Below are 144,179 nucleotides of genomic sequence, written 5' to 3'. Positions count from 1 at the left end.
AGATAGACAGATAATGGACTCAGGGCCGGCGCTACCATAAGGCGGCACAGGGGGCCGCCTTAGGGCGCTCCGGCCCAGGGGGCGCAAATATCCAGTTGACCGGCTGGAGAGAAGTGCAGAGCACTCCTCTCCTGACGGTAATTTACTGTAGCGTGGCTGAGCGCCAGTACCTACGCAGAGGGCACGCGACGGAGCTCCGATCTAGATCCGCATTTCCTGTATAGCTCCCTCACGCACCCTGTAGAGGTTTTGGGAGCTGTAATGTAACGTCATATTCCGACTCCCGGGCAACACTGCGGGGCGTGTGAGGGAGCTATACAGGAAATGCGGATCTGGATCAGATCTCCCTCAGAGGAGCACTGCGGCAGCCAACTGGACCCCAGGATGTGGATCCACTCCAGATCTCCAGACTAGGTGGATTGAAATCAAAGTGTGTGTGTGTCCACTCCTCCACAATACTGTCCCTCCCTCCCACAATGCTGCCCTCATCCCTTACAATACTGCCCCTGTTCCCTTCCCCCCACAATAGCCCCAGTCCCCCATAATGCTGCCCTCCGTCCACAATACCACCCCAGCCCCCATACTGTTCATATGCCCCCAAAATAGCCCCAGTCCCCCACAATACTGTCCCTAACCCCCAGCAAAACCTCAGTACCCCACAATACTGCCCCTTATCCCCCTCACACCATAGCACCTGTTCCCTACAATACTGTTCCATTTCCCCCACAATAGCCCCAGTCCCCCATAATGTTGCCCTGTCCCTCAAACTGTTCAAATCCCCCAACCATAGCCCCAATCCCCCACAATGCTGCCCTATCCCCCACTAAAGCTCCATCCCCCACAATACTGTTATGATCCCCCACTATAGCTCCAGATCCCACAATACTGTTCCTATACCCTCCCTCCACAACAGTGTTCCTATTCCCTCACTAATGCCCCTGTCCTACACAATACTGCCCATATCCCACCACACTAAAGCCCCATTCCCCACAATACTGTCCCTAACCAACCACTAATGCCCCAATCCCCCGTAATACCGTCTCTTTCGCCCCATACTAAAGAATCAATCTGCAACAATACTGCCCCTGCCTCCATCACAATAAAGCCCCAATGCCCCACAATACTGCCCCTACCCCCCTTGCTAAAGTCCCTATCCCCACCACAATACTGCCTCTAATCCCCAATACTACTCCTATCTCCCCATGACTAAAGCCCGTGTCTCACACACATAGTACTGCCCCTATCCGCCTACTAAAACTCTATTGTACAGCGCTACATAATTTGTTGGCACTATATATATTATAATAATAATAAAGTCCCTATCCCACACAATTCTGCCCCTATCGCCACACTAAAGTTGACAAATAAAGGGGCTGGTGGGCAAGTAAGAGACACAGGGGGGATGTAAGACACTAAAGGGTGATATAATACACTAGAGGGGGTGGGATAACATATTCAAGAGGGGTTATGTAACACTAAAGAGGGTAAGGAATTCAAAAGAGGGGTTACGACTCACGTAGGTGAAGATACATTTTTTTCTGGAGGGGGAAGGGAGGCAAAATGCATATTCGCCTGTGTAGCCAAAAATCCTTGTGCCGGCCCTGAATGGACTGTGAGATAGATTGTAGATAGATTGATAGATGGATAGATAGATAGATAGATAGATAGATACTGGACTGTGAGATAGATTGTAGATAGATAGATAATGGACTGCGAGATAGATAGATAGATAGATAGATAGATAGATAATGGGCTGTGAGATAGATAGATAGATAGATAGATAGATACTGGGCTGTGAGATAGATAGATAGATAGATAGATAATGGGCTGTGAGATAGATAGATAGATAGATAGATACTGGGCTGTGAGATAGATAGATAGATAGATAGATAATGGGCTGTGAGATAGATAGAATGATAGATAGATAGATAGAAAACTGCATGACCAAAAGTATAGGATATCTACTTAATTTCTTTAAAAAAAAATCATTTTCTATGAAGTCTTCCTTTGCTGCTTTAACAGCCTCCACTCATCTGGGTAGACTTTCCGTGAGCTGTTGGAACATTGCTATGGGGATTTCCATATGGCCATTGGAACATTAGTGCTTTAGGCAATGATGTTGGGTCATTACGTCCGGCATGTGTTCAGCATTCCAGTTCATCCCACAGTGTGATGGATGGGGTTGAGATAAGGGAGAATCATTTAGTTGTTGTTTTTTTTAGATGCATCTTGAAATGTCAATGCTTTTTACTCAAAACTCTGTATAAATGTTTCGCAATGTTACAGTTTCTTAGAATTCTACTTTTCATATAGACCATCGTTTTAAATCATAGGACGTTCACGCTTACCAACGGTTTGAATGCAATATATTAAAAAAAAAAAAAAAGAGAGTCAGTGTGGAATATCCCAGCAAATCAAAGTCCTTGCATCTGAAGCCTCTTCAACGATGTGTTCTTTAACCAGGAAGTGGATTGCATCCAATCCCGAGGCAGACTTCCTTTTAATGGGTGAGCTCGTACATTTCCCTTAGACAGAGGCTCACATTTCCTTAATGTTTCTCATTGAAGTTTTTTTCTACGAATGAGAACAATGAGTTGATTTAAAAAAAAAAAAATTGCATTCATTCTGTGTGGATAAAATAACAAGAAAAAAAAAAAATGTAGGCTCTGCAACCCAAACCATCTCATCATCTAGTTTAGCCGTACTGGAGGAGAAGATACATAGAACTGATATCAAATATTGCTTGATGAGGACTGCATTGTGTATGTAATGCAAAATCAATAGAGAATAAATCAGCTATAATCTCCAGTCTTATTAAATCAGTGGAATTAGCTTTAACATGACAACATGAAAATGCAGTTACCATTCGCCATACAGCAATATCAGCCGGTTACTCATACACTAATCCCCACGGGAACTCTGGAGGGAGGAGAACTGAAAATATGTTTTAAATGAGATTTAAGCCTCAAGGTCTTTGTAACTGAGCAATCTAAAGCAATTGAACGCATAGCCGTTAGCAGGGCTGCCTCAGAAATTTTGGGGCCCCTAACAAAGCTCAAGGTCTGGGCCCCCAGGGCCCATCACCAAGTCTGTCCGTGTGTAGAGTGGATGCAGACTGTGTGTGTATTAAATGCAGTGTGTTTGTGTAGAGGGCACAGTGTGCGTAAAGTGGATGTGGTGTGTGTGCAGTGGATGGAATGCGTGTGTGTAGTGGATACAGTGTGTGTTTGTGTAGTGGATGCAGAGGGTGTGAGTATAAATGTGGAGTAGGATAGGGGCTGCATTCTGTGTGAAAAAGTTTATTTTTGAAATTAAAATGTATCATTCATTTTTACATTTTATTCCCCCTCCATACTTCTATTATGTGGCAAGGGAGGGGGGTATTACACTCCCTGGTGGTCCAGTGACATTGTGCAGGCTGCCAGGTACCTGTATAGTGAAGAGACGGCCCAGGCCAGCCAACATGATCTTCAGTTTCCAACTTCTCTCGACCTCTTGTGGGCATGGTCTGCGAGTTGGAAAGAGCTTCTGGAAGCTTAAGATCGTGTTCAGCATTCCAGTTCATCTCACAGTGTGATGTTTACATTTTGTCTGCAGGAGGGTGGCTTGCTTTGGGTGCTTCTGGGTGTGGCTGATGTGTGTGGAACCTTCAGCAGCAGCTCACTCCATCCATCTTTCTCCCCATCTTTCTGCTGCCCGTGCTGTGCCTCCCTCCTGCACAACATTCTCTTTCTCTCTGGAAGGAAGTGACCGGCTGTCACTTCCTCCCTGCCTGCTGATATAACACAACCAATATCCATTCACCAAAATGTTCACCAATAACCATTTAGTATGCCTAAGTGAATGGGCCGGAGGACTCTAGACACCATAACCACTTTAATGAGTAAAGCAGTAACAGTGCTTACAGCGTGCATTTATACATCCTTTTTCTAGGGAAAGTTGTTACAATCCAGTTGAATATTTATTTATCAGCCAACATATCAACTACACATTCCAGTCAGGATTTAGGAGACTAGCTGAGACAGCACTGGTTAGAGTAACGTATGACTTACTAATGAGATGGGCAGGGTGTTTAGTCTTAATCCTTCTTGACCTCTCCGTGACTTCTCCCACAGTAGGCCATGTTTTTTTTTTTGTCAATCTTTCTTTTATTAAGGCATGTGTGATGGGTACAGAATAAAGAAGGGGAAATGCATGGATGCTTTACAGGGTTAGGGTTAAGACAGCAAAAGCATTGTTTGATTATATTTCCAGAAAATGAATGCCTCATTTTATATATTTTGTATGTCGATTAACGCTAGCGTTTTATAAACAGGCTGAAATGAGATACAACGATTTAGCTAGTAGCAAAAACAAACACATTAAACTGATAACAGGTTGGTATGAAAATAGCTATTCAAAAACAAAGTGAAGTATGTTTGGGTAACAGACAGGTTAGGCAGCTATTTTGTCCGATGGTTGCTCAGTACTCTAGCTAGACATGCCCCTAGCGCGTAGATATACAGTGCTTTACGTTGATATGCGTATAAATCATGCTTTGAGACTTGCATAGTATATGTACTGGAAGGCTGCAATACGATTCTATATTAGTGGTTCTGACAACTCAACTCAAACCCTGTCGCACAGTAGGTTACTTATAAGCGCTTACAACATTATCTGTTACTATCTCCTTAGGTCGTAAGGGTGAGAGTGCTTAAACTTGGTAAATCACACTACATGCCATAGTGCATGGGTGAGAGATCCGCATTGCATATACTGCAGACAAGTTTGAGTAAGCATAACATAGAGTAAGTATAGCGTTAAGGCTCGTCGTATGCGCACATGGTTTTGCATTGCATGATACAGCCTAGTTATAACGGTGCGCGGCTTGTAAGACTTAATGTCGGCTAAGGCAATGTGATAATAGTTGGTGCAAAAAGACAGAGTAACGTTAACAATAACACCTAAACATCAGCTGGTGGCAGAAATAAAAGGGCATTGCAGCCATGCATCATTAGCAATGGAGAGGTGATCTGTCCTGGTGGCAAACCCAGCACGTCAGCAGATTCAAGCTATACCCCGGCAGGCCCGTAGCACGCAGGGCTGTTAGTGACCCGGCAGGCGACCAGTCCGATTTACAAGTGGGCCAGTCCTAGTTAGCCAATGCCCAGTCTTGGCAGGGTGATTGTGGAGTCCTTCGCGACACAGAAGGCGATTGGGTGTTGCGGGTGCGTCGGAGCCTCCTTCCAGCCCCAGGCCTTTACGGAGGGCCGCATCAGGGAACCACAGGCTCGGTGGCTTCTCGAGTCCGAGACTTTCCCGTGTCGGGTGCAGTAAAAGACCCAGGTGGTCATCCGCCGCCGGCGGCGGGCGGTCTTCCTGTGAGATGGGCGATCCATTGGAGGCTTTCTCCTTAAGACCCTCAGCCTGGGTAGGTAAGTAGGAGCGGCAGCGAATGTGGGACTGTTAGTGGTGCCCAGGGACTGTCCACCTTGCTCCAACTTGTCTCCCTCTTTCCCCTCTTCCATGTAGATGGATTGCAGGGCCATGCGTTTTTCCAGTGATGCCCAAAAGCGTTGGAAGCTCCTCTCAATCCGCGTGAGGATGCACTCAGAGCCGCTGTCTCCGCCATGTGGCGTGGGTGTAGGCCCATCCGCCATCTTTTTAGTGACTCCGTGTGAGGTGGCGGGGCTGCTCTGGGCTACCGGGGGCCGTGGAGGTGTTTGTGTGAGTCCATCGGGGACCGGGATATCCCCCACCGGTCCAGAGGGGGGGGGAACAGCGGTCCAAGGTCCAGCTATGAATGGCATCAGAGGAGCGGCCGTTTCCTCCGCGCCGGCCATGCTTGTAGGCCGCATAAGGTGCTCGGGTGAGTCTCGCTTTGGATGTGGCATGTTTGGTACCTGTCGAAGCAGCTGGTTTGCCGTTAGTAGCTTGGTAGCTTTTTGGGAGCCTTGTACTTGCTGTGTTTCGGCGTTTTGCCGTTAGTTTTGCCGGCCAAAGCAGGAGCTGTGTCTCCAAGCGTCCGCTCTGCTCGGCGGTCAGGCCCCGCCCCCAGGCCATGGATTTTTAATTAACCACCTGGCGGTTTTGAAGTGGATCGGCAATCCATAACTGGCTATAATTCATGCCTATCTGACAGATGACATAGGTGGAATTCTTACAGCAGAAAACATAGGAAACAGAACTGTGAACTTAGCATAAATAGCTCTGGCCAAACTTAATCAGACAGACAGTCTATATAACAACACTCCACATCTCCCACAGAAGAAGGGTTATCTGTCCACCCCTCTCACACTTACCAACATGTTGGTATCCATACCTTATTTCACCCCATTAAACTCCTTCCCTCCTCCCTTTATTTCTCAACCTTCTGGTAAAATACTCGGATACATTGCAATCCCTGATAATTCAAGGATTTTACAATTATCATGACGGAAAGTCATGATTTTATTAAAGACACGGAGGCGAGTATTATGCTGCACTCTTTCTTTATTTCCCTCAGCAGCAAAGAAACATTATTGAAAAAAAACATTAAAACAGGTCTGCCTTCCAACAGGCAATGTCCGCCTAGCAACATGATTATCCAATCAGCGACATCCTTTCCCTATAGCTGGCTGAGTGTTGATGACCATTTCCTCTTTCTTTCTTGCGACTCCCGAAGAAACTCAAACTCGGAACAGGAAACCAGAGTAAACCAAACGATTCGTAACAAAGCACGTGATTCCAAGAGGTCTTTTAGCCAGGTCACGCTAAAGAAACAAGAGAAATATGGTAATTTCTTGAAAGTTATGGGTTGTCCGCATATATATAGGTCTAAATGCCTGCATGAACAGTGATAACTTTTCATATCAGTAGTAAGAGGCAACTACCAACCTGAGGACAACAATGGCAATAAAGTCCCATCATTATATAGTGCTCTAGAGCGATGTAGATATATGATATCATCCCTACCGTCAAATTGAACTTACCTTGGAGGTCTTTTCTCTGAAAACTTACCTCGACCCACCACTGAGCCGTCCGAGGGTGGGTGGGTGGGATAATACTCGCCTCCGTGTCTTTAATAAAATCATGACTTTCCGTCATGATAATTGTAAAATCCTTGAATTTTATTAAAGACCCGGAAGCTCCTATTATGCTATTTCAAAGCTGTGATATCACGGCTTCTGCGAAATGCTGAATTGGTTTGAAATAGAAATTACGGAAAGTAGATTCTGCGGACCAATCAGCCGCCTTCAGTATATCTTCTAAGCGACAACCCGCCATTGAGGCTTTGTAGGCCATGGCACCGCGAACTGAATGAGGAGAGAATATGGAGGTATCAATACCTGCCAAGGACATGATCCATTTGACCCAGCGGGCCAAGGTAGGAGAGGATACCGGAGCATGTGGTTTACGGAAGGAGATGAAGAGTTGGGGGTCCAACCCCATCCGGAGAGATGCAGTACGAGCTTCGTACGCCCTAAGACATGCTACTGGGCAGAGGATCGGTGTCGTGGGAAACGCTGGATACAGGACCGATCTGGAGGACGATTTCGTCCTCCGTGAGATGTCAAAGACGACTCCTTCTGGGGTGAAGGATCGGGTAGTGACATCGAGAGCTCGAACATCTGACACTCTTTTGCATGAGACTAGACACAACAGCATAACTAGTTTAGCTGAGAGTTGTTTTAAGGATAGAGACTCGTTGTCTGGCCACCTAGTCAGGAATGTTAGTACCAGGGAAACGTCCCATAGGGAGGAATAGCGAGGTAAGGGTGGCCTTGCGAAGCGGATGCCTCTTAGAAGGCGACAAACCAATGGGTGTCGTCCTATTGGAACCCCGTCAATGCCGGTATGGCCGGCTGAGATAGCTGATCGGTAGAGGTTTACCGTTCTGTATGCTTTCCCGTTATCATACAGGGAGTTCAAAAATTGCAGGACAGTTGTCACACGAGTTGATAGGGGATCCACACCCCGTGCCACGCACCAACCATCCCATGTGCGCCAAGCAGACTTGTAAGACTGTCTCGTGCCGGGTGCCCATGCGCCCTCGAGAAGTCGTAGAGTCGATTGCGAAACTCCCTCGATTGACCAGGGTCCCCGGAAATCAGCCACGCCATGAGGCGGAGGAGACCCTGAAGTATCAGGGGGTGGGGGTTCCCATCGGGGTCCCGGAGGAGAGATTGGGCATCCGGGAGGAGTCGTGGATGATCTATGGCCATCTCCAGCAGAGGAGGAAACCAAGGTTGCGAGGGCCATAGGGGGGTTATCATAACCAGGCAGCCCAAGTGGCGCCGTAGATGGAGGAGGCAACGAGGGATAAGGGCGAATGGAGGGAATGCATAGTTCCTGGTTGTTGACCAGTCTTGTGAGAATGCATTCGTAGCCGCGGTCGTGGGGTCTGGCCTCCAACTGAAGAAGGTCGGAAGTTGGGAGTTCAAGCGAGAGGCAAATAAGTCTACTGCTAGAGGACCCCACAGATCCCAAATGCGTTGGAAGATTTGGGGATCGAGGTGCCAGTCGCTGGAGTCCCGCAGGTGGCGGGAGTACCAATCTGCCATAGTGTTGCATAACCCCGGTAAATATTCCGCCTTGACCGTCATGTTGTGTTGCAGACAAAACTGCCAAAAATCTCGAGCCAAATTCGCTAGAACTTTGGATCTTGTGCCACCGAGGTGGTTGATATAACGGACAGCCGATATGTTGTCCATCTTCAGTAGGATTGAACACTGGGACAGTGTCGGGGAGAGGCTGCGAATCGCAAAGGATCCTGCTAGGAGTTCCAAGCAATTTATATGGAGCCTGGATTCCGCTTCCGACCATCGTCCGCCTGTGGAGATATCTCCGCAGCGTGCGCCCCAACCGTAAGAACTCGCGTCCGACTCGATGACTATATCTGGGGCTGAGCCGAAGATGGCTCTTCCATTCCACGCCTCCATGTGTAGGAGCCACCATTGGAGTTCTTTTTTCGCTTCTGCGTCTAGAGTCAGAGTATCCTCGTATGAGGCGCCGCCTCTGAGGTGTGACGCTTGTAAGCGCTGTAGGGCTCTGTAATGAAGGGGGCCCGGAAATATGGCCTGTATGGAGGCCGCTAGAAGCCCAATCACTCTGGCCAGGTGTTTGAGCGATATTTGCGGAAAGGTAAGAACTCGTCTTAACTCTTTCTTGATATTTCTCATCTTGGAGGTTGGTAAATGCAATGTTTGCGTTTCTGAGTCCACCAGGAGTCCTAGGAACTCTATTTGTTGAGTGGGGACTAGGATGGACTTTTCCCAATTTATAATGAAGCCCAGATTCTGTAGCAAGGTTGTGGTCCAACCGAGGTGAATATGGAGTAGGGATACTGACTGGGATAGCAGCAGGATGTCGTCCAAGTATATGATTAGACGAATCCCCCGACTGCGTAGTAGTGCGATAACGGGCTTCATGAGCTTGGTGAAACACCAAGGTGCGGAAGAGAGCCCGAAGGGAAGGCAGCGGAACCGCCATTTCCTTCCCTGCCATGTGAATTGCAGAAAGTTTTGGTGTGCCTGCGCAATGGGTACTGTGAAGTACGCGTCTCTTAGGTCGAGTTTGACCATCCAGTCCGCTGGCTGGAGCAGATCCCGTAGGCAATGGATGCCTTCCATCTTGAAGTGATGGTAGGTTACGTAGGTGTTTAAATGTTTGAGATTGATGACCGGGCGGGATCCGCCCCCTTTTTTGGGGACAATAAATAAGTTGCTCACAAAACCCGGGGTACACATAGGGATTTCTTGAATAGCACCTTTGAGTGCCAAATCTCGAACTTCCTCGGAGACGAGGGTCATGTCTATTGGGGATAAAACAATCTCCCTGGGTGGGGAGAGTTGAGTAGGCAGGGATACAAAATCTATGAGATACCCTTGGACTGCCTTGAGGATCCACACATCTGACGTAATTAGAGCCCAGACGTGGGAAAAATGTGTGAGTCTGCCCCCAATCGCCACATGTGAAGAAAATTGAGGAAGGTAGCTTACCGTAAGGACGTCTTCCTGAAGGAGCGCCTCGTGCACCTCTCGACACCCAAGGTCTGCCTCGTTGGGGGAAGAAGGTCGGAGCGGACCTCTGGTCAGGAAAGGGGGTTCTCCCCATATAGGAGCCTCGGCTCGGGCGCGAGCCTCTATTGACTCTGCCGGACAGACGGCCCCTTGTTCTGCCGGCCCCAACAAAAACCTTTGGGTGGAACACCCTCTTTAGATTTGATTGTGCCTTGTCCAAGGCCGTGAATGTTTGGACATATGAGCCCAGGTCTTTCACAAAAGACTCTCCAAAAAGATACCCTTTTGCTTGGGCTCCTGGTTCAGTAATAGCCATATTTACGAGTTTGGGCTCTATTTTAATCAGTATAGATTTGCGACGCTCTGTAGCAAGAGCTGTATTGGCATTACCTATGAGGCATATCACCCTCTGAATCCAACCTCTAATAGTGAGGCGGTCTAGAGCCTCGTCTTGCGCCAAGGATTCCTCCACGGCTTCAAAAATTTTTGTTGCTGGACCTAAGATATCCAAGACTTTGTCTTGGCAATTATAGAGCGAAAAGTCTAAGCCTTTCTTAGGTTTCCAACCCGTTTTGCTCAGAAATTGTATGATTTTTGGGTCGACTTGGGGTGTCTTACCGACCTCGTCTGGCACGGTTGGGCGTGGGCATTCGGCCCTCAGCTTATTTCGTGTTGCCTTGTCTAAAGGCTTACGAATCCGTGAAGCAACATATTGCGCCACATGGTCTGCCGGTGACCATTCCGCGGAGCGGGGATGACGTAAATCATCCGGCTCGAACAATGGTTCGCCCTGTGGGTCAAGGATTTTTCCCTGTTTGTTCAAATCAGAACTGGACGTGCCAGTGTTATCTATTTTATTGGAGGGATTAAACTCCTCATCCATTCCGTAGTCCGAATCTAAGTCGGACGAATCATTAGATTGATCTGAGGCTATGTCAGGGGCACTCTCCTCATCTGAACTGAGTTCTGACTCAGTGGATTCAGGTTGGGCTTTAGCCCACTTCCATTGTCTAGCCGCTTTTGCCCGGCTAGAGGCTCTTTTGCGCGGTGGATTAATATTCGCGCCATCTGTGACAGGTGTTTTTCTGTCCATCATTGGTTTGGAGGAGTGCTTTATTTTTGCCGAGGCTTTGCGGCCGGGGCATGGTGGGTGAGAAGTGGATGGTATCGCGACTGGCATGGCGGTCGGAGGGACCATTTGTTGGGCCTGCCTTAATGCTTGGGTAAATGATTTTGATATGGAGGAAGACATAATGTCCATGGCAGATGCCAGGGCTTTAGAGACAGACTTGGACACAGTAGTATCCATGATAGCCTGAATTTCCTCTGATGCTGGGAAATCCAATTCCTCTCCAGAAACTACAGGGGGAAAACCCAAGGCTGTTTGAGGGTTAGCTTTTGTACCTGAGGGACCAGGTAAATCATTAGGGGATTGCATTATTGCAATTGTAATGACAGGCAGAAAATTGTTAAATTACTTCAATACTAAGTTTAGATCAGGGTTAAGTAACCCAGAAAAAACTACCAGATACACGATATTGTAAAAACAGGCAAATACAAATTACTCACAATTATTATCAAATAATAGAGAGCAAGAGAAAGGGGGGACCGTCCGCCACTAATACTGGACACCAACTCCGATCAAGGGATGGAGTGGGCGTTCCAGAGTTAAAGGGCGAGAGATATTCAAGAGGAAAATGGCCGCCGCGACGACGGAAACCAAAAAGATGGCCGCCGCGGAAGAGAACAACAGAGCTGGTAACCGCCGATCGCGGTACTGTTAATTACCCGGCCGCAGGGGAGAGAGAGGTGGTGTGCGGCTGACAACGCGGTCAGAATTTGCCCGCGGGTATTTGTTAAGTGGTAACCAGGATTGTAAAGTCCTGCAATCAGGGCACCCACTACAGGGTTAAGTCCTGAATAAAGGAGAAGTATTGAAACATGATTCTAATTAGTACCAATAAAGGTACAGGGTACTATTACATATAATTAAATAAGTAATACAGTAATAGCAAAAAACAATTACATACAATTAAAGTACCAATATTACAAATAGTAAATCAATTATAATAAGCATTAGAGTATCCCACAGTTGGAGAACTGTGAGAGAACTACTTATCTGAGGGAAAGCAGCAAAGAAAGAGGAAATGGTCATCAACGCTCAGCCAGCTATAGGGAAAGGATGTCGCTGATTGGATGATCATGTTGCTAGGCGGACATTGCCTGTTGGAAGGCAGACCTGTTTTAACCCCTTAAGACCGCAGCCAAATGTACAAGTTGTGATCCAAAAAAACCGTAAACAAAACCTGACATTTGCGCTACATGTCTGTCCAACCGTAATTCACCTCTTTCATATTAAATGCACCCACACTTATTATATATCATTTTATTCAGGGGAAACAGGGCTTTCGTTTAACATCAAATATTTAGGTATGGAACATAATTTAATATGAACAAAATATTACAAAAATGAGAGAAAATAAGATTTTTTTAAAATTTTTTTAGTTCTACGTGACATTCTAACTGTGAATGTCATAATACTGTTTGCTTTTACTGCAATACAATACACATATTTGTATTCAGCGATGTCTCACGTGTAAAACAGTACCCCCTATGTACAGGTTTTATGGTGTTTTGGGAAGTTACAGGGTCAAATATAGCATGTTACATATTTCAGTTTTTTCACATTGAAATTCGCCAGATTGGTTACGTTGCCTTTGAGACCATATGGTAGCCCAGAAATAAGAATTACCCCCATGATGGCATACCATTTGCAAAAGTAGACAACCCAAGGTATTGCAAATGGAGTATGTCCAGTCTTTTTTAGTAGCCACTTGGTCACAAACACTGGCCAAAGTTAGTGTTAATATTTGAAAATGCAAAAAACTAATTTGAACGCAAATTTTGGCCAGTGTTTGTGACTAAGTGGCTACTAAAAAAAAAAACATACCCTATTTGCAATACCCTGGGTTGTCTACTATTGCAAATGGTATGCCATCATGGAGATAATTTTCATTCCTGGGCTACCATACGGTCTCAAAGGCAACCTGGCGAATTTTAATGTGAAAAAACTGAAACGCAAACCTTATATTTGACTCTGTAACTTTTGAAAACACCATAAAACCTGTACATGAAGGGTACTGTTATACTCAGGAGACTTCGCTGAACACAAATATTAGTGTTTCAAAACAGTAAAACGTATCACAACAATTATATCGTCAGTGTAAGTGCCATTTGTGTGTGAAAAATGCAAAAAATGTCACTGTCACTGACGATATCGTCGTTGTAATATATTTTACTGTTTTGAAACACTAATATTTGTGTTCAGCGAAGTCTTCCGAGTAAAACAGTACCCCCCATGTACAGGTTTTATGGTGTCTTGGAAAGTTACAGGGTTAAATATAGTGCTAGCAAATTAAATTCCCTATAGTTTCAGCATGGGTTGTCAGGCAGGTCCCGCTAATTGTAATTAATAAAATGACCTAATTATGTAAAATTATTACATAAATATATGCGTAGAATTATTATATATATAGGTGTGTATATATATATGTGTGCATATATATGTATATAATTTTTTTAATTATTTTTATTTATATATAGGTATATATTTAGTGATATATACGTATATACTTATGTATATAGATATATATATTATTTCGTTCTACATGTATTTTGATATCAATATATATATATTAATTTTAAAATACAGTTAGAACGAAATTTCGCATGTTTATATATTTTTTATCTATTTATTTTGTATTATTTTTTTTATTTTATTTTTTAACGTATTTATATATTTATTTATTTTTTATTATATATAAATATATATATAATACAAATTATATATATATTTAATCAATATCATTGTACGTGTATTTTGATATTAATATATATATAATTATGTATATATGAATATTAAAATACATGTAGACAGTGTATGTATATTGATGTGCATATGTGTATATGTGTATATGTGTATATATATATACTTAGATCATATATATAATAAATATATATATGATCTAAGTATATATAATCTTATTTTTACACTGTTTTAACGGATTTTATTTGAATTTCAGACAGCAGGGGGAGTACCTGTCATTACAGGCACTCCCCCTGCTGGCACTGCCTTGGACGGCTATGCCGTCCATGTGATCGCGGGGTCCTCGCAAGGACCTCGCGATCACATGGCCCTGGGAGGCCGAAGAGGACGGAGGGGGACTCCCTGGGCTCCCAGGTAAGTCCCCCATGCCGGCGACCGGGTAAGTACATAAGACCGCAGGACGTTCTATGCCGCCCTGCGGATTTTAGAGCCATCTAAATAAGGACGGCATAGAACGTCCTGCGGTCTTAAGGGGTTAATGTTTTTTTTCAATAATGTTTCTTTGCTGCTGAGGGAAATAAAGAAAGAGTGCAGCATAATAGGAGCCTCCGGGTCTTTAATAAAATTCATGTCATCCTTGCCTTTTTAAAAAAAAAAAATTTATGCATACATCCTAGTTTTTCTTGTATTTTAAAGTTTTATAAATTTGAATTAAAAAAAAGTAGAAGGGTGGAACCATAATGATGTCGTGATCATTGCCGAGGGAAAGACATTACATGACGTAAGTATATAGTTTCATGAGTTTTTTTTTTTTTTAACATAATCTACATGGAACCATCAGGAATACTTGCTAATGCTCTTTAGATGTAGCCACGCAGCTTAATTACTGGAAATATCTATCTGGAAGCATTGGACGTGTTCACGTCCGCTCTTAGACAAGCACTGTCCTTAACCACATGTGTTGTGCAATCATTAGTTCATTATATATTTTTTTCCATGAACAGCAGTGAAATGTAATTATTGTACAGTTAGATAATGTGAAGTGGCTATTCATTATTAATCCGAGCACCAGACAGCAGCCACATCAGCAAACACGTCCACAAAGTATTTGTCTCCAAACACGAGAGGGTCTCACAAATTAAAGGGCTAGATGATGTTTTTGAATATTTTGAACAAAAATATCTTTATTGTCCAACTGGCCAGTTATACTGATACAAAGCACTCTACTTAGCAATGAGTCATGCAGTGCTGTCTGCTTGTAAAGCTCAGACATGCGATGGTTTAGTAAAAAATTAAACCTACAATGAAAATAAGGATTAACCTCCCAAGGCAGTGGGATTGACAGTATTTCAACACACACAGTGCCATTGTCGCTTATACGTCTAAAAATGCATTTAAATATCATCATTATTACAGCACATGTAATATGAAAGTGTGAACACAGTTACCATGACAATCAGTGCATTAGTCAGACTCGGAATGCCCTTGCATATATTATGCAGTTGAAAAATATAAATAAACAATCCAAGCACCATAACCCCTACAAATAAGACAACTTACTTGGGGCCCGTTGCCAACTCTCCTAATGCCAGAGCTCGTGCAAGGCCATTAGCCTTACTAAACAAGGCCCAGGGTGCATGAACTCAGCCATTATCCGTGAGCTTCAGCTGAGCCAGACTTTGCTAAATGGCAGAGCTTCCCGCAGTGAGAGGTGTGAAAATGGGCGCCCACCTGGCAGGATACAGGTAAGTTGTCAAATCACTCTTAATTGATTCTTAAACGGTTTGACTACCTTACACTGGAAGGGCACTATGGTAGCTAGTTTGAACAATTATTAGAGCTGAATTTGTCTATGTTACCTAATAGGCTGTACATTTAAAGGAGCACCCTCATGGTGCTATACCCTGGGCAATAGGCAAACTAGTTTTTAATGGTTCGACGTTTACCTGGTCCTCCAGCCTGGCTCCTCCTTCAGATGTGACCAAAGTAAAAGTCTATACTTTCCCATTAGTGACATCAGTTCCACCTCTAAAAAGATGGCAGAACCTTTGGAGCCTGGGGAAACCTTGTAAGTGTCCCACCAGTCAAGAGGGTTTAAGGGTTTTTAATAAAAACATGTCTGGCTCCCAACTTTGGCCTTTGGCTCCTAGATTCTAGAGAAATGTATCAAGCTCCTATAGCAAGGGTTCCCAACCCAGTCCTCAAGTACCTCCTACCAGTCCAGGACTTAGGGATAATCCTGTTGTGTCTAAAGTTTTTTTTTTCTTTCTAAGAACACCTTAGACACAACTGGGTAATCCCTAAATCCTGGACTGGTAGGGGGTACTCAAGGACTGGGTTGGGCACCCCTGTCTTATAGGATCAAATCCCTGAGACAAGGGAGTGTTGGCAACTTGTGGCCTGTAGGCTAGAGCACACAAATGGCTTTTAATATACACACTGTTAGTGTGGATGGCCCTACATACACAGACAATGCAATGTATGGGGTTTCACTGAAAGAAACTGTTTGAATCAGGCTGTGACATAGTACATCTTTGCATCATCCATTCAAATCACATTTAAAGCATAACGAATTGGGTAGGTGCAATCAGCAACCCAGTCACACTATGACTCTTCCTCCCATCCATTACCTCCCATCATATATTTTTATTAATTCAGTTTGAATGCACACACCAAAATTTGAAATAAAAATAAAAATAAATGTTTTTAAAATATAATTGCCATTTAGGTGCCATTAAAGTTCACTGCAAATGCTTGATTTAGTAGCTGCTTGCATACCTCTTTGTCACTGTAATGAGATGCGCTAATCAGAAGTGTCTTATTCCTTTCTGTGGGGTCTATTTTTATCCCATAACTTCCTCTCTAGCTGTGGTTTATGGGACCAGTCATTTATTCATATGATGGGTGGAACTCCTTTGCAAACTGATAGCAGACATGGTAAGTGAGATATGTATTTATAATGTCATTCTAAATGTATTTTGATTTAAATATATATGTATGTATATTAATATCAAAATACAGTTAAAACCAATTTAAACCAAATTTGTTTTTACATTTATTTATTAATTATTTTTATTTGATATATATATATAAATATAAAAATAGATATATGATCTAAGTATTTTTTTTAACTTTATTAAACTTTATAATAACTTTTATTTCCTTTTTAAACTTTTGTGCAGGCATGAGGGGGACAGCGTGAGAGCTCAGGCACTCCCCCTGCAGGCACTGCACAAGCCGGCTATTCCAGACCCCGCGACATGACACGGTAAGGCCGGATCGGGCAGAGGGGTTCTGCCTGAGCTCCCAGGCAGACCCCAGGATCGCGATCGCCAGCAATCAGTTAAGTGGGGATTTACTATCGGACGTACCAGGTACGTCCGCGGTCGTTAATGGACATTTTTTGTCGGACATGGGTTAAAGTCCCTCTAGAATGAAAGCAAGTTTGAGCAGACCCCATAACACCCTCTGTTTCTGTGTGTCCAACTCATCTTGTTACAAATAGTTGTCTGTTTGTCCACCTATTGCAGAGAGTTGCGGTTAGTTGTTGGCGCTTTATTAATAATAATACACACTGCCAAGGTCAATAATGCAAACTAAAAAAAACAATTAGATTCTAATAGAATACAACAGAAACTGGAAGCCCTAAATGTTGCTAGTCTCTGACTCCCAGTTAAATATAAGTCAAGGTGTGGCTGCAAAGTAATTACAGTTTAATACATTTTCTGCATTATAGCCCGTGTTTGTTTTAAGAGATAATGACATTACTCCCCAAACCAGTATCTTCAGTATTACAATTTAAAGCAGCTCTGTCACTTTCTGATGTCAATAAATATTTTGCAAAGATCTCTGAAGGTGACATCCCGCCTTTGTGTTCGGCAGCCTAAGAAAAAAGTCAAAGGAAGATATACGTACCCATGTTCTCCCTTGCACGCACCACCATCTTTTTTTCAGCAGTTCCTGTTGCTTCATCTGCCAGTAGTCTATGTTACTGATGCATGTATGATCCTCCATAGACCATGTCGCGAGAAAATGACTGCTTCGACAACTTTGGCAATTGTCCCTACTTTGTCCTATGATATCTTTTTTTGTTTACATTTTTTTTTATTCTTTATTTTTGTTGTGCATGCAAAATAATATCAGAGTGACAGTCATGTCAGAATATCAGAAAAGGTGACCACATGTCAGCGTACAGGACAAGTGATCTTCACATATTTTTTTCATAATAATGACAAGCTTATATCATCAAGACAGATCAGGATAAGTTCTCTTATCCTGGGAAGCCCCAGGCTGGTGGCATGGTGAGAAAAGCAAATAGAGACAAGTCCTATAGAATGTAAGCTCGATTGAGCAGGGTCCTCTTCAACCTATTGTTCCTGTAAGTTTATTTGTAATTGTTCTATTTATAGTTAAATCCCCTCTCATAATATTGTAAGGTGCTATGGAATCTGTTGGCGCTTTATAAATGGCAATAATAATAATAATAATAAGGCCAGAGATGAAACAATGGATATGATGAGATGACATAGGCAAAGAAAGATAAAACAAGGTGCTGGAGAAAGCAGTGTTTTAGGTAATCCCTTATATAAAGAATGGTGAGAGGATATAATGAAGCCCTCTTCCTGATGCATTCCAAGAGCTCAAACTAGCCTACACCAACAGAGTCCCACAACTGAGGAATGAAAGTCAGGCCTCTGAGCCTCAACGGGATCTGGCTAGCTGAGCCATATGACTTGATGTGGGATTCCGTCAGTACCTCCGACTGTTGAGGAGTTACTGGGATGGATCACTTTGGTGCCTTTTTGCATTTCTCTCCTCGCCGCCATGTTGGGGCCCGATGTGCTGCTGCAGCTGTGGACTTCCGCTGTCGGCTTGGAGTCGGCGTTTGCAGTGAGTGGTCACAGGGTTGGTTCAGAACAGGTTGGTACAACTTTTCTGACCACTTTGCGCCAGAAATCATTGAAGATTCTATCCGGCCTGTACATGATATCTAGTTTTCCCTCTGTGGTATCGCGGAACCACGTGGCACCCGCCAGTTTGGCAAAACCGCTGAGGAGCATAGTAGCCGTTGTGGTATGACCAGTAGGTGTGGACCGGGATTACCCCTGCCTATCCGAGGGTGGGCTAACGGGGCTTCTGCTTAGTGTCTAATGCTGTTGGTTACCTCCGGCCCAAGAGATCGGCAGCCTCCCCCATCTGGTGCGCACCAGGCTGCATGATCGGAGCTGTGCAACAGGTGAGTTACTAAAGCTTTTAAACCCTACATTGGGAATTGGTTATATCGCTCAAATCCTTCCCACTGAGGTTGGAATGAGATTAATAACTGCAGTTTTTGGCAGCATAGGAGAGGAGCTCCAGTGAAGCTAGGCTCTCCGCCATGATAGTCTGGCCCTGCTCCCATCCTATATAATCTTTTATACATTGTACTGGAATTTCAATAAAATGTGGGCAGGTGAGTTTACACTTTAATGCCCATCACAGTGATACTAAAAAACGATGTTATTTAAGGGAACACTAAAGGGTCACGGACACAAACATGTATTCCTGACCCAATAATGTTAAAAACACTATCTAGCCTCCTGGCCCTCCTAAATATAGTAAAATATTACTGTGACAAACTGCCATTTGCCACTGGGCATTGGAGAGGACTTATTGCTAGCCTCCTGCCCTGCGACTATGGCCCTGGAAGGTATTGCCCTTTGAGACTTGCATTTGAGCCTAATGGATCTTGGTATACTGTTTCTGGTCCCTTTAACTGTGTTGTACAAAGAAAGGGTTTGTACTTTTAAACTGGCACTTCGAATGCAGTCGAAGTGCCGAAGCTGTTGAAGTGGCCGCCTTTACAGTCGAACACATGGCGGCGGCCATTTTAATCCAGTCGAACGCGGTGAGCTGTACCTTCCCCTACCCCTAGTAGATACAGTAAGAAACTCAATTATCTCCCCAGCAGAGGGGAGGGAATATGTGGGATGTAACCGATATGTGATTGGTTAATGCTTAATTGCCTGTGGGCGTCTCCCTTGCAGGGGAGCACTGCATAAAAGCAGAGTCCCTGTCATTAAACATCTGAGATCTTCTTGACCCTCAATACGTAGCCTTGTCTCGTTATTGGAGGGAATTGCTATATCACACTGGGGATTGCTATGCTCTGCATACTCCCTTGAGCTTTAATCGCTTAGTTCTTGTTCCTGATACGCTCTCCTGATATGCTTCCCCACACGGTCCTGGAGGACAGAGGCAGATTCCAGGGTGGACGGAAGACGGTGCGGCTCCAGTTAAGCTACGGCGGTTGTGGAGTCTGCGGTGGTTGTGGTGTCCAGTGCGGTGCTTGTGTTCCTCGGTGCAAGCTAGGAAGCGTCCATCAACGGAAGGTGTCCGTTACAATTACCTTTATTCCAGTCTGGATCTGCCCCTGTTCTGCCTCCTTGGTTGACATAATCAGGAGTGCTGAACTCAACCAATCACAATGCTTTCCCATAAGATAGCATTGAATTGGCTGAGATTGTCAATTCTGATTATTTCAGGCAAGGAGGCAGACTGTGGAGGGCAGAGCCAAACACAGCCGTGGCCAATCAGCATCCCCTCATAGAGATGCATTAAATCAATTTTTTTGTTGTGGTTTTTATATATTTGAGCTGATATGGTTTATATCAGGGGTCTGCAACCTTTAAGACAAAAAGAGCCACTTGGACCAGTTTCCGAAGAAAAAAAAAAAACTGGGAGCCGCAAAACCATTGCGACATTTAAAAAATTTTTCTTTTCTTGCCTTTATCCATGGCTGGCCTACCGGGGGTCCAAAACAGGGGCGTAATTAGAAATCAGAGGGCCCCATAGCAAAATCAATGCCCCAAAATGCCATAGAAAATTAATCAGGGCCCCAGTCTACTATAAATCATAATCAGTGCCTGATGTAAATAATAATTAATAATGAGGGCCCAATGTCATCCTCGTCATTATAAAAAGAACTTTTTTTGTCACTTTTTTTTCCTTCTGATTGCTTAAAAAGATGACAACAAAGTATTAGTAACCCAGCTACTAAGGATTATGGCTGCGCTATGCTCAGTTACCCTTTATGTATTATGGTCACAATTGTCCACAAAAGCTGGTTATGCGTAACACATTTCATTTCATTATTATGACTGATCATACAGTTTACTACAGCAGATTTCAAGTAGTATCTATTAACAAGTATTAACATGCCTCCTAACATTTCAAATGGACAAAGGAATACTTGAAGAACAATATATCTTATTTATACAGACCGATTTCTAACCACATTTATTGTAGTTTAAAGACACATTACTGGGAGTATTATTACTGGGAAGCTCTGTTATACACTCAGACACATTACTGGGAGTATTATTGCTGTGGAACTCTGTTATACACTCAGACACATTACTGGGAGTGTTATTGCTGTGGAGCTCTGTTATACACCCAGACACATTACTAGGAGTATTATTGCTGTGGAGCTCTGTTATACACCCAGACACATTACTAGGAGTATTATTGCTGTGGAGCTCTGTTATACACTCAGACACATTACTGGGAGTGTTATTGCTGTGGAGCTCTGTTATACACCCAGACACATTACTAGGAGTATTATTGCTGTGGAGCTCTGTTATACACCCAGACACATTACTAGGAGTATTATTGCTGTGGAGCTCTGTTATACACTCAGACACATTACTGGGAGTATTATTGCGGTGGAGCTCTGTTATACACTCAGACACATTACTGGGAGTATTATTGCTGTGGAGCTCTGTTATACACTCAGACACATTACTGGGAGTGTTATTGCTGTGGAGCTCTGTTATACACCCAGACACATTACTAGGAGTATTATTGCTGTGGAGCTCTGTTATACACCCAGACACATTACTAGGAGTATTATTGCTGTGGAGCTCTGTTATACACTCAGACACATTACTGGGAGTATTATTGCGGTGGAGCTCTGTTATACACTCAGACACATTACTGGGAGTATTATTGCTATGGAGCTCTGTTATACACTCAGACACATTACTGGCAGTATTATTGCTGTGGAGCTCTGTTATAAACTCAGGCACATTACTGGGAGTATTATTACTGTGGAGCTCTGTTACAAACTCGGACACATTACAGGGAGTATTATTGCGGTGGAGCTCTGTTATACACTCAGACACATTACTGGGAGTATTATTGCTATGGAGCTCTGTTATACACTCAGACACATTACTGGCAGTATTATTGCTGTGGAGCTCTGTTATAAACTCAGGCACATTACTGGGAGTATTATTACTGTGGAGCTCTGTTACAAACTCGGACACATTACTGGGAGTATTATTGCGGTGGAGCTCTGTTATACACTCAGACACATTTATTGTAGTTTAAAGACATACTACTGTCAGTATTATTTTGGTGGAGCTCTGCTGTAGACTCACCAACAAAATGGAGCTCCTAGAAAAGAGGGGCAATGATGATAGAAATGAGTGACAAAGGAATTTGGGAAATAGGGACTTCTCCTCCTAAATAGGAATACTTGGGATTTATGTTTTATTATATGATATAAATTACACTTTAACAAAAAAAAAAAAAAAAAAAAAAAAATACATTGTACACTAGTGGCACATTAAATTGGATAAAAATGTCTTTAAGTTCTGTCTGTGTAAGTGTGTGTGTGGGCCGGGCTCCCCCCCCTCCCCCCCTGAGGCATCACTTCACTTACCTCACACTGGTGCCTGGCACGCTGCTGCTGCTGCTGCTGCTGACGGGAGTCTGGACGGATGTCATCTTCCTCCTCGCAGTCGTAGACCTGCATGCGCGCCGCTGCCCTCCGATCTGACAGCGGGCGGGAAGGAGACGTCAGGACGGTGCGTAACTACAGCGCCCGCCACAGTGGGGAGTGTCAGGGCGCACAATGCGCCTCCTCCCCTCCCTAGTATCCGCCCCAGAGCCGCGGCAAAGGTTCAAAAGAGCCACATGCGGCTCCGGAGCCGCGGGTTGCCGACCCCTGGTTTATATAATAGTAAATCACAATATTAATTTTGAGAAAGAATTCGATTGTATCAAAGTCAATTCTATCCATTTTGGCATTTGTAGCAATTTAGACGGTACATAGTAACTACATTTCACATTGCCTTCTTGATGTATATATGAACTGTCAGTCCTAGGGCGACATCTAGGGGCCAGAGATGCACAGTACAGTTAAATAAAAACTAAATAATAAGACAAATAGAGATATAAAGTCACTCACTCTCTTCTTTTAGGGTCTCATTCCACATTGTCCATCTCAGCCCCTCCTCCTTCTCTCCAGTTTCCCCCAGCTTTTATTTCATGTATTATTTCCCAATATCCTCTTGCTTTTCACATATGTTTAATTATGTCTGCCTTTCAAATTGATGTTGAACAAGTGGAGGATACTGAAGGTTAGAGGTACTGAGCATGCTTCTCTCTGGTCTCAAAGCTCCAATGTTTCCTAACATAAGTGAATGAATGGCATCATACATCACTACTTGGAGCAGACTGAGCATGTGTGAAATCTATACCAGCAGTTCACAAGCCACATCAACAGTTAAAGGAACATGTTGCTGCCCAAATACAAAATAAATAAAAATCAATGTTTAGTAGATATACCACAATTGAAAACAGGCATGCACTTAGGCATTTTTTCCCCCCATTGGTGATAAATTTAAAAACTGCTTGCAAAACATGCAGTTTTCTTGTCTGCAGCCTTTGCAAGTCCTGCCCTTCTAACCCCGCCCAGACTTTCTGTGGCTGTCCAAGTCTCAAGTGCTTGAGGTAATAGGAGCAGAGACCACATGTAATTTGACAGTTGACTCAATTGCGGTTTCATGGACAGCTGTGGGCTTTTCCTTTGTTTTCTCTTCATCAAACAGGTAAAAGGTCTTGAGTAGATTCCGGGCAGTCCTCAGGCATTTATCTCGTTTGACATTTGAGGCATATGATTAACGTGCACAAATTTTTAAAATATACAGGTGTATGTAGTTGTGTCTTGTACGCTTAGGTGGGAGTGAAAAGTGAACATGTTATGCAGACATTCAATGTTAAATGTGTTGCTAAACAGGCTTATAATGTGTTGCTTGCTAGTAGGATGGCTAGCTCAGGTGCAGGCATAAGTTGGGTGTATACATTGAGTTGGGCTCAAGTCAAGTCCAGTTTAAGTGACGTGCCGTCCAGGCTGTGCGGTTTAACCGATCCCCATCCTCCGCAGCGCCGGTGCCTGGCTCTGTCGCCGGCAGGGATCCCCCCCCTCTCAGAGCCCCTCCATCTTCCCTCCGGGATGCAGTCAGAGTGCACAGCAGTACAGATCTCCTGCCTTGTAGTGAGCATGTCGTGTATTTGTTTTCTGTGGTAGGGTCTGTGATGCTTGCGTTGGCTATAGGGAGGTTCCCCCTCGCGTCCCAGCACCCATGAGTAGAGGTATCGGGCCGGGTTGTGCCTGGAAGTCAGGGAGCCTCTGTCATGGTGTTTTCTCCCAGGAAAGATAGTGGTCTGCTTGTGGGAAGGGGGGGGGTTTGGGCAGGTATTCCCAGGGTTTGTCGCTGTTTAGTCGGTTGACTCACCGCCAGTGGTCCGTTGCTGACTCGCTTAGGCTTGTGTCGGGTCTCCTGCCTTCTCCTCCCAGCCTTCCAAATTATAGTTTGGCTCCTTCCTGGGACCGTGTGTTGTAGCATGGCAACCTGAGGGGTTGTTGCTGCTGGTGCCTCCGCTGGAGCACTCCTGTGGGCTGAGAGCTTGGCCCAGAAGTCGGCTAGCAGGCGGTCCAGCCGTTCGGAGTGGCAGCAGTGGGGGACCGTGTCGTCTGGCACGTGGCGTCCGCCATGTTGTGTAGTGCCGGACCGACGATGCAGGTACGCCTGGGTTGGTGTGAATGTGTTTTTTTCACATATACCCGGCTCCTTGGTGGGGACTATACCACCTACGCTATAAAAACTAGAGCAAGTTCTGCTCTAGTAAATGTGAGTACCAAATTTTTACAATTTCTTATTCACTCATTTTACCAGTACATACTGCACTATTTGGAATTTTCTGTTTTTCCATATATCACTTCATCTGAGACGGTCAAGGCACATACTGCTTCACTTACATCCTAAGACAGGGATTGTTCCGTCCACGTGCACTAACGGCAGAGCTCCTAGTCAGCTCTGTGAAATGCGAGTGAAAAATATCTTACTCATTCACATATCCACTATATTTGATATACTACTACACTATTACTTTGTATGTGTTTATTTCTCTTTGAGGTTATATTATAACAGAGATCATTAATCCTACCATTGTGTACGTATACTCTTTGTATATTTCCTCATATTTAGGGCGCGGTTTCCTCCTTCCTTTTTTCTCTGGTCTGAAAGTGAGAAGGCTATGTAAGAGGAAGGGGTCTGGCTGAAGAAATTGAGAGGCGTGCCAAACAATGCAATCTGACCAAGTTTATAGTACGTTTATAAACATTTATTACATACTTTTCAAAAGTTTTTCTAGCTTTATTTTGGTTTATTTAAAAGGGTTTACTTTTTGGCTTAAAAAAATAATTGTCAAGTTATACATCAGTTTAAGTTAAATAAGACAATTTAACAAATGAATGAAGAAAATGACAACATACCAAGTTTTAAACATTGGCTTTTAATTGCCCTCAAGTCCTTCCCAAGTTTAATTTGCATTGATAATGGCATAAACAAAATTAAATGAGCTTTTTTCTCCAACAACAACAGAAATGCAAGTGACACCAAAAGCATATGGAATATAAACATTTAAAAAGCAGAAGAAATTAAGATTTTCCTCATAGCCAGTAATTGAAAATGGTATTGTCTTGTACAAAGTCCCACTACTAACTGAGTCAGTGGATTATAGTGTCCCAGCGTGATTGCCTTTCCATGGCCCAAGTACTAGGAATAAAATCAAATTAACTCTCAATGATTCACTGGTTGATCTTGAAACCATACTAAAAACTCTCAAAAAACATTTTTTGTGTGGTGAGATTCCCACCTTGTTCCTTCAATGGTGTGAGAAATGCGGGTAAGGTTCCAAGTAAGAGACTTCTAGGTTCAGAGTGCTCTCTGGCAATTGGGCAGTTGTTTCCCAAAGAGTACAACTTTGGTTTGGAGATCGAGAAATTAGCTGCTAGACATGGAGTCTTATGGCCAAAAATGGGAGTTTCCAGGTATGAGCAGGTGCCTTTGTGCAAATAAAAAGCTTTAATAACAAAGAAACATTTGATGGTGACCTAAACAATGGCGGTAAAGATGATATCTTCAAACTTTCTCTTCTTCATCTTTTGCTAGCACAATGTAAAAATTATTTTGATGCTCTACACACCCTGGCCAAATCAGGTACGTCTTGTACAAATAGCATTTAATGACCATTGCTGTTTACTAGATGGATGGGCATAGAAGACGACATGGCAAACCTGAGGTGCTTCAAATATTATTAAACTACAATTCCTATCACCCACAGCAGTGTTCTAGATAAGCAGTAAAACTCTTACCATAAATAATTTCCTAATGCAAACTCGGGGCAGATGGCAACTCATTCTGCAGTGAGCCAAACAGGGATTGTGTTACTGGATGTGGCTGGCTGAATGTGATGGGGTTGAATTAAAAAAAAAAAAAAAAAAAAGGGGAAAAGCAACACTGTGGCTACCCCTGCTCTAAAGATTGTCACAAGAAAAACAAAAATATTGCAAATAGGCCCAACGTCTACATTTTGGGGACTGCAAAATCCAAGAAGCCAGATGATTCAAATCTTTCTCTCAAGATTCTAAGTTCTATACAGATGAAATTTAGCAAGACACATGGTATAACAGAAATATAAAAAACATTGAAAATCACACACATATATATTATAATCATTAAAAAAAAAAAAAAAAAAAAAAAAAAAAAAGATGCACAAGCTGAGAAACAATCCTTTTTTTCTGTCCCTGTAATTAGTATAAAGTATTTTTTGGAATGGATACCGCTACTGCAAAGGTTATAGAGTTTGATGGGTGTGGACGTGCAGCCTTTTTTTGAATCACTGGAATAGTATAAGGAGGTGGTCTCTTTGTTAGTTACTGTGTAGTTGGACTCTAAAGGGAAAGGTGGTCAGCGTTCACATCCAAAAATTCAATCTGTGGTACACTCTCGTTCCTGTTTGGGGTGTAATATTGTGGACATATTTGCTCATTTGGTCTTTTTCTGATTGTAAAGCTATTAATTTCATTGTCGATCAGGAAAACCAAAGGAACAAAGCCCCTGGAACACTGAACTTAAACAAACAAACAATACAATACTTTGCTGTGGGTGTGATTAAATATAGTGATTGTCTAAGTGCAGCCCTATTGTGTTTAGAATATATATTTTTACATTTTTATTTTAAATATAAGAAACCAGCCACATCTATACCAGGTGCAAGCTATGGTAACATCTGTAAAAAGTTAAGATCAAAGAATACTGAAACTTCAATATCCAGCTACAGTAAAACAAAAAAACCTGCAAATGAACATATTATGTAGAGATGGCACTTATCATACAATATTCTCTTAACCCGTCCCTCCTCTCAGGTAGGGAATTGTGGCATCAATGCACTACCTATCCATGTGGCAACCGAAAGGTTAATAAGGTTTTTGCAGGCCGCACTATATTGAAATATATCATTCAGAATCTTGGCAAGAATGCTTGTATAATGACAATATCTCTGACACCGACTGAAATAGAGCTGCTGCCGCAGACGCACAAAGTATTACTTAAATGTAACAATGTGCTTTAAAAAAAAAAAGACAAAAAAATAAATAAAAGATATCTGCTGCAAATCTGACACAGGTTGTGCAAAAAGCTCACTGGAACTTTGCAAGTATCAAAAGCTTTAAAAAAATTGCATTGCTTTGCTGAACACTTCACTAGATGCATAAAAAAAAAATATGTAAAACTAAAAAATAAAAATAAACATCACATAAGCATTTAAGGCACCAGCTCACAAATGGATGTTCTCTGGTTGCCAAACTTGTGTATCAGATCACGTTGAGCTGCCTCGCCACGTATTTAATGTGCACACAAACCTGTCTATCATGAGCCAGTTAAACCTTTATAGGATCTTCCATATATTAAATATTACTACAAAATGTCAGTGGGAGCCATTTAAAGCATCTCTAGTGACCCAGGAGACATAGGACATGCTATCTGCACTGAGTAGCTATGCTCTCTGTAGAGACAGATCATATGCAGCTATTATTGTATATACACGTTTCATTCCACGTGTGAGGCAGTATTCACAGGTGTTCATACAGACCAATATGTAATTAAATAACTTCATGGATAGTAAGTAACAGAATGGTCCCTGTAGATGGCTTTGATTGGTTTGATTTCCTCGTGGCTTCTTAGGTCAGCACACATGTTGGCATGTACAGAGATTGAAAACAATGCATTCTAGGCCTTCTGGAGATTGAACAAGGCCAAGATATCGTGGAGAGATTCACGGATGTGCTTTCCAAAACGATGTGCGTCCTGTGTAGGGTGAGAAAGGAGAAATGCTATTTCAAACGCATGCAGCTGCAATTCGTGTCAATTAAAACGGCAAACTATGTGTTCAGCCATGTTCTTGCTCTGTAGAGATACAGCTGAGATATAACATTGGTGCTGTTAGCACAAGGCTGACACAAATCACTTTATATCACTCCTGTGCCGGCCTGCCAAGCAATTTACAACACACAACTAAATTAGAAGCGGTTTGTTACTAACTGTATACACAAATTGCTACAGGTAATGCACATCATTCAAAACCCAACACGATGGGCCACGGAACTTGTTTACCGCATAGCACTGGGAGAGTATGTATTGACTTCAAGGAAAGCACTTGTAGTGTTCCTGCGCAATCCTAAATGCTTTCCAAAAAAAAGAGTGGAAATCTAAAACACATGCGGGACTGTGACATCACGAGTGTCAAGTGCTACTCCGTATGTAAAATGATCACCGTAATTTTATATATTGTGTGCGCTCACTGGTTTTCATTGTATATTTTACACTTTTTTTGTGTGCTTTTGGAGTGAACACCTTGGTGATAGTAGCACCAATTACAATATCCTTCACTAATCCCCATATGTATTGCTACTCCGTATGTGTATACAGCAAAGCACGTGGCCGACAGTCATTTCCTTGTTGATGCTAAGTGAGCAACAAGAAGGAATTCCCCATTTGTACATATATCTATAATGCATTATCTACATAACACACTAAAATAATGTAAACGTCTATCTGTCAGTAAAGAAATAGAAATAACAGGTGTGGTGGGGCATTCACATACTTGCATACTCAAAAAGCAAAGCACTGCCCTCAGTCTGAGAATAGAGTGCAAGCAAACCCTACTGCACAGAGAAAGAATCATTCTTGAGGAAGGATATCTACTGATGCCAAAAGTTAAACTTTAGGAGTTGACTGTAGGGGACCTCATTGTCCAATAGAAAGTTTTTTTTGTTTTTTTATATAGAACACGAAGTTCGATCACATAGAGGACACTTGCTGAAAGGAATCCTAGATTACTTACAGTCTCATGGCTTGAGAATTTGCAGGACACGTGAAAGTTGATCAGATTTTCACCAACGATAATGTATGAGACACCATATCCATCATCAGCCACCTAGAAAACAAGGTACAATATATATATAAATTCATTAAGTAAGGCTTTCTGACAGTGATTTATTAATATGAGCACATGCTGGAAAGTGGAAAGCTGTTGCACTCTGCGACAGTAGGACAGTAGGACACCAATAGGACAGTAGGACACCAATTCCTTTAAAACGGTTTACTTTACAACATAAGAGAAAGGAAAATGTCTAGCAGAAAATGAACTTTTCTGCTGCTTTACACTTATTCTAATATGGTATAAGTTAATAAAAGTGCTCGACAAACATGATATGAGGAGTAAAAGGAGATATTTTATCACTGTTAATTGTGTCTTTTAAACAGGTCCGCTGTATCTGTAACTATCTAGCTTCCAGGTAAGAAATATATAAATAACTCGTATGACCGTTCGATCAAAACACACGCAGTCATACTTTCATTTTGCTTCAATAAAACAAAATAATAATTTTCTATTATAATAGTACTTTAATAACAATATAGAGACTTATTTGTCATAATAAAAAGAGATAAGAGTTTGATGTTTACTTACAGGTCCAAAGCCGCCTCCGCATGAGACATACTCTGGGTGATTTACCAGGTCAAACAGCTCCACTTGCTGAATTGGAGTCTGACTGGTGGAGAGGCGCCATGGCTCAGATAGGACCTAAGTGGGGAAAAGGAGAATCATTACATTGAACTGTACAAACTGGGGCTTGACACATCATGCGGGCAAGGAAATGTCTATTTCTGTTCAATAGACGTATTAAACTGATGCCAAATTTGAACGTGGTTATACTCTCATAAGTATTTAATGCTTGGGATTATGTTTTTGCACGTAGAATAGATTCTGACCCCCCCCCCCCCCTCCCCATAGCACGAATCAGGCCACGCTCTGTTGTCAGCGTTTATTGATAATCACATAAACTTGAATGTCTACCAGCTAACGATTGGGCTTAGACTGAGATCCCTCATACATGACCCCTTCTTGACACTAACGAGCAGTGGTATAATTCCCTACACCGTTCACTTCCGCTAATCACTTTGGCCGCCGAAGCTAGGTATAAATTGCATGTCAATTCCGTTAATGCCACGATTGCTACTAATTACAGTTGGGAGTTTACCTCAGTACGCCCTATTGGTTCGAGGCAACCCACATCTCCTTTACATAGCACGGCCCGGACCACACGCTGGTGTTAACAGTTGTTTACAGTTGTATAAGCATGCATGTCTACCGGTTGCCTATTATGCTCAGTCTAGAGCACCCCATATATGACTCCTACTTGATTTTAATGTGCTGTGTTGTAAATCCTTAAACCATTCACTTACCTTAATCCTTTATGTTTTTTGATGATAAGTATACATTACAGCTTATCTTTGTTACGTGTCATGTGTAAATTGAAAATTGAAAATAAAGATTGTCAAAAAAAAAAAAAGAATAGATTCTGAATGGCAGATATTATAGTATAATTGTTATTCTAAAGAAAAAAACTAATATGTACATCTGTACTGCGTCAAGAAATCATTTTGCCAATGTTTGTTTGCCGATTAGCTTTAATTGTGTTTGCATTTTAACAAAGTGCGCGTCAGTGTGAATGGGTGGCTAACACTAAGCAGGCATTAACGACAATTGTGTTTGCATTTTAAGAAAAGTGCGCGTCAGTGTGAATGGGTGGCTAACACTAAGCAGGCATTAACGACGAGTAATTAAAAAAAAAAAAATATATATATATATATATATATATATATAACAAAACTGCACCTCTTTCAGGAAAGGCGAATCCAATCCAAGATACTTTGACACAACATATAAGCAGAAAAGATGCCGATCAATTCCTGCACCTGTCATGGCATTTCTATACAGCAACTGATGTTTTTCCGCTGCAAGTCTAAAAAGTTTCAGTCTTTCGGCATTCTAAGAGTACAAAATAAAATCAAACATATATATTAGAATATTATAAGCATAATAAATAAAAAGTACTTTTTTTCCCACTTAAGTACAAATACAAGATGAACCATCTCAATCTTGCAGTCAGTTGATTATTACTGAATAGCAACTTTCACAGCTGCACTCAATTTTAGTGACAGGATTATTTAAAGTGGGACTTCTAATCAGTTATACACCTTCTCCTCCTGCCCCAACAAAGCACTACAGCCTGATAATGCGATAGACAGAGCAACACTCACTGTTGCAGATGAGTCAGCCATAGATTTCACAAAATTAGACGATTCCACAGTACATGAGCGTACGGTCTCAGTTCTTCCTTCCCGAAAAAGCCTGGTCATGGAAGCCTCGTATGTTAAACAGAATTTTCCTTTGTCCTTAATAAGCAATAAATAGAAAAAAGAATAAATCGGTTTATGTGACAGAGCAGACCCATACAGGAGATCTGGAAAGCCTTTCGTGCAAGCTCAGAAAATAAACTATAGACAGTGTTCTACACTTGCAGACTTGTTTGATCAGCATTGTCTCTGCACTATATCAAGCCAATGGCTCGAATTAAAATGCCAAACAAACCTCCATATAGATTCCTAGCTACAGAAACAAAAAAGAAAACTGCTAACTCGAGCTGCTGACCTCTCCTCATAGAAGGGTGTTGGGGACTTAATGTGTATGTGCAGCAACTGCCGATCTCACATTCAAAGCCCTATGGGGCTTCCACATCACGTGACCGTATTTCACTCTGTCCCTACCGTGGCAGGGCATCTAGTAGATGTTTGTATGATGGCCACTTGCGGAGGAGTTAACCGTGCAATGCAAACACTGTTCGCAGTATCACGCGGGGTATATAGGAAAACATTGTGTAGATCTACTATAGTCTAGACCAGTGTTTCCCAACCCAGTCCTCAAGGCACACCTACCAGTCCAGGATTTAAGGATTACCCAGTTTTGTCTAAGGTGTTTTTTCTTTTTTTTCTAAAAACACCTTAAACAAAACTGGGCAATCCTTAAATCCTGGACTGGTAGGTGTGCCTTGAGGACTGGGTTGGGAAACACTGCTCTAGACTACTACACTATTCATTACTTGTATTAAATAGTTGGACAAGATTTTGTGTGGCCCTCTGTGCAGATCTTCTGAATTTTTCCTCCCTATATTTCCTGCCAATCTCGTCATTTATTAATATTAAGGTTTATTAATATTGACCCCTGCAATAGGCTACTGACATCATCTAAGTGTTGTGCAGCATGAAACTTTGCACAGATCACGTAGTTGTGAATGCCCTTGTTTTGTAACACCACTTAAAAATGGTTTGACCTAAAATGGCACCCAGAGACTCATATCACCTTATTTACTTCAATGAGTACAGGAAATTAAAGACTTTGCTGTTGGACGTTGTCAAAATTGTCTGTGTTCGACAGGGGACACTGTAGGAACTATAATTGCTGCATCTCACTGTAGTAGTTAGAGAGTCTGGAGTTCCTTGGCGACATGCTTCCATTCAGCATAACGATATTTTTTATGTTTTAATGCTAAACTAGAGTCCCCAGTTTCCCATTCTCTGTGCTGCTTGGACTAATAAGGAAGCATTAACCTGACCAACAAGGGGTATCTGTAATTTGGCTGAGCGTGTCAGCTGATCACTGCACCCATTGTTGGTATGAATTGGTATGGCTAGAAGGAAGTATGGGGTTGAACTGTGGGTGGAGAGGGGCCATTATTTAGTGTTAAGCGGTTTGAAAATTGTTAACAGTAAATGAACCGAGCCACAGGACATCAAGCATTATAACCAATTTAATGAGATGGAAACGTTACAGTACCTACACTGTCCCTTTTGAAGAAATTCCCACAATGTCATGGGACTGAGTAAAGCTTAAAGAATACTACTATAGTGTTACGAATACAAAGCTGTACACTACAGGGTCCATCTGCTCCTGCAATCCTCCTCACCCCCTACCCTGTGGCAATGGAAAAAGAACCTAAAAATATAATTTAAACAATTAAACAATTCCAGCACTAAGGTTTGCGGCGCTGGCTCAGTCTCCGTGTCCATTAGGGGAAGTCTTAACCATGAAATGTAAACATTGCAGTTTCTCTAAAACTGCAATGTTTTCAGCTATCGGATAAAGGGAACAGGGACAGTGCAGCCAGACTACTACAATGAGATGAAGTGGTCTGGGTGCCTATAGTATCCCTGTGAAGGGACACTATAGTCACCAGAACAATTGCAGCTTAATGTAGTTGTTCTGGCGAGTATAGCATGTCCCTGCAAGCATTTTAATGTAAACTCTGCATAAAAAAAAAAAAAAAAAAGGCAGTGTTTACATTAGTGCTTAGGGATACTTCCAGTGGCAGTCACTCAGATGGCCACTAGAGATGCTTCCTGGGTCAGTGTTGCACAACGCCCTGCTTGAGGACACTGCACAATCCTCAAAGAGATGCATTGATTCAATGCATCTTGAGAAAGAGATGTTGATTGGCCATGGCAGCATTTGGCAGACTTGGACTACAACATTCGGGTGCTTCCGATGAGTGGGTAGGATACAACCCTACAACCAGCTCACACTATCCATTAAAAATCAATCCGTGTTTTGGGCAGTTAAGAAAAAGTCTATATATTGAGGTGTTATGAAGATCTTGTTTGATCACATGCTGCCACTGCCAGAGAGACATTTACCATGTTTTACAGTATACTTGCAGTTTATTTAATCATTGCCACATATGGCGCCCCTCCTTGTAAAGATCCACCATTAAGGTAAGGCCATGCGGCCATGCTATTACTGCCATTTGTTTTTCACTGAAATACTGCACCAACTAGATTTTAGAAGACAGAATTGGCAAATGCATCCATGAATTGTTACTAATCATCATAACTGCTGTAAGGCCATCTCAAACACTTAAAGGGAGAGTACTGGTGGTATAATGAAAGTTTTAAGTATTAGATAAGCCAGTTTTAAATGAGGAAAAGATCAAACATGTAATACTATATTCCTCTCCTCAATGCTACACTTCAATGCTTTTTACTGTAGACAATAGGGGTTAATAGGATCAGGACCTTACCCTATAGTGCGCAAGCTGAAGAGCGATTTGGATGAAGGCATCAGGACTGGTCTTGCACTTCTTTATTAATCCTTTGCCAAAATCATTAAAGGGGAACGCATGAAAATCCACATCAGCTGCTAACGCCTCAGCTACATTCAGGGAACTCTGGATTACTTCCTGGCACTGCCAAACAAAACAAGAACATTATCAATAGGACTGTCAAGTGATATACATGGAATCAACCCAATCCTTTCTAATGCATGACACATACAAAAAAAAAATAATAATCATAAATACAAACAATTAAAATCTTAATACCAAGCAATCTATGGGAATTTACTGTGCTGCTGGAGACCTCTACAGCAACTGGGAAGCGGATAAAATATTCCATCCAATCCGTGTTCTCCCATACAAAAGTACGAGACAGATACTGAGCAAGCAGCATGTGTGATGCATGTGATTATTAGAGTCTTTATCCTGCTTCCCACGGTCTGGTCCCTTTTGGAAACACATGAGGAGACAGCAGCTGCACATTTTATCTGCAACTTATTTTTTTCTTTGTAAAGCCTGGACAATTCTCATATTCATATTCTACAAGGTTAGTTATCTCGCGAAAGCTTTAATTCTCATGAAAGTTGTTCAGATTTTGTTACATAAAAGTAAATGTACAGTTCAAAGTTCAGATATAGTACAGCTTGTAATACTCTCCTTTAGCATTTTGTCAATACAGGAAGTATAGTTTTGTAACGGCACCTGCAGATGCCAAACATTTTGGTTTTGCGCATTTATCTTTACGTAGCTGAGGGTCATCCATTATTGCTCTTCGTAAGTGCATGTTAAGATGAAACCATGACAAACTGTCTACTCATTAAGCAACAATATAACCTTCTGTTGCCAGAGTAAATAAGGATTACCAAGAAAGTATTTTTGATGCTTTCACATTATAAAATGAAAACAGTACATATGGGATTTGTTTTTGGTAATCTGAACATTTTGGATCAGTGACAAGAGAATAGCAATTTTTGGGGCCAAAATAGTCAAATTGAAAAAATGTGTACAACCCCGCTACCTTTCAAGTTCGTGAATATAGGGCTAAAATTTGCAATAATCTTGGAAGTTCTTCAGAAATCCTGGTTTAGTGAATAATACCTAAATATCATAGTTCACTGCAAAATACATCAACGTCTAGAGAAACCAAAGAAGTAGCAATCAAAGAGTTATCCTTTGCAGGGACACCGCTCACCTCGTCTGAGATTTCCCACTGCATTCTCTGCGGTACAGGCAAAGTGGAGTCAGCTGGGCCTTTACAGTGTCCATTATCATCGTACCCGAGCTGAAAGCAATCTGTGGCCAGCATGGACTGGAAGACATTCACAATGGAAAGAGTTCAGTGAAATAAAGCTTTAATGAAGGTGGGAATATGCACTGGGAATTCACACCAATATACTTTTTTTGAATTCACACGGCAACAAATGTAAATCAGATAAGTATCTCCTGCTTGCTTCAGAGGACAACATTAAATTGTAAGAAATAAGCATATATCTGGTAATTGAATTGTAATTTTATGACAGATAGTAAAGGAGTATTGCTACTCCGTTATCAGATAATGGGGAACTGTCGCTTAACCAGGATTTTGGAGGAGTATATTTACTTTTTCCTGTATTCAAAAAATACATATTTGTCAATTCTGAAAAAATAGAATTAAATGTAAAAATCCACCCTCTATAATGTCTGCCTAGATCTTGGCTCCCTGTCAGTCAGTGTTGTAATCTCTCTTCTTCGCACCTATTAGTCAGCATAGAGAAAGCAGACAGAGAAGTGGAGAAATTATTAAAACAAAATATGCAATTTCTCCTCCTTATCTGCAATACGCGTCTTGGCTGCGCCTGGACTGAACCGCATTATAATGAAATTTGCTAAATCTTTAACAGAAAATTTAAATCAAATGGAGAATCACATTTTTAAAAATGGAATTTCCAGAGCAGAAAAGGTTCTCCTTCTAGACTACTTCTTGTAAAATAAAGTACATGCTATTTGGACTGTTTGTTAGGAGGTTGGGTAACTTATTACCCACATATCACTGCCACTAAAGGGGTTAAAAAAAAGTTACCTCCAAATAGAACCACAAAAACATTTTGGAATGTTGGAGAGGTTATGGAAAAATTGAGCACTGAAAAATGGCCAAGCTGCTTAATTAGGAAGTATGTATAAAATAATATCTAAAAAACTACATTGTGTTTTCCAGGACTAAACAAATCAACACAACATTTAACATACATAAACACGACCTTTTTCTGGTGCTAATGCCTGAACACGATATTTTACATTTTGTGTAAATGTACATACACATATATATATTACCTCCCATAAATGGCCGACAATAGGTGCGTCAGCCCATGAATGTTCAGCGTTCAGTCCCACCTTCCCATTCTTGAAAACCACAAATGTAAACGATTTGTCAAACCACCTGAAGTAATCACACACACACAAAAAAGAAGTTAATTGTAGGATGAACTACAGACAAATGATCAATTGCTCAAGACTACTCAAAGAAAAATAAGGAAGTTTATCATGAAACCAATCAATCCAGTAGAAAAATACAATCTGTGCTTTAAATGGAAGAATGCTAAACTGCTACTCTTCAAGATAACTTGCTTTCTTGAGAACATTACATCTTGCTTTAGTTTCGCAGATTTTGCTCTTAGATAAGCCTGAGGACTTTCAATGTGTATTATCTGGTGTGCTCTCCGTAGAGTTAAACCTGAGGGGATGGCATCTAGAAAAAAAATAGGGTTCCAAGTAGCATATAAGGGGAGCTACACATTAACTTTCTTTATCAGGAGTAGAATACTCTATATTTGTTAAGAGCAAGCATATGACACATGGGACATATGTTTAAATGATCCAGTTGTGATAACCTGAGCAGACACTCATATTTCTAGTGAACATCTTCTAAAAACACACATGGCAAAATATAATCGCAGAGTTAAAATAACTTCTTGTTCTAACCTGTCGTAGCATTTTCCATGGAGAAGTGATTTAGCGTAGGCATCCAGTGAATGTATGGGATCCTCAGTACGAAGTCCCTGCTCGTCTTCATCTAAAGTAACAAAGAAAGCCGCTTTCTCCACTAGATCCAGTGCCTGTAAGTTCTTTCCACTTCTAAAATACGCACTACGAGCCTTGGCCCAGGTAGCCCTTCAAAAGGAAGCAGGAAATGAGTTAGGAAGAAACTCACAAAATAATATTCTCAAATTAACATTAACTACATCTTGGTGGAATGCGTTGGCTCAAAATCTTCCAAGTTACTACAGATATTTAGCAATTCAACAAAGGCACTCAGAAAGTACCACAGAACTCTGAATTCTTGGAAAGATTAAATTCGACAAGCTATCAGGATTATTTACTAAAGAGAGAATCCACGGTAAATGTAAGGCCTGAGTAGCCAAACTAAGAGCTCATCTTCCTACTTCAGCTATCAAAAGTATAAAGCCCAAACCCGGGCGAAACGCGTCAAGGGAAGGACTGGAAGCTATTTGATGATATGTTTTAATATATTTTCAGAGAAATAAAGTGAAGCTTTTTTTTATCCAATCCTCTGACTTCTACATACTTTCTGGTGCTGCTGGTTTCCTGATACATCCATATATCTTTTGGTGGGGATCATACCACCACAAGCTATCATCACCAGAGCAAGTTATTGCTCTGGATACTGTAAGTAGGATACCTACATTTTCTTTTGGTTTTTGATCCTGTACCATTGGTTTGTGTATTCTGTATTTTTTCTCCCATATACATGGTTGCCGAGTTTGGACATCCTCACATCTACAGATCCTAAGACGGGGATTGTACCGTCCAGGCGCTATACAGCAGAGCTCTTAACAGCTCTGCAAAGTGTGAGTTTGCCTTTTATCCACAGAAAATTCTGTTTAAGATTATACCATCTAAAATGTAAACATATTGCACTATTATTTTATTGTTCTTAACTCTTTTGAGGTTTCTACATGCTGTACTACCCGAGATCTATATGTATGTGTGATATGATCATTTGATTTTTTTGGCGCGGTTTACCACTTTTCCTATTTTCACATTTCTGTTCACTATATAGCAGGCATTGGGAAGTCCTGCTGGTTCACTGCTGCCTTACACACCTTTTGTTTTTTTAGTGAGCGCCTAACTTTCTATTTTTTTACTTGTAATTTAACAGTGTTGCTACCTGTCTCCAGCGGTTAGGGCTGCCAGCTTTTCCTCTCCAGGCAGAGGTGGGTTTGTGTCATTTAGGATGTGTTCAAACTGGAGTTCCAGTTCTTTGGGGTTAAGCATGCGTCCACCGTGGTACACCCACACCCTAAAAAATCGTCCCTTGTGGTACACCACTATGTGCTTGCTGTCCGTGTAGTGATGTATGGTATCTGTGTAGAGAGAAATGCCATTTATGGAACACATCACAACAATGAGATCTCTTTGAAATCATCCTACCACCCACTTTTTTTAATCATGCTGTCTGAATGGGGCTCTTTAACTTCCCGTCTAAGTAATTTCTACAAGTCAATTGTTTATTATGTATTGCCGAACACTACAATTACTACAGTTAAAGGGCCACAATAGTGTTAAGAATACAAACACGTGTCCTTAACACTATAGTGTTACCCTACCCAATTGGTTTACTAGCCTCCTAGAGTGTCAAAACGCATCTTTCTTTCTTTGCCGCGCTGGTCTAACCATGGCTGCCCCGCCTGCCCTGCTCAGATCATTGGTCCTGATGATCTCAGCCAATCCAATGCTTCTCCTCAGGGAAGCATTGGGAGGCTAGTGTGCATACGCAGAAAATCAGAGATCCACTGAGCCAATGTAACTCTATTCAGCGTCTCTATGAAGAGCATGAAGAAGCTGAACATTGTCCCTGTAATATTTCCACAACCAGGAAGTCACTAAAAAAAGTTTTTTTTTTTTCTTCTTCTTCAAAAAAAAATAATTATCAGTGTTTACACTGCTGACCCTGCAGGCACAGGTTACATGTCCCAGAACCACTATATTAAGCTGTAGAGGTTCTGGTGAATATATTGTCCCTTTAATATTTTACTACTTTAACAAATAAGACATAAGCAATTTCTGATCAATGTAAGCTTTTGGTTTAAGTGTGATTTGTCTGTTAAGTAGCAACCACGACCCTGCTTTGCATCGCAGAGAGAGGGTAGCAAATGCAGGGATCTCTAAAATAGTGTTAGTGCACAAAACTAGCTTTTTTTCCCCTCAAGCAAAAAGGTATGTTTAGTATACTAAATAAGTAAAGAAAAAAAAAAACAACATTATTTCATTTAGACCCCACCAAAAGAAAAAACAAAATGCAGGTATACTTTAAAGAGATAGTAAAATACAAAAAAATACATATTACTTTTTTTTTCTCTTTTTTAAATTTTGTTTGACATGATTGCTGAATTCCCAGGCAATATCCCGCAATGCGCAGCATGTAGGCTCTATACAGTACTAAGTATTTTAGGACTTAAGTTTGCAGTCAATTTTATTTAAAAATAGTCACAGGAGCTTGAAACTGAAAGACTCCAAAGTGTTGTCAAAGATAATTTTAAATGCAGGGAAGGGGAAGACACAGCATCATGAAAATCTAAACCATCCGACACCCCCCAAAAATTATACATTCTGTTTTTGCAAGGACATTAAAGGTACACTAAAGGGACAGCTAATTGAAGTAGTCTGACTGGGTGCTGTGACCCTTTTGCACTTAGTGCTGAAATGTAAAACATTGCAATTCCAGAGAACTGTGTTTTAATTCCTTCAGTGACATGGGATGGGGGCGGGAGGGATGGGGGCACTCCAGGGTTCTCTAGTGCCAGGGAAGCGGGTTTGTTTTTTCTGTCTCTAGAGAATTACTTTAAGCAATATATATTATCACTTTACTTTCTCTTTAAAGCATTTGAAATAATTTGCGGGTGGATACCCAAAAGGATAGATGGCTTGCCCCTAATTGTGGAAGAGCCCTACAATTAGATGTGCTTGAAAAGCTGTAGTAAGGCACAGGAATTAGGCAAACTATTTGCACTAGGAATGTACAGGATTGCTCCTACCTGTTTCAATTCCTGGTATTCGTACTGTGCTAAACATGTACTCGTATTGAGCTGAGCACATTGGCAAACAATCTTGGATCATCAGCTGTATAGAAAGGGAAAGGGGAACCACAGACCGACATTTACGAAAGAAGGGAAAGTTGGGAGTAGAAAGACAACACACCAAAGAGTCGATGTACAGTGAGTGAATATGAGTGGGTAAGTACATGCCACAAACCAACATTAAAAGAGAGAATGGTAAGGCAGTAGAAAGGATTGGGTTAAGTAGTGTGCAGGGTGTGGACCAGAAAATACCATAGGTGGGGAGGGAAAAAACAAAAAACAAAAGCATGGGAAAGGGGAGGCAAAGAGAACACAGTAATCAATAAAGACACTCCACCAGCTCAAAGAGATTAATAATACATAACAAGTTAAGTACAACAGCATTTACACAAAGCTCTTGCTCACACATGCAGATCTAGACAACCTTTTGCCCTGCTAGAATGTTTAGGTTGCTAGTATAATTACTCTTAGGTTTTGTAGAAAGGATTTGGAGCTTTCGCTACTCACCACAATGAGATCAGATTTGCCTAAATTAACTGCTTGAAGTGAAAGAATAATTGCCTATTAAATCATCTTCTGTATGAAAGTGATGAATATCAGAGACATCAAAAGGGTCTAAAGATCTATAAAAGATGCATTACAGATGGTAAGCTGTAAAAAACGTACATGGGATTTGTAGCAGAAAGCTCTAAATCCTCGAGGGCAGAACCTAAGGTGCGATAGCTTCACACAGAAATTCAATTAGAGGACATACGGAGAGTTAGAAGAATTGGGTCTTTGTTAGGTCCCATTCACCAGAGATATGGGGGCAATGAGGACGTTGATTCTGGTTCACCCGCTCACTCACCTGTCTCCAATCCTGGTATGCGGGTTGTGTTAAAGGAGCGCTCCCACTGGCCCGAGCACAGCGGGATTATGGATCCTGGGACCCTGCTCTGCACACAGTTATAAGAGTTGGGTATGCAGCAAACAAGCACGCCCGGGGTATAGAACCATCGTAGAGCAGTACCGTGTGGGGGGAAATAACAATGCAAGATAATTGAAGTAAAGTCCTCACTTAAAGCTCCACCCATTGAACTAATCAAAGAGCATAATATATATTGCACTGATAATATATATATATATATACACACCAGGTTTAGCTTTAAGTTTCAATAAATATTTATAAGCTTCCTCCAAATCAAAAAAATAAAATAAAATAAAAGGTAAATTCACTTACGTATGTATAGCAGATAAAAATTTTACACAATACTACACTATAATTACATGATAAACATTTTGATTTCAAGAGTTCTCATGCAGATGTGACAGGTAGAGAATTAAAATGGACCTTAAACTGTACTAGCAACTGGTCATTAACAGAAATAAAACATCTAATGTCTAAACATGAATGAGAATATATTCCATTCACACATGAATGCATTCTTTCTGAATATATTTCTTACCGGCTTTAGCTCCTCGCGACTAAGTTTGCGTCGGTACAAGAGAAGAGCATGGACGGTGTTACCTGCCCGTGCTGCTTGAATAGGGGTGGGTGTGACATACAAAAAGTCCTAAAGTATTGAGAAAACAATATAATTTAGAGAGACTTTTTGAATACATAAGCAGTAACAGAAAATGCAGCCTTGGAAAGAGGAAAAGGGTGTCAACGCTCCAGGCACCTAGCAGAGTTTGATTCACATGATTAAAGCGGCACTGTCATGCCGAACTTACCTTCCCCCAATCGATTCCTCTTTCTCCCTCTGTCAGGATCTGTTCTTCATTTCTTCCTGTCTGCTCTAGTTTGCTTTAAATCTTAAGACAAAAGTAGGGACTATTTGTCTTATGGAGGTTTCCTACTCCTGACCAGCGGAGGAACAAAGTGTGCTTCATTCCCGGTGGTCAGAGAAATTTTCCCATAATGCTTCCTGCCAGTATTCCCAAACGTCCTGTCATTTTAGACAGAACGCCGGCGAAACTATCAAATTTCGTCCAAACAGAATGAGAACAGTTTCTCCATTCGTGTTAGGATGCAATTCGGGACTTTGTTCGTATCGAAATTTAATTAGAATTAATGAAACTCCGATCCTATTCCTGCCGCGGCTGGATCTTGCAGCCGCGTAGTAGGTAACTCTCTAATTCCCACGGTATTAGGGAGCTATCTACCAAAAGGCCGAGCGACCTAAATTGGTCTTTCAGCCAAATGTACTAATACGAAGTAAAGATTACTTAGTATTAGTAAATTCGTCCCATACTCGCTACTAAACAGTGAGCAGGCAGTGGCTGCTCACTGTTAAAAAAACAAAAACAAAAAACAAACCCTAATATCTTCCCTCCCGAGCCCCCACCCGTGCCGCGCCTCATTTTCATTTAGGGCCCCCTCCCGCCACTCCCGGGTTGGAGGCTGGACAAAAGGCCCCCCTTTTTTTATTTAGGGCCCCCATGGGTGGGGGCTAAGGGGGAACCATATGTCCCCCCGCTAGTTAAGAGATGACATTTGTTGGGGGGGTGGGGTGGGTGGATTTATTTTTTTCAACAGTGAGCAGCCACAGGCTGTTCACTGTTTAGTAGACATGCCCCTTCTCGCGGCATAGTGAGTAGGGGCATTCGGGAGATTTCAATCTCCCTTATGCCAATATGGGGGTCATATTGATCCCCATAGAGTGAGGGAGGATATGGGGGGCTTAGGAAGTGGTGGGAAGCACTGCTCCCTGCCGCTTCTATTTTTACATGTTACAAGGAGGGAGCTGCGTGCCAGTATCTCCCTTCTTGTAATAAACTAAACGAACACAGATATTTGGTGTTTGATTGTTCGTCTGACATTTCTATTCATTCCTTCATCTTTCTGACGAATGAATGAGTAGATGAAATTCCCGTTCGCATGCCCAAGTGTTTAACTGGACATGCGCGGGAATTTCACAGTGCTATCTCGTGTGGGCAGATGACGTGTCCCACAGGGACTTCATGTACCCACACAAAGATGGTGGCGCACAGGACTAAGGTCGGGCACAAAATAATGATTAAAAAAGAGGCAATATAGGAGGCTTAAGGGCATTTGGGTGTGACTAGCGGGACAATTAGATGTAGTGGAGTCGGGAAGGGGTTTAAAAAACAAAAACAAAAACTGGATTCGACCATGACAGTGCAGCTTTAAATAAATTAAACTGCATATTCACAAACATTTAGATACTCCGTCACATAAAAATGCTGAGATTACTAGTTTGTTACAAACCGGTTATCAAAAAGAACGTGCACCGCTCGTGGGTCCTTTTGAATTGTTGGAAGAATCGCTGAACTAGCTTATTTGGTGAAAAAAATATTTTTTATACACATCCTAAAAAAAACTACAAGTACTCACCATTGCATAATAGTTGCTGTTAACCATGATGGGTCCACGACCACGCAAGTAAATATATTCTTCCCACCAATCGCTCACCTGAAAAAATAAAATAAAAAAAACAATACACAATAAATATATATATATATATATATATATATATATATATATATATATATATATATATATATATATATATATATTTGGTATCCTTATTACAAATTTGTTAGATTCTTTTTTTGGTAATTGGGATGTGCAACAATAAGTGTATTTGATTATTACAATACAGCCTTGATTAGTTTAATCAAATTCTCCCAACAGAAGGAGGGAAGTGAAATACTCGTAGTCCTGGAATAACTGCATTAACCAGTTGGTCCATCACTGCATCATTAAGCCTTTTTAAAGTCAAACTAATAATAACTGTGTTCTTACATAGTTGGAGGCCCACCAGGATTTCAGTTTCAGGTACCACTGCAGCTTTGGTGCTAGTTTCACTTCAAAATCTTTAGCCAGGGCAGTCATGCGTTTGAACTCCTCATCATTCATCAGAGGTCTAACAGAATCCAGGTACTGTGTTAAAGATGGGGGGAAAAAAATTACAACAAGCGGTTAGCTCACAAATTAAATATTTTAAAAAAAGCAATAAGTTATTTACATTAAACAAAGTTGTAGTTTGTCTTCTATTAAAGCGGTCAATAAAATGAAATATAGATGTATCTTTGCACGTACATGTTTCATTTGCTTGTATTTACCTTATCCTGGCAGTTGATACGGCAAGAAGTGCATACTGTCAGCATCAATGCGATTTGCAAAGCACAAGTGAGAAGTACCAGAGAGTGTCTGTTGGCAGCACAGTCAGCCTTTATTGTTCACAAAGTATGGCTGCTTACCATAACAAGATAAACCTCCAAGTTTATTATATTAAATAATACATGACATTTTCTCATTGTGAGATCTCTCTACTGTTAACTTTGGCTTCCATTCAACATGCCAAAGTTACCGCTGAGAAGTGTTCTGAAGCATATTTTAGAGTCTGCATCAATTCCCATGTGCCTAGCTTATTTATGGAAGCCCTTTCTCCTGTTTAAGAATTGAATTTTTTTTTAAAAATGTCATGACATAACTACACACAGCCCCCTAGAAATACGGCCCCTTTGGAAATCATTCTTATGACCAGGGAAGAATAATATTCAGCGGGTCTGTTAAAGGGACACTCCAGGCACCCAGACCACTTCTGCCTATTGGAGTGGTCTGGGTGCCAACTCCCACTGCCCTTAACCCTGCAAGTGTAATTATTGCAGTTTTCATAAACTGCAATATTTACCTTGCAGGGTTAACTCCTCCTCTAGTGGCTGTCTACTAGACGGCCACTAGGGGGCACTTCCGTGTTTATAGCACATGAAAAGTGTGCTATAGCGTCGCTGGACATCCTCACGCTATGTGAGGACCTCCAGCGTTGCTGAAATCCCCATAGGAAAGAATGCGCAATGGGTCTCCCCCGCCGGATGACGTCGGCGGGGAGGAGCGTGGGCGGACCCTGACCCAGCGCCGAGGGACATCGGCGCTGGATACAGGTAAGTCACTGAAGGGGTTTTAACTCCTACAGCAACTTGGGATGGGGGTGGGAGGGAGAGGGGACCTGCAGTGCCAGGAAAACTGTTTGTTTTCCTGGCACTGGAAAGTCCCTTTAAGCATGTATGTATATTTTGTGTGCATGTGTCATTTTGTGATTGTGTGCTGCAGCTTATAACTGAGATAGGTGTGCATGTGTGTCTAATTAAATATGCGTAAGGGTATATTTTTGTGCAAGTGAGCAGTGATCGCTGCTGGTTATGTATTTGTGCAGCCAATTAGAAGCATGCGAGTGTATTGGTAGTCAGGTGAGTAGATAGTTATGTATGTCTGTGTGGGGTTAATAAGGCAGTGAAAGGTGGCTAATTATTTACTGCTATGTGGCTAGAAAAAATTGTGTGTGTGTGTGTGTGTCTCTCTTCACAAGTGGGGGAAGGAGAGGACAACATTATTTTCTTGGAGTCAGGTAGCAAAAGTATTTTTGGTCAGACCTGGTCATTTTACCTCAATGCATGTGCTTCCATTCAACAAGTACAAACTCACCCTCTGCATTGTATCCTTAGTGGATGGAACGGGAAGCCGGGGGAGGGAGGCTTGATAACTGTACAACATTGGCTTCCGACCAGAGAAAATCTTTACCAGAGTCTGTAAAGAAAACACAATAACAAGGCTTGTTGTAACTATTGCTCGGTACATGTAATTTTAAATGGTCACCGATACTACATATTGAGGCAGTAAATGACTACTGAACCAAAACACTGAATAAAATACATATATAACTCATATAAAACAAATATTGACAGTTAATAAGCTGTATTATTTGAGACAGTTTTATTGCGGACAGGAATATATATTATATTTATTATATAAAGTATTGCGGCTTTCAGTGTAATGTTTTGCCCTGCAATGCAGTAAACGGCCAGAATCTAGGAATGAAATGTAGCAGCCAGCAGCAATGGGAGAGCAGAGATTTGTATATAAAACACACGGTTATACAATCCTATAATCTAGACTGGTGAACTATAGCAAAGAAAGTGAGGTTGTTTGTTCCTCATTAAAAATAAATAAGTAACTTGAATGCATTACCAGCCATAGCTTGGTGGTGGCAGACATCTTGCCATGCTGTTCATACATCCAGCCATGGTAGGACAGGAGCTGCTTCAGAATATATCTCATTGTCATGATGAGAGCAAACCAGAGGCCTGTGGAGAATAGCAGGGCACTAACGATGCTTTGACCCTGGTGAGATAGGTAACCACTGCAAAGGAAAGGCAGAACAGAAGCCTTAATCAAAGGGGAAGGTAGAATAACAGACTTCTACATCTCAACACAACTGGGATTCTATATTAAAATCAACAAACTGGCAAAACTGCAATGATTCTTCAGTCATCGCACCAGAAAAGTTAAACAAAAATCAATATTAAAAGACATTGTTCACAGGGGTATAAGAATGTTGTGGAGGGACCTGTACATGCATATTGCGGTGTGAGCGCCCGAGGAACTACATGCACCCCTATGTTGCATATTGTCATGGAATGGGGGATAATGCGAGGGCACAGGGCTGATCCTTGCTGGTTTACAAGGGGAAAAGATGTGTGTTTGTAGTGTTCTTGTTCCTTCTTGCAAAGTCTTTAATTAGAGACACCCTCTGCCTGTAATCTACTGTGCTGAGAGGGAATAGCAAAGCGATCTGTGGCATGGCTCACATGGCCCCCCCACTTAAAGGCTGCACAGTAGAAATAAAATTGCAAGAGGTGTGTCTCTGCGATTAGACTTTTCCCACTCAGTTCAACTAAACTTGCCACATCACTTCAACTATTAAAGAGATTAGTGTTTTAGAGCAGTTAAAATCCTGTGTTTTACTGTTCAGTTAGTCACACAGCAATCAATAGCGAGTTTTGTTGAAATGCATGCTACAGGACTTGAAGATACAAAATGAAATGACAAAGCGTTATCTCAGGTTTTCATGAGGCGAAATACATTATCACTTAATAATCTTCAAGATATAAAGTACAAACGCTGGCAACCCCAAGAGAATTAGGGTTTCCCTTAATGTGAATCACACATGCTGGGAACTGTGACAGAGAAAATATGGTAAATAGTAGGTTCCCATGCTTGTAATGTAACTTCTATAGCAGGCAGAGTTAATGATGAAGACCATATGCAAACTGTACATGTTAAATAAAGGGGAGAAATAAAATTATACTAAACTGAAGTTTCCATACAAAATACCTTCCTTAGAACACTATCCATACAAGAATTCTGTATGTGTAAAATTGCACTGTAGGAGGGATATCAAAACATATCAATACACACCTCACTGGTAGATGTTCCTTGATCTTTCCAATCATTCCCATGGATGGATCCACACGTGCGTACATGGTCCCCATAATGGCAATCACCACGAAAAGCCAGCTGGAAGGGCTAGCAGGATAAACTCCAGTGATAAAACTATTCTGTAAAACACAAAACAAATAAAATAAAGTTAAATATTACAATTACCGTACAACATCCCTCCCCCCCAAAAAACAAAAACAAACAAACAAGCAAAACAGTCTTTTAATAATGCTGAAAGGCAAACAGTCATTGCATGGGCAAGGTACAGCGACTAACTCCCGAGAGTGTGCGCGCCGACTAACTCCCGAGAGTGTGCGCGCCGACTAACTCCTGAGAGTGTGCGCGCCGACTAACTCCTGAGAGTGTGCGCGCCGACTAACTCCTGAGAGTGTGCGCGCCGACTAACTCATGAGAGTAAAAAATTAGTAGAAAGAGTGGTGAGAACGGACAACAGCTCGATTAGCCTACCCTTCGGTGGGTCCCCGCTCAGATCTCAAACCAGTTTTAGCTCAACTTGTGCCATTACAGAGAGAACATGTCTGAAGCATATCAGACTGGTCCCACCTGTACAGGCAGTTCAGATCCCATGCCAGCAAGCTCCCTCTGTACGAGAGATTAATGAGAGTGTGCACGGCGACTAACTAATGAGAGTGTGTACTTATTATAACCAACCTTAATTCCAAAAAATGAAATGCTAAACTTCGATATATTCCTATGTGTATTAATTTCTGTGGATAAACTACTTGTTAACAATATACAGATTAAAAGTCTTTCCACAGGGACACTCTACAAGCACTGTACCAGTTCAGTATAATGGCTAAGGTACAAACAGTCTGTGAGCTGCCCTATTTCTTGTCAGACAATTTTAGAGAGGTATCAACAAAGAAATATCACTGTAATCTCTAGACAAATCTTCAACCACTTTGATAACATGGGTTTTTCTTTTTAATTAACAGTATGAATTATGTCCACCCTGGATGGCAATGATTAGCTGTGAGCTAGGGGAGGGCTAAACTAATGAAGGCAAAAGTATAAATTCTGCATTGTAAAAGCAGCTGAAGATGCCATGATCCGTTGGGTCCAGGAGGAGTCCTGTTAGTTGTTAAACTGCTGCAAAACAGTTTGAATGATAATAAATGATGGTGCTCACAGACCACTAAAATGTGCCTCTTACCTTAAGCCGAGCCATCTTCTTTTTCCAGGACCGCAGCCCTGAGAGGTAGATCTGTTTAAGTGCTTCATGACTCAGGCGAAGATCAATGCCATCTGGAGTAACTGTAAACTGAAATGCCACAGCTTGGTGGGCTTCTGCCATTTTGGTTGTTTTTGTGTTTTAATCTGAAGGAAAGAAAAAAAAGAAAAGAAAAAGGGTTGAATAAAATAGTTTTGGTTCTGAATGTAAGTGAAAGTACACACAGATATACAAATACAATTACCACCAATTAAAGCACACCAGGACCGATAAGTCATAAAAAACTCATAGTGTAGCATATAACGTACACATATAAATAATTAAGGTTCTACTTAAATACTGCAGAGAATTTTTCAGTTAATGAATAATAGCCAGAAATCCACAGATAGATAATGATGACAATATTTCAAGGTGATCTCCCATTTCATAGGTTAATCATTCATGTCTGGAGAACAACTTAAATTAATAGTGTACATACATTTACAGAATATCAATTGGATTAAGGTCTTTTTAAAAAAAAAACTTTAAAAAAAAAAAACCACATAATTGTAAAAGTGCATTTGCCGACAAGTTCAATTAAAAACTTGCATGAATGGAATTAATTTATACAACCCCATATTTAAACCATATTTCATGGCAAATAACCTTTAGACCAGTGTTCTCCACCACAGTCCTCATGGACCACCAACAGTCCAGGATTGATGTATTTCCCTGTTTTATTCCAATGGACATACAGACAAAACCTGGACCATTGATGATCCATGAAGACTGGGTTGGAGAACACTGCATCTTAAATAGAAAACAGATTTTTTTTTTTTTAATAATGCGCTAATTTTATTCACCCTGCTGTAAATTATAGTTCAAAAGCGGAAGTGAGGGACTGTACCAATCCCAGTGATTGACATTTGTATACTAGTTTGGGCTTATCAGCTTGTTTGTTCCAAGGAGTTGTGTGTTTATTGAGTTTAGGAGCTGCATGGATGGACAATCTTCCTGCATTCTCAGATACAAGTGGAGCCTTGTTAGACTTCCACTGTCTAAAACCTTTCCAACAAACTAAGCATTTTCTCATATCCATGCAAAAGTTAATCAGTTAGCTGACCCGGCAGCTCCGTAGCAACAGACTGATCCGCATACTGCTACCAGTGCTTGCTCTCTTTGATGCAGGAATTTCTCATGTGGATCATTTGCAGGCTACGTGAATAATCAGATTGGCTAGTACTGAGAGTTTATATTGAAGGCAGAAGGTTGTCACATGCAGGTGGTTGGTTGATATGAGATAGTATGTCTGTGTCAAGTCTTTTAAGTCTCCCACATGCATGTGAGGATGTTCCACATTAAGTTCAAAGTCTGCAGTAGAACTTTTTCCAGCACCACCAGCTGCTTCTTCCACTGCAGGTAATGTCTGGCTCCTCAGAATGGAGGAAGGCATGAGCCACCTTAACGACATTTCAGCTTCTGGAGTATCAAAAGCTCCCTCCGTGTCTACTGTTACTCCACACTGCCTGGATGGGCGGTTACCCAATTTCTCTTGGCTAAAGTGCCGGTGCAGAAGACTGAACTGTCAATTTATTAGATTTTTGTGCTGTAGGTTACTAAATGCATGATCGTTTTACTTTTCCTAGTTGAGACATGCTTACAAAGTCTCCAAGTGATGGTATGCATACCAGATGAACAACAACGATTTATTTCCCCGAAAACTACTACAAAAAAATAAATAAAAAAAACGATGTTTTACTAGGTTTTATAAACTCATAAAAGAACTTGCTGCAGTGAAATACAAATTCCAGTGAATGTGCTCCCACATTAAAAGAAAATCAAAATCTATGATAATTATCACTATGGACAAAATAGCTCAATTGTCCACTAAAAGAACACATTTGGGTACATTGTATCCAGAATTACATGTGGTCTACAAGGATACAAATTACAACTTCAAATCTGTGATAGGAGTCTTTCAGTGCTCAGAAATGTGAGAGGGGTACTTGGTTCAGATTGGATAAATTAAAAAATCAACCATATCTCTTCCATTAAATTAATGATTCTAACTGGTACAACACTGTTTGTCCAAATCATTTTACGCTAAACCAACAAGGACCTCTGCATCTCAAGCCCTAGTGAGACTGCCTGTCCTATTGAGATAAGACAGAGAACCACAAAGTTGTCCCTGACCTTCTCCACCAAGAATGTACCCAATACTACAGATGTTCCAAACCGCAACCTACATACCGGCTGAGACAAGGGGTTTAACAAACCACTGCTCTACCTCCACGTAGCTGTAAAAATACACAAAATAAAATATATTGTTCCTTTTTTATGTTCTCGTTTTTCCGTTTCTTAAAACTTAAATACAAACCAAAACAAAGCACACACTTCTTTACACGAGCATAGTCTTTACACGAGCACAACCTTTGTTTTTTTTTTAATGAAACATTTTACATTAACCTCCGGAACCATTTATACAATAACTTCCTCTCTATTACACACATATTTTACAAACGTTTAAGTATTTGACAATTCCCGGTTGGTCCACTACAAACTTGATAGATAAAGCTGTGACTATGCTATATATAAATTAAGAAACCAACCCAATTAGCAAAGCGGATGCACTTCAATGAAAACAAAGCACCCTAACCACTACAGTACACTGTAGTGGTTATAGTGCCAGGAGTTCTCTGGGTCACCCCCATTGTAAGTAGTCAAACGGTTTTACCACAGTTTTACTGCTTATCTGGGGTCTGCTCCCCACCTCCATTGCCAGACAAAGAGCTTCCTGTGATTACGATGAAAAAGAGCAGTTAGGAAGTGGGACTTAGCCTTGCCATTGGAAATATGATGAAACAACTCCAATTTAGGGTAGCATATGGTCTATTAAAATGTAAGTGAAAACTTCAACTGTAACCACTGAGACCATAAATAACATTGATCTGTCAATGCGTAAAGCTAGCTGACAAATCGTGTTGAAATTGGCAGACATGAGTGGCTTCTGCTTCCTAAATTGGATCATCCCTACCATGTAGCTCAGAGTATTTGCTTTGTCCAGTCTGGTACACTTGCATATATATTCCTATTCCTATAACTACTAGAGTGTCGCTTAAAATGCACGTTTGTTTGGACAGTATCACCACCAAATGTTTGGGGGGGAAATTATGTTGAGGACCACAAAAAAAAAAAAAAAAAAAGGACCAACAATTATTGTGTTTAGAGTGGAGTTTAATTACAGGAACTCAGATTTGTTTCAGGTATTGCAACAATTCATTTTTTTTTGTGTGTCAAAACAAGAAAAATTGTTTGCATATATTGTTTGTTGTAGACAGTCAATTGAGGCTGCAAGATACAATCATGCAGAAACAAGTACCTCCATCTCAAAATTCATAAACCCAATTACTTGGCTTTCTATAAGTGGGTGTTTAAAGGGACACTCCAGGCACCCAGACCACTTCTGCTCATTGGAGTGGTCTGGGTGCCAACTCCCACTACCCTTAACCCTGCAAGTGTAATTATTGCAGTTTTTTATAAACTGCAATAATTACCTTGCAGGGTTAACTCCTCCTCTAGTGGCTGTCTACTAGACAGCCACTAGAGGTCACTTCCTGCATCATAGCACAGATTATCTGTGCTAGAGCGTCGCTGGACGTCCTGACGCTGTGTGAGGACCTCCAGCGTCGCTCTATTCCCCATAGGGAAGCATTGAAATTCATTTTCAATGCTTTCCTATGGGGTGCGCCAATGCGCATGTGCGGCATTGCCGTGCATGCGCATTGGGACTCCTCGGCCAGTGGGCGGGATCAGTCTCGCCCACCGGCCGACGTAGGCAGAAGGTGGAGCGGCGGAGGAGGAGCAGGCAGCGACGTGGGACATGTCGCTGCCTGAGGTAAGTGACTGAAGGGGTTTTCACCCCTTCAGTAACCGGGGATTGGGGGGTGGGAGGGAGAGGGACCCTCCAGTGCCAGGAAAACGGATTGTTTTCCTGGCACTGGAGTTTCCCTTTAACTCTCTGTTCATGGTATCTAAAAGTGTGCAAGGCAGGGTGTGGCAAGTGTTCATGGACACACACTTGTTACAGAGATAACACGTTGAGAAGAATGGTAAAACTGCTGGTAAGGATTCTCTGTGTGTCGTAACACAGATCTTTACATTTAATGCATTTTCAAGGGTGTGGAGAATACCGGGTTCAAGGTCCCAATATTGCTGGACTGCTTAAAGAAACACTGTAGGCCTTATAAGCATTTCATAATTATTGAATTAGTTATAGTGCTAGAATTCCCTGGGATTGTCCCTCCATGCAGTGGTAAACCATGTTCAAGCAGCTTAATTCTGGTCCTTGGCCACCCACAGCCCAGTCCCCACATGACTATGGCACAGTTCCTCACCCATACCAATCCATACTGGCACTGGCAATGTGATTGGCTGAGGGTGTAAACCGACTGCTTGTATTTCTCCTCAGATTAATGCTTCGTCACAAGCATGAGCAGCATATATAAGATGGGCTGCTGGGGACTTTGGTCTAGTGTTAAATTAATAAAAACAGTTAAGCACTGATTGGAAGGACGTCACGAAGGGTCTCCAGGCACTATAACCGCTTTAATTGGATGAAGCAGTAACAGTGCCTGCAGTGTCCCTTTAAGATCACAGATGATTTTAACAACTCCCAACATCCAAATGATTAACACCCTGTACTCATAGCAGTGTATATGGTACTATGAAGTCTATGGGTGCCAGAATGAATGTGTGCCACCCCCCCTATTTCCTATCCCACCTCTATGATCTCGGAATAAATACCTACAAAGATTAAAATAAAATCAGCTACTTAACTAATGGTTATGAATGGGCCCATGACTATTTAAGCGAGTTTCCAGGTGACCAACCTAAAAAACAAACTGCTTTCTGAAGCAGAACTGCCTTCCTAACGGCAGAGGTCCCATTTGCCACTTGGAAGAGTCTAATGAAGGTATTGGCAGAATTTGTTTATATAGTACAATACTGTTGGAAAAAGCTCCATTAAGCTTTTCATAGAATTAAACGAGTTACCAAGTTGGGGGGGCACTTAAAGTTAGTCTTTAATGCCATGAAAGTCATTCAGGCCCCTACAGAAAGAAAGTTTAAAGGGCCACTATAGTCACCAAAACAGCTTAATCTGTTGGTTCTGGTGTTAATAGAATGTCTTTAAAATCCTGTAGATTCCATCTTAAAAACATAGCCCGCATCCGCCCCTTTCTTGCACCAGATACTACCAAGGAGCTTGTCCATGCTCTGGTAATTTCCCGCATGGATTACTGTAACCCTCTCCTGATTGGTCTTCCCAAAAGCCGTACTGCACCCCTACAGTCCGTAATGAACGCTGCTGCTAGACTGATTTTCCTCTCTAGTCGTTTCTCTCACACCTCACCCCTCTGCCAGTCCTTACATTGGCTTCCTGTATGCTATAGGAGTCAATTCAAGGTACTAACTCACACCTATAAAGCACTGAACAACTCTAGCCCCTCTTATATCTCCTCACAGATCCATAGGTATGTCCCTTCTCGGTCTCTCCGCTCTGCCCGTGACCACCTCCTGTCCGTTGTCCGCACTCGTACGGCCAACTCGCGCTTGCAGGACTTCTCGCGGGCGGCTCCCTTCCTATGGAATAGCCTGCCTACCGCCATCAGACTCTCCCCTAGTCTTGCATCTTTTAAGAAGTGCCTTAAAACCCATCTCTTTAGGAAAGCATATGGCCTCCAAGACTAACCCTTACCTCACATACCTGTCTCTTGCCCTCTCCTAAAGGGCAGTCCACCTTATTTGATTGCAAATTCCTGTCCTAATGTGTTTTACACCCACCTCCTATAGAATGTAAGCTCGATCGAGCAGGGTCCTCTTCAACCTATTGTTCCTGTAAGTTTATTTGTAATTGTCCTATTTATAGTTAAATCCCTTCTCATAATATTGTAAAGCGCTACGGAATCTGTTGGCGCTATATAAATTGCAATAATAATAATAATAATAATAATAATAATAATGTGCCTGCAGGCTTTCCAATGTAAAGCATTATAAGCATTTTATCTCACCGAATTATAGTGTTTACATTGTTCACTCAGACGGCCACTAGAGGTGCTTCCTATTTCTGTGCGGCTCTGTATGGAGACGGTGAACGCTCCCCATGGGGATGCATTGTGGGGCTTGGGACGCAGCGTGGCATTTTCCTGTGCATGTGCAATTGCCACCCCGTGCTTTCTATGGGAAAAGCATTGGATTGGCTGAGATCATCAATACTGATTAAGGTTATTGCAGTCATTAAGGTGGGGCCAACCTTTTACCTCCCCTCCGAGGGGAACCAGTGACCCGAACAGCTACTCCTGCACTATAGTGTTTGGAATACATGTATGTATTCCTAACACTACAATGTTATTTTATGATTTAGAGATAGTGTTATGGTGTAGCATTAATATTTTGTTGTTGAGAGGAACAAAACACATTTTGAGGATTCATCATAAAAGTAATAGCCTTGGAAAAAAAAACCCAGATGATTCATATGGCAACTCATCCTAATAAAAACAAAACAAAAAAAAACTATTGTTGTCCTTTCTATTTCTTGCTAGCCATCAATTGATCTGGTTTGGCAACTATTTACAATTGTCAAGAGATCACAATGCTAAAGTTTATCACATGGTAATTCAGTTATCAAGACAGCAGATCCTGTTACTTTGTAGTAAATCTTCAAAACAATACTTTCACTGGAAAACCTAGTTACACAACACATCATCCATTGGACTTTAAACAGACATTTGCGAAACATGCAGTCTTTATAAAAAGTGCTGTGTTCACCTTGTAGGCAGTTTATCTGGTACTTCTCCCATTCACACCTGTAATTCCCTTTATTTGCTACACCACCTATGTTATTTTATTTTCTCATTCCATTCTACTTTTTTTTGTTGATTCAGAAATTTGTTTAAAAAGAAAAAAAAGTGGGTTTTCTCAGACAGGTAACCCTGCTGATTCTACAGAAGGAATGTCAGAGTAACAGTCTTTACAAGAGACAAACTGGTTTAGACGCTATAGAACAGAGGACATTCCCGACATTATATTGCTTTGTTCATTATAAGAATCATGGGTGACAGAAGACATGTCTATGAGGACACCTGAAACCGTATTGTTCACTGCATTACATGGGTAATAGTTTTAAAGTGTCCCTTAGTCAGTGGAGTCTGCAGATATCATATACAGGGGTCACACAAGTGCCATAGAGAAACATAGGGGGCTACCAATAACTGCAAAGAACAGACCTACTGAAATAAGGAAGACTGCACATACTACATGTATACAGGCACGCCACATACAAACACGCAGATTACAGCTTTGGAGCTCCTTGATACACAGGTAACAGCACTGGGAATTTCTATTGCTTTGGAGCACTGGGTTGTTTTCCTCTAATCTTTTAACTCTAACATTGCTGGGACATCTGATTATATAGATGGGAGTCAAATATTTACCACATAGGCCTTTTATATTAGGTTTATTGGTTATTTTGTGACTATGGCGAATGGCTAGCAAGTGCTGCCTTAATACGTAATCATTGCACTGCCATTTTTTTTTTCTGTTTGGCCACTGGCTGCTAAAATTAGCATTGTTTTAATGTTTGGATCGTGATTTCAGCTCTTCGGACAAGATGAACTTCAAAATCAGTTTAAGGTATTCAGAGTCTGTTTTGCAATCCGAATGACACCATGGTGGCATATCACTGCTTTTGTGGTCCACTCGCCAACATGATTTGTGATGATGGTTTGCAATGAGGGAAAGTGGTTATGATGCTTTAAAAATTTATGACCCATTTCAAGAAAATGAATGCATCTAATCACAAAAATATTGTTTTGATAGGCAGATTATTTTGACAGGATTGTTTAACCCCTTAAGGACACATGACATGTGTGACATGTCATGATTCCCTTTTATTCCAGAAGTTTGGTCTTTAAGGGGTTAAGGCATTTGCTTGATGACCAATTCTCCAACAGTATAATTAGCTCAGTGATCTATTCTTCAATTGACCAAAATCCTACTAGGGGGTACTTCTTTATTATATATTCAAATATAAATTCAGCAGAACATTTTAGACACAAAAGTACCTAGGGACAGATGAATAATATGTGATTAGTCCAACCCATGGGCACCCAAAAAAAAAATACAAGAGAGAACAAATGAGGTTGTGACATAGGCGTTAAAGACTACTGTACTAATGGCTGGTTTGTACAAACATACAAAAACATTAACATCTCTAGGCTGAAGGGTGAATTCTAATTCAAGTCACACAAGATGCAATCTTGCACGTCCTTTCAACAGCAAACTAATTATACTCTTTTTTTTCCTGCTCTTGGTCACCAAGACTATGAATGTATTCAGGTACCCCACCTTTTTCCTACTACCTTTGACCCAACTCCCTGTCCTCACACACAACCACCACATTCTTTCGAGGTTAATAGCAGCTACTACTCATTTCTAATTACAGCCTGCATGTTGTAAAAAAAAAAAAAAAAAAAAAAAAATTCCACTAGACATACTGGCCTGCCAACATGTCCTAAGAACACCTAATAATCACAGTTCCTCTTATCAAACCTCACTCCTCTGAATTGTCTACCCTTACAGTGTCTCTAGTTCAGTCTGTAAACTCAGAAGTTGGACTTTCATAAATCCCCTATTCTTGCCAGAGATGTCGTATCACATGTTCTATTGTAACAGTGCAGGTAAAGGCTAGCGATTCCCCTGATAATTGTAAGGGTGTTTTATTTAGTTTTCTAATGCAGATAGTTTGGCAGCAAGGAGAGACAATTTTGTGCTCTCAGCTCACATTATAAATTCACTCCCAATTCTACAAACTCAACAAAATTATCTGGTTTAGCACAAGCCTGAAACAAAACACTTTTTCTTTGCAATTATTATTTAGTGTTTTTATTCAAATGTAGTGTTTCCAACAGGATGCATGACAAAAATCACATGTGATACTGGGTATATATCAGTCAAATGACAAAACACATACAAAAGATCAATTTAAAATATGTGCACATATAAAATGGATGTAAATGTGAAAAAAGTAATAAAAATTACAATAATTAGAACACTGGCAAAGTTAATTGTAGATGATGACAAACACAATTCTACATCCTCATCTATATACGCTCACAATGGTTACAAAATCAGCTTCTTGCAATGTGATAAGCATTGTTTAACCCCTTAAGGACACATGACATGTGTGACATGTCATGATTCCCTTTTATTCCAGAAGTTTGGTCCTTAAGGGGTTAATTGCATCTCAGTGGTTAGGGACCAACTTTCTTATTGAGCAGTCATTAGCTAGCTCCTGTGTGCTCGTAAGTAAGTGAATAAGTCTCCTTTCAACAATACTGTTAATAATATACCATAGGAAACCACCACTCAGTTACTATTAGGTGCCATTTTAAAAATGGAGCATATCCCCAGCATGCTCACAATTCAAATCAATGTTCTAGTAGGAGGAAAAACAAGTAAACCGTGTGCTTTTAAGCATACTCTGCAATTAAGTTAAAAGGACCACTACAGGCACCCAAACCACTTGAGCTCAATGAAGTGGTCAGTGTGCGAGGTCCCCCTAGTTTTAACCCTGCAGCTGTTTCATCTCGTCCGAACAGCTGAAATCAGGATCCAAACATTAAAACAATGTTAATTTTAGCAGCCAGTGGCCAAATAGAAAAAAAAATGGAAGTGCAATGATTACATATTACAGTGTCTCTAGTTCAGTCTGTAAACTCAAGAGTTGGGCGTTCATAAATCCCCAATTCTTGCCAAATTAGAGGAAAACAACCCAGTGCTCCAAAGCAATAGAAATTGCTGTTACCTGTGTATCAAGGAGCTCCAAAGCTGTAATCTCCGTGTTTGTATGTGGCGTGCCTGTATAAATGTAGTATGTGCAGCCTTCATTATTTCAATAGGTCTGTTCTTTGCAGTTATTGTAGCCCCCTATGTTTCTCTATGGCACTTGTGTGACCCCTGTATATGATATCTTTCAGAGAAACTGCTATGTTTACACTGAGGGTTAATCCAGCCTCTAGTGGCAGTCTCCCTGACAGCCACTAGAGGCCGCTTCCGCGATTCTCATGTGAACATCACAGTGGGAAGACACTGACATCCATAGGAAAGTTTTAACCCCTTCAGCCCAGCGGGACAGGGGGACCTAATAACCCTATAGTGCTAAGAAAAAGAGTTTGTTTTCCTGGCACCATAGTGCTCCTTAAACTCATTAAATAGCTAGTTTTTCAAACATTCTTGAATCAATAAAATAAAATTTAAAAAAAATCAGGGTTCAGGTTCATAAATGGAGATGGAAGTTAGATAAAGTAAGGCTATGCAAAACAGTAAAGAACCAATAGCATGCCATCATATTCTAAATAGAGTCCTTTTATTTCCTAGGAATTGCTCGGAGATAGGGTAGCCAAAGTTTGTTCCCCGGCTGATATAGTACTACAACTCTCATGATGCTCTGACAGCCTTAACATTAGCTGTGTACAACATAAAAACCAAAAACTATTTACTCCCTTATATGGCAATAAGTGCTTGGTGAATATAACAAAAAAAAGTCAACAGCTTCCCAAGGTAACCTTCCCAGATGGTTACCAAAACAACAAAGTATGTATATAGAAAGAGAAAAAAATATATCAACAAAACATAGTGTGATACTGTTACAAATAAATGAAGTGACACACTTATTCCACAGAATGTGTAGTTTAAGATCGCCTTGAGGGTGCCTTGCCTGATGGTAATGAGGGGCTACACAGACCTACTCACTGTCACTGATGTTTGAATCCAGGAACCAAGAGAAGTCAGGAATCCAGGTAAGCATAAAAGTATTTATTATACCAGAACAAAAAATATAAAATAAGTTTAAACAAACAATTTATTTTTGAGCTCAGGTCCTCAGGGATCTCAAATAATTAAAAAACAACACAATCAAAGATATTCAAATACAGTCAAAAATATTGACTGTGTGGGAGGGGGTTTACCTTTTGGCATCCCCTGCTCTAAATCCCCCTAAAAGAAATTGAAAGTTATAGAAAGACACCATACATTTAAAGACAACAACTCTCAGGACATTTACCTGTCAATCTGCTCAGCTCCAAAGAACATAATAAAAGTGGAGTGCTTTTCTATACAAAACACATCATTTTTACCACCTGTTAGCTGGTATACACAGATCGTCACAATCACACAGTTTCTTCTTAAATCATAAATCTATAAATGTGAATGATTAGATAGTGACCTAATTGAAGTTCTGTGAGTTAGACAGATAAGGACTGGGATCAAGCAGTTCAGCAAGCACATGTACATGCGTAGATATAAATACAGAGCAAAGGTTACGGCATCACACAAGCTATGCATTTAAATACACACCTATTGGCAACCTTCCCAGCTTGCAACACACAGGGTAAAGGAGGGGTAGGTGAGCTATCTTAAAGGGATACTCCAGGCAAAACTAAAATTGTTTCCAATCTAAAAATGAGTATTCCACATTTTTGCTGAATATTAGACATTTTATAATAAATTTTTTATTTAATTTATTTATTTTTTTAAATGGCGCAACTTTTTCTCTACTTGGAAGTACTGGTAAAGGTCTATAAGCTCTGAACCTCTCCAGACTCATTACACACACCCTGAAATTATAGAAACTTAACCCCTTATAAGGACCAAACTTCTGGAATAAAAGGGAATCGTCACATGTCACGTGTCTTTAAGGGGTTAAACTCTCACTAGACGAACATTAAAGGCTAGCATTACACCTGTCAATATTATATCCTGCTTTCTCTCGGTCTCACCTTTGGTGGGAGTTCAATTTGATTAACAAGGTGTGGACACGTTTTTATAAAGAACCTGGTGAAAGCTTGGGAGTGGACATGAGACTAAAGTCAATTTAGACTATTCTCAACAGACACCCCTGGCCAACGCCTACACAAAACACTGAACAAGTAATTATATGTATAGGAGAAAGATTATGCATGCCTGATAGCAGTAAAAGACCCCTGCAGCCTACACACTAGCAAACCAAAACAGGATATGGTTTTGCTGCAGAATAAAAATTATGAACAGAAGACTTTTCTGAAAATCTGTACATATTAAACATTACATATTTTCTGAAGTCAATAAAACCATAACTTACAGATAAATTAAATGGCATTTCATGCAATAGATATACATCCTTACATCCACAAATGTGCATCCATTTAATTATCCTAGCTTATGTTAAAGCAAAAACAATAAAAATCATATCAAGCGATTCTGCAGTTTGCCGGATTTTTGACTTTCTTGTTATGTGTTGACATTCTGTACTGGGAAAAAAAAAGTCTGCACACGTGGCCTTCACAACATGTTTCTAATTAATCCTTCACTTCTCTCTAAAATTCTATTTTACATTTTGGATTTTATATATATGTATATATTGTGAGAACGGTTTAACCCCTTAAGGTGAGCCAGCACAAGTGACATCCTGGCACCAAAACAACTTAATTTGATGATGTTATAGTGCCTGGAGTGTTTGTATAAGCAGTTTCCTTATAGAATGTCTTCCCAACAATCTGTAAAAGCAAACCAAAGACAAAAGGGAAAATGAAGAATGTAAAATGTAAGTCTGCAGTGTTATATGCTTACAGAAAGACTTCAAGCACCACAACCACTACAATGTGTGCTGGAAAAAAGTAAGTAGTCTTTATAGAATTTTAGTTTTAAGCAGCAAAGGGGAATGGGCAGTGATGACAGCAATAGGAGGGAACCAATAGTCCCCAAAAATATTATTGATATTTTCAGGACTATAGGTTCCCTAAGTGATCACAATGACTCTAGATAAGATTTATTAACACATCAAGAAAGCCGTTTCTCTCTTATTGATTCATATTTTTAATTCAGTACTTGATAAACCTGTGGCAACACCAAATTAATGAACAAAACACAAGTTTGTAAAAACAAAAACAAAAAAAAACCAACCTCTACATAATATATTGTATTATGAACCTAGTCACCTTTTCAGAGAACTGTGAACTCAGATCTGACATGACAGGTTCACATTAAAAATACCTGAACTGAATGACTATTTATCCCAAATATTATATTCTGCCTCTACATACCCAAAAATCAAATGTGATATTAATGCGGTAAGATGTAAAAAATGGCAGGTGTGTGTTAGAAAGGAATGTGCCCTATGCTCCATATTAACAAACCAGCATCATAAAAAAAGGGAGTGAGTGGTGTTGGAATGTAAGGAACAGACAGTTAAACTCCCAGACATATTCCAAGACAGTCAGGTAGCTAGAGAGATAGCTAGATTAGATCAGATTTCATACACTAAGGAACGATGCAACGTTTTACCTATAGATCCTTCATGGTGCTGGATTACAATGTCATGTAGGGTGACAGAGCTAAGTGTAAATAAAACTCTGCATTGTATAAATATATGGTCTCCGCTGTAAATTTACACTGTACATTCTGTTTAGATTGAAACCTGTAAAGTACAGCCCGTGTCAGCGTAGGATTATTTACACAGCATATTTCAATACATGTGACATTACGCACATGTCAATCAACGACTGGATAATATCAAATCTTTATCAACTCTGAAACGATCTTCTAGATTACACTGCTTTCTAGAACTAGAAAGTCACACAGAATGAGAGCGGAGTTAAAAAAGCAGACCCTATCCTCTCTGCTAATGCCCTTAGGTCTTGTTTTAGTTTTAAAGACAGGGATTGAAGGGGGACACATAGCAATATAACGACTTATGCTTTTTGCATTGGTTATTGGTCAATGAAAGGCCCAGTCATGGTTTCCCTGCACCCAATTGTTTATAACGGCAGCATCTTGGAAAACGCGTTCCAGCTATACGGCTACCTACCACTGCAATTACGTCTGTTATCTCCTTTCACAAAACTAAGGCGAAGTCAGCAGGCTACAGATACTATCTTTTTTTAGTGAATGAAAAATATATATAAGTAAATATAGTTAAGTGCTGGTCAGGAGTCTGCAGAATATGTACTCTTTCAGACAAACAATGGGTGCACCAATGTTGTGTTTTAGGAACACTCCAATCACCATAACCACTACATCATGCTACAAGAGTTGCTTGTTTTTAAAAGTTCAATTATTATTTAATGGGCAGTATATTTAAGTATCAATTTTGTCCAACCTGGCCAGCTAAGAGCACAGGACTAGTCCACCACCAATGCTCTCAGTCTGGTTCCAGTTATAAACAATTCAATAATCAATCTGGTGGGAGAGAGGGTGAACTACTGATGCCAGGGAGATCCTGGTTTTAGCCAAACCTTTTCTAAACACAAAAACCATGTGATGGTGCCTATAGACACTACACTAAACTGATGTGGTTTTGATGCCTAGTGTGAGTGGAGTTATATTTAGTATGGGGGGGGGGGGATTATAAACTCTATGGCTTTAATAAATATCTAAAAAAACAAAAGCCCCCCCCCCCCCTCCCCAACCCCGATATACAATATGTGTAAAAAAACACTGCGATCATTCCGGCACAAAAGGAATAAACCTAAATCATTAGGCTTTTAGGAATCAAACAACCAGACATAACTGGATGAACTAACAGCCCACTTGCTACAGCTTGCTGCTGTGAGCTTGATAAACAGTACAAATTTAAAGGACCACTATAGTGTCAGGAAAACAAACTAATTTTCCTGACACTATGTCATCCTTGGGGGAACCTCACCATCAGGGTCCCCCTCTCGCTGGGCTGAAGGGGTTAAAATCCCTTCAGCCAATTACCTTAAATCCAGCGCCGGGCTCCTTCGGCGCTGGTGACCTCTCTGCCCCCGCCGACGTCAGCTCCCGAGTGGAGCGGAATGCGCATCAAGAGCCGCGCGCCCATTCAAACCGTCCATAGGAAAGCATTTCCCAATGCTTTCCTATGGACGTTCTGCACGTTGGATGCGAATTTCGCATCCAACGTCGCAGCAGCGCCTCTAGCGGCTGTCAGGAAGACAGCGACTAGAGGTTGGATTAACCCTGCTATGTAAACATAGTTTCTCTGATACTGCTATGTTTACATGTGAAGGGTTAAAACCCGAGGGACCTGGCACACAGACCACTTCATTGCCCCATTAAGCCTCTTCGTTCTTCAGTTTCTATTCCCCAATATGTTATGCTGAAAGGCTAATGAAGGTAGAACATATTTTTGCAAATGTAATAGAAAAACAAAAAACTGTGATAGAGTAAGCCAGCTAAGTAACAAATTGTCAGCATGCAAAATTCTCTCAATGCCCATCTAGCAAGGGGTGACTGTAAAATGAATACAGTTACGGTAATTCCTGTTAGGTGCAAAGTGTAGTCTAGGTTACTGCTATGTCTCTTATCGTTACTATTCAGTTTAATAGTTTTACTCAGTATGTCCAGCCTTTCTGCCCCTCACTTCAAAACTGCAATCTTTCCCTTTTACACTGTAGTAATATTTGTTATGGATGTCATCACCTATTTCTTGCATGGCACTATTCTGCAATGGAAAACTGACAATGGAATTAAATCTCCCCAGACTCCTTTAGCAATCAGGCATTTATGGGATAAGCTTGGCAATGCTATTGTGAGTTAAAGGAAGATGCTTCATAGCCTGCTGTAGTAATGCTGCAAGGAGTGCCCTGATGCCCTCATAGTGTAATTTGACAAAATAATTTTAGAACAGTATGACAACTTCCCTGGATGTCCCTGGTACCTGAGGGAAACCTGGCCTCTTTCTGCATGAGAAGCTGGATGTTTCTAGTAAAGCTTTCAGATTCTTAAAATAAATAATTTGAATGCAGGGCCTGCAGGCACGGGCACTTAGGGAACATAGGCAAGTTGTTAAAAAGGGTTGGACAAATTACACTGTGTGTGCGCCAGGGCCCTCTTGGAACCATAGCCACTACAGCAGGCTTAACAGAGCATCTTTAAAGGCTGTGTCACTTCCTGGTCTTGGCAGATCTCACAGCAGAACTGCAAAGCATGACAAATGCAGAACTTCAAAATGTGTGTGTGTGTGCGCGTATATATATATTTTAATCTATGTTATGTTTTCGCATGTTAGAACTCATTATCGTTGATGCTTTAAATGACAAAGTGTCCTTTAATCCAGGATTACTTATTGACTGGAGATGACCAAATACTGAGTCTGCTTTCATGGTTATGTAAATCAGTCAGGTCAACGAAAAACAGCATGCATCTTACACAGAACTTGTTGGGTCTTTGAATTATTTTTAAAAAAAACTTCCAGCACAATGTAAAACAGCCTTTTATTATAAATTATGATTATTTATTAACAGAGCCTCTGTACATGCTGTTTTTTTTTTTTTTTTTTTTAAAGTCCAGTCATCCTATAAAAAAAATGATGGATGAAGAATTAAAAAAAGAAAAAAAAAATGTATGTATGTACATATGCAGACACACACATACTCTGCAAAGTTCCACAAATGTTTTATATAACATACGCTTCTACAAAAGAATCAAACATTGTTTTGTTATTTAACTTAACCGATCAGATAGAAGCTGGTAAGTGGCCTAAAGACTTTTCCCCTTATTATGAGGATTAACCTCTTCCCAATATGATAACTGACTAAAAAAAGATTACAAACAATTATAATTTTTGTGGGAGCACATGTTGCACAGGACCATTGTGGTACTTTGTAGCGAGGGGCTTTAATATTAATTAAGGAACATTTAAAAACAAAATTCTCCAAAAGGAGTTAGGGCAAGATTTGCTGAGCATTTTGCATCTTGTAACTGAAAATGCAACTAGTAATATTTAACTAGACAGAACTTTTTAGTTTTGGAGTAGGTTTATCTTGGCCACAAAAAGAAGAAGAAATCAATAACGATACTTATATGAAAATAAATTGAAATAATTCTACGAATTTTCTGTACATAACGTAAGAGTGGAGAGGGAGGGAAATTCACACAGAGGCATGAAATGTAAAAGCAAGCTGTGATCTGTGAACAAACAAAACCACTAAAGGCAAACACAATATACTTGCAGTTAAAAAAAACAACTAAAAAAAACTAAATACTTCAGCTCAATTAAGTCGCCTGGGAGCAGTGGAGCAGCACAGCAATTTGATGATTTCAGCCATTCAGGCATTCCCATAGGGAAGGATTGGAAGGCAAGTGAGCATGCAATCCAGACTATCTCAGTCAGGCAGGTGGTGTAGCTGGGGTGAGACCAGTGCAGCAAAGCAAGAAAGGCAAGCAAACCGTACTTTCCAAACCCTTACACAGATGGGACACCTACATAGGTAGGTGAACACTATAGCACTAGGAATACAAGTTTAATTCACATACACACACAGAAAGCATGTGTCCTGCTGAATCTCCAGCATGTCTGTCTGCATAATAGAAATTGGTCGGTTCTACACTGTTGCTGAAGTTGTAAAGGGTTTAGGCAATTGATTTTAGAACTGAATGTCACCGCAACTACAAACAATGAAAAAACTGCATAACACTACCGTACCTTCACACACTCCTCTGCCATAAATGCTTTAAGATGCCCGTTTCTCTAGCACACAAAGGGTTAAAGCAAAATCGGAGTAAAGAAATGCTTAGAAAGGTAGCGATAGGAGGACAACACACTACTTGAAGAACAGTACTAGAGAGTAAGATTGTCAGCTGTTACTAAAATATCTAACATTCCACACGCCATGGAATAATGCCATTATCAAGCGTTGTTTCCTCGCACTCATCCTCTTACCTTTCAGGGTGACACTGCTCCCTGAGAAATGAAAACTCCACACTGGCAGGAACAGAAGCAGTTCAGTACCTGACTTCGTGGGATCAGAAATAATCCAGCTCTAGGTGATCTCCACCAAACAGGTTAGACATGTTTGCATTAGCTAAGTCAACGCCTCACCAATCTGAGGGATAAAGGAGGCTGGAATATAAGGAAGTTAAATGAGCATTGTGTAAGATGAGCCACATTAGGAAAGGTGTTTAAAGGAACACTCCATTCTGAACCACTTTTTTTTATTTTTTCCCCTTTCTTTGAGAAATAAGGTAAAGCATTTAAAAAGTTGAAGTTCTGCATTTCAAGCAAGTTTGATTACTGACATCATCATGTGCACAGAAATGGGTTCTGGGATTTGTAGTTCAATTGTCAGCTTTCAACTACAGAAAACCAAAAGGTCAACTAGAACCCTAAGTCATGGCATCATGTACCACATTATATAAGCAGAGAAAGGAAAACACAGCAGGTTGTGAAGGAAGGACAAACACAGTGGGCTTGTGGAGCAACACAAATTAGAAATTCTGATGGAGAAAAAAAATAAATAGAAATTCACAGCACAGCATAACTAACTGAAATAATCCATGGGTGCTTGAAGTGCACCCGAATACGTATGGCAAATGCAACAAAGCGGTGCCACAGTTAAGTAAAGTCTTGTTCCAGTGATTATTAATTCCAATAAACCATACAGTGTGCTGTAGAAAGCCCATTGTCCCAGTGATTTTGTTAATGCTGTCAGCGAATACTGACCAAAGTGGCCAGACAATACAACAAACTTATCAGGTTTTTCTTTTGCAACAGAATTCAAATATAATTAATCGCCAGTGAGGCTTTTCCCTGGGGCACAACAGATGCCTGTCAATTTCATACCTAATTCACACACACACACAAGACAAAAAAAAAAAAAAAAAAAAGATGTGTTTAAATTTTGTTTGTGTCTGGCACTTAGGAATCTATTCAGTGAACACTGTGATTATTATATTATTATCTATATAGCACCAGCAAATTCCACAGCGCTGTACAATGGGATGAACTGATGACTTGAATAATTACAATAGAACAGTTTCCATAGCATAAACTAAACTAAACAAAACACAGCGTTTACTTCCCTGACCACAATGTTTCTCTGAGTAATAAGTACTAAATGTGTGTATGTCTGGGAGGCTAGTTATGTGCATATATGAGAAAGTACAGTTATGCATTTCTATCAAATGTGTCAACATACAAGGTTATTCATTAAAGGGACTGGAGGGTCCCTTTAAATTTAAAATTCATTTTGATTTCTCACTTTAGTTAACAACTGACTGTATAACCTGTATTTAATTTAAAAAAAAAAAAACCCCTCTAAAGATATAGAGAGTTAATTATAGTCCACAAGCAAGGCTCCAGCAGCAAAAGTAGAATGAAAACGGTTCCTTTGGAGTTTTATGGAACAGACTTTTATGACCAATCTTTGGTTAAGGTGAAGCAAATCTACATGACAAGTTTCAGCAGTGTAAAGCTCACTGTCATTTGACTCAATCATATATCAACATCTAGTAATCTGTATAGTGACAACTATAACGTTTTATCAATGAGGAATAATAGAATGGGAATTCATTTAATGGTTCATGGCTACCAGCCCATTTAGGTCCTCAATATATTACCATTGCAGAATAAGTCCTACATTCTAGAATCTTTAGTGCTTACAACTTTGTGATCGTAGTTTGAAGGAAGCAATTTCCTGTCTTAACATGACAACACACGCGTACACAAAGTACAAAGCATGGATCTATATAGACCTAACCTTAACTACCCTGAACAGCTTCAGGATGACATAAGAACGAATGCAAGTCAGAGGCCAACATCCGTGTCCAACCTCACTTGTGGATTTAATAGTTTATTGGAAACTAGTCTGAGAAAACTAAAAGGTTGTTTTATCAGCAAGGGGGGAAAAACCCACAAAATGGGAATTACATGTACAGCAAGCATGTATGTGTTCACATACTTTTGGTCATGTGAGTATGTGTCTCACTGAAATCAACAGGAACACGAGGATTCACAGGCATGTTTATTTCCTGGTCTCTGAAGAATAAAGCACTACAGAAACAACAATCCAGGGGAATTACTTCAAACAAAGACGTACAGAGGCTACATTTATTTTCCATGAATTATTCAATCTAACAGTCTGATACCCATTCACTGGAGGAGTAATCACATACGCTGAAAATGCTGTATTGTAGACAAAGAAAATCACTTGTAGGATGGTTCTCTTACCGTATTCGTCACTCACTTTACAGCACAGCCCTACAGGTACAGTTTAACAAAAGCGTTAGAGATAGGCTTTAAGCCAAATCTAAAAGTCCTTGAGGGGCATTAATATAACAAGGTGACCTACTGGACAGATTTGTGCTTATCTCTCTGTAGAGAAGGGTATGTGTGAAGTTCAAGGTGGGAAAAAAAAAAAGTTATTTTTATATCCATATGCTTGACCTTGAAAATATATATTTAGGATGGTAGATATTTAAAGGTGACTTTTCTGAATCAATAGAGCTTTAACTGGTTGCAGCTCCTGAAAGTTTATACAGGTAAGCATGCAGATAAGTCTTTCCCCCCTTTCAACTTATTACAAAATATGTTGCTTAACTAGCCTCTTGGAATGCTAGCTTGCACATAGAGCCAAATAACCAAACGTCTATGGTCCAATTCTTGAGCTTCAGAGGGAACTAAACCGTAACCAGTGAAGTAGTGTCTGCCATCTTTGAATGGACTGTCCATATAAAAAATGACTAAACACTTTAAAGCAGATCTTTGCATATTTTGTCTCTGTCTAGCAGAGGCGCTTCCTGGAGTATCACAGAGTTTTTACTCTGTTGAACGACGCTGTGCGTCCTCACGCTCTACATGAGGATGTGCAGTATCAGAGAAGCCCCTGTAGAAAAGCATAGAGGCAATGCGTTTCTATGGGGAAGGACTAATGTACGTGGCACTTGCAATGCATGCATATTAGGTTCCCCCATTTGATGACAAGAAGGAGGTGGCCAAAACCCAGGACCAAAGCGCTAAAATCAGGGTAGTGAATAAAGGGTAATTTAACAGTTTACATCTGGTTGCCTTATCTGGTTTATCTGACCACGCTGTCTCAGCAGTTTCAGTATGCTGTCAATTTGGAGGTCTTTGAAGCCTTTAAAATATTTTCTTCATAATTTGTTGCCATGTTAAAGCGGCTCTGTAACCTCATTCCCAAGAAAAACATATGCATTTGATAAAGATAAAATCATTATGAAATACTCATACAGACTGTTGGAATTTCACTGAAAGAACTACTTTGTCTTATGTATTTTTCCTACCCTTGATAAAGCTTGACAAATGGCAGAACTACTGCTGTCAAGCTTTGTCATACCCGCAGCTGTCAAGAGTGATTGAAGAGGAAAAGGCCACTTGAGATACTTTCTGGAGCTTTCACAGAGTTTGACTCCGTAATGTGCAATTAGTCCCCCCCATCAGATGACGGAGAAGGTGGACCTTGGCTCTGGAAATTGACAAGTAAATAAAGGGTTATTTAACCCTTTAAAATGGAGCAGTGCCACAGAGGCTGTGGAACACATATATTCCTAACACAAATGTGTTCCTTTAATAAAGGGAGCTTGTAATTGTCTGGGTTTCAAAAAGTGTGGTTACATGCAAGTGTACACGCACTAATGCTTATTTTCCCTGTTTTTGCGCTGCATGCCTAGTGACTAGAAGACAGGTGTGCCCATATTAACTGCAAAGAATTACAAAAAAAAAACTGATATACGACAGCTGGAGCTTTAACTACTGAGCCATCTCACTGCCATAGGTACAGCAATTTATATCAGAATACTTTATGCATGGATCAGTATCCTAAACTGATCCAGGAATAGAATCAGGCAATCGACACGTTGGATATGTTTATGTAAGAGATTCAGGAAGTCTGATAGTTAATTAAAATAATATTTTGTATTATTAGAATATTTGATTACATTAATCTATTTATAGGTAAAAAAAACACATGCAAACATTAAGACCAGACTCCCTTTGAAAAATATCTGTTATAGTAGGTACACTTGCCAGATAATTTCTAATAATAATCTGCAAGATATTTAAGTAAGCAAGCTCTACAAATAGAATGGCTGGTCCTACATTACTGCAGCCGCGTTACTGTAACAAGAATAGACTTTTAAATACTTTTACATTTAGGCTGCCCCTTACACCCCCTGGAAGGGTTCCACAGTGCAGTACAGAGATGTGTATAAAGTTAAAGGACCACTATAGTGACAGGAAAACAAACTCGTTTTCCTGGCACTATAGGATTATTAGCCCCCCCCCCCCCACCGTCAGATTGATGATCTCTTCCATGGAGGTGGGACCATCCGTGGCGGGACTGCTGCAGCATGAAAGAAAAAGTAAAAATCACCTTTTTGAGGAGTTTGGAGGGGGAGTAGTCACCTAAATAGTTAAACACTATAGTGCCAGGTAAACATGTTTGTATTCATGACACTATTGTATTCCTTTAAGTAATCCAGTCAGTAAAACTGTCAGTAAAACTGAGTGCAGCTGTGAGACTTTTCATTCACTAATAACTGACAGCAAAAGTGAGGTGGTTTATATTTTATTTGTATTTATGTGCAATTATTTTATTTCTTATGTTTAGATTATCAGATTAGATACATATTTGAATTTTTTTTACCTCTTTGCACTGAACAAAAAAAGAAAAGCTAGTGATTCTTTTACATGAATTAGATCAAAAACTTGCAAAAGTGGGAAATGAGAGTGGCTTAATTGGATACTTCTTTATTGCTCTGGATTCTGATGGACAAAGTTAGGTTTGTACACAACATGGTGGAATTGCCAGCTAAGCTCCCTATCCTCACCCACAACAGAACCTGCAGCACCCCCTAGAATATCTTGCTGCTTTGATAGCCTCAACTTAAACTTGCCCTATTTCTGTGTTCTTGTGTTTGGCTGGCTGATAACTGCTGTCACCTGCGCACATTCCCTTTACCTCGAGTACATAAAATTCATCCACCCCCTCTTTCTTCCTTCTCCCTTGTCCCCAGCCTTCCTATTCTTCCAATCCATCCACCACTTACTTTTACCTTTTCTATGAACACCCTTTTCTTTACCATTATATTTATCACCATTATTATATATTTGCTGTTCGGATGCCTTTTCTAAACCATGGATTGTTAAACGTACTAGAAAATTAAGAAGAGATGATGGTCTTGACTAACCTGGATCATTTCTAGTTTATTTTCAGCTTGATTATCTTAGCCGAAAATTTTAAATTCCAGATAATTCACCCTTTGGGGTTTTTCTCTAAACTCTGAATTTGTGGCGAATTGAAATCAGGCAAATGTAAGCAGAAATGGCTGATCAAACTCTGCTACGATCAAAGATTGGCAATTTTTACTTAAATTGGCCCATTCTGATTCCAATTTGCTACAATTCAAAGTCTAGTGAATAATCCTAATAAAGATAACATTTCATTAGCAAGGTTTATTGCCCTGCTAAAACCCTCAAACAGATTATCTCCTGAGTAAAGCCCTCATATCCTGTGTACACAAAGTCCTAATGCCTTTCCATCTTGTCATTACTTGAAGTCTGTTTTTTTAAGAATAAATAAAGAAGTTTACTTCCTATGACTGGCACGACAACCTGCAATAAACACTAGCAAAACTCTCACTAGTAAACACAGGCACCTAACATTACGAAACAGAGGAAATTCCACTGAAATGTAAACATTTAACAGGGAATTAAAGGGACAGTATGGACATTAACCACTACAATTCATTCCATCCTGCTTTCCCTCAAACTTTTTATTTTTTATTTTTAGCAAAACTTGTTTTTTTACCAGCACCCATAGCCAACCCCAAGTTTCTTAAAGCAGTGTCTGCCACCTTCCGGTGACAGTGACTGACAGCTACATTGCTCGCCTGCGAGAGCACTCTTTTTCCGTGGGATCCTTTTCCCCTCTTGGTACTTCATGTCAGAAGCAAATGTCAATGCTGTGCTCTTGCGCATGCACAAAAGCAATGTCTGTGGAAGATCCTGCAAGACCATGGGATTCTCCACAATTTAAGCCCTTTTTCCCTCAACCAGTAGTGACAGCTGCGGGCCTGACAAAGTTTGATGGAATTTAAAAGCTCCGAAGATCTCAGAATTTACACCATACTAGAAACTGTTGTGACACTGTAGCCAGAAAAAAACAGATTTAACTAATTAGTGCAACCAGAAAGTGGTTCTACTAGCATGCTCAATGTTTTCTGTGCATACCATGCATTTCAAGGTGTAAATAAAAAGATTCAAGCACCATCGTATTAATGCAGAATTCTCACCATCTGGGGACTTTGCATTATATGTAAAGACCACCAACGGTGACATCACTGCTGTGGCTCTGTTGGTCGGCAGAGCAGGGAAAAATGAGTGTTACCTATTTGAACCTGTTCCTCGTGGGCACAGCCATCCTCTCCTAGCCACTTCTCTTCTGCTCCCGGTGCAGGTCATGGTCGTGTAAGGACTTCCCTGTCACCCCCTCCCACTGTAATTATTTCAAAACAGGATCACCTGGCACTGCTCCCGCTTAAGAGTGTTCACTAGCTATCCTGAGAGAAGCCCTGCAGTTCAGGGCTCAGCCATTGGCTGAGAGCATCAGCTGATCACTCTTAGTCAGTTAGTTAAGCACTGCACCTCCAGGCTTAAAGGGACACTATAGTCACCTGAACAACTTTAGCTTAATGAAGCAGTTTTGGTGAATAGAACATGCCCCTGCAGCCTCACTGCTCAATCCTCTGCCATTTAGGAGTTAAATCCCTTTGTTTATGAACTCTAGTCACACCTCCCTGCATGTGACTTGCACAGCCTTCCATAAACACTTCCTGTAAAGCGAGCCCTATTTAGGCTTTCTTTATTGCAAGTTCTGTTTAATTAAGATTGTGTTATCCCCTGCTATGTTAATAGCTTGCTAGACCCTGCAAGAGCCTCCTGTATGTGATTAAAGTTCAATTTAGAGATTGAGATACAATTATGTAAATTAAATCTGTTTGAAAGTTAAACCAGTTTTTTTTTTCATGCAGGCTCTGTCAATCATAGCCAGGGGAGGTGTGGCTAGGGCTGCATAAACAGAAACAAAGTGATTTAACTCCAAGGTGAATTGAGCAGTGAAATTGCAGGGGAATGATCTATACACTAAAACTGCTTTATTTAGCTAAAGTAATTTAGGTGACCATAGTGTTCCTTTAAAGGGGATGTTTTGGTGTAGAATTTATGCCCCTGCAGTCTCACTGCTCAAAATCGCTTTATTAAGGTAAAGTTGTTTTGGTGACTATATTTTCCCTTTAACTCTGAGCTGGCAATTTTCAGCTACAATAGATATAACAGAAAAAAAAAATCCAGCACTCACATTTCCCAGAACAAGGAGCCCACCAGCAAAATTTAAGCCCCAATAAGGGCTTTTCGTAAGAAGAAGAAAATAAAAGAAAGAAAAGGGTGTGGACAATGGCATGGCCACCCTTCTTATTACTCTGTATGATGGTAAGTCCATTATTAAAGCACCCATCTGCCAGCTATAGTTGGAAACTGGTTGGGGGGGAAGGTGACAAGGGCATGCCCCCCTTATTTCTATACTATAGCCATACCCCATCGCACATGGGGGCACACTGGCATGTCCCTATGTATTATTCTAGAGCACACCAACCGCCGGCCATGGGTGGTGGACTGTGAAATATCCGCCCTGCATTAACATTTAGCCTACACCCGACAAGGCAGCAATAGCATTTTAGAACATATTAATTATGAATAGAGTTGCAATAATGCTGAAGTATATTACATCATCAAATGATTCTAAACATTTTAAACACCTGATTTTTTATTTTTTTGTTTATTTTTGCAGCTTTGAAGAGTCTCTTATGATAGGGAGACAGGAAGGTATGTAGAGATTTACACTGCCTTTATAAAACGGAGAACAGCAGGGCATATCAAACAAAGGCCTCAATTTTATTCTTGTGGATAAGCTTTTCAAATGATCACAGTCTGGTAGAAAAACTCCTCAAATTATGTATCTACAAAAGTAATCATTACAGTCTGTGAAGGCATTTGTAGATCAATCATTTGAAAAGTGATTTATGAAGATCAGCTGACCAGGTCCATTGAGGAACTATTACTTCTTCTAACAAGAGGGGTGGTGCAGAATTCACATGTTTCACAAACACTCATTAACTATTTTGCACAATATGCAACATTGTACAGTAACATCTACTACTAAAGTGAAAGAATACCTTACATATTATATCAAAGTGACTAGATTCATGTGAAACACCTAATACATTTGACAAAACCCTGATCCATTATCCCAGTGTCTCCAAATATGTTGCAAATGTCTAACAGTGTTTTTTACATCTCACTACAATTGTTTCACTGGTTATGTACAAAACATTTGGCTCTTATATTCCACAAATATTGTTATACAACAACCTCAAAAAGAAACATTTTAAAGGGGGTCACTGCATGGATTGCAAAGGTTATATCCCTAACTTTCCACATTTTTTTTTTTCCTAAAAAAAAAAAATCACCCCCCTCACCTCCAGTTGCACTCCTCTTTGTGGCACTGTCATCTTCCAATTGCTGGCAGTGATACAAAGTCACTACCTACTCTTTCCCACAGTAAGCAACAGGGAGCACTTTGGAGATGGCTGCCCATACTCCGTCGCGAGTGATGAAAATAGAACTGAGCAGCGTTTAAATATCTCATCAGGCGACAGAGGATGGTCAGGATAGAGTATTGTGGGAAAGTTAGCTTGACAAAGGAAGTGGAGCCTCAAGTTCCACCCTTTTGTCACAATTGTTAGGCGTAGGAAAAATACATAATACAAAGTAGTCCCTACTTTGTCTTTTGTTTTAAAGAGAAATAAATAAAATAAGAACAGACTAGGAAATAAGAACAGACTAGGAAAGAAGAACAGAAGAGGAAATAATAAGAGAAAGGCAAGTTTGAGGTGACAGACCAACTTAATTATTATACAGCGCCATCACATTCCGTAGCGCTGTACATTGGATTGAACATGTCCTCCTAGGCAGCCGCCTAGGTGTGCTTCAGATCCTGGTATTTTACCTGACAGGAGCCCACATTAGTGTTGTACTCTAAAGCCTGCACAAGAATCCGACCCTGAAGTCTATGGAGGATGCCTCCACAGACAAAGCCTCCACGACAAAGCTTGATGGCAGTAGCTCCGCTTTTTTCACGTTTTGTCAGGTGCAGCAAACATTGTCTTAGTATATCTTTTAACTGCAATTGAATTTCAGTGAAATTCCAACAAAGTCAATGTGAGTATTTCATAAAGTTTTTATCGTTAATAAATACTCTACTGGCTGGGTGGGGGTGTTGATAGTCCCACTGTAGACCAAAAACACAACATAGAACATATGGTGATTGCATTAAAAAACAAACACATACATTTCATCAGGTGCTCAGTGGCAGGCTGCACAATAAACACCTCTGCAACTGTTGATGAAATACAACTCCCAGCATGCTGAAAAGAATGATGGTTGTGCTAGTCCACTGTTGAGTGAGTGCCTGATGTTATATAACCAAAAAGGAAAATTAAACGTTAAGTACATTATGCAACAAACAACCGGAAATTGAACACAGTCATAATGGTCTCTAGTATTTGGCAATTAACGTAAAGCATGAAATGGGCGGACATGTAGTTCATTATCTGTTGCAGAAGAAAGTTAGAGGGAGGTTTGAGAATTCTATCAGAATGTCCGGGATAAAGGAAGGCATGTGAGTCATAGAACAGATAGCAAAATAGTAACTTCAGATGACAAATGTTAGAAACAGACACAGTTTGGTCAAGAGCACATGACTAACGTCAAATAATACAGGATGAAATGAAAGCCAGACATGAGATTTAATGTTGGCCAAATAATATACAGCTTTAAATGTTAAACGGTCCATCTCCAGGAAATATAAAAGGTATCTGTGTAATTAGCAACTTACAAATGCAGCACATTAAGCTGGTCACTAATTCACAGAACTCGTGCCACTACATACAATCTGCATGGTTAACAGATGCAATACAAAGTAGAATTATATACATATTAACATGAGCATTTTTGTGGATAAACAAGTTGTAATTGTCCAGACCTAAAACTGAATTTAACATTTTTGATTAAAAGAGTCAAACTGAAAATACAGATAATTTGGGATTTAAAAATATATATATAATTTGGTTGTTTAAAATTCGTTACGAATTCCCTACAATTCACACGTTCGTAAATAATCCTTCGTTAAAACTAAACTTTTTGCAAATTTGACCTCTGACATTAAGCCTGCAGGCTTCTGTCACTAGACATTTTTTGTCACTAGACAGGTTTTTTTTTTTTAGTTTCTTTTTTTAACAAAAGTGAGAATTCAAAGTAAATTTTATATTTCCGATCAGAGTAACCAAACCAAAACCTAGCTGACTTTCTCCAGTTCGGTTATTTTTTACTACAACATAAACAAACTGGCAACATAGCTTTTTGGAAGTCTAGTCTGCCTTAAAATAAATAAATCAAGATTTGAGATTCTAATATAATTAAACACAGAAGTACCAAACAGCAATCCCTCTCCCAGATGTGTTCGACAGAGAATTGTTGGAGCTGCAGCCAAACTAGATCTTGAGGGCCAACAGTTTGAGTCCCTTGGGATTACTCTCTAAACTGTGAATGGTCCAGAATTAAAAGCGGAATTCTAAGCCAGAACAGCTACAAAAATGTGAAATTCACTTTTAACTTCTGGAAAGTCACAATTTAATGCATAAACCTGCCAAACGTGGAATTTTAGGAGTCGCGTTAGTTGAATACAAAAGCGTACAGTTCGCATTTCATTTACAATAATAATAAATATTAGCATAACTAGGTATTATTAGATCCAGACATATCAGAAGGAGTCAGGGAATGGAAAACATGCAGCACACAAGCTATACTTACCAGATAAACTTATAAATTTCTTTTTGCTGCTTAATTGCCAGTGTCCCTTGTCTGCCTATGATCCAGGTTACCTTAAAGCCATATCCCAGGTTGTGAGTTTTAATGGTCCCCTAACCTTACTGTGTGTGGCCCTTACAGTGCTGGAGGTCCAGGGTACCCCAAAACTCTTTGGTAAAGTTAAAATGGCCCTTCACCACGTCTCCCTCCCTAACTACCTTCTTACTGTCTCTGACACCCCACTAACACTCTCCCCTACTGTCTCTGATACCCCACTATAACTCCCCCCTACTGTCTCTGATACCCCACTATAACTCCCCCCTACTGTCTCTGACACCCCACTAACACTCTCCCCTTGTCTGACTTCCCAAAAAAGGCTGCCCCAGTTACTGTCTCTGATACCCCAGTATACCTCCCCCCTTACTATCTGACTCCCCACTAATACTCCCCCCCTAAATGTTTAACTCCCCACTAAGACTGTCCCCCTTACTGTCTGACTCCCCACTAAGACTGTCCCCCTTACTGTCTGACTCCCCACTAAGACTGTCCCCCTTACTGTCTGACTCCCCACTAACACTCCCCCTCCTCCCTCAATGTTTCTAACTCCCCCCAGGACTCCCAGCTCTCCCCCAACCAGTTCCTTTGGCGCCTCTGTGGCCCTGACACAGGATGCTCGGAGACCCCGCCCCCCCACAGCCCTGTCTCCCCGTGTACCAGTCTGTCACCGCCGTTACCGAACTCCCCGAGTCTCACCTATCTCACACCGGGCCCGAAACAGGGAACTACGGTGGGGGAAAGCAGCGTGATGTGACGTCACGGAGGCGCAAGGCGTGGCGCCTAGCAGGGCAGGCGCATGGAGCCCAGTGACGTAGAGATGTCGTCGGGAGAATGTGCCGGTCACGTGACACCATCCCCCCTGAAGCAGTCACCATGGCAACGGCCGAGGCTTTGCCCACTGCTAGGTAGCCAGCATGGAGCCAAGGGTTTTATTAGTTTATCACTAAACACAAAACGTGAATGTCTATGTATTTCAAAACATTTCTATTATGAATAATATTTATTTATTATTATTTTTTACATTCTTCCCTTTGCACTGCACTCAAAATAAAACAGACCTATTAATAACAATACCATAGGAACAGACTGACCATGAAAGGGGGTCACTCATCGTCAAGGTTACAGCACCTCTTTCTTTTGATAGAATAGAATAGAATAGTGAAAGCGTCAACCCAGGTAGTAAGTTATAACAGGGGCCCAAAAGGTAGATCCCCAGATGTTTTAAAACTACAGCTCCCATGATGCTTTGTCATTCTAAAGCATCTGATAGGCATGCAAAGCATCATGGGAGTTTTGCATCTGGGGACCTACCTTTTGGGCACCCCTGGCATAGAGGATCAGAGCGTTAAGTAGGCGACTACCCTAGGCCGCGCAGATGAAACAAGTTTGGATTATATTACACAAAAAAGCGAAATAATTAGTGACGGGATACACCCACATACACATATCAAGGTGTATATATAGCTGTGTGCACATACCCCTCCACGGAGTCCACACAACAGTGAGACAATTCAGAGGTGTCTGGGGGCCTAACCCCAATTCTATAAAATAAACAAAAAAAAGGGGCAATTAAAGGGACACTATAGTCACCCAGACCACTTCAGCTCAATGAAGTGGTCTGGTGCCAGGTCCCACTAGGGTTAACCCTGCCTGGGGATAAGCCAGCCTCTAGTGGCTGTCTTCTGGACAGCCACTAGAGCCGCATCTGCGACGCTGGAGGCATATTATGCCTCCATCACGCAGAGCGTCCATAAGAAAGCATTGAAAAATGCTTTCCAATGGACACTTTGAATGCGCGCGCGGCACTCCCGCGCATGCACATTCCACTCTGCTGACGTCAGACAAATATAGGCTTGTGATTCCTTATAAAAACAAACAAAAAAATAAATATCCAAACATAAGCATAGTCGCAGACCTTTTGGGGTTGTCCGATCCTCCCATTCCAATATGCACTCAGCCCAATGTTGTGGAAGAGTAAAAGAACCTATACTTTGAGAGAGAGGTTAACAGATCATGACCAGATTGCACTAAGTGAGATTTTTGTAGCCTCATTCTGAGTGGTGAAATTGGAGAGAACTAGCCTAAACAAGTAAAAACCCCAGAAGCCTTAGGTATATGAGATTGCGCAGGCAGTAATCCTAGTGCAGTATTACCCAAACATAGATATAACAATGAATGTCTAAGTACATAGACGTGTAATGGCAGGTGAGGAGGCAATAATGTGAGCATATAGGGCCCTATGTCTGTGCCACATTTGCTTTCAAATAGAAGAAGGTGTAGGCGTGCGCATATATAAGCTTTAAAAAATAAGAAAAAAAAGTATATACAGTCACAGTCCATAGTGGCGTACAAGGCCTGTTGAGTCTGTTTGCATTCGGCATAGAAAAGGATGCTGAGAAATGGTGAGACGCAGGAATCCGAAAGTGTAAACAAAGTAGCCCAAGGAGGGAGGAAATTAAGAAATAATAACAAAGAAGTACAGTTTCAGCCATTCAGATTGCTCTTGGCCGACAGTGGTCGATTATTGGTAGGGATGAAGGATCACACCTTATCAATAACCCAGGCAACTTGCCCAGCCGTAGGGGTCAGTGATGGTAAGACCCAGAGCTTGAAAAAAGGCCTGAGACTCAGTGATGTCCTTGAGCCTGTTGGAAGAGTCCTTGGTAACTTGGTAACAGGGACTACCCCTTCAGTAAGGAACACCAGGCTCCCGAAGAGTGCCACTGACCAGACTGAGAGAATGTCTCCACTGCAGAGTAGATTGGACAGATCGGTGGACAAGGTAAGCATGTATGATTCAAATTCACAGGCAGAGAAGACCAGGACCACAGAAAGAACTACGACACGACAATATCATTCTGTTTCTTTCTCAGTGAAGGGTTGAGGGGGTCCCTAATTTTCAGCGTTTGCAGCCTGTACTCTTATAATTTGAGTTGATATTTCTAGCACTTATCCTATTTTGTGTATTTAGTACACTGATATCTGCCTGAAGTCAATTTTTTTTTTAATTTGACAATTTTTTTTATATATAATTCTTTATTTTATTGTGCAAGAAGTAACATATAGGCATGCAGTGCCACAACAGCATTAGCAGGCTAAGCTTAATAGAACAGTGTTATACATGTGTGACATTTGAAATAGCTGCACATTTTATAAATTTTATGGGTCAAGAGTAATACAGATATATTCAACGGTAGCTACCTAAACAGGCTAGTACTAATCCGTGATGGTATCGGTGCAGATTGACAATTACAATACAAGCTTAGTAAAGATTAATGGGTTTGAGTAGTGTGAGTCTGTGCTTGTACGTACACTTGTGGTGCTGGAATAGAACTTTGGTTATATGTGTCATATATGATTATAACAGTATGGTTTTAAGTAGCTTGAAACAGTAGATATGCATCTCAAGCTAGGTATATGTTACGCAAGCTTAATCCAAACCAACAATTCTGCTATGCTAACCACATTTTACACGGGTTAAAAAGACATATATAATGCTGTGCATGAAATCAAGACATAAAAATGATTTTTGCAAGTTGGGCTAGGATAGCCACTGGGTCAGTCCTGTGGATGAGGTCATATAAAGTCCCGAGTGTTCAAGATTATGGAACATATTCAAGTTGGACTGTGCATTAGGGGACCAGCGTGGGTTTGTGTAGCCCATACATGGTGCTGGCAGGCTGTTTGCGCCTCAGAGGGGAATCCTGGATGTAGGTGCAGCCATTGTAGTCGTTTCCCGGGCGTTTAAGGTGGGTCCCAGTAGAATGATGATGTCCTCCACAGGTACAAAGGTTTTCCTTTTTCGATATATGTGATGTAGGCATCCCTTTGGCCAGCTCAATGTGGTCAGCCGGCACCTCTCTGGGGCAGGTTTCTGTGGTGGTCAGATGGCGTTGGATGGTTGCCTCTGCAGCAGGCTCCATCTTGCTGGCAGATCGCAGATCGCACATGTGGCTGGCGTGCGGCAGCCATCTTGGGGGATGCCGCCGGAGAGTGTGCCGCAGCAGAGTATTAGCTTACGGCCCAGCCTGGCGTGATAGTAGTTGCTTGTGCAGACCGGGATGACCCCCCCGGTCCAGAGGCCGGAGACCCGGGAGAGCGCCCGTCTCGTCCCGGCTCAAGCTCCTGCACGCCTTGGGCCTTCGTCGGGCCACTGTCGGTGCTGGGCAGATTCCTGAAAGGTATCCCCTCGTAGCTCAGGATCTGGGGATCATTGTGGTTAAATTTGACAATTTTTATTGAGACATGCGATTACATTATGAACACGTGTGTGCCTTTAGTATATTCTTTAGTATATTCTTCATGACATAGGTTAATGTGTTCTGTTTACATTTATTGTAGACATTTTAGTATAGACATTACTTGTTGTTGTTAGGTACATAAATAATGCATATCACATGCCCCAAGCATTTTGTGGGGAGGTTAATGTTGAAGGGGGGGTAAAGAAAAGAGAGGAAGAAAGGGGGGAAAAGGGAGGGTTATCAAGGGAAGGGGGAAGAGATGACCCTTGGTTGTCCTGCTGGTTTGGCGGGGCGGCCTGCGTCCGTAGGGGAGGGTGGCAAGCATCACCCGTCGCCAAATTATTGTTTGTTCTCGTGATAGGACCTGATCTCATCTGCGCCACACCACGGATGCCGTTCTTACTTTCCATCAGCCATTATGTTGTGTTATCAGTGTGGTTGTTGCATGTGTCCCATATATGTTTTGCCTTCGCTATTGTAGGTTTTGGGCCAAATTGGAAATTTAATATACAGCTACGCGAAGTTGACATCGCTATCCACATGACAGGTTTCTTTTAAATTTACCAAAAGCATATTTATACGTGCCATAACCTACTAATTTAGTAATGGTTATTCTTTTAACGCTCAGAAAATCTTAGGCTGTGCATCCTCAGTTTTGCCTTTAGATGTCTCTGTACTCCTACAGATTGCATGATACAATCATACACGAAATACAAAAAGCATGGTAGGTATTAACTGGAATAATAGGATATTTTATTTTTGTGACATATTAAATTAACACTATTTTAATATATTATATGAATGGATAACCATGACAGTTGTCACAGGCCCGGCGGTCGTGGGGGCCCGGACTGCTCTAGCAGTCCTGGACCCCACATTCCCTCTCTGCACACATATATAGAGATATTCGCTATATATATGTGCAACCCCGGGCCCCCGGCTCCCTATACTTGCAGAGGGGGCCCAGCAGACTGCAGCTGTATTTTACAGCTCTTCCCTCTCTCTAACTCCCGGGAGACTTGCGGCCGTCAGATCGCACACCATGCTCGAGGGAGTTAGAGAGAGAGAAGAGCTGTAAAGTACAGATGCAGTCTGCTGGGCCCCCTCTGCAAGTATAGGGAGCCGGGGTCCCACAATGCCACCGGACAACCAGGGAGGGAATCTCCCCCCTCCCTGAACCAGGTAAGAAGCAGGGAGGGGGAATAACAGTTATTACATTTTATGTGGGGGGAATGCTCAGTTTATACAACATGCATACACTAGTAAACACACACACTCTGCATTCATTACACTAACACACACTCTGCATTCATTACACTAACACACACTCTGCATTCACTACACTAACACACACTCTGCATTCACTGCACTAACACACACTCTGCATTCACTACACTAACACACACACTGCATCCACTACACTGACACACACTCTGCATCCACTACACTAACACACACTCTGCATTCACTACACTAACACACACACTGCATCCACTACACCGACACACACTCTGCATTCACTACACTAACACACACTCTGCATCCACTACACTAACACGCTCTGCATCCACTACACTAACACACTCTGCATTCACTACACTGACACACATGCTGCATTCACCTCACTAACACAAACTCTGCATCCACTACACTAACACACACTCTGCATTCACTACACTAACACACACTACACTAACACGCTGCATCCACTACACGGACACGCAATCTGCATTCACTACACTAACACACTGCATCCACTACACTGACACACTGCATCCACTACACTGACACACACTCTGCATTCACTACACTAACACACACTCTGCATTAACTACACACTAACACACTCTGCATTCACTACACTAACACAATGCATCCACTACACTGACATACACTCTGCATTCACTACACTAACACACTGCATCCACTACACTGACATACACTCTGCATTAACTATACACACAGAATCCACTACACAAATATCCTGTATTCACAGTACACACACTACAACCACCACACATTCAAACACTCTGCATTCACTATACAGAGACACTGTGTTTAATACACAGACTCCTACATCCACTACAGACACTGCATCCACTAAACACATTGCATCTAGTACACACAAACACTACATCCACTACACAAACACACACTACATCCAATACTCAAACACACTCTGCGTTCACTATACACACTGCATCCGCTACAAAAACACAAACTCTGCATTCACTGCACAAACAGTATCTAAAACACCCAACACTACATCCATAACACCAGGGCTCGACAAATCCCAGGGTGCCTAAATTTTGCCAGGGAGCCTGGGATTTGTCAACTTTTTATCTGAAACACCTGGCTGGGCAAATAATGGAGACGGCCGTCCACCCGTGGGAGCATATTGACGGCCGGCTATTAGTGAGTGTTGTAGCCGGCCGCCCTGAGCTTCATGGAGGCAGCCGGCAAAGTGAGCGTTGTAACCGGCCGCCTGGAGCTTCATGGAGGCGGCAGGCTGGGGCAGCGTGCGAGGGAGCAGTGACCTTTCAGCGGCTCCTCTCATTTCCCTCGCGCTGTGTAATGATGCCGGGAGCCGGAATATGACGTCATTCCGGCCCCGGCATCACAGGGAGCAGAGAGAAGCCGCATGGTAGATTACTGCTCCCTCTCACACAGGAAGAGAGAGCAGCCCCACTAGACCCCAGGGAACGTCCACTCAGCTCTCCCAAAAGGTAGGGAGGCTGGGTGGATAAAAAAAAAAATGAAAATGTAAATTTGTGTTTGAGAAAGTGTATGTGTGTATGTCAATGTGTGTGTGTGTGTGCCTATGCCTCTGTTAGTGTGTGTGTAGGTCAATGTGTGTGTGTGCCTATGCCCCTATCAGTGTGTGTGTGTGTATGCCCCTGTCAGTGTGTGTATGCCCTGTCAGTGTGTGTGTATGCCCTGTCAGTGTGTGTGTATGCCCCTGCCAGTGTGTGTGTGTGTATGCCCCTGTCAGTGTGCGTATGCCTATGCCTCTGCCAGTGTGTGTATGCCTCTGTCAGTGTGTGTGTGTATGCCCCTGTCAGTGTGTGCGTGTATGTCTGTCAGAGAGTGTGTCTGTTTAGGTACCTGCGATCATGATTGGTGTTTTTACTCACCCTTTTTTCCCCACGCTGTGCAGGTTTTGCCATGACTTGTCCCGCCTCCATTGCCGAGTTCATCAATCTTTTTGATCTCAGCTGAGCCAATGCTTTCCCATAGCATTGGGAGGATATTGCGCAGATTATGTATGGGTAACATTCAGCGCGTCCATGCAGAGCACTGACACAGGACTCTCTAGTAGCCCTCTGAGTGACCGCCACTAGAGGTCTTAGTAGGCAGCAATGTAAGCACTGCCTTTTCTCTGAAAATGCAGCATTTACATTAAAAAGGCTACAGGGACAGGCTATAGGCACAGGAACCACTACATTACAGTTCCATAGACGAGAACTATCATACAGGGGCACTTTCACAACACCCACACACAGCACCGAAATGCCCTATATAACTAGCAACTACCCAAACCTGCTACAACTGGTAACACCACAGCATACAGGTGGGCATGAAGAACGCACCCTCATCTTTCTGACAATAGGCGAGCTGAAAGAAGGTCATGCCCCACCTGTCAGGGTACCTGTAGTCTCTACCTGTACGTTATGGTGGTTCTCCAGAGAAGTGTCGTGGTTTCTTAAACCAAATAGGTATCCATTTCGAATTACAACCCCGCTCTTATCCTACAGATAGGGCGAAGGTTGGATTTATTATCACATTACTTGTTGAGAAAGCTCTGAGATGGGCCAATCCATTGTGGGAAAATGATAATCCGTTAGTATATAATTATAATGCCTTTGTAGCTGCTTTCAGAATAACTTTTGACCCTCCAGGTAGAAAGGTCAATGCAGCTAGATTACTGTTGCGCCTTAGACAAGATAACCGAACACTTGTGGATTATGCACTAGAGTTCAGGTCCTTGGCGTCAGAAGTTAAGTGGAATGAACAGGCTTATATAGATGCATTTTTAAACGGGTTATCAGACGTAATCCTTGACGAGGTTGCTACTAGAGAGCTTCCTGAAAATTTGGAGGATTTAATTTCGTTTATTTCTCGCATTGATGAACGTTTAAGAGAGAGGCAGAACACTCGAGAGAGAAACCGTAGACCTTCCTTTAAACTAGCTCCTTCATTTCAAAGTTCTGAATCCACAACCTCACTTTTTCCAGAACCTATGCAGATAGGCAATACTCGCCTCCCAGAAGAGGAGAGACAGTACAGGAGAAGGGAGGGGTTGTGTATGTACTGTGGAGTCAGAGGTCATTTACGCCTAAATTGTCCTAATCGCTCGGGAAACGCTCGCACCTAAGTTTCTCTAGAGGACAGGCCTTGGGTGTTTCTATTTTGTCCTCTAATCATAATTATAAAGATCACAGGCTTCTGCTACCCGTTTCTTTAACTTGGGAGAAGGGAGTACTAGAAACTATGGCATTGATAGATTCCGGAGCTGCTGAGAGCTTTATCGACCAAGTTTTTGTTACCAAACACGCTATCCCATCCCAGTTAAGGGAAACACCCTTGGCCGTTGAGGCCATAGATGGTAGACCTTTAGTTGAGCCTGTTATTTTTCGTGAAACCATACCCGTTAAATTAACTGTTGGTATCTTACACGAGGAGGATATATCTTTATTGCTTATTTCGTCTCCTTCTGTTCCCATAGTCCTGGGGTATCCTTGGTTAAAAAAACATAACCCTATTATTGATTGGGAACTAGGGGAGATAGTCTCATGGGGTCAGGGTTGTCAGGACAGGTGCTTACGGACAGTGTCACCGCTTTGCGCAGTTAACACACCGATTAATTCTACCTATTCTACAGAGGTACAAATACCGCCCCTGTACATGGATTTAAAGGCAGTATTTGACAAAAAGAATGCTGATACTTTACCTCCACACAGGTCTTTTGATTGTTTATTCTGTTTATTAATATATTAATATTTTGTTTATTTATTGATTAATCTACTACCTGGTACTATGCCTCCCAGGGGTAATGTATATCCTTTGTCCACTAAAGAGAACTTAGTCTTAGAGGAGTATATTCGTGAGAACCTTGAAAAAGGATTCATTAGGAGATCCTCCTCCCCTGCTGGGGCTGGGTTTTTTTTTTGTTAAGAAGAAGGATGGTACACTAAGACCTTGCATTGATTATCGAGGTTTGAACAAAATAACCATTAGAAATGCCTACCCTATTCCTTTGATTACCGAGCTCTTTGATCGTCTAAAAGGCTCCAAAATTTTCACCAAGTTAGATCTCAGAGGGGCGTATAACTTGGTGAGAATCCAGCAGGGACACGAGTGGATGACGGCGTTCAATACCCGTTATGGGCACTATTAATACACAGTAATGCCTTTTGGTCTCTGTAATGCACCGGCAGTATTTCAGGACCTGATCAATGAAGTTCTTAGGGAATTTCAACATGACTGCGTTATTGTATATCTGGATGATATCCTTATACACTCTAGAGAGATTGAGACTCACCACAGACAAGTCAGAAGGGTATTGCGCAAGCTTCTTCAACATGGCCTGTACTGCAAATTGGAGAAATGCAGCTTTGACCAATCCCAGATAAACTTTCTTGGTTATGTGATTTCTGGGGAAGGGTTTAAGATGGACCCGGATAAGCTCCAGTCCATTTTAGATTGGCCTTTACCCAAGGGCCTCAAGGCCATTCAGAGGTTTATCGGATTCTCCAACTATTATAGGCGCTTCATTAAGGGATACTCTTCAATTATAGCTCCTATTACCAATATGACCAGACAGGGGGCTGACACTAAGAACTGGTCTACTGAAGCCCTTCTTGCCTTCAAAACACTCAAGGAACTCTTTGCTTCTGCACCAATTTTAGTTCACCCTGATACTACTCTGCCTTTCCTACTCGAGGTAGACGCCTCAGAGACAGGTATAGGTGCTATCCTGTCCCAAAGGTTAGGTGTGGATAAGCCCTTACATCCATGTGTTTTTTTTCCCAAGAAACTATCAGGTCCTGAGAGCAGATATGACATTGGTGACAGGGAACTACTAGCAGTTATCATGGCTTTGAAGGAGTGGAGACATTTATTGGAGGGCACCTTACATCCTGTTACTATTTTGACAGACCACAAGAACTTGTCCTATATTGGGGAGGCCAAGCGCTTGTCCTCCAGGCAAGCTCGTTGGTCTTTATTCCTCACGCATTTCAATTACGTGCTCACTTATAGACCTGGTTCTAAGAATTCTAAAGCCGATGCTTTGTCTCGCCAATATGAACCTTCTGCGATATCTGAGCCGGTTTTGTCTTCTATAGTACCCAGGTGCAATATTATCGCCAACACGAGTCTCAAGATTCACTCTCCGTTGCTTGGTCAGATCATGAAGTTGCAGCATCTGGCGCCTAGACAAACTCCTGGGGCAAGGCATTTCGTTCCTCCTGAACTCCAACTGGAACTCTTACAGTGTTTTCACAACAGTAAGGCGGCTGGGCATCCGGGCATTCGCAAGACATGTTCCTTGATCTCTAAAGATTTCTGGTGGCCTTCTTTACGGAAGGATATTAGGGATTTCATCGGAGCATGTGAGGTCTGTATGAAGACTAAGCAACCTCATACGCTTCCATGTGGTTTGTTACATCCCTTGAACATTCCAGAGAGACCATGGTCCTGTTTGGCTATGGACTTCATTGTAGATTTGCCTGTTTCTAAAAAACAGACTGTGATCCTCACGGTGGTTGATAGGTTTACTAAGATGGCTCATTTCGTGCCCTTAACTAAACTCCCGACTTCTCCTGAATTGGCAGAGATATTCGCGAGAGAGATTTTTCGCTTACATGGGATACCTTCCGAAATTGTTTCAGATAGAGGTTCCCAATTTGTTTCACGTTTTTGGAGATCCTTCTGTTCTCAACTGGGCATCAAATTGAATTTTTCTTCTGCCTACCACCCTCAGTCTAACGGAGCTGCTGAACGTACCAATCAAAAGATTGAACAATATTTGCGTTGTTTTGTTTCTGAACACCAGGACGATTGGGTCGGTTTGATTCCTTGGGCGGAGTTTGCACACAATAATCTCGTTTGTGATTCTACTCGTTCCAGCCCCTTTTTCATGAATTATGGCTTTCATCCTTCCATTCTTCCCTCGGTCTCTCCTTCCCAAGGGGTACCGTCGGTTGATGTTCATGTTGCCAATTTGAGGAAGTTGTGGGATCAGACTCGACAAATTCTCCTACATAATTCCATGTTGTTCAAGAAACACGCTGATAAGCACAGAAGGGCGGCTCCGGTTTTTGTTCCAGGTGATAGGGTATGGTTGAGTACAAGAAACATTCGTTTAAAGGTTCCTTCTATGAAATTCGCCCCTCGTTACATTGGCCCTTACAGGGTTCTGACTCGAATTAACCCAGTTGCGGATCGCCTAGCTCTTCCAGCTGCCTTACGCATCCCTAACTCCTTTCATGTTTCGCTACTGAAACCGCTAGTCTGTAACAGGTTTTCCTCCACTATATCCTCTCCTCGCTCTGTTCAGGTTGAGGGTCAGGAGGAGTATGAAATCAACTCCATCATCGATTCTTGAATCTCCCGGGGGAAGTTACAATATCTTATTGACTGGAAGGGATATGGTCCTGAGGAGAGGACTTGGGTACCTCAGGAGGATGTACATGCTCCTCGCCTCCGCAGGGCTTTTCACTCCCGTTTTCCATCTCGTCCCGGTTCCTTTCGCCCGGTGAGCGTTTCTGAGAGGGGGGGTACTGTCAGGGTACCTGTAGTCTCTACCTCAGAGGAGGCGAGAGACTTAGACGTTTATCCTCCCAGAGGGGTTGTTTCTTCCGTTCCTCGCGGTTCCCTCGGCCATTTACAAGCCGACCGCGAGGGATCCACTTCCTTATATGACGCGACGCTCAGTAGTCGACGTCATGACGCCAACCCGGGACGACCTGTCAGTCAAGTCCCGAGCACTAATCAGGACTCGCCGGGGGCGTGATTACCCTCTAGAATCTAGGTATAAAGTAAGGCTTTCGGCATCTGTTCATTGCCCTGTCGTGGTTCTAGCCTGTCTAGTCACTCAGTGCTCTTGTATTCTAGTTGTCTCTTTGGTTCTGACCCGGCTTGTTTGTACTACCCTGTTTATCTCTGTTACCCTTTGACTCGGCTTGTCTCTCGCTTACCTGTCCTCTCGTTCCCTCGACCTCGGCTTGTTCCTAGACCATTCTCTACTTACTCCTTACGTTAAGTCCGGCCATTCTAAGGTCCGGTATACGTACCTTCTACCTGTTTGTACTCTGCGTGTTGGATCCCTGTCCCGATCCTGACACCACCATGCCATGGAGCACACCCGTGCCAAAATGTTTGGGCTCGAGGGCACGGCTGACTGCAAACATAATCATCTGCTTCCCGACTACTCCCGCCACACAGCCATATCACAGGGCAGACAGCCTGTCCACAATAAGTTTGCATGTCTGACCTGAGCAGCACTAGGTGGCTCATACCTACAATTCACATTACGATTAGACCACAATGATCGCACCAACACACCAACACACCCGGCCTCGGTAATCCACAACAACTGACTATATTATATAAGGTCAGTGTAAAACGGATGTAACACAATTAAATGAACCACAACGTTAGAGAATCCAAGAATGAATATTGTTATCAACTGTAACGCATTGCTACTGTTTACTCCTCTGCGCAGGAGAAAGACTTACGTTCCTGTGCTGTACCAATAAAGCATTATTTCAAACAAAAGAGCATGGAGATAGTGAGATTCCAGGTAGCTTCATCTTCCAGGAACTGAAGAGAAGAAGAAAAATTAGCACCAAGGAGTGAGAGATTTTGGTAAGCCCTCACTCCTAGGAGCCACAATGCTGCAATAAATCACAATATGTTATAATTATTATTAATATTATTTATAACGTGCCAACAAATTTCACAGCACTCTGTGTCCTTTCCATGGTGTAAAAGGAAAACTCTTAGTTTCTATCTAAAATAAGAAACCTTAAGACCTTAAAGGGACATTATAGTCACCAGAACAACTACAGCTTAACTTGTAGTTGTTCTGGTGAGTATAATAGTTCCCTTCAGGAATTTTCATGCAAACACTGTGTTTTCAGAGAAAAGGGGACACCTCCAAGTTGCCACTTCTTACTTGGCCACTGGAGGGGCTTCCTCGCTCAGGGCTGCACAGTAAGCAGCCCTGCCGTTCAGTATCCGTACGCTCTGCATGGAGACACTGAATTTTCCTCATAAAAATGCATTGATTCAATGAATCTGTATGAGGAGGTCCTGATTGGCCAAAATGGCATTTGGCCCGGCCCCGTGCCGATTTTAGCCAATCCAATGCTTTCCCTATGTAAAAAAGGGGGCAGAGCCAGCGGACCCGTACAGCGCGGGAAATAAGGTGAGTTTTATACTTTTATAGTGGGGCTATGGGGGGGAGGGGGGGGAGGGGGGAGGGAAATCCATCTGTTACGACACTCACCGCCTGGAGAGTGAAGCCGCCGTTTAGCCGATATTCCCTTTTCTCCAGAAATGCAATTCCAGCATAACCGATCATAAAACTCCCGACCGGAGCATATGAACACGGTAACTCCCGATCAGCAATCCATTCGAAATCCTTCCACAGCTATAAATAAACGAAAACGCTGTCCCAATAGTCAATCCCTCCACAAACGAGACAAAGCTCCGTTTTGAAGGTCAAGCAGAATGTGTTTAATGGGGGCTACCTGCCCAGTATTTATGCAGGTCTCCACCAGGTAGACACTCCCCTAGGGGACCTGGTGGAAGACTGTAAAATATATTACACAGTAGCCAATCGAAGTGGCTATAACACAAGCCCTCCCCATTTTACCCATAATACATCTCTTCCTATCCCGGAGATAATTAGGGAGAAACCTAATTAACTCCGAGGATAGGAACCATCGCCATTTTAAACACAACACACAAAATGCAATAAAATACATAAAATCCGAAGTACCGAAGATATAGTGTTCGTGCAACGTATCCCCAGATAGCCTAAATCTGAGGGCATATTCCTGCCGAATAGCGCTCAGATCCGAAGTACACAGTCCAATCGCCATGGAGTCAAAGTCTCTCATAAGTCTTTCGGTGTACGAATGACTCCATGGGACGGCTATCTGGGTAAGTTCATACGGATGAAGAAAACCCCCGAACGGAACAGGGTTCGTATGCCTCCAAGGGAATAGAAGGAGAGACGGCCGTCTCCAGCGGTGTTCGGTAGATAAAGAGTCCGTTTTTAGATCCATGGGTTTTGCACCGAACACCGCTGATTCGCCTCGTGTCCAAAATGGCCGCCGCCTCGTGGTCGGCATACGAACGACGACCACCCGTACGAAATGGAATGGAGAGGTGTTTGCGGTTAACCACACGTTCTAATTTGTGGTCAAGGTGTTAATGAGCCGCACACTCCTCTCCTGGGTGGCCGATGTTCGGTAGTTTTACTCGGTACTTTAGGAAACGAAAAACCAACAGCGTACGGACAGGAAATACACGAATCCAATGGAAACAGATGAACCCGCAATACAGGTCTATGCAGCAGGGTTCGTCACACGGCTCCCCCCTTGTGGAACACTCCGGCAGACCCGGCTTGGCCCTTTAGCGGGTCAACGTGGGGATGACCGGACTAGGAAGTAGCAAGGACGTCGGTTTGCCGGGATAACCCATCTGCATTCCCATTCTGCTTACCGGGTCGGTAGCTGATGGTGAAGTTATATGGTTGTAATGCTAAACTCCACCGCAGCAGTCTACCATTGTCTCCCGAGACCCGGTTAAGCCAAACAAGGGGATTGTGGTCCGTGATAAGGGAAAATTCCTGTCCATACAAATAGGGGCTCAATTTCTTCAATGCCCAGACCAGGGCCAAACATTCTTTCTCCACTGCCGCATAACTCACTTCCCGGGGTAACAGCTTTCGACTGAGGTATGCGACAGGGTGTTCTCCTCCATCTTCCCCGACCTGGCTTAGCACAGCCCCCAGTCCATACATGGAAGCATCTGTATGGACGAGAAAACGTTTGTTAGGAAGGGGGGCAGCCAGGACAGGGGCATTCACGAGGGCCTGCTTAAGTGCTTGAAACGCAGCTTCACAAGCTGGAGACCACAGGACCTGCTTAGGGAGGTTCTTCTTAGTCAGGTCTGTCAAGGGTTTAGCTATCGAGCTATAGTCGGGGACAAAGCGTCTGTAATACCCTGCAGTCCCTAGGAAGGCCAATACTTGGGTCTTGGTTATAGGTGTGGGCCAGTTCGCTACTGCCTCTATCTTGGCCGGCTCTGGTCTCTGGCTCCCACACCCCACCCTGTGACCCAAGTATTGTACCTCAGCCATGCCTAGATGACACTTCTCTGGCTTCAACGTCAGGCCAGCGGCCCGAATTTTATCCAGTACTACCCCTACGTGTACCAGGTGTTCCTCCCAGGACTCACTGTAGATCGCAATATCATCCAGGTAGGCACAAGCAAATTCCTGGAAGCCATCAAGGAGCCTATCCACCATCCGTTGGAAGGTAGCTGGGGCGTTCTTCATCCCAAATGGCATAACCTTAAATTGGTATAAGCCAAAGGGGGTGACGAAGGCCGACTTGGGGATGGCGTCCTTGGCCAGGGGAATCTGCCAGTAGCCCTTACACAGGTCTATGGTGGTCAGGTAGCGTCCCCTGGCAATGCGGTCTAATAACTCGTCTACCCGTGGCATCGGGTAGGCGTCAGTGGTGGTCCGCTCGTTGAGCCTCCTGTAGTCCACACAGAACCGGGTGGTCCCATCTTTCTTAGGCACCAGGACTACAGGGGAGGCCCAAGGGCTATCGGAGTGCTCGATGACCCCAAGCTGGGTCATCTCCTCTATCTCCTTCCGCATTCCTTCCCGGACTGCTTCAGGGATACGGTAAGGGGGCTGTCGTAAGGGGTTCTGTCCAGGGGTCTCTACCTTATGTACAGCTAGGTTAGTGTAGCCGGGTTCTTGGGAGAACGTCGCCTGCTTCTCCCACAGAAGCTGTTTCGCCTGTTCCTTCTCCGCGGGGCTTAACCTGTCCCCTAGCTGTACGAGCTCAGTCAGATCCGTCTGGGCACCTCTGGCTAATAGGTCGGGTAAGGGTAAGCTTTCGGTATCGTCTGCAGCGGGGGCACACACTGCGGCTACATCCTCAGGTCGTTCCTGATACTCCTTTAGCATGTTCACATGAAAGGATCGCTGGATCCTGTCATCTGAACAGCTGGCTATAAGGTACGTAGTATCGCACACCTGGGCTAATACTTTATACGGGCCCTGCCAAGATGCCTGCATCTTGTTCGCCTTCACAGGTTTGAGCACTAGTACCTTCTGCCCAACCTGGAATACTCGCTGTCGGGCACCCCGATCGTACCATTCCTTCTGTCTCCCCTGGGCCACCTGGAGATTCTCTCTTACCATCAGAGACAGTTTCTCCATGCGGTCCCGAAGTTCCAGAACATACGGTACTATGGGGGTACCTTCCTGCTCTGTCTCCCCCTCCCAGTGGCCTCTAATGAGATCTAGAGGTCCGCGGACCCTTCTCCCATAAAGCAGCTCAAAGGGGGAGAACCCAGTAGATTCCTGGGGCACCTCTCTGTAGGCAAACAACAGATGAGGCAGGAATCGCTCCCAGTCTCGGCAAGTGTCAGAAAAGGTCCTCAGCATCTGTTTGAGGGTGCCATTAAATCGCTCGCAGAGACCGTTAGTCTGTGGATGGTATGGGGAACTAAGTATCGGTTTAATGCCGCATACCCTCCACAGCTGCTGGGTGAGCACAGCGGTAAATTGGGTTCCCTGGTCGGAGAGAATCTCTTGAGGGAACCCGACCCTGGTAAAAATCCTAACCAGGGCATCAGCAACTGTCTCTGCCTCTATGTTAGACAGCGCTACTGCCTCTGGATAGCGAGTGGCATAGTCCACCACGGTGAGAATGTATTTCTTACCAGATGGACTAGCCCTGGCCAGTGGACCCACAATATCAACGGCTATGCGGGCAAAGGGCTCCCCAATAATAGGCATCGACATAAGCCTACCTTTTGGGTGGTCCCCCCGCTTCCCTACCCGTTGACAAGTGTCACACGTGCTACAATATATCCGCACAGCCTGGTTAATTCCTGGCCAAAAAAAGTTCTGCATAATCCTATGGCCTGTGCGGCGGGACCCTAGATGTCCGGCTAGCGGGACATCATGCCCTATCCGCAGAATCTCCCGCCGGTATTTCGCGGGCACTACCAGCTGTCGATTCGGCGGAGGGGCAACACTTTTCTGGGACGGCTTAGGGATCCGATATAACCTGTCCCCCACCCACTCATACCGCTCCCCCTCTGCTCCTTCCTCTCCAGTGTCTGCTCTGCCTCTATACCTCTGGAGAGATGGGTCTGTCTGGGTTTCCCTCCCGAACTCCTCCGGGGAATCCCAACTAGCTAACGTCGGCCCTGGGGTGTCAGTCGGGGAATCGGTTCTTACCTGGGTCTCAGCAGCAGGTGGGCCGGTTCCAGCAGCACGGGTCTGAGCACGGGTAGTCACTGGGTTGGCTTCGCCAGGTCCCATAGTAGCATAGGCGGAAATCAAAGGGGCCAAATCATTTCCCAGCAAAACATCGGCAGGCAAGTCCTTCATAACCCCCACATTCACATGTCCAGCTCCCGCTCCCCAGTCCAAATGAACCCGGGCAACAGGCAGACGGAACACGGCGCCTCCTGCCACCCTTACTGCCACAGTATTCCCGGTGTGTTGGTGTTCCGAAACCAGGTTCTTTTGAAGTAAGGTCATAGTAGCTCCGGTGTCTCTTAGACCAGTGACCTCTTTCCCGTTCAACTTAACGGTCTGCCTGTGGTGTTGGCGGTTGTCCTGCTGAGCTGCGTGAACTGGGTCTGCTTCGTGAAGGAAACCCCAAAACTCCTCCTGCTCAAGGCAGTGAGCAGAAGGCTGAGGTGGCTGCTGGGCTCCGCCGGCTGGGTTTCTCCAGGATGGTGCTTGGTTGGCGTGGTTTAAAGGGCATTCTGGTCTTTTATGTCCCATCTGCTTGCACCCAAAGCACTGGACCTGGTTGGAGTAACCCCGTTTGTTGAATCGGGCTGACTGCCCATGGTTGGTTGCTGGCGGTATAGCGGGGGTACGTTGTGCTGGGGGGTGATATAGGTTGGTGGTTGGAGGTGCTGCCGGTTTGTATTCCACTCGGGCAGGGACCTTGGCTGCTGTCTGATCGAGCTTACGGGCATCAGTGTATTCGTCAGCCAGACGAGCAGCTTCATGGAAGGTAGCGGGTTTACGGTCCCTGACCCACTCTCGAACTCCTGCAGGTAATTTGTCAAAGCAGTGTTCTAGCAGGAACACTTGCAGCACCTCTTCCCCAGTTACCGCTCGACACCCTGCCATCCAGTGGGTTGCCGTGCGGTGTACCCGGCATGCCCATTCCACATAGGAATCACCAGCCTGCTTATTATTGTCTCGGAATCGCCTCCGGTACGCCTCAGGGGTAACAGCGTACCGGGTCAAAAGGGCATCTTTTACTGTCCGGTAGCTAGTGAGTTCCTCCTCTGGGATGGCCCGAAAAGCTTCACTGGCCCGGCCGGATAATTTCCCAGAGAGGATAGGAACCCATTCTTCTGCGGGCACCTGGTGTAAAGCACACTGTCGTTCAAAGTCCGCCAGGAACCCGTCTATCTCTCCTTCAGTCTCAATAAAGTTTTTAAAAGCAGCAAATGGTACTTTTTTCTTCCCATTGTTATTATGGGGTACCTCCGCTGCTGCAGCTCCGCTTCTCTGGAGCGCCTGTTGTGCTGTTACTGCGGCTTGTACTTGAACCACAATATCCGCTGCAGGGTTGGGGCCAAAGTGTGCCAGCCTTATCTGAACTGCCCGGTTAAATGCTATTTCCTCGGGTGTTAGATCCAGCAGGCCAGGCACATTAGCTATCTCCCTTCCCTGTGCTGTATCCATCTCCACCAATATAGCAATAATCTCTCTTTTCTTGAGATTGCTCGCTGATCGTCCTCTGCGCTCCAAAATGTCTTTAAGGGTAGCACGCCTTAACTCCTCATATTGCATTTCCAATCCGGGGTGTGTAGCTGGCCTTCAGGGCGGTGGGATTCATCCCGTCGCTTGCCACCAATTGTTACGACACTCACCGCCTGGAGAGTGAAGCCGCCGTTTAGCCGATATTCCCTTTTCTCCAGAAATGCAATTCCAGCATAACCGATCATAAAACTCCCGACCGGAGCATATGAACACGGTAACTCCCGATCAGCAATCCATTCGAAATCCTTCCACAGCTATAAATAAACGAAAACGCTGTCCCAATAGTCAATCCCTCCACAAACGAGACAAAGCTCCGTTTTGAAGGTCAAGCAGAATGTGTTTAATGGGGGCTACCTGCCCAGTATTTATGCAGGTCTCCACCAGGTAGACACTCCCCTAGGGGACCTGGTGGAAGACTGTAAAATATATTACACAGTAGCCAATCGCAGTGGCTATAACACAAGCCCTCCCCATTTTACCCATAATACATCTCTTCCTATCCCGGAGATAATTAGGGAGAAACCTAATTAACTCCGAGGATAGGAACCATCGCCATTTTAAACACAACACACAAAATGCAATAAAATACATAAAATCCGAAGTACCGAAGATATAGTGTTCGTGCAACGTATCCCCAGATAGCCTAAATCTGAGGGCATATTCCTGCCGAATAGCGCTCAGATCCGAAGTACACAGTCCAATCGCCATGGAGTCAAAGTCTCTCATAAGTCTTTCGGTGTACGAATGACTCCATGGGACGGCTATCTGGGTAAGTTCATACGGATGAAGAAAACCCCCGAACGGAACAGGGTTCGTATGCCTCCAAGGGAATAGAAGGAGAGACGGCCGTCTCCAGCGGTGTTCGGTAGATAAAGAGTCCGTTTTTTGATCCATGGGTTTTGCACCGAACACCGCTGATTCGCCTCGTGTCCAAAATGGCCGCCGCCTCGTGGTCGGCATACGAACGACGACCACCCGTACGAAATGGAATGGAGAGGTGTTTGCGGTTAACCACACGTTCTAATTTGTGGTCAAGGTGTTAATGAGCCGCACACTCCTCTCCTGGGTGGCCGATGTTCGGTAGTTTTACTCGGTACTTTAGGAAACGAAAAACCAACAGCGTACGGACAGGAAATCCACGAATCCAATGGAAACAGATGAACCCGCAATACAGGTCTATGCAGCAGGGTTCGTCACACCATCTAAATGGTGGGTTTAGCACTATAGGTTCAGGAATACATGTTTGTGTTCCTGACCCGATATTGATCCTTTAAGAACTTATTCAGCACTGAGGAAGACTTTTTAACTAGTCAAAACATGTTTGCTAAAGGACTTGTTTTGCGTTTATTGCGGTAGTGTATATTGCTCTACCTCAATTTATTACACACTGCTTCTAAATAGTCCTATCTTGTATACTATAAGTTTTTATATTTAATAAAATATTTTGAAAAGCTACTTCACGCTGCCTGTTGGTGAATATTCAAAGCCATTATTGGCACCTTGAAGCTTCCTATACAGAGCCTGATACGGCTCTACACTGATATTACTTATCATTCACACATATATATGTATATGACTTACATTATGTATATTTGCATTGTTTTTTAGATTCCTGCTGGCTAATTATTGCTATGCTCCTTACTGCTTTGCATTTGGAAATTTAACATCCCGTATTTTTGAGAAGTATAATTTTATTAACCACTGGGTGGTGTATGTTACTGTTTTTTTTTTACAACTACTGTCTTTTGTTTATATATGCATTGTAAGATGGTTGGGGATACACCTAAAGCCATACACATACTGTATACGTTTTTGTGAAGCGCCTATACACCTACTGTTACATTTTTTTTCTCTTATAATGAATTTTGCCCAAATTACACAAAGGACATATCATTACATTTTGATTGTCAAAGTCAATGCTGTATTTTGGTCTATAGTGAAAAACTGTCCTGTTATGTATCGGGTTCTAAACATACTGCAAATAATTAAGGAGGATGAAATTGAGCAATTTATCAGAAAACAAAGTGCATGGTACACGTGGCATTTTGGGTAGATGGTGACACTGATCATCTGGAGGCTCAGCAGAGTTAAGTGTGTTTCTATATACCGGTAATGCAAATGCCAACCTACCAAATCCTTCATTAGTATTTACTGGGGTGAGGAAATAAAAAGGATGCCAGTTCCTTTTTAAAGCGGCATTGTATCCTTCTGGGGTCTTTGCATATTTAGCAAAGACCCCCAATGACGACTTTGCCGCTTGCAGTGCAGTGGCTCAGGGGGGCAGCAGTAGGTAAGTTTTACTTTCCTGGAACTGTCCCTTCTGCGCCAGGAGTTCATCTGCCTGGAGCCCACCAGTGCCAGTGTTAATCCTAAAAAGTACATACAGCATATTATTTTGAGCTTTATTGCAGTGGAGCTCTGTGATTCTCTTTAGTTAAAAACAAGTGATAGCTGGGGCTATAAGTCATTTAATCACTCACCGAGTCTGGGGAAAGAAACTCTTTTTCTGTTCCTTCTTCAGGCTCGCTTCAAATGCTGGTTTACTGTCGTCTCTCTGCTGGAAAGCCCCCATATGACCTTTTAGGGGCCTCGCTTACGTTGCTGTCAGGCAGAAGATTAATGAGCCCAACACAGGACCAAAGTAACTTTGAGCCTCTGCTTCTCCTGACTGTGTGAAAGTCACAATTAAAGCGACACTAAACCGGTAGGAATACAATGTATTCCTAACTCCCGCTACAAGGGTTTAAATAGGTACTTACCTTTTCTCCCTTGAAAGTGCCACTCTCCTTGTTGAAGCTCCACCTCTTTGGCTGAGATCATTGAAATCGATTATCTCAGCCAATCCAATGGCTGGGAGACTTGTGCGCATGCACTGCAAAACAAAGTTGTGCTGTGCCAATCAGATGGACTCTCTGATTGAAATAGCGAAGTTTTACTTCACTATTTTGCGGAAGCACCTCTTGTAGTTGTTAGTTTAACAGTCACTGCAGAACAGCAATGTTTTCAGCTGCAGGGTTAAAATGGGGGGCTCTTGGTACCCTGACCACTTCATTGAGATTGATTGGTCTAGGTGCCTATAGTGTTCCTCTAAGGAGCAGCCAGAGAGCTTAGAGTTAAGCCAGAAATCTTGGAGACCCTGCTTCCCCAACCTGTCATCACCCCTAGTGGCAGGCTTGTTCTTACTGCACCTATGCTGTGTAGCCTATGTTTCTTTAGTTTGGCTGTGTAGGAGGCAGAGAGCAACACTGAACCTGGCCCATTCCATAGGGCACTTTTTTTTTTTTTTTTTTAATTCTTTATTTTATTGTGCATAAACAATACAAGTAGACAGGCAATGCCACAACAGCTGTTGCTTGCGTTCAGGACAACATTGAGAAACATTTGCTTGGCATATCTAAACAGTGCACATTTTATGTTTTGTTGTAAGATCGTCAAGGGTAAGGACAACATGTCAGTTATCTGGCAGAGTAGAAGACAAGCTATTCGGACAAACATACTGACTTTTTATGAGTTGAAAGGGTCACAGGCTTAGTTAAGGTTTGTCGTATGCAAGTTAAAAATAAAAAAGAAAAGAGAAACATACTCAACGAGAAATCATTATTAAACGTAGGATAAACGGTCTAGGTATCTGCTTCCAGAAGGTACATTTATACGCCTGTTATAAGCAATCATGAACCTATGAATCGAGTTGCTCAGGTCATACAATAACAGAAGTCACTGAGTTTAACGCTTATATGCAGCACTGTCTACTGAGGCTGGTCCGAGGACCTTACTTGTATGGCAAAATATACTTTTAGTGACAACTTGCACCAAGAGGTAAAACATTAAAGAGGATAAAATGAAGTAATAAGGTGAACCAGCATTCCAACGTGTGTAAAGGAAGTAATGCTTACTACAATATTGGAAATTTACAGTTGGTGCCTAGATTCCTGGTAGTCTGTCTCATGTCTAAGTATAGTAAACATGCCGGTATAGCTGAGAACTTCTGACTATGCTATATAACGATTTGTCTCAGCATGGATGTTTGAGAGACCTTGCAATACCGTGAGGATGAGCAACAAGGGAAGAAATAAAAACTGTGAGGTACTGCAAAGCTTGCATTAGGGGCTTATCCCTGCTAACCAATGCCTAGTGATGGCAGAGTATATCCAACGCTTCACTTTGCTAGAGGAGCTACGCTTATATATGAATCTGAAACTCAACATCGTTGCTAGAGTAGTGCAAGAACCCTGCTATGGGCGAACCGCTTAAAGGACCACTCTAGGCACCCAGACGACTTCAGCTTAATGAAGTGGTCCGGGTGCCAGGTACCTCTAGGATTAACCCTTTTTTTAACCCCTTAAGGACCAAACTTCTGGAATAAAAGGGAATCATGACATGTCACACATGTCATGTGTCCTTAAGGGGTTAATAAACATAGCAGTTTCAGAGAAACTGCTATGTTTATAATGAGGGTTAATCCAGCCTCTAAATCCTCTAGTGGCTGTCTCATTGACAGCCGCTAGAGGCGCTTGCGTGATTCTCACTGTGAAAATCACAGTGAGAGCACGCAAGCGTCCATAGGAAAGCATTGTAAATGCTTTCCTATGCGACCGGCTGAATGCGAGCGCGGCTCCTGCCGCGCATGCGCATTCAGCCGATGACGTCGCGATCAAGATGGAGAGGAGGAGGAAAGCTCCCCGCCCGGCGCTGGAAAAAGAGGTAAGTTTAACCCCTTCCTCCCCCCAGAGCCCGGCGGGAGGGGGTCCCTGAGGGTGGGGGCACCCTCAGGGTACTCTAGTGCCAGGAAAACGAGTATGTTTTCCTGGCACTAGAGTGGTCCTTTAATGTAATTGCGTATCATTGGTGCTAACATGGAGAGGTGGCCTAAACAGTGGGTTGTAGAGTAGAACATAAAAGTAAAAGTATAAGGGAAACATCAAATGAAAATGAGAAACCACAGGGAAAGTTATAACATTTACAGGTAGAACCCGTAGGAGGCCTCTGTAGTGTCTAGAGTCCCGGTCAGCCTACCCCCGCAAGAGGTATAACGCAGTCCCACTCTGGTGCCTTTGCGAGTCCTTGTCTTGGTCGCGGCTTGTGTTCAGGGGGTGCCCCGAGATGTGGGTGTGGGACATTGTTGGTCTTACCCGGCGTTGCCGCCATTTTGGGCCCCGTGCCTCGCCAACTCCACTCCCGGTCTGATGGCACTCTCTTTTCAGGCAATGTGGTTTCCAGCCGGTAAGCCTTCTGCTTGCCCGTGTGCCCCAAGCTCTGAGATCCTCCGCACTTCCGCGCCCCGTCAGCCATCGAGTAGCACAGTTCGTGAGTCGGTCTGGGCCCAGAGGGTCCTCTTTGTGGCTTTAGGCGTCGCTGTAATATGGGCCTCCTCAGGCAGCGTGGAGCGCGGCGTCGGACTTTGCCGGATCGGCGGTATGGCGGGAAGGCCGGCTTGTCTTGGCGCCCTGCTTCGGTAAGTAAGGGCGTTTGGTGATTGCGCAGGTGCTGTTTCGCTTGATGGGAGTGGGTGGGTGATGCCCGCCTTGCGGGAGTGATTGGTCGTGGCGAGGCAGGTGGATTCAGCTTACCCACCAGCTTTCTCCAGAATGCCTCGAAGTGGTGGTTTATTCGAGTGAGGATGTCGTGTGAGTGGTCGTTGAGGTCGTAGGCAAACGCTGTGTCCGCCATCTTAGGGAGGTCTCCGTTTGTTGCCTTCGGCGGTGTTCCCCTTCTCCTCTCACTTAGGGTTGCCACCTCAGGGTGGACCGGTCCGAGGGGGGGGTAGCAGGGCTTGCTCGTGTGGTGGGCAGCTTTAGGGTGCCTCCAGGACAGGGTAGCGGCCGCCTCCCCCGCCCGCGGCAGACCAGGCCACATTGTCGGTCGTGGTTTCATCTGGCCCCAATCCGGTTGCTTAGGAGCCCATTGTGTGCCCACCATCGCGGTTGGCATGTGGGTGCCCGGCAGAGTTGGTTGTGTCACTTGGGTGAGCAGATAGCCGCTGGTTTTATCAAGCTTTTGCGGGAGCTCATGGAAAGCACATCTATCCGCCATGATGGTCAGGCCCCGCCCCCCCATAGGGCACTTTTTACTGCAGTTTAATTCCAGCCTCCCACTGGATCCTTGTGCAGGAAGTGTGCAGGACAGTTCTACAGAGCTTCAGTGATGAATAGAAACACAACCTGCCAGCCACAGAACAGGAGACCCAGTGCTAATAATAAACTATATGTAAATTTAGACTTGGGGCTTGTCAGGAGCCCATTCATGACTCCAGTGTGGGTTAGCCACCCTCCCATAGCAACACCCCTGAGTGCATTTATTTGTCACAATTAAGAGCTAAATACTGAAATTACAGAGATGGCACTGCCTTGGAATTTAATTGCATGTCATTGAAAAAGGTATTAGAAGATGGTTTATAGAATAACCACCTCCCATTTGCTTTTGCCATCTTATCTGATTGTCCCTTTTTGGGAAATCTCATTGCTTGAATATCAACATATGAACTTTGTGACATTTGTCACTTCGTGCCATATTGTCTGGCAAAGTATGAGAGGTAAAGTCATGCACTAATAAGGGAATCATCACAGCAACTACAGAGCATGCACTGTAGTTGTTTTGAAAGAAAACTGGAGAATGGAGGTTCTCCTGCTCTTCACCTGTCAATCAACACTCCTAGACATTTCTAACATTCTACCAGATGTATAAACCTGGAATACTCACAATGGTAAGATGATTTGACTCCTCTTTTAAAGAATGGAAGGGTTATGTAAAATACATACTACAAAGCTGCATTAAAGTATACGTCGTTAACTCTGAATTGTTATTAATGCTGTATAGGTAAAATGTGCAGAATATTGTACACACAGGGCTCATCCATGGGAGTTCTTGAGTTAGCAGCCCTGATTGGTAAGATTCCAGACCAAAATTTTTCCGCAGACCTCATTGTGCTACAGGTGATATTTGGTATTTAGCCAAACATTATGATTATTTAATGGAAAATCATCTACAGTAATAGCTTAATTTATTTGCACTTCTTGCCTTGCTACATCTTTGCTTTTATGACAGACTAGATATGTTTCCGATTGTTTTTTTATAAAAATATTATTAAATTTGCTTTCAGAAGCCGACTATTCATTATATTGTTTTACCTGTCAAGTAATGTCATTTTGAAGGCATTAAAGATATTACTTTATTAATATTTTATCACAGCAAGTGAGAGTGAATAGCTGGTGATCTCAGCCAATGAGCTGGCCCTGCATGACAAGACTGTGCTCTGGGAAGCTAATGGAAGCTCTGTTCAGGATCTTCAGGCTCTCCTTGGGCCTGTGACCGACTTCTGACCACAGATAAATTCTAAAACTAATTGCAATAAGTTTGACTACTAATTCTAGGAGGCACAAAGACACTCCTAGTACCCTAATCAATACAGCAGGCCTTAGTGGTTATGATGCTTTGAATGTAGCTTTAAAGACATATGCATCACTTTGAGACAACTGTCTCATTCAATAGCTATTGCTTTGAATGTGGCAGTTGCCTCACTCTGCGGGCTGAAAAAACAGGTAAATATGTTTACCTGCTTCTTCTTTCTTATGCTTTTCAGACCCACTCCACGGTGAACACAGCTCTAACCAATCGATGTTCTCTCCCTAGGAATGCTGTAAAAGTGTACTGGGCACGTCTGACAGAATAACGCATGTGTAAGTGATCTCTTGACCTTGCAACATTCTGACAGAGGAGAATAGAGGGTGTCTGATCAGTGTGATTCATGCAGAGCAGGCTTCAGTATCAGGTTTCTCTCTCTTGTGGCTGCAAAATGATGCCTTGTTTCTGTCCTTAGTGGGCTGGGTCTTAAACTGAGAGGGTGGGAACATGGAGGGTGATGGCGGAAAAAAACTCCTCTAGCTGAGAGCAGGGCCGGATTAACATAGGGGCTGATGGAGCTGCAGCTCCAGGCCCAGGCCCATGGAATAGGCCCATTGGTTTTAAAAAAAAAAAAAAAAATTTTTTTTTTTTTTTTTACACACTACTCCTAGGGTTGCCAGATATTTCTCATGTATTTCTTAGTGTTGCCAGGTATTTCTCAGAAGTATTTCTCAGGTATTTGAGGCTGCCTAGCTGGTGCCGGCATTGCAGTAATACCGGCAATACAAATGTCTGTTGTATAAACATAGATTATTCTGCAATACCAGCGCCGGCCAGTAGGGGTCGCTGTTTGTGTGGAGAGATGCAGTGATAAGAAGTTACGGCATCTCCCTCCCTGCCTCTCTCTACTCACTGATCCGCGGGGGAGCAGCTCTGCACAGAGAGTCCAGACAGCAGCTCCGAGACATGGGGACGCTGAGACATTGGGACACTGGGGAACATGGGGACCCTGAGCATGGACGTCCGCAGGAATTTTTCCATGGGGGGAGGGGGGGGCATAATTGTAATGACATCCATGCTTGGCCCCTTTTTGACAGTGTCATGAAAGGGAAGGAGCATAATCATTTTCACATAAAGCAAGGATGAATAGCGTTTTCACAACTATGGTGTTAGGAATATATGTTTGTATTCCTGACACTATAGTGTTCCTTTCATCAAATTACAGGAACATTCTGGTCACCATAACAATTTTATCTAAATGAAAATGCTGTGATGCAAAGAGGCCCCTGGGTGCTCTTTCATTGAAGGGGTGAAACCGCTCTCAAATGGTTTACCCCCAAAGGCTTCCTTCAGCTCCAGATCTCCAGGTCGCTCAGTGGTATTCGACTTCTGAAACAGAGTGTCAGGAAGTGCAGATTGACGTTGGGCATGGGTGCCGCTGATTGGCTAGAGTGGTCAGCTGACACTCTAAGCCAATCACTAGTTCCCGATTCCTAAAAATGTTTTAGCCAACAATGTTTTAGCCAATCAGCGGCACCCCTACCCAGCGGCCCTCTGTGTTTCCTGACACTCAGTAAATAAAAGTGAACACATTAACACTGATATTGTTTCCTGCTCCCTCTTCCTACTCCTTGCTGCCCCTTCCTACTCCTTGTTGCCCCTTCCTACTCCTTGCTGCCCCTTCCTGCTCCTTTCTGCCCCTTCCTGCTCCTTGCTGCCTCTTCCTACTCCTTGCTGCCTCTTCCTACTCCTTGCTGACCCGTCTTGCTCCTTTCAGACCCTTCCTACTCCTTGGTGACCCCTCCTGCTCCTTGCAGACCGTCCCTACCCCTTCCTGCATCCCCTTCCTATTCCTTGCTGACCCCTCCTGCCTCTTGCAGACCATTTCTACTCCTTGCTGACCCCTCCTGCTCCTTGCTGCTCCTTCTACTTTACCCTCCTGCTCCATGAAAACCTTTCGACCCCTTCCTGCTTCTTGCTGCCCCTTTCTATTCCTTGCTGACCCCTCCTGCCCCTTGCAGAACCTTTCTGCTCCTTCTACTTTACCTTCCTCTATGCGGTCTCCCCCCACCCCCCATCCCTCACTTACCTGCTCTGTAGGCTGCCTCTGTGCTGCTCCCCTGCGGTTTCAGTCATGAGAGAGAGGCAGGGATAAGCTGTAGCTTCCTGCCTTTCTCAATTCACAGTGCCGCCTACTGGCCAGCGCTGGTATTGCACTGTATTCTCACACTAAAACGAAAAATAGCAGCACAAGCTGAAAAATCCGGGAGGGGGGGGACAAGTACCCCCCTTTACCACCCCCATTCAGACGCCCATGACCCTGAGACACTAGGGACACAGTGGCCCCATGTCTCCCAGTGGCCCCTAGTCTGTGTCCCCATGTCTCCCAGCCACTGTCCCTAGTGGCTCAGTGTCCCCATGTCTCCCAGTGTCCCCATGCCTCTAAGTGTCCCCTAGTGTCCTAGTGACATCAGGACACTGGGAGACATGAGGACACAGACTCTAAGGGACACTGGGAGACATGGGGATACAAACACTAGGGGACACTGGGCGACATGGGGACACTGAGAGGCATGGAGACACAGGGAGACATGGGGACACTGGGCGACTTTGAGACATAGGAGACATGGCAGTGTCCCCATGTCTCCCAGCCAGTGTTCGTAGTATCTCAGTATCCCCATGTGTCCCTGGTGTCTCTCAGTGTCCCTAGGTTTATTGGACACCGCAACGTTTTGACCTGTACCCAGGTCTTTATCAAGTCTCCAATGTCCCCTATGTATCAGTGTCCCCTATGTATCAGTCTCTCAGTGCCCCATGTCTCTCAGTGCCTGTAGTGTCTCTGTGCCCGTAGTGTCTGTGTCCCCTAGTATAAAAGAAAAAAATCTCAGGCACTCACTGTGATAGCTTTAAGCAGGTTTATTGGACACCGCAACATTTTGACCTGTACCCAGGTTTTTATCAAGTCTCCTGTGTCCACCATATATATCTCAGTGTCTCAGTGCCCCATGTCTCCCCGTGTCCCCTCGTGTCTGTCACCCAGTGTCCCCAAGAGTCTCAGATTTCCCAGGTCTCCCAGTGTTCTCTAGTATCTGTGTCCCCATGTCTCCCAGTGTCCCAATGTCTCTCAATGTCCCCTAGTGACATGGGGACACTGGGAGACATGAGGACACAAACACTAAGGGACTGGGAGACATAGGGACACAGACATTCCCCCTTTTTGTGTATGTTCGCCCTTTCGGCCGTTCTGGTTATGTGATTTGTGTCAGTAGCCCACCATTTTACCGCATCCATTGACTTCCTGCTTTACTGGAGACTGCTGTTAGGGGGTATGGGTTTACTTGAAAGATGAAAGCATGAGATTAGCAAAGGGTATGTGTTTTCTCATAGTTGCATCCTATGAGTTTCCCTACAGCATCATCTCCATCAGATACATGACGCTTAGGAGGTAGGACTGTTTTAGTGTTTTGGTCAATAAGAGTTTGTAATTAGGCCCATCATAATTATCAGCACCAGGCCCACTGGGCTCTTAATCCGGCCCTGGCTGAGAGGTGTGCCCAATAATGCAATCTGGTCAAGTTTATAGTTAGTTTATAAACATTTTTTTACATACTTTTCAAAAAATGTCTTGCTTTACTTTGGTTTGTATATTTGTTTAAAAGTGATTGCTTGCTGGTTTAAAAAAATAATTGTCAAGTGATGTTCTTTTACATTTTTAATGTTTTATAATTCTTTATTTTTGACGTGCATGAGATTGCAAAAACAAGCTTGCAATGCCACAACAGCATTAGCAAGCACTTCAGAAACAGACATGGTAAAACTGTTGCATGGCATTCAAAACAATTGCACATTTATGTAGGAATAGAAGTAATCAAATATTGTTATCCGTTATGACTAAGATTATGTGAGCATGCTGTAAGGTTAGGTGTACAGGTTATGTATTCAGTAATATTTAAGCTACAGTTTACAAATGGTATAGACCAAGCATGTCAAACTTGCAGCCTGTAGGCACCGCGAGTGCATGCTTAGTGTTAAAGCAGAGTAGGCACCTGCTCTCCCCACATTGCAGCTCACACTTCCTGCTCCTCACTGCTCCCTCACACGCGCTGTCTGTAGTGACGCCGGGTGCCGGCATATGACATCATATTCCGGCACCCGGCATTACTAAACTGCGCCCGAGGGAGCAGTGAAGAGCAGGAAGGAGATTTACAGATAGAAGATGACTCACACCAGCTCCCAAAGGTAAGAAACAATAAATAAAATGATGTGCATGTGTAAATGTGTGTGTGTCAGTCAGTGTATGTGTGTGTCTGTCAGTGAGTGTGTGTGTGTGTGTGTTACTCAGTGTTGCATTGGCTGCGACTGGACAGGGGAGTACCTGGAGGTGGCACGCAACGCCACGTCACATTCTGACATGACATCGACGTGCTGGTTTTTGGAGGGGCTTGTTTGCCTGCCTCCTACCCTGGGACTATGGGCCCTGTGATAACCCATGTTCAAAAGTACTGTTTCTGCCCCTTGGACTTTTAACTGGAACAGATTAAAACATGTGGTGGCGACGGCCATCTTAAATTGTCCAGCAGTGTTTTGTCATCGAGTGTATGGAACTGTTTTGGGCATGGGACCATGTGCAATGTGGGGCAAAAACAAGACTTCCAGGAAATTCCTGAACCCCTGAACCGATCTGGGTGATTTTTGGATATGTTGTTCACCCAGATCGGGCTATCAGGGGATGTGACTTTGTGGGGAAATGTTGTATTGTGGGGTACTTTTTGGGGTTTGTAAAAATGTATGTTTTTTTCTGCTTAGAGTTACTTGAGTTAGTCCATTGTCTTTGCTAATTACCGTATTTATCGGCGTATAACACGCACTTTTTCTCCCTGAAAATAGGGAGAAAATCATGGGTGCGTGTTATACGCCGATATCCCACATTTACTTACCTGTCTTGAAGCGTGGGCAGTCTTCACAGCGCGCACCGCGGTACAGGAACTTAAATTTCAGGTTCCGGTTTCCGGCGGGACTGAAAGGAAGTGTGCACACTATTGTGTGCACACTTCCTTTCAGTCCCGCCGGAAACCGAGACCTGAAATTTAAGTTCCAGTACCGGCGGGACTGAAAGGAAGTGTGCACACAATAGTGTGCACACTTCCTTTCAGTCCCGCCGGAAACCGGAACCTGAAATTTAAGTTCCAGTACCGCGGTGCGCGCTGTGAAGCCGGCCCACGCTTCAAGACAGGTAAGTAAATATGGGACAGAGGGAAAGTGCACTAGGGGACACTATGGGAGGGGGGGGTCACTATGGGAGGGGGGGGGACACTATGGGAGGGGGGGACACTATGGGAGGGGGGGACACTATGGGAGGGGGGACACACTATGGGGGGTGAAGAATACTATAGGGGGGAAGAATACTATGGAAGGGGGGGAAGAATACTATGGAAGGGGGGGGAACACTATGGGATGAGGGGGGAACACTATGGGATGAGGGGGGAACACTATGGGAGGGGGAGAATACTATGGGGGAGGGGGAGAATACTATGGGAGAGGGGGAGAATACTATGGGAGAGGGGGAGAATACTATGGGAGGGGGGGAAGAATACTATGGAAGGGGGGGAACACTATGGGATGAGGGGGGGAGAATACTATGGGGGGAGAATACTATGGGGGGGGGAGAATACTATGGGAGGGGGGGAGAATACTATGGGGGGGAGAATACTATGGGAGGGGGGTGATGTAGATTAATTTAGAAATAAACAAATATGTTTAAATGTCTATCTGTTCCTGTCCAAATCTGAGATGATTAAATTGCGTATACGCAGAAGTAAGTTCACACTGACACACGGAGTTCAGGTTAAAAGCACTTCGAGAAAATTTAATGGCATCTGATTAAAAGCGGGCTCGCAGACCCTTATAAGAGCAAAATTACATCATCATTGAATATCAAGATAACAGTAAATAAACATCATTAATTGGATTAAGTGTTAAGTGGTTATGTCAATGTCCACCCATCAATATTATTAATTGGCTCAAGAACTAAGTGGTTAGCTAGGTGTCCTCCCACCAGGAGGTGGCGTTATTTTGGACACGGGTGTGGACAGATGGCTCAAGCGCCATCTTACCCAGCACGAGGCTTACTCGGTGGGAAGGGGGGCTTGGGCGTCATTTTGGGTAGTTAGTGACGTCAAACTCGTGATCAGGTTCAGGGTTCTTTTTTATGAAAGAACATTTCATACAGTCTGTTTCTCATGGCCTTGGCTATACTTTGTTACATGTTACAGGAACTCAATAAGTCCGGTGTTAGTCATGTCCTTTCTAGAAAATACAGTTTCTATTCATTATACTAAATGCTGTTAGGAAATTCTGTCATGAGATGTAGTCAAAATGGAGTTAGTACAAAAATTCAATACAGGTTTTTTAATAATTCTACATCAGGGGGAAGAATACTATGGAAAGGGGGGGGGAACACTATGGGATGAGGGGGGGGAATACTATGGGAGGGGTGGAAATTTCCTGGAATTTCCTTCTGAAAATGAGGTGCGTGTTATACGCCGGCGCGTGTTATACGCCGATAAATACGGTATATCACAGGCAGATGGTAGGGATTGTGTACACTGCATGAGAGTGACTGAATGTAAAACAATGTTTTTATTGGCTTTTTGTTCCTGTGTCCCTGTCCCCCACAAGGTCCACCTGGGTGGTAACCTTGTGGGGAAAACTGTATAAAAGACCAAGCTGTTCAATAAAAAAAATAGGGGATATAACAAAGTCTAGACCAGCACACCTATGTCTGTGTCATTAGTTATTTTATTGATACCAACACGAAGGCAGCATTATGCTCCAGTGTAGGTCTTCTCCAGGAATGCTTAAAAAACAAACAAACAACTGTTATATCAAATCAAACTTTCTATTGATGCGAATATAAACTAAAACAGATCAGTGATGAAAATGTACTGCGTTGCTCTTTAGCATTAGAATGTATCATTTCTTTGCAAGGGCAAAGATGAAGAGATGACTCCAGGCCAAGATTTATATTCTCCAATAGACATATACAGATATATTAAAAAGCCACTTACAACAACTACATACCTCAATAAAAGGACCCCGACATGCTTATGTTTGCTATGATAGTAGTATAGAACTTGGAATTGCTGATGTGGTGGGGTGGAGCAATTTGCCTTTTCCCAAAGATGCCCATGGAAGTTAAAGGAACACTGTGGGCACTTAATCAGAATAACGTTGTTATGGTGACCATAATGTCCTTTCAAATCAGTCCATAACTTCTGAATTCAACAGATTGAAACATAGAATGTGACAGCACATAAGAATCATTCGGTACGTCTAGTCTGCCCAATTTTCTAAATACTTTTAATTAGTCCCTGGCCTTATCTTAAGTCTAGGATAGCCTTATGCCTATCCCACGCATGCTTAAACTCCCTCACTGTGTTAACCTCTACCACTTCAGATGGAAGGCTATTCCATGCATCCACTACCCTCTCAGGAAAGTAATACTTCCTGAAAATATTTTTAAACCTTTGCCCCTCTAATGTAAGACTATGTCCTCTTGTTGTGGTAGTTTTTATTCTTTTAAATATAGTCGCCTCCTTTACTGTGTTGATTCCTTTTATGTATTTAAATGTTTCTATCATATCCCCCCGTCTCGTCTTTCCTCTAAGCTATACATGTTAACGGTCTCCAGTACTGCGTACAATATTCCAAGTGAGGTCTCACCAGTGTTCTGTACAATGGCATGAGCACTTCCCTCTTTCTACTGCTAATGCCTCTCCCTATACAACCAAGCATGCTGCTAGCATTTAAGTCATCTGAAATAATTACTCCTAAATCCCTTTCCTCAGATGTTGAGGTTAGTAGGGTATCAAATATTCTGTAATCTGCCTTTGGGTTTTTATGCCCAAAATGCATTATCTTGCACTTGTCCACATTAAATGTCAGTTGCCACAGCTCTGACCATTTTTCTAATTTACCTAAATCATTTGCCATTTGGCTTATCCCTCCTGAAACATCAACCCTGTTGCAAATTTTAATATTATCAGCATTACAATCATTATAGTATCTCCCCTCTACAATCTCCACCTTGAGATTCTGCTAAATACCCATATGTGTGTATGTGTGTGTGTATGTACCGGTATGTATGTATGTATTGTATCCCATGTAAATAAAATAATTTGTTATGTTCATGACAATACAAGAACACAGAGCAACTTTATACATATCTATATATGACATAACACATGTGCATGTATAAATCTCTTTTAATAAGTGAACAACATACATCATTCCCATGTAAGAAAAGTGCCTTCACAAAATGTATATTTTCAAAATAATCTTTTATACTCCTCATCATATATAACTTAAAAACTTAATTTAAAATATTTAGACATTGAATGACTGCAAAAACTATAAATACATGTGCTGATTGTGTAGACATTACACTTACATTTATATTTAACAGATCCTATTTACAATCTCTTCTACCCAGAGCAAAGGAGCACGCAGACCATATTGAACTTGGTTTGGTTCCTCCTACACTTTAGAACGTTAGTGTCCAATTCTTTCCCAGAATACACTGCCAGTCAACAGCAGCTGTAAGTCCTAGGTTGACCTCTGGTCCTAAGTAATACTCTATGGCCTGAGCTATATCTGCAGATATATTTTTTTGTGATACCTTAGGGAACTTTAAAAAAAATAAAGTTATTTCTAAAATTATGCTTCATAATGTGTAGCCTTTGCTCACAGCAGGTTCTACCTTCTTGATGTAATAACCAAATCGTCAACAACATGGCAATAGGAAGCAGCCATTTTGTTTCTCACGCATACCTCATGTGAGGTAGTTTTGTCATAGATCACTGTTTGTACAGTAATTAATACATATGCAAGTGGTATCAAGCATGTCTCCATTTGCCGAGTACTTTAAAAAAAAACAAAAAAAACCCAAAGAGGAATATTTATTTTAATTCTAACTTGGAATGTTGAATATTTCTTGTATGCAAAGAAAACGAAACTTGGAATACTGCAGTTCCACCTAGCTCTTAGAGAATTAAGGACTCTTCCTATTCCATTTTTGGTTTTCAGCTTGGAACGTTCAGCAGAACAAGCCTACTCTCAGAGGTAGAAAAGGAAGACAATTCTGTTTGGAATGAATGTCAAGAAATCATGTAAACATTGAACATATTTTTACCTGCAACCCTGAAAAGAACCTTGAATACACACAAGATAAAACTCCATTATCTAACCTTTCACCCTGCTGACCCACCAATAGGTTTTGAGTCATCTTCCACCACAACAAAGTATTTAATGCACATCATTCTAAATATGGCTTAACAATATTATTTTTGGCACACTGAATTACACAGTAGTGTTAAAGGAGATAAGTGTGTTATTTTTGGAAAGAATACTCCTATTACAGTAGTTTCACATGCTAGAAAAAAATGAGACTACAGTTATGATTTCATTTTTCTACTTTTTTTAACAAAAAAATGTCAGTGCAGAAATATGTTATTCCTTCTATTTAAGACAAGTGTATCACTACACACTTAGTGTCATTTCTGGTTCTGGAACTAGCTTGCTTGCGGTCTGACCACCCAGCCTAGGAGTACATCTCCAAGGTAGGATTTTGTTTTTTTAACTCCACAGGAAATCCGAAGACCAAAAAATTCTGCACTACGTTTTGTGAGATTCCATCATGCTTTCTTCAAATAGTGGAGTAAGTGCAAAAAAAAGTCCTCAGTGGAGTTTTAAGTGGCCAGTAGTTTTTGGAGTACGTCAGTTATTTTTGGGTTCTGTACCAAGGAACGACGTCTACGTCCATAGCCTAATGGATCCTTGGTATCTTTGTTGGAGCCATCTTTAAAGCTGTTATTTCCCAGGCGGTAGAGCATACTAGCCAAGTTCTGGACTTGGCAGGTGCCCAAGTGGCAACCACGCATGGAAATTGAGGAGATATAACGTTTTTGTCTTTGATGAAGCTGTGAGCTGGAAAAAGAGAGATACATATGGTCAGTATTTACAATTACTCAAATTTGTTAAATGGTGAACAAAAGGGGAGCTACCCTTTCTCTTCATTGAATTGGTTATAGTGCCTAGCATCCCCTGGCACTGTCCCTTCATTCAACGTTAAACCATTTTTAAAGAGTTTAACATTGAATAATGGTCCTCGGTCATCCATAGCCCAGCCCTACTGGAGGAGTGGCTAAGGCAGAGATTACACACTTCGTTGTACCCATACCGATTCATACCAGCAACAGGCTCTTTGATAGGCTGAAAGCGGCCAGCTGACACTCTCAGCCAATCACAGCCACTCATTGCTGTTAATGCTAATGCATCTTCATTTGCCCAAACAGCACAGTGGGGATAGGCTACATTGTCCCTTTAATATAACATGCAAATACTATACTACAGTCAGATATGTTACTTATGAAATACAAAGAGATGTACAGAATCCTTATTTTCACACTAATGTACATAACATGCGCAATGACTAATATTTAACATTTGTTATATTTTTTTCAATGCTTAAGTATAACAAATCTTAATGTATTAAACTATATAAGTGATATATTCTTATATTATGTGGGTTTATTATAAAACTTTCCTTACCTCAGTGGAATGTAAAAGTTCTCCATCGAATTATCGGTTTGCTTTTGGGAAGTCAATTCTGTAAGGTCATTGTCTTTGCTCAAATGTTCATCACCAACATCTCTGACAATTCTTGCAGATTCTTGAGTTTTGAAGCTTCTTAATTTATCCAACAAAGACATTACCGGGGGAGGCATTCGTCTGTAAAGGAATAATCCAGTTACTTTTTTTGTCAACGAAACCAAAGTGATCTCTTATTCAATAAGAATGTATTAAATCTGTATACACACTGTGAGGGAATCGTGGAGAGCCGGGAAAGGAATCCCAACCATATTTTAGCAGAATTTGAAAAATTCTCCAACTATTTTTTGCTTTAAATGTGAAATTCCCTTTGTCATTTCTACACAATCTGTGATTTAGGCCTTGCTTTAATATTAGATACACTTTTCAAAATGATTTCATATTTTTGGATAAACTTTTAAAATTATTTAATAAAGAATATTTAAAAAAAATCATATTTTAACATGTTGATATATTTTTTTTTATATATGACTTTATCCAAATATATAAAAATAATTCGGAAAGTTTATCCCACAATATTAAATTGAGGCCTCAATATTAAATTGAGGCCTATAAATAATTTAATATATAAACCCTCTTTTTTTTAACTTGACAATTTTGCATCTTTACCTGTCTTTGTGTTCCATCCCATGAGAACTGCACCAATTTACACTCATCACGAAAATGATGAACATCATACTGCCACAGGGAACCATGATTGTCTAACCTATTGGACAGAAAAAAAAATACATTATAGTTTAACAAATGTGTGAATTTGCATAGTTAGAATGCATTCATTTGTTTATTTAGCTAAAACGCATCGTACAGTTTTAGATACATGAAGTTATGGGTAACGCAAGATTTAATGACCGCAGCAAATCTTCATAGCTAATAGCATACCTTTATAGCTCATGAGAACTTGGCAACCATGCTTACAATCTAAAGCAAGATGAACGGATTCACTAAACTCTGAATTTAACTGAATTGAAATCTAATCAAATATAAAGGCTTAAATAGCCAAACTAACTATCGTCAAATTGGAAAATTTCTTCAAATTAGTATATATATTTGCCTAAATTTTGCAATTAAATCCACCAAAATAGTGAGTCTAGTGATTAAATCCCAATGTGAAAATTCAAAACGGGAGCTTGCTCAAATAAAATAGCTAAATCCATGTGGAATGTCAATACGATGATTTGAAATGTGGTTTGAAGCAAGAAATCAATCTATTTTCCTCCTAATTCTGTCGTACTACAATTCTCATTAATTCTCTGTCAGCTATAGCCCTGTATATCATTATCTGATTTTTTTGATAAACATATGTTGCATAATTTTAACTACTTTAAAGAAATAGGCATTTGTAGATGCAAATGAGAGGGAGGGAGAGAGAGAGAGAGAGAGACAGAGACGGTATGATAGTGAGTTCAAGATGAATGGGATACAGGATTTAATATGAGGGATGGTGAGCCTTAGGTTATAAGAAGAATAAAGGGTCCGAGTTAGTATTCAGTAGTTAGTACAGATATTTAAGAGAGAGCAGGTTGTGTGGAACTTTGTAAAATATATATTTTTAATGTTTTCTCTAAGTGCGGCATTATAGAATGCTGTATCATCTAATATCAGCACAAGCCAGATCAAGTGACTAACACAATGAACACTCCCTAATTACTGCTTTACACCTTCATTTAGTGTCTAAGGAATTCAGATGCTATTTTGCACCTGGGACAAACCCATAAAATTTATTTTTTTTTAACCACATTCTTCACATTTAATTGACTTAATGCTACTTTTCACTTTTTTCACTCTCTGGGCTTTTGTAATACGATAATAAAAAAAGTCATATTTGTCTTGAATACTAAATTTTGGTTCTTTTTCCTTTTAACTATGTTTTCATTGATTGTTTCATTGACTTTAATCACTGTATTTTCTTAGTACTTAAAGAAAAATTATTTTGAATTTGAACACGTACATAAAAATAAACATTTCTTGTAGGTTTTGCATAATAGAGCATATTACACCTGGTAGGTGCCCCCTCTCAAAAGGACAATAGTACTTGAACTATTACCAAGTTAATACATTTTCAGGGTTATTCAATGCGCATTCAAAGTAAATTTCAGGTTTAAGCCCAGTTGGAAGCATAGCTGACTTGGATACATTTTTCAATTCAATTTGACATCAGATTTGAAATTCACTTTATCTTCTCACTTTAGTAGATAAACCCTTTAACCCCTTAAGGACACATGACGTGTGACATGTCATGATTCCCTTTTATTCCAGAAGTTTGGTCCTTAAGTGGTTAAGCTTTTAACTGATTTATCTAGCTTATATGTGTTTTATCATATATGGTCCAAGCATGTCTACAGATGCTCTAATCCCCATAATGCCTTGGCTGAAGCCGATGGCAATTCTAAGTCAGCAATTTCATGAGAGGCAGGACACGTGACCCTTGGTTTGCATCTAAGGACAGACCATCTCTGTTACATGTATAATTAGAAACTTGCCCCAACAAATTGCTAGCCTTATAAAGGGTTCGTAATATTAATTATTATTATTATCATCAATTTTTTTTTAAATCGAATATTTGGGACATAAAGGGTATATATAATGCAGATTTCTTTGTTTATATTGCCACAAACCGCGATGAATGGTTGACGTGTCACCCAAGTGGCTGACCCTAAGCGTAGTGTTTTATTGCATGATTTTTTAATGATAAAAGGGTAAACGGCCCCTGCAATGTCACTATACATTATGGTTTATTCCTATTTATCCAAGAATTCTTTACACTTTTCGACAAGATAATTGAACTAGAAAAATATCTACTTATTCTTCCAGGTTGAAAATTCTATCCTAGAATCTGAAATTTCATGGTCAGTTACTAACAACTCTACATTTAGCGAACAACTAATTGTGTAAAAGACACTGCCATTGTATGTATCCCAAGATAAGACAGTGGGGCTCATTTAGTAAATTCTCAGGATCTGACATGGAATTAGTTTGTTTTAACCGAAATAGCTGAATTCAAAAATTCACTAACTCAGTGTGTTAATTTTGGGCTATAATTTGTGATATTCATGTCAATTCTCCACAATCCCCAGTTTAGGGTATAAATATCAGTAATCATGATACTATGACTACTGCATGGATTAAACTTTGATATATGCTAAAGGTAGTTCTAATATATGGTATTAAGATTGTATTATCCTAGTCAATCACATAATCTACACTATAAGTATTGCAAAGTATATGTTCGAAATAGGCTAATAATGAAAGCAGTTAAGGTTTCCCTCCCAATAGGTGCCTACTTTTTGCATGACTGGAGATTGGCTTCACTTCTACAGAGCAATCATACAGCAACCCTCCAGTTATGTTGCATCAGAAAATACATTTGATCACCACAGAATGTGCATGTGTCTACATGCTATAAAAACGTTTGCAATTAACTGTGTTTGGGGTGTGGATTGGTCTTCAACACTTCTGTAAATTCATGACCCCAAACATTTATAAACAAAGATTTTAACTTTTTATTTTAAACGTGAAAAGAAATAGCACATATATCAATAAAAGGTATAAAGGCATTCCAGCAGAAAGTCAATTAAGTTAATACAAATGTACTAAGCCTTAAAAAATATTATGTTGGGAATTTTTTTTTTTTTTTTTTTAAATCGCCAGATTTGAAAGACTTCTATACTGTCAATAAAATAATTTTTTGATACATTATATAAATTATAATTTCACTGTTATTCTTCATCTTTATTCTTTTGATATATGACTTAATTTTTTAACATAATTGCAACAAAAATGAATACAGGTAATGCAACAAGTTATATAAAAATTAGGCAGGGAAGAGAAAATATATATACTAATTTTGCAATTAGTATATATTAGAAGGTGCCTCTTACCTCTATTTGGGAGGACGTGAAAGTATGTCCTTAGAAGATCTCTATGAGCTTTTCTTGACACTTGGAGTAGATCTCACACACTCACACGAGCGATGATACTGGCAGTGTCCGTCTTTGACTGTCTTTGCCTGCAGCTGTGTTGTAGGCTCTTTTATATCTTGCTGGACCTGTTAAGACAGAAGGAGGGGGGTCACATTGTGGGTGATGATGTCAGACTCTTGCACTCAAAGAAGCATATAAACAGTACTCTGAAATGAGTCAGACATAAATTTGCTTTCTGGACAAACCAATCTACACGTAGGATTATGATTTTTTTTTTTTTGTTAGGATGAGCTTTTAAGGGGACTGTACAAAAAAACATCTTATTAAAAACTGGAATGGAAAATTTAGGCAAAAAATAGCCAAGCTGTGGCTGTAGCGGAAATAGAGAATTTGTCCAAATCAGCACATTTTGCCTAAATGTAACAATTTTGCTATTCGGTTTTTAGTTGACCAGAATCCAATGTTTTGTAATAAAAAATATCTTGAGATATATTATAAACAACATGCTATATTTTATTGACCTACATGAGAATAACTATTAATTTCACAAAAAACACTACAGCTTAATGTAGTGGTTCTGGGGCATAGTGACTATCTCTACTGCCTCAGCAGTGTAAGTGATGCTGCCTTTGCTATTAAAAGGCAGCGTTTACACTTCTGCCTAATGCCACCTCTAGTGGTCGTCAGTCTGTACGATCGCAGGACCAACATTAAGTTGAATGGTCCTCATAGAGATGCACTGAGTCAATGCCTCTCTATGAAGAAATGCTGATTGTTGCAATGTGGCAATCATGATTGATGATCTCAACCAGGTGGGGCAACTGCGACAAGACAGACGTGCCGGGGATAAAGGTTAGTAAATTGCTTTTTAATTTTTAATTTGGGTTGGGTAGTCCTATTATGTTTGTATTCCTAATTCTATAGTTTTGGTTTAATAAACTTTTATATCATTATGTTACACCTATCAAACACTGTTCTAGAGTGTTGGCTTAGGAACATCTCACTGGATGTGATGAATGGACTTCATCTACAGACTTTGTGATTCAGAAATGCATTTCTATAATAAGGATACTTACATGATCTTGGTACCCTCAGCATGTTCGTAGATTTTTTAAATCTGTTGATTATTATTATTACTTTATTATTTATGTAGCGCCATCAGATTCCGTAGTGCTGTTCAATGGGTGGACTAACAGACATGTAATTTTAATCCGACAATTGGACGTACAGGAATAGAGAGGTGGAGGGCCCTGCTCAATGAGCTTACATTCTAGAGGATCACGCGCCAGTGAGCTGACTTCAATTTTCCTCTCTGATTTAAGTTAATTGCAGGCTTCATTCGGTGATGACTCAATTAAGAATATTTTATATACTGGTAAGTTGGAGTTTTTCCAGCAACACGAATTGCAACCATTTGGTTACCAAGATTGCACAGAACATTTATTTTGGTTTACTACAGGATCAGTTCTCTTTAATGGCTAATTTAGAACAATCTCAGTATACCAACTAGGTTTCCATTGGGTTATAATAGTCCACATTGTAAATATCTATTGTGGATCTGCACACAGATCTGAAAAAAGTATAGTCTACCAATGAAGCAAATTGAAAAACTGCAAATAAAGTTATAAAGAACTTGGGTGTATCTCCTAGTTTAATTTTACCTGCCTGTTTTTTCTTCTTTTTTTTTTTTATTGCGAAATGTATGCAAAAATATTCAAGCTATAGCATAATAGATGAGTTGGAGATTTTACTTATATTTTGAAATTTGGGTAACACATTTTTAAAATTTAAGTTTAGCGAATAACGCTGTTTTATAAATTTTTGTGCTATGCAATATCAAACTATTTGTTTGTCATTTCACTTTTCTGTACTTTAAAGGACCACTATAGGCACCCAGACCACTTCAGCTCAATGAGAGAAACTGCTATGTTTACAATAGGGTTAATCCAGTCTCTAGTGGCTGTCTCACTGACAGCCGCTAGAGGCGCTTCTGCGCTTCTCACTGTGATTTTCACAGTGAGAAGATGTTGCCGTCCATAGGAAAGCATTGGCTGATTGAATGCGCACGCAGCTCTTGCCGCGCATGCGCAGGATGACGTCGGAAGAGGGAGGAGAGTCCCTAGCGCCGAGGGAGCCCAGCGCTGGAGAAAGGTAAGTGTTTAACTCCTTAACCCCTCTTGAGCTCGACAGTTTTCCTGGCACTATAGTGGTCCTTTAAAATAAATTATGGTTACCGTGACAATAGTTACGTGTTTGTACTTTTTTTTAATTGTGTGCATCTTTGTGTATAGATTTACTGTATTCATTTAGTCTGCATTAATGATGTACAGTAGTACTAGTTTGCATTCCTAATTACAAACATTTTTCCCCATCATATCAGTATGAGCTCACCTTTTAATATTGCTTTTATATTTTTGTATATGTCATTGTATCCTTCTATGTGAAAAGTTTACATTTACTAAGGATGTGTTTCCTGTAAGCAAAATGAGAGTTGTGTAATTCTGTGGTCTATTCAATAAACAAAAATCCGTCAATGCAAACTCAGTCACTTTCATTCAGTTCAATTCTCTTTAGTATAACTGATAATATACTTCTGTGCTTTATTGCATTCACTAGCCTGAAATGGAACTAAGCCATATATGGGTACCTGCATTTGTTCATGGATCTCATTGAATTAGTAAAATGTGTTTGAATATACAAATCAAATTACAAACGGACAGCAGCCAAAATTCCATGCAATGAGATTAAAAGACGCCACTATGAGAAGATTCGAGTTTGGGGATATGGACATTTTGAATTGGCGTACTACAATAGGGCGGGGTGTTGGGCTTAATGTTATTGTTAGTGCTGTTTAGGTTTTTGTTGTGTAATTCCATTTGGATTAGAGTAAATAGATTAAATGAATGAAGTGAATTAAACTTTGCGGACAGCAGGGGCGTACCTGAAGCATTTGACACACAAACAGATACACATACACACACTGACACATACAGATACACAGACATACAGATTTATACGTGTGTCTCTGTGTGTGTGTTTAGTGGATGCAGTGTGTGTGAGTGTGTGTGTTTGTTTGTATAGTGTATGTGGTTTGTGTGTTTGTATAGTGAATGCAGTGTGTTTGTGTAGTGGATGCAGTCTTTGTATAGTGTATTCCGTGTGTGCTTGTATAGTGTATGCAGTGTGTGTGTGTGTGTGTGTGTGTGTGTAGTGGATGCAGTGTGTGTGCATGTTTCTGTAGTGTGTGTGTGTGTGTATTGTATGCAGTGTGTTTGTGTAGTGTATGCAATGGGTGTGTGTGTCAGGATCGGGACAGGGATCCAACACGCAGAGTACAAACAGTAGCCAGATACGTATACCGGACCTTAGAATGGCCGGACTAACGTAAGTAGTACAGTATAGAATGGTCAAAGACAAGCCGAGGTCGAGGGTAACAGAAGACAGGTAAGCGAGAGACAAGCCGAATCAAGGGTAACAGAGATAAGCAGAGTAAGGTAAACAAGCCGGGTCAAAACCAAAAGGGATAATAGAATACACAAGCACTGAGTGACTAGAACAAGCTAGAACCACGACAGGGCAATGAGCTAATGAAAGAAGCTCTGTTAAATACCCTGTTCAGAGCAGTAACCACGCCTCCGAGGCGTCCTGATTGGTCCTGCAGCAATTGAGTGACAGGTCGTTCCGGAGGAGAGTCCTGATGACAACTTCCTGCCTAGATGCTGTAAAAGGCAGTCACTCCCTCGCGGCCGGCCTTGCATGACCGGATAGACCGTGGGGAAGGAAGCCATCAGGCCGTCTGGATGGGGGAACAGCTAAGTCTCTACCTCTTTCGGAGGTAGAGACCACAGGTACCCTGACAGTACCCCCCCTCTCAGATACGCCCACCGGGCGGAATACACCAGGGCGAGAAGGGAATCTAGAGTGAAACGCCCTGCGGAGCCGGGGAGCATGCACCTCCTCCTGAGGTACCCAACTTCTCTCCTCAGGACCATAACCCTTCCAATCGACCAGATATTGCAGTTTCCCCCGGGAGATTCGAGAATCAACGATGGAATTGACCTCATACTCCTCCTGACCCTCCACCTGAACTGAGCGGGGAGGGGCGATCGTGGAGGAGAACCTGTTACATATTAATGGTTTTAGCAAGGAAACATGAAATGAATTAGGAATGCGTAAGGCATTAGGCAACGCTAAACGATACGCAACTGGGTTAATTTGAGACAGTACCCTGTAAGGTCCAATATATCGAGGAGCAAACTTCATAGACGGCACTTTTAACCGAATGTTTCTAGTACTTAACCATACTCTATCGCCTGGAACAAACACCGGTGCTGCCCTTCTACGTTTGTCAGCGTGTCTTTTAACCAGCGTAGAATTGTGCAGAAGGATTTGTCGAGTTTGATCCCACAACTTTCTTAAATTGGCAACATGAACATCCACCGATGGTATCCCTTGAGAAGAAGACTCCGAAGGAAGGATGGAAGGATGAAAGCCATAATTCAAGAAAAAAGGGCTAGAATGCGTAGAATCACAAATGAGATTGTTATGTGCAAACTCCGCCCAAGGAATCAAACCGACCCAATCGTCCTGGTGTTCTGAAACGAAACAACGTAAATATTGTTCAACTTTTTGGTTAGTGCGTTCAGCAGCTCCATTGGACTGAGGATGATAGGCAGAGGAGAAATTCAATTTGATGCCTAGTTGGGAGCAGAATGATCTCCAAAAACGGGAAACAAATTGGGAGCCTCTGTCAGAGACAATTTGAGAAGGTATCCCATGCAAACGGAAAATCTCCCTGGCGAATATCTCCGCTAATTCGGGCGAAGATGGGAGTTTAGGTAAGGGAATGAAGTGAGCCATTTTAGTAAATCTGTCTACCACAGTGAGGATGACAGTCTGTTTTTTAGAAATAGGCAAATCAACAATGAAGTCCATTGCCAGGCAGGACCAAGGCTTTTCAGGAACCTCTAAAGGGTGCAGAAATCCGCATGGAAGCGAATGGGGTAGCTTGGTCTTGGTACAAACTTCACATGCCCCGATGAATTCTTTAATATCCTTGCGTAAGTCAGGCCACCAAAAATCTTTAGAGACCAGCGCATAAGTCTTGCGGATGCCAGGATGCCCAGCCACCTTGCTGTTATGGAGACAGCGTAGTACCTCCAGTTGGAGAGCGGCAGGAACGAAGTGTCGATCCCCAGGAGTCTGTTTGGGTGCCAAATGCTGAAACTTCATGATCTCAGAAAGCAATGGAGAGTGAATCCTGAGATTCGTGTTCGCGATGATATTCCCCTTAGGAACTATGGAGGACAGAAGTGGTTCAGTTATAGTGGATGGTTCATATTGACGAGACAAAGCATCGGCTTTAGAGTTCTTAGAACCAGGTCTATACGTAAGAACATAATTAAAGTGAGTGAGGAACAAAGCCCAGCGAGCCTGCCTGGCGGACAAGCGCTTAGCCTCCCCAATATAAGACAAGTTCTTATGATCCGTTAGAATAGTAACAGGGTGTAGTGTCCCTTCCAGTAAATGTCTCCACTCCTTTAAAGCCTTAATGACCGCTAACAGTTCCCTCTCCCCGATGTCATATCTGCTCTCAGGCCCAGAAAATTTTTTAGAGAAGAAACCACAAGGGTGTAACGGTTTATCCACCCCTAACCTTTGAGACAGAACAGCCCCAACTCCTGTCTCAGAAGCATCGACCTCGAGCAAGAAAGGCAGAGTCGTATCAGGATGAACTAGAATGGGAGCTGAGGCAAAAAGTTCCTTGAGAGTCTTAAAAGCAACAAGAGCTTCCTCAGACCAGAACTTAGTATCAGCCCCTTGTTTGGTCATATTGGTAATAGGCGCAATGATAGAGGAGTAACCCTTAATGAAGCGCCTATAGTAGTTGGAAAAACCAATAAACCTTTGGATAGCCTTGAGTCCTTTGGGCAAAGGCCAGTCTAAAATAGATTGGAGTTTACCAGGATCCATTTTAAAACCTTCCCCAGAAATCACGTACCCAAGAAAGTCTACCTGAGACTGATCAAAACTGCACTTCTCCAATTTGCAGTATAGACCATGTTGCAGAAGTTTGTGTAACACCTTTCTGACCTGTCTATGGTGAGTCTCAATCTCCTTAGAGTGTATTAGTATGTCGTCCAGGTAAACAATAACACAATCATGCTGAAACTCCCTAAGTACCTCATTAATCAAATCTTGAAATACTGCAGGAGCATTGCATAGTCCAAATGGCATAACAGTGTATTCGTAATGGCCATACCGGGTATTGAATGCCGTCATCCACTCGTGACCTTGCTGGATTCTCACCAAATTGTAAGCCCCTCTGAGATCTAACTTGGTGAAGATTTTGGAGCCCTTAAGACGATCAAATAACTCGATAATCAGTGGGATAGGATAGGCATTTCTGACAGTTATTTTATTCAAGCCTCGGTAATCGATACACGGTCTCAGCGTGCCATCCTTCTTCTTAATGAAAAAGAACCCCGCCCCGGCCGGAGAAGAAGACCTCCTGATGAATCCCTTTTCTAAATTCTCCTGAATATACTCCTCTAGAACCGAGTTTTCCTGAACAGACAAAGGATATACATGGCCCCTCGGAGGCATAGTCCCGGGTAGAAGCTTAATTTTACAGTCAAATGACCTGTGTGGCGGCAAAGAATCGGCATTCCTTTTGTCAAACACTGCCCTTAAGTCTAGGTAAAGGTCTGGTATTTGTCTTTCTGTGGCCTGCGTAGGGTTCTCCTGTATGTTAATATTAGCTAATGGAGAAACCTTGCACAAACACCAATCCTGGCAGCCCTGGCCCCACGAGAGTATCTCCCCTAACTCCCAATCGATAATAGGGTTATGTTCTTTCAACCATGGGTACCCCAGAACTATGGGAACGGAAGGAGACGAAATGAGCAGAAGAGATAAATTCTCCACGTGTAGGATACCAACATTTAAATCAATGGGTATGGTCTCACGAAAGATAACAGGGTCTAGTAGTGGTCTACCATCTATGGCCTCAACGGCCAAGGGTGTCTCCCTTAGCTGGGATGGGAAATTGTTTTTACTAGCAAAGGCTTGGTCGATAAAATTCTCAGCAGCACCGGAATCTATCAAAGCCATAGCCCTTACTACTTCCCTCCCGCAAGTTAAGGAAACTGGTAGCAGAAGCCTGTGATCTTTATAATTAGGAGTAGAGGACAAAATAGAAACACCCAAGGCCTGTCCTCTAGAGAGACTTAGGTGCGAGCGTTTCCCGGGCGGTTAGAACAGTTCGAGAGTAAATGACCCTTAGCTCCACAATACATACACAAACCCTCTCTTCTCCTGTACTGTTTTTCCTCCTCAGAGAGGCGGGTATACCCTATCTGCATAGGTTCAGGAAGCAAAGATACCGTGGAGTCAGGACTTGGAAAAGCGGGGGCTAACCTAAAAGAAGGTCTCCGGTTCCTCTCTCTAGTGTTCTGTCTCTCTCTTAAACGTTCATCTATACGAGAGATGAACGAAATTAAAGCCTCTAAATTCTCAGGGAGTTCTCTGGTAGCAACCTCATCAAGGATTACTTCAGATAAGCCATTCAAAAATACATCCATATACGCCTGCTCATTCCACTTGACCTCTGACGCCAGAGACCTGAACTCTAGTGCATAATCCACCAGTGTTTGGTTCTCCTGTCTCAGACGCAACAGTAATCTGGCTGCATTAACCTTTCTACCTGGAGGGTCAAATGTTCTTCTAAAAGCAGCTACAAAGGCGTTATAGTTATAAACTAATGGGTTATCGTTCTCCCATAATGGGTTGGCCCATCTCAGAGCTTTCTCAATAAGTAGGGTGATAATAAATCCTACCTTTGCCCTATCTGTAGGATAAGAGCGAGGTTGCAATTCAAAGTGGATACTAATTTGGTTTAAGAAACCACAACACTTCTCAGGAGACCCACCATAGCGTACTGGGGGGGTAATGCGAGAAGAAGCACCCACTGTGGCTACCTCTAGACCTGAACCGACAGGAGAAACAGGGGTATTATGTATCTCCTCTGGTGGGTTATTGGCACGAGATAATAGAGCCTGTAGCGCAAGCGCCATCTGATCCATTCTGTGATCCATGGCTTCAAACCTAGGATCAGGAGAAGCCAGCTGACTGTTTGTACTTGCAGGATCCTTTGGCCCTGTCGTAATGTCAGGATCGGGACAGGGATCCAACACGCAGAGTACAAACAGTAGCCAGATACGTATACCGGACCTTAGAATGGCCGGACTAACGTAAGTAGTACAGTATAGAATGGTCAAAGACAAGCCGAGGTCGAGGGTAACAGAAGACAGGTAAGCGAGAGACAAGCCGAATCAAGGGTAACAGAGATAAGCAGAGTAAGGTAAACAAGCCGGGTCAAAACCAAAAGGGATAATAGAATACACAAGCACTGAGTGACTAGAACAAGCTAGAACCACGACAGGGCAATGAGCTAATGAAAGAAGCTCTGTTAAATACCCTGTTCAGAGCAGTAACCACGCCTCCGAGGCGTCCTGATTGGTCCTGCAGCAATTGAGTGACAGGTCGTTCCGGAGGAGAGTCCTGATGACAACTTCCTGCCTAGATGGTGTAAAAGGCAGTCACTCCCTCGCGGCCGGCCTTGCATGACCGGATAGACCGTGGGGAAGGAAGCCATCAGGCCGTCTGGATGGGGGAACAGCTAAGTCTCTACCTCTTTCGGAGGTAGAGACCACAGGTACCCTGACAGTGTGTATATAGTCTATGTAGTAACATAGACTATATACGCCACTGGTGGACAGCAAAATTAGCAATCTTTATTAGCAATCTGTATTGCCTGTGGATAAAAGGTAACAAAATGGCAGCAAAATAAATTGCAAATATGATTTTGTATTTAATGTAAAGTCTAATGGGTTAGACATAGAAAGCTTTCCATTTAAACAGACAAATCTGGACAACCAAACACTTCCAGCACCCCATTTGGTACTTAGTGTATTGACATTTTGCTAATATGTAACTTAATACTAGCTCGTAAGAGGTTCTATATTGTGTTGTTAAACAACATTGGTTAAAAAAATATACACTCTCTGACTGTAGCAATAAGCATGTGTACTAAAGACTGCATTGAACACTTGAGATTTTTTTTCTTAAATGGATAATCCTAGAAGGCTTCTAATTTGTTGCAATGATGACAAAAGCTGTAAATAGTTACTCTAAATTAGAGTTAAACTTCTGCTCTTATATTTTTTTTTGTCAGAGACTTATTTTCTCCATGAATCAAAGGGGAAATGAAGAAGTGCTTTAAATGGACACTCCAAACCCCTAAACACATTATCTTGCTGAAATGCTATATGTGTGAAGAATGTGCCTTTTTCATTTTGCAGTTTTAATAGAAATTGGCATTCTTGGGTGTAAGAATGTGGCAATTGAATGTGGCTGTGAGACAACTGATTCTGTTACTTCCTGGTTTGTTTAGCTCAGTGTTGTTTAACTCAAGAGGTAGTGTTTGCTCAAAGCACATGCCTTGCACAGACTTCTCATTGAGCTGCATTGGGAAGTCTGTGATTGGACAGCTACAGAAAGAATGGGTGGGGTTAAAAGGGGAGGTCTTGTAAGGGCTGCAAGACAAGAGAACTGCAACATTTGCAAGCTGGTTTTAGATATACCCCAATGAAAAAAAGAATCATAATTAAATGCATACATATTTTCGTTTGGAGTATATCTAGTAAACAGGGATATACTTTTATTTTGTTATTTTTTGGGGGCAGTGGAGTGTCCCTTTAATTCTGTGTACATATCATCAAACTAATGCTGAAGTCCAGACTAGGATGTCTTCCAGATAAACATGATTATTGGAACATTCTGTTTCATGTTTAATACAAACAGTGCTATACCTGGTCTATATCTTTGCAGTATGTCTCACTGAGCAAAGTAAATGACAAATATCATAAAAACAACTCAACCAAATAAGCGTCAACTCTCTGAAGATCTTAGGTTTGAAAATAGAAATGTAAGCTCTTTCGTTAGGCCATCTTTGCTTAGAAACCTATTATCGAAAGAGCCAATAAATACCAGACTCCTGTAGTAAGAACACTCATTAATCCATATGGCAGCTCATTTATTGCCACATAAAATAAACACGATAAACCAAAAAGGTTCCTAAGTGGTCAGAAGAAGTCATCCTATGTAAACATATATTAGTCCTGAAAATCTGATTTGCAGAAGAGCAATGCCGGTAAACTATAACATTATGTGAGATCAGAATTATGTAAGTTCCTTTTTTAGACAGTTTATGAACTAGATCGTAATATGGAAAAAGTAAATCGAGTAAGGTAGCGCCTGTGAGAGTAGGATATATACAATAAATCAATTTATAGAGTAAATGAGATAAATATATAAAATAACTTAAACAAGTCCAGGTGACTTGACACTAGTCCAAATGAAATAGTTCAAAGTAGTAAAGGAGTGTATTTGTGGAACAGCAAACTGGTTTTGATAGTGGCGGTGTCATGGGATAAAACTTGGAATCCAATAGGACATGTGGAGAATAAAAAAAAAAGAGAACTCCAATGGTATGGTATGTATATGCACTAAATGCAGATGGTATATAGATAAAATATTACTCACAATCTCCAGAGCTACAATCCAGCTCTGGTTTTGAAAGCGTGAAGTGGAACAATCCCCACTCAAGGATATATGGAATTCTTCAAGCTTTTTATCTTGAGTAGCAGCAAAGTGATCCAACTCAGAAAATAAAAGGGGAAGAATATAGTGCTCACCCATTTACTCAAGAAAGCGACCTGCGAGTCGCCAAGACACGTCTGACATACCATGCCTTACGATGTATAAGCATATACAAATGACCAAATGGACCTGCAAGTTTTTTTTCCTTTTCCATGTTAAAAACAACCAAAAAAACGAACATATTTACAAAAAAAGAATATAGTGCTCACTGTATCTTTAAGTGTGTGAGTAAAATATAAAAAAAGTATTTACAATTTGCCGAGCAGACTCACTGCTTTGTGTACAGCGTATGGGTGGTATAATCCCCACCTAAGGATTCTTAGTGCTTCTTTAGAACAACAAAAAACGGATGTTTGGCATAAAGTAAAAATAAAAAAAGGAATATGGCAAATGAAATATGTAGCCAAAAAATTCCTTTATTAGACAAAATTATAAAAAAAACGTAAACGCGTTTCGCCTACAGAGGCTTCTTCATGTAGAAACTGATATGTAATAAACTAGAACTGAACTATATCGTGCCCAATGTCATAGTGAAGCAAAGTTCTATGGTTACCGACACAGGGCTACTTTCCTACAAACCCAAGTGATGCGCTTTGAAGCCCAAGCTAAACCTTTTTTTGCATATGACACATTTTCAACAGAGTAGATGTTCCGGGGGAAGTTAACTAAATGGGTAATGAATTTATGAAACGAGAGAAAATTGTTAATTATGTGGGATCTAAAATTCAATATCGAAAACTGCAAAATTTTGCCTAAAGGACACAAAAATGCAAAGATGAAATGTCGTTTAAATGGAATTTTTCTAATGCCAATATAAAAAAGACGAAAAAAGGAAACGGAGGTTTATTGTTGCTAAAAACCTCATATGCAAGCAAAATTAGGATCAATAAAAGAATATATATGTGTACATAGGAAGACAGATTAGTTGTAGGGTCAAGGGTGGGGTGCAGTTCACTTGTAAGACATCACTAAAAACACTGTATTAAAGACAGTTTTTTTCAGAAATTTCAGAACTGGTGGAAGATTTATTATTATATTTGGACTGTTATTGCACAAAATATTAGTTCCTGTAGAATTCTGTAGGAAATGGTTTCTCGTTCATTTCCTCCTGTTTGAAGCAGGAAACAGGAAAGTGATGGAAATGGACCAGAGGTTCTAAGGGGCGGGTGAAGTTAGAGATTCAATTCTTCTCAGGTAGTCTGGTCGATGTAGACCAAAACATCTGTAATTCCAAAGGTTGCTTATCCCTGATGCAGAGTACGGAGTGTAGATTTGTGGTACAGATGCCACATCCTCACAATCAATGACTTTTGAAGCACAGTGTTTCTTGTCACGATATTTACACAGTATTAAAGTCCAAATGAAAGGAGTGGGTCCAGCCACCAATATAACTTAATAAGCTAGTTTGACTTTAAAGGGACACTATAGTCACTAGAACAACTCTAGCTTCTTGTATTTGTTCTGGGGAGCATAGTCATTCCTTTCAGGCTTGCAGTAAATACTGTTTTTCAGAGAATATGCAGTGTTTACATTACAGTCCATGGATAACTCCACTGGCCACTCCTCAGATGGCTAATAGAGGTGCTTCCTGGGACAATGCTGCACAGTGTGCAGCCCTGCCATTTAGTGTCTCCACCCTCAGCATGCAGACTCTAAACTTTCCTCATAGAGATGAATTGATTCAATTCCTCTCTGTGAAAAGATGCTGATTGGCAAGGGCTGTGTTTGACTTGTGCTGGCTCTGCCCCTGACAATCTTAGCTAATCCTATGGGAAAGCATTGTGATTGGATCAGAGAATCACTTCTTCTCTGATCACTTCTATCAGCCAATCAAGCAGATCAGGGGCAGAGCCAGCAGCAGCAGACTTGAATACAAGTAATATTTTTCTATATTTAAGGGGGCAAAGGAGAGGGTAGAGGGGCTAGATGGTGGTTTTAACACTATAGGGTCAGTAATACATGTTCGTGTTCCTGACCCTATAGTGATCCTAATACATGTTGACATTTAACTTGAGATTGGTTCATTTTGATGATATATACATTTACATTAAAGTGCTGATCAACTATCGAGCCATTCAGTCATTATTGAGTCCTTCAATATATTTAAGGGACACTATAGTCACCAGAACAACTACAGCTTAATGTAAATGTAAACGCTCCCTTTTCCGATAAAAGGCAGTGTTTACATTACTGCCTAGTAACTCTCTCTAGTGGCAGTTACTCAGACGGCTACTGGAGGTGCTTCCTATATCAGTGTTGCATAATGTGCAGCTCTGGCATTCTGCGTCTCCACGCTCTGCATAGAGGCGCTAAACGTTCATCATAGAGATGCATTGATTCAATGCATCTCTATGAGGAGATGCTGATCTCCTATGAGAAAGCATTGGATTGGCTGAGATCATCAAGATTTATGATCTCAGCCATGGAGGCGGTGAGCGGTGGGGCCAGTTGCAGCAAAACCGGTGCCTTGTTGGTGAAAAGGTGAGTTTAACACCTTTTCACTGTTCTGACAGAGGGCAGGCGACCTAAACAGCGGTTTTAACACTATAGTGGCAGGAATATATTTGTGTTCCTGACACTATAGTGTTTCTTTAAATTCTATAGGATTGGTAGGTAGCTATATATACAAACCAAGAGGGCTGCACTCACCTGAACATGCATACATATAAGGGTGCTAAAAAGGTTTGTTTTTGGCAAGGTTAGTTAAAAAAAAAAAAAAAAAAGCTGTTACAGTGAATGAGTGAGTGCGCTGGATCTATATATATATATATATATACATATATATATATATATATATATATACATATATTATGAACATTTTATAATTTTTTTTCATAGATTTCTTTACATATGCGTGCGCACATACACACATACACACACAAACAAGCAAACATAACAAGCATAATAAACAAACATATAATAATTTCGAGACTGTTTTTGCATTGTAATTACCAGTGTTTGTATGTTAGAGAGGGCATATACAGAAGTTGCGGTACCCATTAAGTTGGGAGTTTGGAGTCCCACTTAATTGCGTGGGAGTCACAGCTTGCCTAACCCTGAAGTAGAGCAAAGGTCACGGCTTTGACAGTGAAATTAGAAGCGCAGCTGTAACCATAGCAATATGATGACTCACAATGTATGGTTCACATTTCATACAAGATCCAGCGCACTCACTGGTTTGACATTTTAAAGTGAAATGATACCTGTTTTGCTGCATGTGAGGTCTACACAGATATTTTCTCTTAATCAACTGCCAGGAAGTGTAAAGGAAATTGAAGTGCTTCATATGCGAAGAGTGTGTCCTTGTTTTCCTTCATTTTATAAAACGTTCAGATTCCCATAGAAATGGGCACTTTTATAAATTAACCTGGGTACATCCCCTGGCTGTCAATCACACATACAGTCCTGTTACTTCCTGGTTTGTTTAGCTCAGTGCAGCTAAACTCAAGAGGCAGCAACTGCTCAGAGCACCTGCCTTGCAAAGACTTCTCATTGAGCTGCACTGGGAAGCCTGTGATTGGACAGCCACAGAAAGTCTGGGCGGGGTTAGGAGGGGAGGGCTTGCAAAGGCTGCAGACAAGAGTGTCAGGATTACAAGTTGATCCAGCACGCAGTACTGTGTCACACCTAGGAATAAGGATAACGTATAACCGGACTTGAAACGTCTCTAAGAATAGTCAAAATACCTGCCAAGGTCAGGAACACAGAATCAGACACAAAGATGAGGGAAAGCCAAAAGTCAAGGATACCAGATATCAGGGAAGCCAAAACAAAGCCAATACCAGAAAATCAAGATAAGGAACACACTCTCGGATAACCATAGGCATGAAACCACGACAGGGCAATGAGCAAGAGGAGAGCTGGGTTTAAATATGGATCAAATTGGCTGTAACCGGCCTTTGACCCTGTAACGAAACCAATCTTGCCACATTGTATTGGAGGAGCCTGGTTGCCCGCCTGCTGCCTTTGGACTATGGCCCTGGGAGATTGGGCCCTTTACAAACATTATTCGGCCCTAAACAGAGTGCATGTCACTCATTCTGGCCCTTTAAATACAGTGGGGCCATTCGGTACTTGCCCTGTGTGAGCAGTGATACCCCCCAGATAGCTATGCCATGGAGCCTATTCATATAATGAAAGACTATGGGAAAGACTTTGGCTCCATGGCAATTAAACTGTATTTGTGTGGTCTGCGTGCCATCCACCTAATAATGTGCACGCAGACCTGAGCTATCTGGGGATATGTTAAATGTCTGTGTTTAATGTATAAAAAGTGACTTTATGTATTTTAAAGAGTTTTATGTTGTTTTGCAACCATGTGGTTAATGGAGTCTGCCTCTAGTCCTGGATAATTAGATTTCTTCTCCAATTATCTCCAGGGCAGAAGGGAGGAAGCCAGGATGCATTGTGGGGATGTTTTACTTTTACTGTTTGAGCCAGGGGGAATAAAAGATACTTTTACTAACTTTTGAACCCCTGGTCTGATTCATGCCATTTTTTAATATGTTGTTCCCCTGAATGGATTGATTGTGGATATGTATTTTTATGTGAATGTGATGTATGGTTTTAAAGTTATGAAAGTTGTGTAAAAGTATATTTTGAACTGTACACATAATGGGATTAAGTGTCACACTAAGGGGAGGGGATGTGTGGGAGGTAACATCTATGTTATTGGTTATTTTATGCCTCCCCCTGGGTGTGGCCTGTATGTGTACTCATGTAATAAAAACCAGGCTGGGTGCCCAGCACCTCAGACCACTGCTTGACCTTCAACACGGAGCCTTGTCTCGTTCTTGGGGGGATTCACTGTATGCTGTTGGAGATTTGACTGCTAGGAGTGTAAGCTGATGTCTGCTTTTCCTATTCATCTGCTAGCAGCTATTTGTGAGGTTCCAGCTGGAGTGCTACCTTATTCACCTATATCCAGTTCGTGAGTTCTGATGTTCTGCAGTAGCTGTGCCTTTCTGAGAAAAGGGGAGTATCGCTTAAACGGATTTTAACCCCTCATATGCTGAAACGGTCCGTTACAATTGGTGGCAAGCGGCGGGATCGTTCCTACAGCCAGAAGGACAGCTACAGAACACCATTTCTTTGGATTTACAATTTGAGGGCAACGCATGTCTGAGTACAGCGACCCTGACAGCACCAGGATGGAACCAGCAGTGGAGTACAATAAGGGTGACATGGATGACCGGGATGCAATAAGGAAAGGCATCTGGTACCAGGCCCTGGATAATGTACAATACCAGCGGGGTGAGAGTCTCCCCAGTGAAGAGCAGCGGTTGCAGAAGCAAGTGGCCCTGCGGATGCCCTTCCTGGGAGAGCAGCCCCTGGAGGAATGGGTGAAGGAACTAGAGCACCGGGTATGGCAGGAGCTATGGCTGGAGGATGCCTACCAGGCGCTCTGGTGGTATATGGCACAGTATATACCCTGGACAGCCGAACATGACAAGCCAGAGGGAGAGGAGTTTGATGGTCCTGGCTTGTTATGGGAGTCCTTTGCAGAGCCTGGCTTCGGGAGCCCTGCGCAAACCAGACTGCAGGACATTTTCTATGAGAGGGAGGCTAGGCATGAGTGGGATGACCCCCATGAGGTAGAGCAAGACCTGGCTCACCTAGCAGCCCTGGAGTGGGAACTGGAGCAAAACTACCAAGATCTCTTCCGCTTCATTGGGAAGGCTCAGCAGGACAGTAAGGTGACAGACCCAGATCCAGACCCCTTCCGCTGGGAAGATATTGTAGAGATTTACTGGGAAGAACCCCAGGTGGCCTGTAGAGATGGGACCGAGGTCTCTCCACCGGTCCTGCAGGGAATTGGGAGCCCAGTCTCCATTCCCCAGCGGCAGGCTGAGTTACAGGGGGCAGAGGTAGTTGGTCCCACCCCCCAGCAGCAGAGTGATATGCCGGGAAGGCAGTGTGAAGTGCAGGGAGAGGAGAGCAGCGTCCTCCCTCCCCAGCGGCAGGCTGAGTTACAGGGGGCAGAGGTAGTTGGTCCTACCCCCCAGCAGCAGCGTGATTTATTGGGAATTGGGAGCCCAGTCTCCATTCCCCAGCGGCAGTGTAAAGTGCAGGGAGAGGAGAGCAGTGTCCTCCCTCCCCAGCGGCAGGCTGAGTTACAGGGGGCAGAGGTAGATGGTCCTACCCCCCAGCAGCAGAGTGATATGCCGGGAAGGCAATGTGAAGTGCAGGGAGAGGAGAGCAGCGTCCTCCCTCCCCAGCGGCAGGCTGAGTTACAGGGGGCAGAGGTAGTTGGTCCTACCCCCCAACAGCAGCGTGATGTTTTGGGAATAGAGAGCCCAGTCTCCTTTCCCAAAAGGCAGAATGTCCAGCAGGGAATAGAGAGCCCAGTCTCCTTTCCCCAGCAGCAGGACACTGTACTGGGAGGAGAGACAGTCGGTCTCCCTCCACAGATGATGGAAGTATGTATGGGAGAGGAGCTTGCTACCACCTCTCCCCAGCGGCGGATCATTGATGTGCAGGGAATAGAGAGCCCAGTCTCCTTTCCCCAGCGGCAGGACACTGTATTGGGAGGAGAGACAGTCGGTCTCCCTCCACAAAGGTGGAAAGTATGTATGGGAGAGGAGCTTGCTACCACCTCTCCCCAGCGGCGGATCCGTAATGTGCAGGGAATAGAGAGCCCAGTCTCCTTTCCCCAGCGGCAGAGTGTTCTAGTGGGAGAGGAGCCTGTTACCCCCTCTCCCCAGCGGCAGCTTAATATACCAGGGGGAGACTGTAAACCCCCCACCGGTGCAGATGGGACCGTGGTCTCTGCACTCACCACACAGGGGGTAGGGACGGTCGGTCCTACCCCCCCACGACAGAGCTGTGTATCCAAGGGGGAGACAACCGGTCTCCCCACTCAGCAGCAGAGCTATGCAACTAAGGGGGAGACAGTCCGTCTCCAGCAACCAGGCTCCAACCAGACTACTCCGGTGGTAGTGCTGGCACCAGGACAGAGTACCGCTGGTCTCTGCCCACTCAGCAACCCACCAAGGCAGCCTACCAGTCCCCTACACAGCCGTGGTGAGGCACCTGGACATGGACAAACTTCTCCTCTACCCAGGTGTAGTAACTATTTATTGTGGGTGGGCTGTACTGTTTTTTTTGCTTTATGGGTGGGTTGCTGGACTAACAAGGGCACTGACCGGCAGGAGGTCAGGTACCCTGTTAGTCTTTTTGGAAAGGGGGAGAGATGTAACGAAACCAATCTTGCCACATTGTATTGGAGGAGCCTGGTTGCCCGCCTGCTGCCTTTGGACTATGGCCCTGGGAGATTGGGCCCTTTACAAACATTATTCGGCCCTAAACAGAGTGCATGTCACTCATTCTGGCCCTTTAAATACAGTGGGGCCATTCGGTACTTGCCCTGTGTGAGCAGTGATACCCCCCAGATAGCTATGCCATGGAGCCTATTCATATAATGAAAGACTATGGGAAAGACTTTGGCTCCATGGCAATTAAACTGTATTTGTGTGGTCTGCGTGCCATCCACCTAATAATGTGCACGCAGACCTGAGCTATCTGGGGATATGTTAAATGTCTGTGTTTAATGTATAAAAAGTGACTTTATGTATTTTAAAGAGTTTTATGTTGTTTTGCAACCATGTGGTTAATGGAGTCTGCCTCTAGTCCTGGATAATTAGATTTCTTCTCCAATTATCTCCAGGGCAGAAGGGAGGAAGCCAGGATGCATTGTGGGGATGTTTTACTTTTACTGTTTGAGCCAGGGGGAATAAAAGATACTTTTACTAACTTTTGAACCCCTGGTCTGATTCATGCCATTTTTTAATATGTTGTTCCCCTGAATGGATTGATTGTGGATATGTATTTTTATGTGAATGTGATGTATGGTTTTAAAGTTATGAAAGTTGTGTAAAAGTATATTTTGAACTGTACACATAATGGGATTAAGTGTCACACTAAGGGGAGGGGATGTGTGGGAGGTAACATCTATGTTATTGGTTATTTCATGCCTCCCCCTGGGTGTGGCCTGTATGTGTACTCATGTAATAAAAACCAGGCTGGGTGCCCAGCACCTCAGACCACTGCTTGACCTTCAACACGGAGCCTTGTCTCGTTCTTGGGGGGATTCACTGTATGCTGTTGGAGATTTGACTGCTAGGAGTGTAAGCTGATGTCTGCTTTTCCTATTCATCTGCTAGCAGCTATTTGTGAGGTTCCAGCTGGAGTGCTACCTTATTCACCTATATCCAGTTCGTGAGTTCTGATGTTCTGCAGTAGCTGTGCCTTTCTGAGAAAAGGGGAGTATCGCTTAAACGGATTTTAACCCCTCATATGCTGAAACGGTCCGTTACAGACCCCAAAGGCAATTACCAGGTGTACATGATTGATGCTCAGCTAAACGATCCTATGGATTTGATTGGCCATGACTGGCCTTTGACCCCAAAAGTAATTACTAGGTTTGCATTTGCATGATTTCTGCTTGGCCCAACTTTTCCTGTCAGGACGTTAATGTTGCTCGGCACAACTTTTCCTGTCAGGACAGTAAATGCCATTAACCACATTTTTATGTGCGGATGAATACGCGACAAAGAGTAATGCAAGCTGTTTTTAGATATATTCCCAATGAAAAAAAAAATGAAAAATTAAATGCATGAATGTTATTTACTATTTAGTGTTGTTTTGTTATTTGGTCAGTGGAGTGACTCTTTAAGGGAAACAATGGAATACAAATAATGGCTTATTTATACAGATAATGCATTAAAATACTTCCAAACGCCTAAAGCTGCTTAGCATAGATAAGCTGACTACAACTTCACCATGAAGAGGCTACATCAATCAGGAGCCTCTCATCCTGTGTGCTCTCATCTTTATCCCTTACACATGCCTATGTCCAGAAGGGATTTATGGAATTACTCGTTAATCCCCAGCAGTATTTCCTCTCATTATATATAGGATGAGCGAAACTGCTCTAAATACCTGTTTGTACACACTGCCAACTGCCAAGTTCAGGAAACATCAGTTAAACTTGCGTATGCCTTTGAAAATAAATTACATTTTACTTGCTTAGTGCTTATCACGATAGAGGCACGTATTGGTGACATAAGTATCTCCTATCAGTCAGCAGAGCCTGTCTGTGCAGCAGGTATATCATTGGACAAGTTTTCCTTAATTTCTGCTTGTGTTCACGTGGAAACACAATTGTTTACAAATCAAACAAGTCACGCACAGTGGGATTAGTGATTCCGTCAGATATTAGTTTGCACGGTTTGAAATTAAACAAGTGGATACAGGGGGGGGGGGCAGTGCCTGACTAGCGAACAGGGCAGACATGCTCTGAACCAGCTCCTGTGCACCGAGCATAAAAATGGTGGATAAATCAAGCTAGACTGCGCTCACCCTTCTACAAGTGGGCCCACTGGACTTGGGAAACCGGCTCGAACCCAAGGGACACCACACCCAATGTCCGGGGTAAACGGGCACCACATCGGCAGAGTGGGGCCTACAGAGGGAGGTGGCGGAGAAAGGCGGCCGCTTTCCCGCCAGACACACACAGCCAACAGTAAGCTCGTAGCACAACCTCCCCTCCCCCATGGACTGGTGGGGGTCATCTCGGTCCCCCCTGGACAACGGGGGCAACTCAGCAAAGACTCACCGCAGGAATAAACCTGTAACGCAAAGGGGAAACTCGGCTGAAGAAACTCCTTAAATGGCGGCTGTAGCGTGCTCTAGACATGTGCAATTCGTTTCGATCCAAATTAAAATTCGGCCGAATTTCATGTAATTCGGACATTTGGGTTCTTCTGAATGTCCGAATAGTTGAAGTGCCGAAGTGCCGAATTGCTGAAGTCCCGAAGTGCCGAAATTACCGAATGTCCGAAGTGTTGTAGTGCTGAAGTGCCCAATTGCTGAAGTTCCGAATTTGCCGAAGTTCCGAGGTGTCAAAGTGCCGAAGTTCCGAAGCACAGTATTGCCTAAGTACGAATATACTTACCCAGTGAAAGAAGAAGAATGTTACACTGCATACAATTTAAATAAAAAGTATACAAACATAGCCAGGTTTCAGCTGTAAGCATTTGCAACACTTACAACAATCAAGTAACACACATTCATATAAAATGTAAGTTACTTAGCCAGTCAGTGTAATGACAGGAATGAATAAGTAGATAACTCCCTAATTCCGGTATTAGGGAGCTATCCACTAAAAGGCTGAAAGACCTAAATTGGTCTTTGAGCCAAATTTACTAATACCAAGTAAAGATTACTTAGTATTAGTAAATTATGCCCCTACTCGCTATACCGCGAGTAGGGGCATGTTTATTGAACAGTGAGCAGCCACAGGCCACAGGCTGCTCACTGTTAAAAATAAATAAAAATAAATAAAAATAAATAAAAAAAGGGTCCCCCCTCCCTGAGCGGGTGGGGGCCCTAAAGTAAAAAAAGGGGGGAGGACCTATTGTCCTCCCCCCCGGCCCCCACCCCTGAGCGGCGGGTGGGGGCCCTAAAGTAAAAATAGGGGGGAGGACCTATTGTCCTCCCCACCGGCCCCCACCCCTGAGCGGTGGGTGGGTGCTCTAAATAAAAATTGGGGGGGCCTAATGTCCTCCCCCTGGCCCCTACCCCTGAGTGGTGGGTGGGGGCCCTAAATACAAATTGAGGGGGACCTAATGTCTTCCTCCCTGGCCCCCACCCCTAAGCGGTGGGTGGGGGCCCTAAACACAAATTGGGGGGGACCTAATGTCCTCCCCTCTGGCCCCCACCCCTGAGCGGTGGGTGGGGGCCCTAAACAAAAATAAGGGGGGAGGACCTAATGTCCTCCTCCCTGGCCCCCACCCATGAGCGGTGGGTGGGGGCCCTAAACACAAATTGGGGGGGGGACCTAATGTCCTCCTCCCTGGCCCCCACCCCTGAGCGGTGGGTGGGGGCCCTAAACAAAAATAAGGGGGGGACCTAATGTCCTCCCCCCTGGCCCCCACCCCTGAGCGGCGGGTGGGGGCCCTAAATACATATGTATCCCCCCTCCTCCCAGGTGACTAGGGGTCCAAAAAACCCTAGTCACCCCCTCCCCCAAAAAATAAACTCCTACCTACCCCCCTCACCCTAAAAATAACGAGGGGCGACCTTTAACTAAATACCTGTAAAAAAAAAAAAAATAAACTTACCATTCGATGTTTTCTTTCTTCTAAAATCTTCTTTTTTCAGCCCCAAAAAAGGCCAAATAAATATCCATAATAACCGACGCAATAAAATAAAAAACGAGCGCAAATTTTTTTTATCCATCGTCACCCTGCGAGGGCTCCGCGCAGACTGAGCTCTGCAGGGCAGGGGAAGGCTTATAAAGCCTTGCCCTGACCCTGCAATTAGGCTCAGGGCACTCTGATTGGTGTGTTTAAGCCATCCAATCAGAGTGCTCTGACAGGTAAATGAAGAGACTGACAGGTAAGTCTCTACATTTACCTGTCACAGCACTCTGATTGGTTTGTTTAAAATCAACCAATCAGAGTGCTCTGTGTCATTTTACACAGCGTGGGAAAGTTCTTTGGAATTTTCCCACACTGTGTAATTTGACTCATAACACTCTGATTGGTGGATTAAGTAACCAATCAGAGAGTTATGAGTCAAATTACACAGCGTGGGAAAATGTTGTGGTCCGTCGCAGGGAGGAACGCACAGAAGACACGCAAGCACCGCACCAAACCTGACAGGCAGTAATCAAAGCAGCACGATCATACCTGCTGCGGTCCACGCTGCACATCGAGTAGCTGAGCGGCTGCACACATTATAGAGGGCATAGGCTAAGCAGGGGTCCACTGGTCATTCCCTGAACCTCGGAGGCGATAACATTCAAGTCTCACACACGAGGGACGCTATCCTGCAGTTTTTACACTGTTAGAGTTTTTTTTATTTAGTTCTCTCAACTTGACTTTTGTAAGGGGATACAAGTATACTTCATTCATGTTACACACCGGGTTTACTAATGAACAGGCTCTTTCTCTCACTTAGCATACAGGGAGTGCAGAATTATTAGGCAAGTTGTATTTTTGAGGATTAATTTTATTATTGAACAACAACCATGTTCTCAATGAACCCAAAAAACTCATTAATATCAAAGCTGAATATTTTTGGAAGTAGTTTTTAGTTTGTTTTTAGTTATAGCTATTTTAGGGGGATATCTGTGTGTGCAGGTGACTATTACTGTGCATATTTATTAGGCAACTTAACAAAAAACAAATATATACCCATTTCAATTATTTATTTTTACCAGTGAAACCAATATAACATCTCAACATTCACAAATATACATTTCTGACATTCAAAAACATAACAAAAACAAATCAGTGACCAATATAGCCACCTTTCTTTGCAAGGACACTCAAAAGCCTGCCATCCATGGACTCTGTCAGTGTTTTGATCTGTTCACCATCAACATTGCGTGCAGCAGCAACCACAGCCTCCCAGACACTGTTCAGAGAGGTGTACTATTTTCCCTCCTTGTTAATCTCACATTTGATGATGGACCACAGGTTCTCAATGAGGTTCAGATCAGGTGAACAAGGAGGCCATGTCATTAGATTTTCTTCTTTTATACCCTTTCTTGCCAGCCACGCTGTGGAGTACTTGGACGCGTGTGATGGAGCATTGTCCTGCATGAAAATCATGTTTTTCTTGAAGGATGCAGACTTCTTCCTGTACCACTGCTTGAAGAAGGTGTCTTCCAGAAACTGGCAGTAGGACTGGGAGTTGAGCTTGACTCCATCCTAAACCCGAAAAGGCCCCACAAGCTCATCTTTGATGATACCAGCCCAAACCAGTACTCCACCTCCACCTTGCTGGCGTCTGAGTCGGACTGGAGCTCTCTGCCCTTTACCAATCCAGCCACGGGCCCATCCATCTGGCCCATCAAGACTCACTCTCATTTCATCAGTCCATAAAACCTTAGAAAAATCAGTCTTGAGATATTTCTTGGCCCAGTCTTGACGTTTCAGCTTGTGTGTCTTGTTCAGTGGTGGTCGTCTTTCAGCCTTTCTTACCTTGGCCATGTCTCTGAGCATTGCACACCTTGTGCTTTTGGGCACTCCAGTGATGTTGCAGCTCTGAAATATGGCCAAACTGGTGGCAAGTGGCATCTTGGCAGCTGCACGCTTGACTTTTCTCAGTTCATGGGCAGTTATTTTGCGCCTTGGTTTCTCCACACGCTTCTTGCGACCCTGTTGACTATTTTGAATGAAACGCTTGATTGTTCGATGATCACGCTTCAGAAGCTTTGCAATTTTAAGAGTGCTGCATCCCTCTGCAAGATATCTCACTATTTTTGACTTTTCTGAGCCTGTCAAGTCCTTCTTTTGACCCATTTTGCCAAAGGAAAGGAAGTTGCCTAATAATTATGCACACCTGATATAGGGTGTTGATGTCATTAGACCACACCCCTTCTCATTACAGAGATGCACATCACCTAATATGCTTAATTGGTAGTAGGCTTTCAAGCCTATACAGCTTGGAGTAAGACAACATGCATAAAGAGGATGATGTGGTCAAAATACTCATTTGCCTAATAATTCTGCACTCCCTGTATACACACATGAGCTGATGAATAGGATGTTATACCAGACATACAAATATAACACTTTTAATATGTCAAGCTGTGTGCAAAGCCATTATATTACTGTTTATTAGATAGAAGCAGGGATTAAGCTACGTTTACCCACTGTTTATATTTCCTCTCAAAAAGCTAAAAAATCATTGACTGTTAAATGCAAGCATTTAAGAAAAGAACAGCAAAGGTTTAAGCAGATATAGCACCTTTAGTGTGTCAAGCTAGGTGCAAAGCCATTAAAATACTGTTTATTAGATAGAAACAGGAATTAAGCTACGATTACCCATTGTTTATTTTGACTCTTTAAAAACTAAAAATGTGCTCTCTATTCATATGCCACTTTATGTTTCAACTGTTTGTTACCTTACTGCTTGTGACTGCTATTGTGGCTGAGTAAGCCCATTGTCATACCATGCACAACAGAAAATAAAGAATTAAAAAAAAAAAAAAAAGCAAGTGGATACAGGTCATGAATCGTAGAACCAGGTTCCATTTAAAAAAAATAATTTTGGACTCTGAGATTTAGAAATTAAGAGCAGGTCAGTTTTTATTCTTGTGTATCATCATCGTGCCAATTCCTCAGTGTTAAAATAGGCGATTCAAATATTTATGATACTGTAGGGAATTGATCAAAAGCGTGGGAAAATTAAAGTGACCGTTTTATTTGCTGTGATCTTTGTCCTTTTTCACTCTCTCCTTCTGTATCCCCCACCGCCCCCATTTCCCCCGTCCCCTCAGTATCATTTTTCTTTCCATTATCCAAAACTTGTTTTAAATCCAATAAAGTGTGAAAGTGTAATTCTATTAAAAGTATCTATTATAAATACACTGACGTAGAAAATCAAACTTCATTCACACAACCATTCATACCTGTCCTGGCGTGAGAGTGGAGGCGTTAGTTGGAAGGAGTCTCAGGCAAGTCTGTAACCAGAGGCCAGAATCTCCATATGTCATTATATAACCCTAAGTTCTCAAGACTAACGGCCTTC

General features: G+C 42.2%; 1 protein-coding gene across 5 annotated transcripts; it reads right to left on the bottom strand.

The window, feature by feature from the left end:
* Positions 1-26,666: 26,666 nt before the first annotated feature.
* On the bottom strand, positions 26,667-78,458 carry LOC134577623 (carnitine O-palmitoyltransferase 1, liver isoform-like). 5 transcript variants are annotated; one of them, XM_063436468.1, is made up of 19 exons: positions 78,385-78,458; positions 48,900-49,063; positions 47,705-47,844; positions 46,475-46,646; positions 45,932-46,033; positions 44,249-44,386; positions 43,838-43,915; positions 41,946-42,053; positions 41,348-41,435; positions 38,592-38,787; positions 37,385-37,573; positions 36,737-36,842; positions 35,619-35,735; positions 34,394-34,558; positions 31,581-31,715; positions 31,156-31,308; positions 29,947-30,060; positions 29,320-29,412; positions 26,667-28,283 (listed from the first exon to the last, which is right to left on the bottom strand). In XM_063436468.1, the coding sequence occupies exons 2-19, from the start codon at positions 49,038-49,040 to the stop codon at positions 28,206-28,208; spliced, it is 2,313 nt and encodes a 770-aa protein (XP_063292538.1). In that variant the 5' UTR covers positions 49,041-49,063; positions 78,385-78,458; the 3' UTR covers positions 26,667-28,205. The 5 variants fall into 5 exon arrangements, with proteins under 5 accessions (XP_063292538.1, XP_063292539.1, XP_063292535.1 ...); XM_063436469.1 differs by lacking the exons at positions 41,348-41,435; positions 78,385-78,458 and adding exons at positions 40,459-40,543; positions 77,635-77,876; XM_063436465.1 differs by lacking the exon at positions 78,385-78,458 and adding an exon at positions 77,635-77,875.
* Between the last annotated feature and the right edge of the window lie 65,721 nt (positions 78,459-144,179).

The sequence above is a fragment of the Pelobates fuscus genome, chromosome 11 (assembly GCF_036172605.1).
Source record: "Pelobates fuscus isolate aPelFus1 chromosome 11, aPelFus1.pri, whole genome shotgun sequence".
Classification (NCBI taxonomy): domain Eukaryota; kingdom Metazoa; phylum Chordata; class Amphibia; order Anura; family Pelobatidae; genus Pelobates; species Pelobates fuscus.
The sequence above is the reverse complement of the archived record's forward strand: the minus strand, read 5'-3'. Positions and strand labels throughout refer to the sequence as shown.

Excerpts from the sequence above, each read along its gene's own strand:
- LOC134577623 (XM_063436468.1), bottom strand. The coding sequence starts at position 49,040 with ATGGCAGAAGCCCACCAAGCTGTGGCATTTCAGTTTACAGTTACTCCA. Across the intron at positions 44,387-45,931 it reads CTAAGGATACAATGCAGAGG|TACCTGGATTCTGTTAGACC; the intron begins GTGAGTTTGTAC and ends TCTTTAACACAG. Across the intron at positions 35,736-36,736 it reads TTGTCGGCCATTTATGGGAG|TCCATGCTGGCCACAGATTG; the intron begins GTAATATATATA and ends AATGTCTTCCAG.